The following is a 144,179-nucleotide window of genomic DNA, read 5'->3' as shown; positions in this document are numbered from 1 at the left end:
TTAAAAGAAAAGTGTACCATTTTGAGCAAAACCAAATTAAAAGAGAGCATTTTCGTCGGCCCACAAAATCGCTAAGTTATGGCTGACTCTTTGTTTGAGGAAAAACTTTCCGTTACAGAAAAAATGGCATGGCACGCTTTCAAAGATGTTTAATCAAATTTCATTGGAAATTCTAGGGCAGACAACTACATCGAACTTGTGGAAACCATGTTAAGTGCATATGAGAAAATGGGGTGTAATATGTCTCTGAAAATAAAATACGCTTTTTACATTCTCATTTGGATTTCTTTCCTCCTAATGTTGGAGCGGTAAGCGACGAACATGGGGAAAGATTTCATCAAGAAATATCTGATATGAAAAGGCGATATAAAGGAAGATCTTCATCCAACATGCTTGCAGACTATAGTTTGTTCCTTGTAAAAGACAGTCCTGGGTCTAGTTATAAACGAAAGTCATCCAGAAAATCTTTTTAAATGGTAAGTTCAAATTCCGAGATTTTTCTCATTATACACATGAAATATTTTTATTTTTGTTATTATTTTTATGTTTTAAACTATGTAACATCATTTTTATCCAGTACACATTTTTCAAGTATTATGAGGCATTTTGAATGCCTAGTCTGTTGTAATTTTATCACTAGCAGTGAAAAATAAAGAAAATAAGTTTTTTCATTAAAAAAGTCAATTCACTTTCCCCGGAAAACGATACGTAATGGGACAATTTGGATTTTAAATGCAGATTTAGGGCACACATATTAGTAATATTCACCTATTTTTATTTCGGAGCAAGGCAAAGAGTGAAAATTTGTTGTTCAGTGATAATCTATATGATACACACAAATATAAGATTCAGTTTTCTGATATATGAACTTAGTAAAATATTAGAACTCTCGATCGACTAAAAATTTTAATGCATTCCTTTACTTTAGTTACTTCATAGACTCTTTTTATTTTAAATTTTTTTCGTCTTCAGACCCCTTTCAATTTTGTTAATTTTACTTTAGTTAGTTAATACACTTTTGTGCGAGCTCGTGCGTATTTGCTTGGTTTCCGCACAAAACCAATCCGCGGAAAGTGTGAAATTCCACATTCAGTATTCTCAACCTAAATATTTGCAAAAATTAAGTAAACTCTACAACTCCACTAAAGTTACTGCATTCGTGATGCAAATAACATTAAGGAAGCCGTGAAAAAATCAACAATATTCCAGATGCCGATGTTATTACTGCAATAGGTTATATAAATAATATTGTTAAAATATTAAAATGAAAAATAAATTATTACATAACCTTACCGTTTGTTTTAAGTTCGCATTTATAGACTGGGGAAAAAAAAAGACAGACGTATATCACGGCCTGCTGGAGTATAGTAAACACAGAAAACATTTTAAAGCAAAATGTTGAAGATAGATATTTTTGTTTTGCAAATTTGCCGTCATTGAACAGAAACCAAGATGGAGATTTCATTGCAACTAATTATAAATTCCTCTTTCAGGTATGTAATAAACGATCTTCGCACAAAATAATGTACGATACACGAGCGGTATGTTTTCTTTCAATTCTCGGAAATTAAAAAAGCTCAACTACGTTTCGCTTTTTCAAACTTTTCCTTGAACATGAAAACTTCAACATACCGCTCTTGTAACGCATATTACTATTTATTTTAATTTGATTGTAGTTTGTTTTGAATTTTAGACTACATTGATTTTTTTTCTTTTCTTTTCTTTTTTTAGATTCTGCTTATTTTAGTTTGATTTCATTTTTTTCATACTTTTCAGCCCAAGGGTAGGCCCTTCACTGCAAACGTAGCTTTCTCCAATCGTTCCTCTCTATCACCTCTTCGTATCCACATACGAGCCATACAGGATGTTAAAAAAAGTGTTCCATATTTTGAGAGGAGATAGTAAGCATCGAAAGAAACAAAAAGTGTAAAAAAACATGGGTCCTAAAACTCAAACCATCATAGCTATGAGCACTAATTGTTCACCGTCGCTATAGGAGGTGCTCAATGTGATGTCCATTCATAGTAATGCATCTTTCTACTCTACGTCTTCTGGACTCACGCATTCTTTGAAACACTCCTGATTTGTTTCAGATGTGCTGGCAGATATTGATAACGCGCTCCTGTAGTGCTTGCACATCATTGATGGGAGTTGCATACACTAAAGCTTTCAAGTGTCCCCACAACCAAAAATCCAAGGCATTAAGGTCAGAGGAACGAGAAGACCAACGTACCGGACCTCATCGAACAATCCATCGCCTATAGAATGTCTGTGTTAGGTGTTCTCGGACATTTCGGTGAAAATGGATCATTAATGCTCCATCATGCATGAACTATATCTCTAGCCTTTGAAGATATAGCACTTCCTTCAGCAAGACAGGCAATTCGTTTGCATTGAAATGATGATACATTGCACCATTCGATCTGTCTGGTAGTATGTAAGGTCCTATGGAAAGTTGAAGGCTTTGGTGTATGATGTACAAGAACTACAGAAGAGCGTCAACAATGCCTGCCAGCACATCCGAGATCAACCAGGAGTGTTTCAAAGAGTGAGTGATTCCCTAAGATGTAGGGCAGAAGGATGCATTATTATTAATGGACATAAAATTGAGCACTTCCTTTGGCGATGGTGAACAAGTGCTCATAGCTCTTAAGGTATGAGTTTTGGACTCATATTTGTTAGACTTTTTTTCTTGTTTTGATGCGTACTACCTCCTATCAAAATATGAAATACTTTTTTAACACTCTGTATATCTTAATGTTGTCTGTCATCTGATACCTTCTTCTGCCCCGAACATTTTTCCGTTCGTCATTCCTTCCAGTGCATCCTTCAGTAGGCAGTTTCTTCCAACGAGGAAACCTGTAGACTTTATTAAATTTTCATACCAAGGAAGATGCTGTAATGAAAAAGCGAATAGCAAAAAATTAGCTTATTATGTGAAGTACACGGTCCTCAAAAGAAGGTGTGAAAATATTGAAAATCGCTTCAGTAGCCCAATGGCTGTGCTCGTACGGTTAGCTTTCCGACACCTAAAGCTCTCTCTCTCTCTTTCTGTGTGGATCCTATAGCGGCTAGCATATCGTATCACATACCTTGCAAGCAAAAACATGCATGCAAGTATTTATTTCAGCCAGTATGAGATTCGACATTGTCGCATACTGATACAGACCTAGGCATGTTTTATTGTGTCTTTAATATCATTGAATCCATTAAATGTTCTTCGACTTGCTATGAAATATTTTCGTGAGAGAAATGTTAAAAAGAGGACTTTTTTATTGGCCGTCTATACAGTTAACAACTTTTTCTCTTTATAAACAGCCGCGTTTCGGAATAATATATCCCATCTTCAGTGTCACTATTGATATTAATTACATTGTGTCAAGTCCATGATTTTCAAAGGACTCGCGTTACGGAATGCGCGCTGGTTCGAGTCCTCATGGGGGAAGAGATTTTCTCATGAAATTTCGGCCAGTGTATGGGACCGGTGCCCAGCCAGCATCGTGATGCACTTGGGGAGCTACGATAGGTAGCGAAATCCGGTTGCGAATGCCAGCTATAACGGCTGGGGGGATCATCGTGCTAACCACACGATACCTCCATTCTGGTTGGATGATCGTCCACCTCTGCTTCGACATGTGGGCGTGAGGCCAGCAGCCGGCTGGTCGGTCTAGGTCCTTCACGGGCTGCAGCGCTACGGATTATTATTATTATTATTATTATTATTATTATTATTATTATTATTATTATTATTATTATTATTATTATTATTATTATACCTTATTATGTTCATGTTAGGTTTACGCTAATGAATTCAGCTTTTACATTCACTTGCTAAATAAATATTGTACAAACTAATTATTATTATATACAGGTTGATTCATAAACCACATATTATTTACTTATTCTAGTATATACCTGTTGTATATACACTTGTATTCTTTTATGGAAAATCCTAATATTTACATTCATATTTACATCAGTTAAAATTATTACATATAATATAATTGTCACTCCCATATGATTGTTTTTAAATTATCATGTACAAAGATAGCTTATTGTCAGTGTATTTATTTGATCACGTTATGAATTCTTGCATATTTTGAATGTGGTTTACTTTATGAGTGAATGTCATTCTGTTTTAAAAAATTGTTTCATTTGGTTATTAAAATTTAGAATACTGTAGGTTTTTCTTTTTGCGCCCAGATTTCTTTCCTTTCATTTGTTTCCTTCATTGCGATGTTGAGAGAAGAGCAGCAGACGACATCATACTGTAGCCCATATTCAAACTTGTCTTCAAAAGTGTACAAGTATTATTCATACTTTTCTCTTCTTTTTATATGTTCTATTGTTTCTTTATACAGGCCTACTTTGTTTGCAATGACAGCCCCATATTGGGGGAAATAATATAAAAAATAATAAATCAATAATAGTTAATCTGTCTATGCCTATCTATTGTTTTTTTTCTTAATTTGTAGAGTTATTGTAAACGTAGGTCTATTGTAAGTTCCGGACCTCCATTGTCAGCTGTTATAGCAGCACCACATCTTCAATTGAAGATTGTACATAGTACAGTAAGGTCCAAAAGTCTTGTCACCCCTCCCCCTTGTTTGTGTGTTGAAATTTAAATGTAAATTATGGTTTATTTAACGACGCTCGCAACTACAGAGGTTATATCAGCGTCGCCGGTGTCCGGAAATTTGGTCCCGCAGGAGTTATTTTACATGCCAGTAAATCTACTGACATGAGCCTGTCGCATTTGAACATACTTAAATGCCATCGACCACGGCCGGGATCGAACCCGCAACCTCGAGCGCTATACCAAGTGTGCTACCGAGGGCGACTTGTGTGTGTTGATGTGCATCCATTTTGAACATGTCATAGCGGATGTGTGACAATGGTTGATACTTTACGTTCGAGCCTGTTTAGTGATCCAGAACATCAGTATGGCACCATCATTGTCGTGGCACAAAATGATGCGGCGCCATGTCCTGTGTGAAATTTCCGCAGCAAATGCGGTGTGATTTCCTTGAATGCCTCCCTAACAGCTTGCTTCAAATTTTCAATTGTCTGGTATCGATGCTGCTTAATTATTCCCCACAGGGAAATCACACCACTTTTGCTGCGGAAAATTTCACACAGGACATGGTGCAGCATCATTTTGTGCCCCGACAAAGATGGTGCCACACTGCCCATACTGATGTTCTGGATCACTAAGCAAGCTGGAACGTGAAGTATCAACCATTGACACACATCTGCTATGACATGTTCAAAATGGATGTACATCAACATACAAACAAGAGTGGATTATAAGACTTTCGGACCTTACTGTACAATATGTGAATACATAAAGATAACTGTGCATACAATTCAAGCACTTTACTATTACCGTAAATAAATAAAGCATTGTTTCAATAACATTAGGTTTATTTCATTCCCTTAATTATCTTGTGTATTTAAGGTCATTCTTATCACTGTGTAAATACAGTCATCTAATGTTTGTCCATTATGTGTGTACTAGATCAAAATATTATTTCGTTTTATTTTAATAATATTGTTCTATAAATTTAAAATGACGAGTGTGACAACATTTTGTAAATACATATGATACGGGAATGACTTTCAGTAGGCCTATACAGTTCAGCGATACTGCTCCATCAGTAACTTCCTTCTCATCACTGCCGTACAACGTAAACATCATGTGCTGGCGAAGTGCGTGCGTGTCTACCTAGTTTGAGGCAACTCAGCGTACTTCAACCGATGTTTTTTTTATTATTATTTTCCACATACAAACCCTATTTTACATGAGTATATTAGGGTTAAAGTTTTCAACCAAGTAGAGATAATATAATATAAATACATTTTTGTTTTATTTTTACATTTTTCTTCTGTCGATGTTGTGAATAAGATAAATATAAACTTAATTTTACGACAGTTACAACAAGCTACAAACACATTAGAGTAGTACATCAATCATAAAATAAAGCGAGAAATTACACAGAATTCTGCGGTGCCTGGGAAAAGTGACATAAGTCAGTTTCCACAAACCTTTTTTGATAATTTATTGACAACTTACGGAATATCTGCTCGCTTGGAAAAAGAGACATAAGTATTCCTCCCATTACAATAATTCATACAGAAAAAAGTCAAATCGACATAAATCAGTGTAAGTTGTCAATAAATTATCAAAAAAGGTTTGTGGAAACTGACTTATGTCACTTTTCCCAGGCACTGCAGAATACAATAATGTAACTTAGAATAACAATAACATAGAATTTGACTAACCGATAATATTACCTCCAAAAGAAGGGCATGGCGGTGTAGGTAATAATAATAATAATAATAATAATAATAATAATAATAATAATAATAATAATAATGGCTTTATTTAACCTGGCAGAGTTAAGGCCGTAAGGCCTTCTCTTACACTCAACCAGGATTCAAACTTGCTTACACAGTTGAACATAAAACTGGATCATAATTAAGTAATTACATACTGATACAATTGAGGTACATAATGAGATCAAAAGAGGTAGTTACATAAAAATTTACCTCATAAAATTAAAATAAACATAGTGAAATACATATTAATGTTTTTAGAATCAAATACGAATCACATATTACCAGAAGCCGATAATAATTCAATAAAAAAATGTACACAGTAAAAATAAAAATGAACACATTAGTATACATATTAGTATTAGATTACAATTAAGTAAGATTTACATAATTAAACCAGAAACCGACAATTGAATAAAATGTACACAAAAAATAGATTAATAATAAAAAAACAACAACACAGTGGGATACATATTGGCGTTAAGTGATAAATAAACACGATTTAGATAATAAAAATAAGAAACAAAAAAATAAATAAATACAGTGGAACACATTCCATTAAATATTTACAACGCGTTAGGTCTGGCAACTCATCATAAGATATTTTTCTAATTTACATTTAAAGGAAATTAAAGTTCGGCAGCCCTTGACTTCAGGCGGCAGAGAATTCCAGTGACGAGAAGTAGCAACAGTGAAAGATGAAGAATAAAGAGATGATGTGTGCAGTGGTAATGGGATAATTTTTTGTCATATGCCCTTTCTTTATAGGACCTTTCAGTGTGCAAAGTCTGGAAAAGAATCTGAACATGACACAGTTGAAGGTTTCCTTGTTAATCAGTTACTCAGCCAAGTTCTTTTTCTCTTCCTGATCAGTTTCAACACAAACCCTAGCCCGAACAACACTGTCGCAATATTTAATCACATTAATAATTTATGTTTTCTTTGTCTAATAAAGTGAACAATAAAATTTAAGACCTCAATTGACAAACATTTCAAGTTCAAAATTTACCGAATTTGACTTTTTACTTAACATATGTTGTGTTTTGCATAGGCTGTCATCCTGTAATAGTAATATACGTTACAACAGCGGTATGTTGACGTTTTCGTGTTCGAGGAAAATATTGAAAAAGCGAAACGTAGTTGAGCTTTTTTAATTTCCGAGAACATGAAAACAAACATACCGCTCGTGTATCGTACATTATTTTGTGCGAAGATCGTTTATTACATACCTGAAAGACGAATTTCTAATTAGTTGCAATGAAATCTCCATCTTGGTTTCTGTTTAATGACGGCAACTTCGGAAAACCAAAATATCTTTCTTCAACATTGTTGCTATAAAATGTTTTCTGTGTTTACTATACTCCAGCAGGCCGTGATATACGTCTGTCTTTTTTTTCCACCAGTCTATAAATGCGAACTTAAAACAAACGGTAAGGTTATGTAATGATTTATTTTTCATTTTAATATTTCAACAATATTATTTATATAACATATTGCAGTAATAACATCCGCATCTGGAATCTTGTTGACTTTTTCACGGCTTCCTTAATGTTACTTGTATCAGGAATGCAATAAGTTTCGTGGAGTAGTAGACTTTACTTAATTTTTGCAAATATTTAAAAACAATAATTAACATTGCAATTTAGGTGAAATTGCAGTGGTAAGTTTCCAATTTATAATTATTACTATGTTAAACGTCTCTAAAAATAATATGTTAAAAGCCTAAAGCAGTAAAATGAATGTCGCGCTTAAGCGGTAAGAAGAGGGAAATTGTTATGTGTGTTACGTTGGGAATACTGAATGTGGTATTTCACACTTACCGCGTATTGGTTCTGTGCGGAAAACAAGCAAATACGCACGATCTCGCATAAAAGTAATATCCACAGTCCGACTCTAAGCCTGTGTTTTTGAATCACAGAAATACTGAATTTATTTCAATACTCTTATATTGCAAGCCTCTGTACTTTTCTTGCTCTCCTGAACAATTTACTTCCAAGGATTTTTAGTAGGTTATTTTACGACCTTGTATCAACATCTTAGGTTATTTAGCGTCTGAATGAGATGAAGGTGATAATGCCGGTGAAATGAGTGAGGGGTCCAGCACCGATAGCTTTCCAGCATTTTCTCGTATTCGATTGAGGAAAAACCCAGGAAAAAACCTCAACTAGGTAACTTGCCCCGACCGGGATTTGAACCCGCGCTACCTGATTTCGCGGCCAGACGCGCTAACCGTCACTCCACAGGTGTGGCCACTTCGATAGAAATTTAAATTATGGTTTATATAACGACGCTCGCAACTGCCGAGGTTATATCAGCGTCGCCGGTGTGCCGGAATTTTGTCCCGCAGGAGTTCTTTTACATGCTAGAGTCGACGGCAATTCGGAAGGCGGTAGTCTGCTAGCGTTTGCGTCGAGGGAGACAGAGAGAGCAAGGCAGCGTACAATATTGCCACATCGTACTTCACGCGCACGTGCAATACAAACAGCGCAAGAGAGAATTTAAATTATCAAAAGACAATAATGACCTTAGCCGTTGATTACTGCAAGCATGACACCAAACAAACCCTCTTTCCTTCACTAACAGTATTCTTTGCACGGTTCTCAATCCCACACCACATGCTTCTGCAGTCGTTTCTTGCACGTTGGCAACGTTGCAGCCAGCATCAAGATGGCCGGCAGCGTTCTGCTCGTCAACGTTTTTTAAATAATTATACGCCTTAAACACTATTTTCCGCACCTGCCTGTGCAATACTTACCTTTTTACAGTCTCTTCTTCCACTTATTTACCTTACATACACACAGTAAATGTTAGTTTTATTTATTCAATGTATTCAAACACTCACACGTGAACAAACGAACTCGGGAAGTACTTCTTATAGACTGATTCCCATTGGTTCTACTGTACAAGCTTGTGACGTCACATACCAGAAATTCTACGGCGCATATAGCAGCTGACCTCCTTCCGAAATGCCGTCTAGTCTAGTAAATCTACTGACATGAGCCTGTCGCATTTAAGCACACTTAAATGCCATCGAACTCGCAACCTCGAACACAGAAGGCCAGCGCCATACCAACTGCGCTACCAAGGCCGACACTTCGATAGATTTGGGATGTTTGTCAATTGAGGTTTTCAATTATATTTTTATCAAGGTGAAAATAACTGCCTAAATTATGGATAACTGTATGTCCGAAACTTCATTTTCGTCCACTAGGCTGTGCGCAAAAATTATTATAGAGTTCTGAAAAGAAGATTATTCTGATCGCGAATAGAGATTGTAATATGTCACTATAGTAGAAGACTAATGCCACTTTGTGGACATAAAAAATCGACAGGTGCATAGCTTTACTATGCTGCATATCTTTACGTAGAACTACGAAAGGGTGCGATTACACAAAGAGAATACTAGGAGAAAATGGGGAATATAAGGAGAACAAGAGGAGGAATGCAAGCGTAAGGTAAGCAGAACAAGGAAAATACAATAAGAACAATGGGAAGACAAAGAGAACAAGGGGAATAAAAGAATAATAAGGGAATACAATAAGAAAAAGGGGAAAACAGGGGAGCAAAGAAAAGGAATACAATGAGAATAAGGAGAACAACGGTAATACAACAAAAACAAGCGAAGTAAGAGGACAAGGAGAGATACAAAGAGAACAATAGAAATACAAGGGAAAAAGGAAGACAAGATTAAGAAAAAATAAGGATAACAAGGGAAATACAATATGAACAAAGATAAAATAAGGAAAACAGGGGAAATGCAATGAAACTAATGGAAAGATAAGGAGAAAAAGGGAATTAATATTGGACTCACGTTTTCACCAAATGTATTAATTTCTGGGGATGCCAAATTCTTTCATAACATTCCAAAGGTAATCTCTACAAAGCTGTCGTGTACGTCTTGATCAAACTTACGTGTCTTTTCCAGCGGCGTTCGTACAGCAAATATGATATCAATTGTAGATCTATTTCTTCCGAATCCAGTTTGAGCGTTATCATATATTTGATGTGCAATAGTTGAATTCTAGACAATACAGGATGATTCAGACCACCCGTAACAGTCATTTATTTCGGAAAGTAGTGCATTAAAATTTTCGAGACAAAAATATTTGTAACTAAAGCACATGTGAACTTTCACTTGAGCTTGATTTCATTAATCAGCCTTAACAGGAAGTAGGGTCAGTGGCATATTACTTTAAAATTTCAAATGGGAGTCTGGGTCAAATATGGTACCTTTTGATACAGCGCTTCAAAACAAACAACCTTCATAGGAAATGTCTTTATTAATTCCTACTCTTTCAATGAGAAAACGTACGAAAAGACAATGCCATCAATATTGAAAAAGTTACAATACGAAAATGTAAACAAGACAATTAATATTGACAGTGTTACTGAAGGACTGGACAATTCCATTAATTTTTATAAATGTTCAAACTGTCTGCCGTTCTGAGCAGCATACACCCGTACTCTTCTTCTAACACTGTCAGCAACTCATAACACTTCGGCGTGGTCAAGTGACTGGAAGGTCTCTCGGGTTCACTGTTTCATGTCATCTCTTGTTGTGGAATGATCTTGATAGACGATGTTTTTTAACTGTCCCAAAGATAGAAATCCAAATATTCAAGTCAGGAGATAGTGCTGGCCATGCCATAGGACCGGATCTGTTTGTAGAACGTAGGAGGTATTTGTAATCACTTTTAACTTTTAGGTAATTATTTTATTAGTCACAAAAGTAATTGCAAACTAGAAAAATGTACATACGTAGGTACAGAGAAAACAAAACACTTCCTTCTTATTGTACATTGTTGCGCAAGGCCACCTGACCTTATTACCTGGCTAAGTGCAGTGTACATGTAGAACTGGCCATAGATACTGTATTGCGGTGACTAAAGGTAACACTGCTGAGCGAGCAAAGGGGAAGGAGTAGTTTAATTGTATTCACGGTGCTGCCGGCCACCAGGTCTACACTCAGCCAGGTAATTGTGCGTGTGTACTAGCCTATGTCAACATTAAATGTACTTATCTAGTTTACATTTTCTTTTGTAGCATTTCTCAGTATTAATCACATTATCTTTTCGTACGTTTTCTCATTGAAAGATTAGGAATTAATAAAAACGTTTCCTATGAAAGTTGTTTATTTTGAAGAGCTCTATCAAATGGTACCATATTTGACCACGACTCCCATTTGAAATTTTAAAGTAATACGCCACTGACCCTACTTCCTGCTAAGGTTGATTGATGAAATCAAGCTCAAGTGAAAGGTCGCATGTGCTTTAGTGAAAAATATCTTTGTCTCGAAAATTTTAATGCACGAGTTTCCGAAGTAAATGACTGTTACGGGTGGTCTGAATCACCCTGTATATTTGTTAAAATGTTATAAGCAGAATTAAGGACAGAATGCCAGTATAATTTTAAGAATTTGTTGGTTCCCCTTTCTTATACACAGAGTGTCCCATTTATCTTGTACACCTATTATAATTTTTTTGTTTGGATAGGTATTGGAATTTTTGTTTTTGAGAGTTATGTTAGAACGAGGGGCTAACATGAATGTAGAGATTTGGTGCATGTAACTACATTATGGTACAAGATACACGTGACGTCATCAATTTTTCAAATATCACTACATACTTTAATCATGTTACATTGATTACACACATTAAGACGAGTTCAAAAATGTATCACAATGTCACCTTCCCAATGAATAACAACAACAAAATGCAAAATGAATGCCATCAGAATGTCCCGTTTGTTGTGGTGCCCCATTCATCTTGTGCATTAACTTACACAAAACGAAAGATGTCTCACGTCCGTACACGTCGTGTGCTGCTGTCTTAACATGTAAACAAACCACAACAACTGTCGACGCCACAATCCACGTAGTGGCCTGCATGTTCTTCCGGTCTGTCGCCACTCGATTTCTTCGTGTGAGGAACTGTAAAGGACAGTATGTACCAAAACATTCTGGAACACCAGACGACATGCAGCAACGCATTCGACAGACTTGTGTGTCCATTCAGTCAGCAACATGTCGGGCAGTCATACGGTCTTTCGGGGAACGCCTTCGAATGTGCATTAATGTGAATGGTCACCATTTGGAACATCTTCTGTGACTCTCAAAGCATAGCATTATCACATTGGAAGTACGTTTTTGTTTCGTTTTGTTGTTATTCATTAGGAAGGTGACATTGCGATGCATTTTTGAATTCGTCTTAATGTGTGTAATCAATGTAACATGATTAAAGTGTGTAACATGATAAAGTCTATCTATCTATCTATCTATCTATCTATCTATCTATCTATCTATCTATCTATCTATCTATCTATCTATCTATCTATCTATCTATCTATCTATCTATCTATCTATCTATCTATCTATCTATCTATCTATCTATCTATCTATCTATCTATCTATCTATCTATCATTTATTTATTTATTTATTTATTTATTTATTTATTTATTTATTTATTTATTTATTTATTTATTTATTTATACTATTTGAAAAATTGATGACGTCACGTGTTTCTTGTACCATAATGTAGTTACATGCACCAAATCTCCACACTCATGTTAGCCCTCGTTCTAACATAATTCTCAAAAACAAAAATTCCAATATCTATCCAAACAAAAAGAGTTATAATATGTGCACCTATATAGAGTAGATTAAAACGTCTTTTCGGTCTTCTGTTATTCTTTCTTCATGCCAAATTTTACAAATTAATGCATGCAGTTGTCATAATAACGGAAATCATCGTCTTTAATGATCAATTAAATTTATGTCGTCGTTTGTAACGACCCTAACGAGTAGGATACTCTTCTTGCCCCTCCCTTTTTTGTACCTGAAAACGAAGTTAGAATCAACATTCGAAATGTCTTGAAAGCCTACCATCAACAGCAGTGGTATCATCTCTTCTGTATACTTGTTTTTTTTTTTTTTTAAGATGGGACATGACAGTTAAGCGGCCGAGCTTGGAACTAGACTACAGTGCTATGTTGCCAATATAGACTACCACGCTGCCACCTGATGGAAGCTAGCAATTGACATTAAGATGGCTGACGTTAAAATATTCATTGACAATTGACATGAAGATAAGAAAACAATACAAAAATCGACAGAGAATTAAAGACGAAACGTACCAACGCTAACATTGTGTGCACAATAAATGTCGCCAAGAGAGCTATTAAGCACTCGCCACGTGGGAACGGTAAGTTTGGCAACTCAACTGTTGTTACAATAGCAACAGGCCTACCACGCTATGTGACATTCAGTTGTTTTTTTCCGATCGCAACGCTCCTGTCATGTCCCATCCTTAAAAAAAAAAAGGTATAGTAACTATTTTATCTGAAGTTGCGATTACGTGGTAGATTGTAGTTTAAATAAAAACACGTCATTTCATTATATTCTACTCATTGTTTCGTGTAGAAAAATAATCATAAGCACATGCCAGACAGTTCAACTGATGTGTGAAAATGTTTCCTCTCTGTCAGCCCGGACGTTGCGTCTATTTATCGAACAGAGAGCGCGTGTGATGAGTTGCATGGACACAGCGTCTTATCTTCGTTCATGTCATGCGCTGACTGCCGTTATGCATCGCTTACAAAACAGATAAAATAACCCCGCCTAATTAAAACTGAAATTCTATCGTTTGCGCTTTTAAGATACTGATCCTTAAAATAAATTCAACTGAACATAACATTAACAGAAAGGTTTCTCACGAAAAACAATGTAATTCGGTCTGTCACTATTACATCGCACTATTTGCATTATGCCACGACTACGACTGAACTTCCCTCTCCATTTCTCATGCCTTCCCTTTCATCTCCTTTCTCTTCCTCCTCATTCCTACGCACATCTATCATCACCTTATCGTCCATTCACTCTTCTTCCTTCTACTGCTATCTATCTATCTATCTATCTATCTATCTATCTATCTATCTATCTATCTATCTATCTATCTATCTATCTATCTATCTATCTATCTATCTATCTATCTATCTATAATTCATTTATTTATTTACTTATATTGGCGGAGTTAAGGCCATTGGGTCTTTTCTTACACTCCACCAGGTCACAAAATACACAAGTAGGCTATCAATCTGTTTGTCTCTCCGTCCGTCAGTCCGCTTATATATCTGTCTGTCTACCTATCTACCTACCTAATTCATCCATCCATCAATTCATCCACCCACCCACACCTACCGTCTGTCTGTCTGTCCCTACCTACTTACCTACCTACCTTTCCATCCATCCACTCTTCCATCTATCTACTTCCCTACCTATACAGTACCTCATGAAACTGTACTGTGAACAGCATTTAAGGCCATTGTCATGTAAATTTTACAGCAAATTGTATATACGTACTCTAAATTCATTACGCTAATTCTTGTATAGACGTTACATATATTCATAGGGATCCTCAAATCTCCCGACACTTTTGTTGTGCCAACAACTTTACATAGTTTATGACACGACACGACACGACACGACACGACACGACATGATATGATATGATATGATATGATATGATATGATATGATATGATATGATATGATATGATATGATATACAGAGACATCATTTTATTTTTACTAACATTTCTAATATTAACCTGGCTATACTTTTGTTGAGAACCGAAAACACAGTTTGCTACCTCTTCCACGACTGGAGTTCGATGATACTGGCGTAATATACAAACAAATCACTTCACTAGGTATAGGAGGGAAGAAAAATAGTTCATCCATTTACGTAAACTAGGAAATATCACTTTTGAGTTTGATAATATTTCCATTAGGTTTTTGTTTAATCAAAATACAGTACAATATTAACAATGAGTGTTTTTAGGCTATTCACGAACTGAGCTGTCCATGTGGATGTATTTATTATGCGTGTATAGTAATTTTCTATCATACTGGATGAGTGGAAGAGACGGCCGATTGCCCTTAACTCTGCCACTTAAAATAAACCATTATTATTATTATTATTATTATTATTATTATTATTATTATTATTATTATTATTATTATTATACAATCTACAGCACATTATCGTACACTATTGAGAATGAAGTTAAATTGAAAAATAAATCATAATATGGATATTTAAACACATTTTTTAAAATGGTGGCCGTTCATTTCAATACAGGCTTCAGGTCTAATGTGCATATTATCGCACTATAGACGATTGTGCCTAATTCCAATTACCAGTTTCGTCCTTCGTATCAGTAACTCATGTTGAAATAATTCTGTACCTACTCTATAAAAGAGTATCTTACGTATTGTAAATTCAATCTTCACTTCTGTCCGATCCAAAAAGATAAAATTACTCAGACATGCTATCTACTGTCCGTCCAAGTGGTTATGTCGCAGGGTCGTAGAAAGGGGGGGGGGGAATCACGTGACAGTTAATTACTTAACTAGGCCCTTTTATTTAAGTTATTTTAAGCAGTTGTGTGGGTATTAATATTACGTAGACGTCCACATCCTAACAAAAATTAATGTTCTTAGAAAAGAGCTAAGACAGTCCAGCCACTAGCCTTTACAGAGAGGCGAATAGAAGCAGGTGAGGGAAACCGGATGCAACGTAGGCAAATGGACGACAGTACCTATGCGAAAATGATTCAATATTGAAAGCCCTTTCGTCACTGGAAAACGTGAACATATTTTTGGAACGTACTGTTTATTATGACAGTATGGCTACTATGACTGCTTATGCGGTCTGGTTCTGTGTGGAAGACGGTTGAACTTCATTAGTAGAAGGGGTGGGAGTGAAGTACATTCAAAAACTCAGGTACAATAAAAATTGAAGTAAAAATAAAATGATGTCCCTGTATTATATGATATGATATGAGTCCACACCTATGGAGTAACGGTCAGCGCGTCTGGCCGCGAAAGTAGGTGGCCCGGGTTCGAATCCCGGTCGGAGCAAGTTACCTGGTTGAGGTTTTTTCCGGGGTTTTCCCTCAACCCAATACGAGCAAATGCTGGGTAACTTTCGGTGCTGGACCTCGGACTCATTTCACCGGCATTATCACCTTCATTTCATTCAGGCGCTAAATAACCTAGATGTTGATACAGCGTCGTAAAATAACCCAATAAAAAAAAGATATGATATGATATGATATGATATGATATGATATGATATGATATGATATGATATGATATGATATGATATGATATGATATATGGCATTTCTACAACTCTTATTTAGTAATGGGTCGCCACCACATCTCTGTATTCGTGCTTTCCATCACCTTCTAATTGCAATAACACATATAAACTTCCATCGACGTGTGCAGTCATCTTATTTTGCCTTTGCTACCCCTATTACTATAATACATATCCTCAATTTGCTCTCTAACCTTAAACTTTTCCCTTCTATCTAATGAACACCTCACCACTTTTATCGTTTACTTATATTGAAGTACTTCCTATCGTCTAAAATGTTCTTAATTTTAAACTAACTTTTACTAACACTACTTAAACATAATAATTCACTTTCATCTCTAATTTACAATCACTTCTACCTCTCCTCACTTCTGTCATCACTCTTATCCCCTATTTATCCATTAGTCACTGAATCACATGTTTATTTGTTCATTTTCATTCCGATAAATTTTCTGTTAGGCACTATTTTTGTGAGTCAACTCAACCTTCATTTGTAAACTTACATTGAAATACTTCCTCTCTTCCTATCATTTCAATTTCTCTGATTGTATGCTAACTTAGTCGATACTTTCAATATTATTTCTATTAACAAACACTTCCAATATCCTCTATTCAGCTCCTTTATCATCTATTGTTTCTCTGGACACTAATTCACTTATTCGTTCATACATTTTCCCTCCGATTATTTTGATAGTTACTCTTACTTTTTGAACACTCACTCAATTGTTTCTGTGTCTTTTGCCACTCTTTTATCACCCCCCCCCTTAAGCACCAACTTCGTAGACTGTAGTTCTGCGGTTCCTTATTTCCTTCTTTCTTCCCTTCACAAGTAGATGGGCTACCCAAATCTTCTTTACTTCCCCTCCTTGTCGACTCCGGACGTCTTGCTTGTTTCTCCTTAACCACCTTCTTGATTTATTTTCTATGATTTACTTAGTTTTTATTTCTGTTGCATTTATTATTTTCATTATAAAGTAGCCTATATTACAATCGTTCCCATATCTTAATCATGCATAAACTCGTTAATTCATAGAAATTAACGTTTGTATCTGTACCCGAAACTGATTAAATAGTTAAAAGTGAGTTACAGATCCTAGAGATCTCAGAATATTTTATTTAAGATGAATATATAGATTAACTGTTCTCTAATTGTTTTATGATTCGTTAGCATAATACGCCCGACAGACCTGCTGATGGCAAACCACTTTCCGCTTTACAAGGTCCCTCCCAGCTGTGACAAACAAGATAATAAATGTCCGATATAAACTTTGGCAATGAACTGGAGAGCGGGTCCGGTGTGTAAGGACGTTCTGGAAGAAACTAGTTCGACGAGTTCACAACGTTCACGAATCGGATCAACTAGAAAGCGAGTCACATAGAGTTTAACTTTATACCAACAAGACTCAGTTTTTCACGGGTATTGTTAAGATGGTAAGTATTACTACGTGATGGGTTTTAAAATACTCGATTCCGTCTCTTTTGTACATCTATCGCATTTGTCTACACCAGCGCACGGCGAAAGCACACAAATAATATTATACCGGTACTGTACGCAATACATAGAAGAGAAAATAAGTAGGCTATAGTGGTGGCACCAGCATGTACTTCATTTGGGCTAGTTTCCATTCAAAGCTGACCCATGCCCATCTTTCTATCGCTTCACTACAAATAAATTTATACAGTAAAATTTATTTTATACATTTACAATTATCTGAAACCTCAGCAAAATTCCTATACTTTACATGTTAATTTATTTATGTTAGGTTAGGTTTGCGATCGTATATGTACGATCGTATTTTAAATCCCAGGAGATACGAAACGTCATTCATATGTTCTAAATCAATTTCGGTCAAAATTAGGTTTGCCATGAAAATACAGTACGTGTTGATGGTTAAAATGCGGCCTGCTTTCAATTTCGTGAAAATTTGAAGCTGCCAGTTCACCGCCGCTGTGGAATAACGATTAGCATGCCTGACCGTGAGAGAGCGGGCGCGGGTTCGAATATAGGTTGGGACAAGTTACATAGTTCAGGTTTTTTCCGGGGTTTTCCCTCAACCCATTAAGAGCAAATGCTGACTAACTTTCGGCGCTGGATCCTGGACTTATTTCGCTGACATCACCTTCATCTCACTCAGACGCTAGATAACTATAGCTTGATAAAACGTCGTAAAATAAACCAATTTTAAAAGTTAGAAGCTGTTCATACTTTTCTCCACCAATCTTGTGCCCTTTAATGTCTTGTTTCGGGCTCGCTGCAGACTGCATCTCGACTGCAACCAGGATTAGCCAGGACAGGAACATTATATAGCAGCTTCAGGACTTCTCTCCATTCTGAGCTTGACTATCCATTCAAAATCTCTAGTCTAAAGTTACCAGAATTTTTACCTGAATTCCGGGGACACCATGTCAGCGCCATGGTACGATTCCTACCTTAGTGTTAAAGTTGTTGTTTTTGGTGTTATTGTTGTTCTAGCTATTGTTATTATTACCATTATTATTTTTCAACCCTACTTATTACAGTCCATGACGACTAGTTCAAAATGAATTTAGACAGTTATTGAACTTTAACAAAAGATTGTGTGTTTTTTTTTTTTTTTTTTTTTTTTTCGAGTTTATGCAAATACAAGGATGACAAATCTATGTGGGAAGTGTAGAAAAGAAACTGTTATATTGCGTAAAAACACTTTAAAGGAGGTTTTTGTAGTTTCTGTTCTAAGTGTAGGAAAAAAAAAAAGAATTTAACAAATGAACTCCCAGCTTCCTATTCCTACATGCTTTGGAACTAATGAGGAACGAGTGAAATTGGTTCTCGATTAAGAGCAGGAACTAAGAATTATGTACTGCGCACGCATGTGCAGATGGTTTCATCTGAGGATAGGATTAAAACGATTCGAGATTATACCTGTTTTTTGAAAGACGGGACATGACAGTTAAGCGGCCGAGCTTGGAACTACAGCGTTATGTTGCCAATATGGACTACCATGCTGCCAGCTGATGGAAGCTAGCAATTGACGTTAAGATGGCTGATGTTAAAACATTCATTGACAATTGACGCGGAGGTGAAAAACAATACAAAAATCGACAGGGAATCAAAGACGAAACGTACCAACGCTAACACTGTGTGCACAATAAATGTCGCCAAGAGAGCTATTAAGCACTCGCCACGTGGGAACGGTAAGTTTGGCAACTCAACCGTTGTTACCATAGCAACAGGCCTACCACGCTATGTGACATTCAGTTGTTTTTTCAGATCGCAACGCTCCTGTCATGTCCCATCTTTAAGAAAAAAAGGGGTTTTTATAGTATGCGTCATGAGACAGTTCAATACCTTCAATACCATTCGAAATTCATTTGTTTCGATCACTCCAGCAATGTTGAAAAGCATTTCATATCGCTCTTGGAGGCGATTATTTCTCTTCTATAAAAGTAACTTTGGAATAAGTTGTCAGTAGGCCATGGCTACATCTGATCAAATGTATTCCCTGTTATATTATATTCATCCATTAATATTATGTAGAGGGGCAGAGAAGGCCTGACGGCCTTATCTCTACCAGGTTAAATAAATAAATCTAATCTAATCTAATTATACAATATACATGAATATGAGAATAATAAATAGGGGGTAATGGGACTTTTGGCTCGCACTGTATTTTTATTAAGCATAGCGATACCAGACTCTTTAATTGTGCGTTCAGTACTGCCACAACCCTCTACGTATGTACTGCTCACCCCCAGAAGCTGTAGTATGAGATAAACTTCTATGAATATTATAGCTCTCTTAACCAGATGGCATTTTAACCACAGCGTATCCATTCATGACCAGCTATGAATACTGATTTACCATCCTGGATCTATAAATGCACTCACTATATATCGATAACTGGCCATTTGTTCGTGGATTATGTTGAAATGTAAACGGTGCGTGGTGTTCTGTGGTTCGCGAAAAAAAACTTATAATATATGATAATTTCCAAAGGAATAGTGGCTTGATAAGTGATATGTTCTTTTCGTTTAAATGTGTATTATTAACATATAAACTTGTGTTCAACATACTCTGAACAATTACCGGTAATTGCATAAGATGGGACAAAGAGGGAACAGTGGAACCCTGCTGTACGTGTACACCATATTATAAGGCATTCCAACGTTATGTAAGTGGAAAATGTTATATTTAGATAGTTTGTGCTGTAAAGATGACTGTATAAAAGAGGTTTGTGATGTATGTTGTTTATCCTAATTATTCATTATGAATTCATTACGCTTAAACAGTACTTCGCTATACTTAAGAATACAGCGTAAGGTCGACCTGGTTGGCGAGTTGGTATAGCGCTGGCCTTCTATGCCCAAGGTTGCGGGTTCGATCCCGGGCCAGATCGATGATATTTAAGTGTGCTTAAATGCGACAGGCTCATGTCAGTAGATTTACTGGCATGTAAAAGAACTCCTGCGGGACAAAATTCCGGCACATCCGGCGACGCTGATATAACCTCTGCAGTTGCGAGCGTCGTTAAATAAACCATAATTTTAATTTTTACAGCGTAAGTACTTCCGTACAAAGACAGTACAAATTAAATATAATTAAAACACGTGTTTTATATTGATTGCATAAGGATAGATTTAATAAGTACATAGAAGAGATATGTCCCCTGGACCAAAAATGAATAATTCTGTAAACCAATAACGACATATGTAGGCTACTTACGCGGTACCGGTATTTTGAAGTCGTTCCCAGTACTTGTTTATGGCTTTTAGAAAACCCAAGGATCATTGCCGCCCTCACATAAGCCCGCCATCGGTCCTTAACTTGAAGATTAATCCAGTCTCTACCATCATATCCCACCTCCCTCAAATCCATTTTAATATTATCCTCCCATCTACGTCTCGGCTCCCCAAATGTCTTTTTCTCCGTCCTCCCAACTAACACTCTATGCATTTCTGGATTCACCCATACGTGCTACATGCCCTGTCCATTTCAAACGTCTGGATTTAATGTTCCTAATAATGTCAGGTGAAGTATAAAATGCGTGCAGTTCTGCGTTGTATAACTTTCTCCATTCTCCTGAACTTCATCCTTCTTAGCCCCAAATATTTTTCTAAGCACCTTATTCTCAAACACACTTAACCTCTGTTCGTCTCTCAAAGTGAAAGTCCAAGTTTCACAACCATGTAACCGGTAATGTAACTGTTTTATGAATTCTACTTTCAGCTTTTCTGAGAGCAGACTGGATGACAAAAGCATTTCAACGGAATAGTAACAGGCATTACCCATATTTATTTTGCCCTTAATTTCCTCCCGAGTGTTACTGTTGCTCGAAGATATTTGAATTTTTCCACTTCTTCAAAGGATAAATTTCCAATTTTTATATTTCTATACAATGTTCTGATCACGAGACATTATCATTTAATAGGCCTACTCTGTATTTTTGGGATTTACTTCCAAACCTATCTCTTTACTTGCTTCAAGTAAAATTCCCGTGTTTCCCTAACAGTTTGTAGATTTTCTCCTAACATGTTCACATCAGTATTTAAACAGTAGCCTATATATTTTAATTTTTGCCATTAAATTTTGATAGATTTTTATTGCAACATGTCTGATATGGAAAATTGTCTTTGAAGAAAAAGATAATATGAATTCCGTTAATACCTTGAAGTATATTTTTGACACATAGGCTATTCTACGGAGGTCTATTACACAGAACACTGAAATGCACACGACTAGTGATGGAAATAATGTAGGCTATTTTTGGTACTTTCCTAGTACCCGGTACTCGTTACATAGGTCGTTTTTGTGTTTACATAGTGGCTTCTTTCTGAAAAGAATTTTAATAGTTTGTTACTAGATGTGATTCTAGTCAGTTTGTAATATATTTTTGGTCCAGGGAAAAATATACATTTTTTATTATTATACAACAATGACTGACTTAACAGCTTATGTAACGAGTACCGGGTACTAGGAAACTTGCCTATTTTTGACTCTTCATATATAATTTGTATACTGTCGTAAAAAATGTTGGTAATTACTAATTATGTACTAAGCCTCGACCAGACCATATTCTCACAATAGAGGTCCAGGGCACATACGTTACCAAATATATACATATTTTACTGCTAGATGGCTTTTTCTACTTTCTCTGTAAGGGCGTAGGCATATACTAAATCACATATGCCCATTGTTTTCCTCATAAAAGAGAATTCATTCCAGGAGATCACAATGAGTGACCAGCGTTCTGGTAATTTTAAAGATACTATGAATGTGTCGTGACGTCATTGATGGCGTCACGAGCTTATTTGCAACCAATACGGCAGCCATATTGGATTAAATGTAGTCGCCATTTTCGTAATGAAGACAAAAAATTCTGTGGTTTTCATAACATTTCTTACGAAAATGGAAACTACATCAAATTAATCCAATATGATAAATGACAATTTATTACAAGTGCCGTCTATGCTTATCCTTATTTAACAAATATATTGGTTATACAATATTTTGTTACATAGTATATATTTATTTGAACGTTTTCGGCTCTATGGAGCCATCATCAGAATCAAGTAAGCCCATATGTATGGTGTGAGTATACTATATGTTGCCGTACAAGTAAACTCAATTAATGTTAAAATTAAAAGGCATGTTTCTATTTAAAATCAATAATTGTAAGGCAGAAATTGCAATATAAATACAAGGCGGCTCTATGGGCCGTGATAAAATGTTACAATTGCTGATGATAAAATTAACTAAAATGCTTTAAAATTATTAAGATCAGAATTAATAGTCGTCCAGTTTGATGGTTATGTAGCTTTCCATATTTGGTGGGAGCTGGGGCGACAGCTGTGGGGAAGAAAGTATCAAATGTAATATCTATACTCAAAATTATTCAATGATGCTCGTTTTCATTGAATAATTTTGAGTATAGATATTACATTTGATACTTTCTTCCCCACAGCTGTCGCCCCAGCTCCCACCAAATATGGAAAGCTACATAACCATCAAACTGGACGACTATTAATTCTGATCTTAACAATTTTAAAGCATTTTAGTTAATTTTATCATCAGCAATTGTAACATTTTATCACGGCCCATAGAGCCGCCTTGTATTTATATTGCAATTTCTGCCTTACAATTATTGATTTTAAATAGAAACATGCCTTTTAATTTTAACATTAATTGAGTTTACTTGTACGGCAACATATAGTATACTCACACCATACATATGGGCTTACTTGATTCTGATGATGGCTCCATAGAGCCGAAAACGTTCAAATAAATATATACTATGTAACAAAATATTGTATAACCAATATATTTGTTAAATAAGGATAAGCATAGACGGCACTTGTAATAAATTGTCATTTATAGTAATTAGCTTATCGGCCTCATCATGCCTCTTAAATTTAATCCAATATGGCTACCATATAGCGCATGCAAAAAGTTCGCGATGTCAACAATAAAGTCACGGCCATCCATTTTACTCAACACAAAATACACAAATTAAGAGAAACTACTCAGCCACAAAATTCAAAATCTACTAATATTTAAATCAATTTCCTAACGAAATTTCCAGTCAGGGTCACCAGATGTGAAAATGTCTTTGGAGGACATAATTATGAAAAAAGGAGGAAATTTTATTCCAAAGGATGACAATAATAATTCCACAGTATTCTCATGTAACGACACTGTTTTGTGAACTTATAGTGTTACTTCTCTGTCTATTATTGCTTTCATAGAACTACTGTTCATCTGATCAGACAGTATAATATATATTATTTCTCAATGTAAACGAAAACAATAATACTAAATATTGTCCTGGTTATGAGCATTTGGGCTATACAGGGCCTGATTTAGGCAGGAGCCTATGGTGCCACTGCTGAGGGCCTCAAAATCCAGGAACAAGTTTTTTTTTTAAAGAATTATGCAAATAAAAATACACAACAAATCTGCCAACTGAAAATCAGAATTGAGATAAGTAATTACCAAATGAATTCTTATGTTAGAAAACGGATCAAAAATCACTTTGTTTGAAGTGTAGAGTCATAAGTTGATTGCAGAATTTAATGTCTTCAACTTGTGCCACACACACTTACTTACCATGTACGGTTTATTGAAATTGTAACAATAGGCCCATTTAAATAATTAATAATGAATTCAGCAGCGAAAGTCAACAACATTGTGAGTTTTCATTGTATTGAATGTTAAGTCAAGTGCTTAGTGCTTGTGTTCCTTACAGCTTATCCAATTTCTGCTTGTATAGGGCCATTATCGGTGTATAGTGGTAGTGTTAAAGTGTTTTTGTAGGAATGTCCATAATTAAAAATGAAATTTCCAAGCAAATTGAGTTAGAAGCCAATGATAGAAAACGGAAAGCTGTTGAAATTCAACAACAGGAAAAACAATGCTGATCATTGAGCAGGTATGTATGTTCATATGTTACTAGCAGTAACTCCTTCACCCACAGAGACCTTCAGTTTCAAAAAGTTAAGAATGTTTTAACAGAGACTAATGAAGATTTTGGCATACAGAAACAACAATCTGACACAACTACTAAATTGTGGAGAGCCAAGGTATTTTTTTGTATAAGCCTAAGTCAGAATTTAGGAAAAATGAACATTTCTTTCAAGCTCCTGAATTACTGCACTAGAGGAAACAAAGAATAGTACCGGTACTACAACCAATGCAATCAGCTCTGACCTGTCTTGTAGCTACACATAATCACTGATACCTTATGGCAGCGTTTCTCAAGTTTTTTTGAAGTGGAGACCACTTTTTTAAGTCAGAACAGTTCTACGGACCACCTTACACTTGTTCCTTTCGAAATTTATAATTTTTGTAACATATTTTAATACCAGTGTTCTTATATTTTAAAATAGAATTAATTAAAATTAATTTAATTGTATATTAGTATTAACTAATTAAGTTACTGTTAATAGAAGAAAATTCATTTTCGTTTTTTTTAATAATTCAAGGTATTATAGTTTGGATAATCTTTAATTAATTAACTAAAAAAAATAAATGTTGGTACTCACATTAATGAGATGGATAAGTCTGCCGATTCTTGCACAGTTGTTCTATACTTGGATGTATGCTGGTAAGCCTAAGTCGAAGATCATCACATACATCGAGTCCATTTCGGTACTTTGTTTTTATTAGAGTTAGTGATGAAAACCCTTTCTCACACAGATATGTAGAAGCAAACTGAATTATAATCGCTAAAGCATCATTGTACAGTTCACTATATTCTCTTTTCACTTGTCATGTGGTCCAGAAATTAACCATACCATCCGCTTGGAATTTCATTTTAAGTCCGGTGTCATTCGAGAGTTCAATTAACTGTTGTTTCACTCAACGAAAGTTTGTTATTTTCAATATCGCAACGAAAGGGATCACGAACTCATGAAAATTCGTCATATTAATTTGGAAAATAAGTTTCAAATTGTGACCTCAGAGTTGTATTGTTGGTGTAATGTACAGTACGTGACCATTTCAATGCGTAGGCTGAGTGTCGGCAAAACTATTAAGAAAGTCATAAATATATGAAAAAGTTCGGTACTTTGGTCCTCTGTTATGAATTCAGGTGGTCCCAGGCTGGATTACAGGGGCAGCGCCAGATGTGCAGTGGAAAAGATGGCGAGAAACACCACGTTCATAGTGCTTTAAATCCCTCTTTTGTTGCTGAGAGTGGAGTGGGAAGTCGGTAGATAGGTAGGGTAATAAATTTCATTAAATGTCAGTACTGGGAGAAAAAATGAAAGGCAATTGCCATGTGTCATTTCCAAACTCTGAGATTTTCAGCTATAGTGTGATATGCAATTTGTTTGAATTTTATTTTTTTCTGTCTTTTTTGAAGGACCGCAAGGGCAAACCTCAGGGACCACAGGTGATCCGCGGACCATAGTTTGAGAAACACTGCCTTATGGGACCACTTTATGTTTAATTCTTCTCTGCAAAATAGAGAATTAATAAAAACCTCTGTGAAATAAATACATGGTGAAAGGAGATAGGTGACAGAATTTAAATAAAATAAGATAGACTTAGTTATCATAAATATGAAAAGAGGGGGCCTCATAAAGAAAATTAAACTCCGAGCCTCTGAAATTATAAATCAGGCTCTGGGCCTAAATGGATGAATGTAGTTCAGGGACAAAATTATCAACGGAAATAAAATATATATATATTTTTTTTTTTTTTGAGTTGCTACCTCAATCCAAATAGATGAAAAAAGAAAAAAACTTTTTCCCTAAAGGACAAGAAATGACACTGTGTTATGAAGAGTTAAATTTTCGATAGTCACAGATTTTTAAAATCCCGGTCATTTTGTTATAATTTTAAATGCCTCTAGGACAGGAGAACAAAGCTTAAAGAGAACATGTCCTCTGAAAGCCAGTCACTCTGTTTCCAATGAACACTGAATCATACATCTATGCATAAATTCAATGCAATATTCTGTTTGAACTGAAAACATCAACTAAACCATGTATTTTTCGCAATAGCTGTCCTCTTTTCACATAGTCCGTAGGGTTAATACGTTTCTCAGATCATTTGCAAATCTTTATCTTACACTTGCCTTCACGAACTACAAGAGTCTTAAAATTAAAAAGCAAGACACTCTCCACACTTCTTAAATTACGAGCAAAACTGAACCAAGTAATCGGTCGATCACACGTCATGACCAACTTTGAACCAACGAACTTTCAAATGCAGAAAGACAAATTTCAAAACTACAATATAGCTCATGACTCCACCTATCAATTTATCGTTCACAATATCGGAATCTTATAGATAACCTAATAACTTGTCACCAATGACATCATAATTTCCACCGCATCTTTAAAATTACCTGCCTAGACAGCTTATAATAGGCCTAACATTTGTTGTAAAAAAATTCGTGATCATGTAAAGCAGGCATTCTCAACCTGGTGCTCACGAGCATCACGGTGTCCTTTTAATGGCATTTGGTGCTCTCGTCATGAGAGTAAAGTGCTCACGAGCACAAACACTTCTGAGTTCCTTTTTTCAATTCACACTTTGTTGTATGAGGCGGAACAAATAGAGTTCCTATCCATCCATTATAATATCTTAGAGACCTAATAGGCCTTCTCGTATTTCACCCCTTTCAATTCAATGTGGACTTAATCAGAAAAATCAAGATTATTCAAGAAATAATATAGTTGCTCGTGCGGAACTTTAATTGATAGATACCCAGTTCTTCTAGCACTAAAATATTTGTTTTAAAAGGAAAAAGTATAGACTTTGTGGAACAGAAAATACAAACACGTTCCAAAAACCGCAGAATATTTCTCTCAAATGTCTGGCTATGTTTGGGACAACCTACCTATGCAAAAAAAAAAAAAAAAAAAAAAAAACTTTCTAAGCTTATGAAATACTTCAATCACGATCACGATATATCTGTGCAAGACTATTTACGTCTAGCTACAAGGGACTTCTCCTTGGATATCACTAAAATTCTGAGTGGCATTCGAGTTCAAGGATGTCATTACCCTATATGAATGTTTTAAAATTGTATTTGTTTATTTATTTAGTTTATGTATTCACACAGACCTAATCAAAACCTATTGGATTTCATGGTGCTCGCTCACTTAGTATTACATGTGGGTGGTGCTCACAGTCTTCAAAAGGGTTGAGAACCGCTGATGTACAGCATCGGCCAGACAATGTTCCCTCAACAGAGATCCATGGCACTTACTGTAGGCTACATTACCATTACATTTTCGACGTTTTCTTACTCTCTTTACGTTATTAACCGAAAAGCATGTGCTCTATTATGCAGCCTGGCTTATGATTACTACATATGGAACACATATTATCCACATTTCTACAAACTTAACAACTGGTTGTTTTTTTTTTTCTTTCTCTGTAAGGGCGTCGACATATATTATTAAATCACATAGGCACATTGCTCACCCCATAAACTAGAAACCATTATAGGAGGCCGTAGTGGGTGACCAGCTTCACATTGCTATTGGGTTTTATTTCATGAATTTCCTCAGGAGACGTTTTTTTTTTCCGGATGAAGTGACGAGGCATACACCTGGACAATCCAGCAGAATGTGACGTGATGACTCAACACATATCCCACATTTCCTACAGGTTGGGTCAACTGTGAGGCTAATATACCGTATATAGATGCTTGGCAGAGTGTTATTGCTCTTGAATGAATAAAGATAGAATAATTTAAAAATTTTCCTTTTACTCAGAATAATATCAGCTTAATTTTTCTTTAAAGAAAAGCTGTGAATGTCTAGCAGTAATTAGTGTGTTAATGAGAAGGGCTATTATGGTATGTTTATAATGAAAGAAATCGACCAAATTGATCAATTGTCTAACTTAGAGTAATTTATTACTTCTAGAGAAGTATTTCATAATTTCTAAGCTCTTGAGGGATGTTTGAATTGACATGTTGGCATGGCACTTACAATACAGTATTAGTTAAAAAAAAATTACACACATAAACTTATTTTTAGTTATTTACCTAACAATTTTAGCTTAATAGTCGTTCTTACTGCTAAAATTAAACACGACTTTGGAAAATCCTTTATCATCATTTAAAAAACGTATTTTAATTTATTTTAGCAGTATATATTGTATCATAATTTTCTCAATCTACTTCCTTACACACAAAAAATTATTTGAACATACAGTAATTTTCCAGCATTGGCAGTAAAGTGTTAAAAGTTTCAGTGAATTGTATTAATTTTTAGGGGAAAAGAGATCATTACAAAAGTTGCTAAATCTTAGTCAATTTTAATGTGATTTCAACCAAACTTTCACAGTCGATACTTTTAGCATGTGTGTGTACCACAATAGCTTTACTTCAATGCTCTGTATAATATGGGCCGATTTATAGCACTGTATCAGAATAGACCTCTAGGTGTATCACAATAATTCACACAGATCTATTATGATACACTGGTTTTGTTTTAATTTTATCCATTATTATAATTAAAAAATAATTAAATTTAACTCCAAATCTTTCATATATGTCTAAAGTAGCACGACTTAATTTTTTCAAATTTGTATATGCTTTGATAGAAAAATTACAGCAAAAGATTGATTTTTGTATCATAATAGTCCTTCTTGATCCTACATAATTGAATGGTCAAAGAAGATTGAAAGAAAGTAGAGGTTAGATCAGTGGTATTCAACCGTTTTTTGACCTGTATTTGTAGAGACACTTTTTCACTCTAGCTTGTACCCCCCATAGTTGTTAATTCAATTTATACATAACTATATCTAAACTTAATTTCAATGATTTATCAATTATTAAATCGCCCAGTTCTAAACTATATAAACAAAAAGATAATCATGCTATTAAATCAATAAAAAACAACAATACAGATATTATAGAAAAGAAAGGTTATTGTAGTCCTAATATTAATTTAAGTGGTTGTGTCCTGATGTTTTCTGCACACCAGCTCCTCGATTCTTGATCGAATCTTCGTGAATGCGATTATCAGAGATGATTCTGGAGTCAAGCGATTTCTGTGTTTGATGTCAATACAGAGAAACCCTGCTTACACAAATAAGTACCGGTAAAGGGTAATGGTAGTGTCACTAAGTTCCGTATACTCTTTGCCAGCATTAAGATCAAAAGTCACAAATTGGCAAGTTTTCGAATTTTGTTTTCTATCAACGGACATTTCTAGCCAACTTTCAATTTTAAGGGAAGTCCAGAAGAGCTGACTGCTGTGGTGGAAAATGGAATTTGTAATCCAATCATTAGCTCTGATTATTCACAAAAAATACATGCTTATTTTAAAATTTGCATACCCCTTAAATGTCTTTGCATACTCTCAGTTCAATACCACTGGGTTATATTACAATCGTACTTAAATAACAGAGCATTGTCATAGTAGAACCTTCATCAAAACTATTTCAAAATATTATGGTTCTTTTTCTGTTATTGGAGCCTTAACTTTTACTCCATTATTCTTATTCCTATATTACGAATTTCTTTCTAACAATGGACATATCATAAAATTCACATAATGTTAAAGCATTCTTCCAAATGTTGGCGAACATGTCGGTTCAATGAATAGTTGTCAATTTGTATGATCATACTTTTGATGAGCACTGCAATTTGCATGAAGTTCAAACTTTTTCAATGCTAAATACAAAAGTTCGTGATTTACAAGGAAATGTTGCTTTCACCTCCTCCTCTAACCTATACTAGGCTAGGTTAGGGGAAGAATGGTGAATAACCAATTGTGTAGCAGTTTTATATGCCACTAAGTACAACTTTACTGGGCAAATGGGAGAGAAATTATCTCAGAAGTAGACTTTTGAGTATTCCACTGTGTCCTAGGACTTAACATTTCCAAAGTTTCAGAACTAACTACCAGATCCTAGGACTTAACATTTCCCAAGTTTCGGAACTATTAGATTCTAGAACTTAAAATTTCCCAAGTTTGAAAACTATCAGAGCCTAGGACTTAACATTTCCCAAGTTTCAGAACTATCAGATCCTAAGACTCAACATGTCCCAAGTTTTTGAACTATTAGATTCTAGGACTTGACAGTTCCCAAGTTTCAGAACTAACTATCAGATCCTAGGACTTAATATTTCCTAAGTTTCGGAAGTATCAGAAGGATTAACTACTGATGATAGAACTTGTATGTAGTTCGAAAATGTTGGAGATCTCAAGTTTCAAGACACAGTGTAATACCCAAAAGTCTACTTTTGAACACAATCACTGTGGAAGCCTAAAACTAGTACAAATTATTTCATTTTAGCAATAATTCACCTAAGTACATTGCTTTCAGTTGCTATGGAACTTGCTGTCACCAAATTTCCACATCAAATTGCATAAAGTATATTTGTTGCCAAAACAGGCTGAACCCACAAAGCTATTCTACACGATGTAGATACATATGCTGATAGCTAAGAAAGAGAAGGCAATGGCTGTGACAAGGTTAGAGTTAGATGAAGGATAGTTAAGTGACATATAGGTTATATTGCATAATCACTTTCTCTTATTTTTCGACCTATTTTAGTAAGTAAAGCAAAAATAGCTTTATTTTTTTTTATCAATATTCATATTTTAAACATTATGCTACTAAAAATCATGCTTTTACGCAATTCCGTCATCCAAAAACACAATGTGCCCATCTTGTACAGAATTCCCGCCCACACCATTAGCAGTGCTCCACATAGTAATTGTCAAGACACATTTTCTGGCTAGTTTAGGTATATAATTCGGAGGAGGGGTGAAGTGGAAAGAAGTGTGAAGAAAAGAAATAGAAGGCATTTTCTCCGCCCACCCAGTTCTCCATTTATTATATAATTGTTCGACAAAATACATATACACCATGTATTACATACTGGTCCATGTAATAAAAATATAAAGAACAAAATGAAAAAGAAATGCATCTTCTACTTAATATGATGCAAAACTCTACTTTTAAATGAATAGTTGCGTATACAATGAAGATAGTGTTGATAAATGATGAAATTTAAAATCTGTATTCCATTCGAAGATAAATACTTCAAAAATGAAAAATACTTTCACAATCAGAATAATTTGCATCATACGTTTTCGTCTCAAAATTTTGTGATAGCAATTGAAGTGCTTTTCATAATCGTGTGATTTAGGCAGTGAAGGAGCTGTAGCCAATTAAAATGTGGAATATCCAAAAGAACGCACAAGACACAGGTTCTCTGTAACACTACACCTTGACACGACAGCATCTGCACTCAGAGACGAGTACTTCATTTATGTGTCAAGGAATGCACTACTACAGAGCAAAGTACTCATATCTTGTGGAACTCGTGCAACAGACGTGACACTGTGGAGAACATCATGACGACTGTTATGAGTGAATAACGAAGATGCAACAATACAGCTAAAAATAATGAATAGACAAGGTATAATTTCCTTGTCCAAACAAATTTATACAACATACAAACAGAGAAGACACGGGGCATACACTAAGTTCTAAGTTAACTCTTAAGTACTTTCACTAACAATTAAATTACTAATGACCAATTGAAGATGATGGTAATTTTCTTAAACTGCTAAAAGTTCTAGCTGAATGTATCAATGAAGAGCTTCTCCCAACTAGTCTATTGGATTGCTATACACAACAGGAGTTTCCGTTCCTTATGATGACTGGCATATCACTTGATCAGCCCTTTGGCTTTGAACAGATCTCTCATAAGTCCTTTCAGGTACTTTATCTCTCGAGAGAGGTCACTAACTTTAAGCTGTAGCTCTGAATTTTTCTCTTCGAGATCCTTCTCCTCACTCAGAATTTCCTCAATTTCTGCTTTCTTCTTTTGGCGATAGCGTGTTGCAGCATTTTTGTTCTGTTCTTTCTTGCGAATGCGTTTTTCTTCTACACCAGGACGAGAGTATGGTTTGCTTATTCCCGCACGTTTACGCCCATTTTTCATACAGCCCGATGTTGGAAGTTGTATCGATGTTGGGATCCACTCAGGATCGTCACACATTTCCTCCCCACTTCCATAGCTGCTGCCACTGGAGCTGGTACACGGACTTGGAGGAGACACAGCAGATGTTTCCCCTTCTGACTCTGCTCCCGAGCTTGCCCCGGAGACATTTCCACTACTGCAGGATTCCCACGGATCTGGTATGCCGTCACTACCACCAATGTCTACAAGGCCTTCAACACGAGTACGAACAAGTTCATCAACTACTGCTAGTTCACGAACTAGTTCAGGAGAGGGTGTCTGCGGAACCATCTGTTCCACAAGGGGCAACAGGTTCTCTTTACGTTCACTGGCATATATTATGGGCACCAGTGAAGAAATGGGCATTTTCATGTTCAGTGGTGGTTGAGCTGGTTGAAGTGATTGAAATGACTGGATGGGAACCATCTGCTGCAGCGTTATCAATTCTGCAGTTTTTGGTGTCTCAGGGATGATATTGGTATAAGTGGGTATTGGGGGACTCTGAGGTGGTGTTAGTGTTCCATGGTTCATTTCTACTTCTCCGAACACAGTCTCGAACTCTCGGAGCAGCGTCTGAGTGTCCTGGGGAACCATCATTTGTGGAACAGGCAATGATTTCAGCTCCGATGGAGTAGAGATGATGGGCGAAACAGTCATGACAGGGACTAGTGTTGGACCATGAGACATTGGTTTGCAATTTTCAATGCCATCTTGGAAATTCTGATTGTAGATGCGGGACTCCAGTCCTTGTACTTCAGCGAATATTGGGAGGTCGATCTTCTCCTCCAACCAGTCGGAGAAAGGTTCTGTAAGCAAAAGAAAAACACGAATTTTGTGAGAAATTTATCATTACTGGTACAATTAAATATTTGAATTTGAACAGTCGCTTTCTGCAAAGTTCTCTTCTATAAAGCATGAAAACTGACACCGCATTTGGAAGTCCTTAAAGAAAAAGAGATAAAAGCAATGGAGTTATTAAAGGATATAAATATAGTAGCGCCTCGATTATCCATCACTCGATTAACCGTTGTGCGGATTATCCATAATAAAAAAGAGCGCGTTTTTAAAGTGGTTAACAGTAATTGCTTACACTGCTCTTTTCTATTTTCTGAATCATGTCTACCATGAATAACATAGCTTCGCTGAAGGCATCACTTTCGTTCATTTCTGTGTCAAGTTTAAATAAATACTTTCACTCCTTTTGGAGTAATTCACTTTGCATCCCCTAGCTCAAATATTTATTAGTAATTACCAAACTTAAAATAGTAATAAAAAGGAAATTAGTTGCTGGAAATCTAGAAAAAGAAATTGACTTTTTAAATATCTTAAATTGTGCAAGACAAATTTAATTCCATTAAAATTGATAATGCAGATTATCTAGTCACTATGTCCTGTCCAATTAAAATGGATAATCGAGGTTGTTCTGTATCTGGAAAAGAATGGAATTTGAAACTGAAGAAAAATCTGCAATCATCAACAAAATCGTAATATTATAGTGATGTCCTGATCATGCACACATTTAAGGATTTATTTCTTGCAGCACTATCAGTAATCCTTCACCCAATGGTGAACTTGAGGGCTCTAATTGTGATAAGATTAACTTTAGATGGGCAATATTTTCCTTCAAGCTACCATAAAAAACAACTTATCAACGAAATGTTCTTTTAATCTCAATAACAAAATCTTTGCTGTAAGTTTTAATGCAGTGAATAGCAGCTATAAAAAAAATAATATATTAATAGAACGAAACATATACTATCTCCACACAGCACACAGGTACTATGTATATACTACACCAGCAGTGCACATGCAATTTCAAGTTTAAAAAGAAGTACAAATTTAATGATGTGGATATATTGGTATTTTAAAATTGCATCGTTGTCTTTAAAGTTTCTAAGAACAGACTGTCTTGCTGCCAATAAACCAAAATGTTATTGAAATTTAACAGGTCTAGAAATAGTTTAAGATGTTCCTCAAGGAGTAACATTATCAGGGCAATGACGATGTTTTTTGAGACTTGGGACTGTAATGAGGTACCGTACTTTGTAAAGGTTAGTTTCGAGTACGAAAGGTTACCTTGCCATTTCATTTAACCACTGCTTTAGTATCTCACCATGGGTGAATAGCCTCTTCAGTTTAAATATATTACAAGTTAATAAGAGTATCAGTTAACTAAAAATGTACTGCAGGTGTGTAAGTTTTCCAGAAGTCAAAATGAGCAGTAACAACTCCTGAAGATTATAATCATCATCATCATCATAATCATAATCATCATCATCATCATCATCATCACTACAGCTTGAAAAAGCAGATGAGTGAAAAAAAAAAATCTAATTTTTTAAATTGCATTTCTGTAGTTCGGCCATGCTGACTAGTGAAATTTTTACTCAACTGGTGAGCCAGCATAAAATTTTTAAAGTCCTGCTTATTTAGTAACAAAGTTACATACATTATAGAGAATTCCAGGTTAAGAAAAAAGTATTGGTTTTCTGGGCCTTGCCTAGTACACTGTAGAAAGTCTGTGGTAGGTTGCCATTTCTATGGCAACTGGTAATTTGATGGCATAGCCCTATATGCCCAATGCTTTTTTCTGAACCTGGAATTCTCTATAGTCCTATTAGCTAATCAGGGAGGGTTGAGGCATAGAAGAATGAGAATAACTATATCATTTTTGTTTCTATAGTCTGTAGTTATCTGTAAGGAGAACTTGAGATGACAGAGATGGGTAAATTTTGATTATGCAAATAATTTCTCTGTTTGGTCACCTTGGGTGGTGCAGTCAGTATAGTGCTGGCCTTCTGTGCCCGAGTTTGTGGGTTCGATCCCTGCCCAGGTCGATGGTTATTAAGTGCGCTTAAATGCGACAGGCTCATGTCAATACATTTACTGACATGTAAAAGAACTCCTGCTGACAAAATTCTGCAACGACCTTGGCAGTTGTGTGCGTAATGAAATGAAACATGATTTTAAAATGTAATTTAATTTTTCTCCATTTGGTACAACATACTTCATTACCGGTACTAATTGTTTTGAAATTACTTTTGTACTTAAAAAGGTGGTGAGGTCGCAAATGAGAAATGTGGTAATTAAATTCATAATGTTCAACAATATAGTTACAGGTTATTGACGTACATGGTCCATTACTAAAAACAAAATAATTAAAATTATGTCGACATTAGGTTTCTTGATTAAACATCAGTTACGACTTGTACTCCATCTGCAGGCTAGCAAATGGCTATTTCAAACATTAGTATGCATGAGGTCCTAGAATCAGATTCTTTTACACACTTGTATTTTGATTTTAGTTAGTACTTTTGGTATCTTATAATAATTTTACACATCAAACTAGTCATAAACTGCAATGCGCGAGAAATGTATTAAAACAGTATAGCAAATTAAAAACCAAACGTTGGGGTGATTGAAGCAAGACTTTATTAATACTGATGTGTTATGACAGTGACAGGTCCACACCTGTTTAGTAACTGTTAGCATGTCTGGCAGCGAAACCAGATGGCACGGGTTCGATTCCCGATCGGGGCACGTTACGTGGTTGAGGTTTTTTTCCAGGGTTTTCCCTCAACCCAATATGAGCAAATGCTGGGTAACTTTCGGTGCTGGACCCCAGACTCATTTCACCGGCATTATCAACTTCAGCTCATTCAGATGCTAAATAACCTAAGATGTTTATAAAGCGTCGTAAAATAACCTACTAAAATAAAATAACAAATAGTGACAGCCCAATGATGAGTACGAACTATTAAGTTGATGCCTAGTTAAAACGCTAATGACTGCATCATCCCCCCGCCCCCAAGAAAGAAGGGGATGGTGGAATGGCTATACTTATATAAATTTGAAATTTACTCTTCAGATCCAATAATTTGGCATATCTTTTATTATAACGTCGTATTTCCGTTTGTAACCACATCTTGTTCCTGATTCCATTATCTCAAGGGTACCTTACATAACAAGTTTCTCCAATGCACATAATTGAACTTTATCACAAAATTACTGTGTATATGCTTTTCACCCGAGAGATATAATAAATACATAAAGACGTTTAAACGCTGGTTTGAATTAGTCAAATTGCATAAAATATATTGTTTGAACAATTTTAACATTTTAACAATGATTAAAACATAAATATGCAATAAATATTTTGTGACTACAAGATTGGTTGAAAAATATGAAGGCAATAAACTTAGCATTATGAATAACAAGAGATGAAACAAAACAGAACAGATTTTGTAACAGGGATATAATTTTTACCTTGCAATTAATTCTCTTCTGAAATTCTTACACTATACTTGTCCTAATAACACAATAAACTTTCTCTCTCGCTAGTAGCAAAGCATGAAGTAAACCTGCTCGACATGCGTTTTTATCTTCTTAATAGATTAGTCAATGAATAACAGTTATCTCGCCTGCTCTACAGAGAAAGGAAAGTGTATCATTAAATGGGGACATTTTTTATAACAACCATTATAACAATTCAGTGACTAGTACTGCATTTTCCCTTACCATATTTGATTTGTACTCGTACGTGATATCCAGTTGTCTGATCCAGTTCCTTTATTATTATTATTATTATTATTATTATTATTATTATTATTATTATTGTTTACTTTTCCTGCACTCAGCATACTAAAGTAACCTGCTTAATAAGAGGTTTATCAGTTTAATATGAAAATCTGAGATTTAATTCTCTGGGTTGAAAAAATTATTTTCAGTATATTTTCCTAATCAAATGATAAAATAATTTATCACTGGTGGTCGAGCAGCATGAAACAAATACAGTAGTACGCCTACGTCTTTCATTGTTTATTAGTTGTATTATTACACGGTCTATTTTGGAACTACCGTATGTATTTTAAGGACTCGATCATGTGGTAAAATTTCTGAACTCTCAAAACTGATTAAATAACTCTCTACAGAAGAGGGGGGAGGAGAAGAAACTAATTCGATTTAATAGAATAAAAATATCGAAATAATGAAAGCCATGGTGCATAATGAAATTAGAAATTTGGGTGCACTGTTACTAGACATACATACGTAAAGTTAAACAATTCATTTAGTCAAGTAAATATTTGTCCTAAACGAGTCAAAATTTTTCCAGGCAAAGTACAATTATGACACGTCAAGTAATCTAAACTTAGTAGAAACAATTTGACATTTTCCCTTAATTAAAATATCAGCGCCACTGTAAAAGTAAAATATCTAGAAAAAATATTAGCATAATTCTTAGACACTAGACTTGACTTAAGTTGAAAAGAAATGTAAGATTCAAACTCCTGCCCCCTCCTTTCCATCAATAATGGCTATTCGTTTCTAATAGTTGTTCCAGAAAATGTCAAAATCTACATAATAACATAGCTATTGTAATAAATTCATGCATTATTTGGACATATGTTCTGCACATCATATCCTTATCCTTTCCTGAAGGGATGTTGCATGACAAAATGAAACATTTACGTTAATATATAAATGTAACATTAAATGCATGGAACTATACAAGCAGTATATAATGTCAATGCCCCTATCTTGAAATAGAGACTGATAAAAATATTTATAAAACTGCTTACAAGAAATAAGCGTGACATTTAAATTGTATTAATTATTCTATTTGTGATTTCTTTTAATCTGCAGGATTTTACTGTTTTTCTGTATGGGTGTGCAAAAGAGAATATCCTTATCCTTTCCTGAAGGGATGTTGCATGACAAAATGAAACATTTACGTTAATATACATGTAACATTAAATGCATGGAACTATACAAGCAGTATATAATGTCAATGCCCCTATCTTGAAATAGAGACTGATAAAAATATTTATAAAACTGCTTACAAGAAATAAGCGTGACATTTAAATTGTATTAATTATTTTATTTGTGACTTCTTTTAATCTGCAGGATTTTACTGTTTTTCTGTATGGGTGTGCAAGAGAGAATATCACTTGCTTTTCATTTTTGTCTCGAATATATTACTCCCATGGTAGATAGTAGATGGTAGAGACTGGATTAATCTTGCTCAGGATAGGGACCAATGGCGAGCTTATGTGAGGACAGCAATGAACCTCCGGGTTCCTTAAAAGCCAGTAAGTATATATTACTCCCATACTGAAATAAATGTGTCGATAAAATACGTTAAATGTGACAAATTGTATCTAGTCATGTTAAAAAAATAAATAAGTACTGTTGCATAAGCAACTTCATTAGACTTTGATGATCTGGAATTAGTTCAAGTAAGCAATAACGAAGGAGAAATTAAGATTTTTTTTATATCTTCTAGAAACCCAAGTCAACTTGATAACTGATGAACTTTGCCATATGTTTAAAGAATTCTAAGTTATTTATATGCCTAGAAATGTCCAAGAGAAATACATTACTCTTACGCAAGTGTGGTTGAAAAAAGGATATTTAAAAACCGTTTAAGAGCTCCTTTAATATAACAAAACTTAACAAGATGCGGATATGGAAAAATTTCATGTAGGCTACATAACTGTAGTTTTAAGACTAATCAAAATACAAAGAGTGGAAGGGAAGAGTATTGTAACAAATCGTATTATTTTATTCAAAATGAGATTTTTAAGAATAATGGTTTGTGTAATATGAATTCGTCATTAGGTGGGCATAATGTTTTGTACATTATATCATCTATAGTGCACTGTAAAAATATGTCATAAATTGCAAGTTTTCAGGAGAGCGAAAGCAAAGTTTGAAACAAGACATTATCATGGGCTGGAAATTTGACGCCCTACATCATTATGCAAGAGATTAGACATATGTCCTTATATGATCTGAAGTACTTTTTTTTTTATACACATAGAGGTCACAACTCAAAATCGCCCATTTCTGACTTACGCCCCTCTTACTGTGCACCATAGATATACAATATTTGCATCATTTGCAAATAACACTCGAAAAGCATGTGATTGATGGAGAGCTGTTACTATATCGCGTAATGATATAACAGAAAATTGTTACTAAACCAAATATACGAACTAAACTATCTGGACATAGTAACAAATCTCCTTCATTCACAGTTACTTTCGTTTGATTGAAACCTACCATAACAAGCAACAGCCATCATTTATCACTGGGATGTTTTGAGAATTGAGCAAAGATATTTGAGTTTTAACACAGCTACTTTTGAGATCTGTTGTGGCAAATTATTTGTAAATTTCTTAAAACAAGTCTTTTTTCTCTCTCTCTTGTTTGTTTCTCGATTTGAATAAACAAATTCCTATAGCACTGGAGAAGCTCTTTTGTAACGCTTTTCACCTTCTGTTAACCAATTTTTGTGAATTCACTATAATTTCCTTATCCCAGGTATAGTGATAGGTGTACTTCATGCTATAGTAATCGAAATACCACATCTGCACACCACTTCTTCATCTAGTTCAGAAAACCGCGCCGACTTTGGGCACGACAACTACATGAATGAAATATCAAGACACTGTCGCACACGAACAATTAACACTGTCCGGTCTTGTATATATGAACAATTTCCTCGTGTCCACTATGCGTACTACGTTGTTGCCAGACACACTGCTCGAAGACGACTGAAGGAAGCCCGCACACCAGCACCACACAACTTAGTGAACCGTAGCCTTGGCTGAACTGATACTGCTCAAGCCAGGGCCCGAGTGATCAGATAATATAAGTGAGCAGGATGGCCTTGCTCACCCCAACAAGGACAAACCATTACACTACTAACATTGCTTACAACATCAGCTCTGCTCTATTCATTTTGCCCAAGTTGGTAATGATAAGCCGACTCCTAATTACACCTCCTCCTCCCCCCTTCCACTGACTATCAAGTGTCCACTTCTCATAAGATAAGGCGCGTGCTGGGAGAATTCTTCCCTTCTCTTCCTGCGACAGGGTGACACAGGACGACGAAACAATATTTGCAAAGTTCACCATAACGAAAAGCATTAGGTTGCCTAGCAACAAGGCTCAGTAACTGTGTATAACGATAAAGGTGAATGTCACTTTCTTCCAAATTTTACAGAACACATATTACCTTAAATATGTTTTCAGTCTTTATCACACAAAAAATGTCACGAAAGTGACACATACTTTCTCATACACTTTAAGCATTACGCAACAAATCTATTCTTTTATTAAGTTGTTAATTTTACAGTTTATAGTTTATTTTATTCATTATTCAAAATACACATCTAATAAAAGCAATGAAATGGACCCAGATTAGATTACGAACTTTCGTTTTATGGATTATATACAAAATACATTATTTATAATTCCAAAGACATCAGATTAAATTTATAAATTATGTGGTTTTAAGGAAAAAAAATTGAAATATCTTGGATCAACAGTACCAAACATAAATGACACTCGGGAAGAAATTAAACGCAGAATAAATATGGGAAAAGCGTGTTATTATTCGGTTGAGAAGCTTTCGTCAGCTAGCCTGCTGTCAAAAAATCTGAAAGTTAGAATTTATAAACAGTTATATTACCGGTTGTTCTGCATGGTTGTGAAACTTGGACTCTCACTTTGAGAGAGGAACAGAGATTAAGGGTGTTTGAGAGTAAGGTTCTTGGGGAAAATATTTGGGGCTAAGAGGGATGAAGTTACAGGAGAATGGAGAAAGTTACACAACGCAGAACTGCACGCATTGTATTCTTCACCTGACATAATTACAGTAGGAACATTATATCCCGATGTTTGAGATGGGCAGGGCATGTAGCACGTATGGGCGAATCCAGATATGCATATAGCGTTAGTTGGGAGGCCGGAGGGAAAAAGACCTTGGAGGCCAAGACGTAGATGGGAGGATAATATTAAAATGGATTTGAGGGAGGTGGGATATGATAATAGAGACTACAGGATAGGGACCAATGGCGGGCTTATGTGAGGGTGGCAATGAACCTCCGGGTTCCTTAAAGGCCATTTGTAAGTAAGTATGGTTTTAAGGAAGTTAACTTTTCACAAATTTATACAAGATAGCTAAATGTATATTGTAAACCAGAAACAAGACTCCTTTTCTGTAAGCGTTATTTGTATTTGATTGAAGTTTTGTGACGAACTCATATCAATGTACAAGCCATTACATATATCTAAATAAATAAATAAACATTGTAAACATTCAAAATATTTTTATATTTATGGAAGTCGGCATTTACAGGGTGACGCATTAAGCCCATCTCTCTTCAATCTTGTACCACTAATGAACCAAATAACTGAACTGTCACAAATACTTAAGATACAAAATGGAGAACACCAAATGTCATATAATATGTTAAGCAAATGATGTCATCCTCTCAAACAGAGGATAGCTTACAAATGTTGCTGCATCACCAACACATAATATGTTAAAATATATCATATGGAAATGAATACGAACAAAACTAAATGTATACCATTTTCGAAAGAAGCAATAAAGTGAAAATTATAAGTGGAAAGAAAAATTATCGAACAGATAACAGAATTTAATTATTTGGGAGTTCACATAAAAATGCAAGGATTTACATCAAAGTAGTGACAAGGCAACACAAATATTAGGATGCACTAAAACTAAATTTGGCGCAAAAAAATTTAAAAGTCGAAAGCAAAGTAAGAATTTACAAAACAGCAGCTGGAACAATTTTGGTATATGCAACAGAAACCAGAGCTCAGCTGATACAGTGAAAACTGAACAAAAAAAAAAAAATGAACGCTAATTCAAGGAAAAACACTGTCTGCACCATCTGTTTAATTATTCTACAACAACAGACAAAAAGAAGAATATAAGTTCGCGTCTAGTGAAGTTGATCTTCCAATCACAATCTCGATGTAGGTAAAATTGTAAGACATGTTGTCACCTAACATTCCAGGAATACTGAACTGTTACATCTCGAAAGTCTAGTCCGTTATCTTTCATCCTCTTCTGCTATATATATATAAAATGCTATCTTCTGTGAGAATCTTAGTCTCGAACACACTTTCACTTTGTTAACTGTTCAATGTTTTGACATTTATAAACAAGGCTTATGGATTTTGCTGTGGTCGAAGGGTCGCCAAGAATTCAATCTAATAATACTGTCACTCGGAAACTTGTAATATTTAGCTATTTGAATTTAAACAGAAAATCTCCATGCTATATGTAGTCAAGTATATCTTGAATAATTCACAGAATAAATTGACAGACGAAGGCAGGTCATGGAATTTTTCTTACAAATAGTTTATTAAAATCTTTAGAAAAGGTGTATGTATGTATGTATGTATGTATGTATGTATGTATGTATGTATGTGGTTGTGTTCCAAGATGTTAATCCATGCCAAACTTATAATCGATAATGGTATTAATAGATAGCACTAATAAAAGAATTGTATGATTATAACACACACAGAGTGAATGTCATTAATTTCAGAGAGTTATTCTTTGAGATATTTAAAAAAAGATTTAATAAACTTTTGCTTCTTTTTATTTCCTTTCCGAGATAAAAATTGTTTTATATGAAACATTTCATAGCGTGTTTTGGGAAAGCCATTGATATAATTCCCCATATGCTCACTCAGTTTAAGAGAGCACTATATTTTGATGATAAATGATTGAAAGGATTTTAATCTTGTCCTTTAAATATGCAGAAATTTGATCCAAACAAATGTAACATTTTCATAACGAAAAGTTACATTTGTTCGGATCAAATTTCTGCATATTTTAAAGATCAAATTAAAAATCTTTCAATAATTTATTATCATAATACACTGCTCTTAAACTGACTGAGCATATTGGAAATTAAATAAATGGCTTTCTCAAAACATGGTATGAAATGTTTCATATAAAACAGTTTTTATCTCGAAAAGGAAGCAAAAGCAAGCAAAATTGTATTGAACTATTTGTTTGAAAGATCTCAAAGAAAGTAATGACATAACTTATGGTTCACCTTGTATATCAAAATTAGAAATACGAGTAGATTGTGACATAAAATTAGCATCACCAAAGATTTGAGACAAATTTATTATCTCCCACACTTTTTGATCTGTATGTATTTAGGAAAAGCACTGAAATTCAAAACAACAGTGTATGGCATAGAGGCATGGGTATTTTAATTGGTGAGTTCTATTTGAAGAGTCCACTGCAAGAATGATAGATGTCATTTGGAATACATTTTGCAAGAGAAGCAATTGAAAGTTTGAAATGCTTAGCGCTCCTAGCTTAACTGTGATTTTCCGATCATTACTGGACAATGACTATCAGTGTTAATGCCATATAACTCTCTATGTACATTCTATATGTCTTAAGCTATGCATTGACAGTCTTGGTTCATTTTCGACAAGAAAGCGACATCCATCATTCTTGCAGTGGACTCTTCATTTAATATCTTTAAATTACGTAGATGACTAAATTATGGTAGTGGAGGATTAATTTGATCTGGATTACATGTTAAGAAAAATAAATGGCGTATATAATATCTGAGGGTTAACTATTAAGTTTAACAAACTGAATATTTACCTGTTAATTGTGATATCAATGGAATGGTGGATTAGAGCAATTTGGATATAGTGGTGTAATTTGGGGTATGTTATGATTAACTGAATAAACCTTGAATAAAACTGTGGTTTAACAGCATGCCTGATCATAAAACGAGCGGGCCCAAGTTCAAATCCTGATTGGGGCAAGTTACCGGTACCTGATTGAGGTTTTTCTGGGGGTTTCCCTCAACCCATTAAGAGCAAATGCTGAGTAAATTCCGGCACTGGACTCATTTTGCCAGCATTATCACCTTCGCCTCGCTCAGACGCTAGATAACCATGGCAGTTGATAGAGCATCGTATAATAAGCAATTAAAAATAAATAAATACATAAAACTTTACCTAAGCTTCATACACATGGCAATTTAATATATATTTCTTATTTCAGAGGTAATTATACAAATTTCACATACAAAAGAAAAAATATCTAACAACTATGTTAATAGTCTAAATGCCAATGAAAAAGTTACTACTAGATTACAAAAAGTAAGGAAAGTCAAAGGCTGTTCAAACTCACTGAGTTTATCATATGTGTAGATGAATAAAGAACAATAACATTAAATATCGTAGCAAAATTTGAACTAACAGAAAACATTAATAAAATTACTGGAAATGAATTTTCTTAAAAGAGCAGCCAAGACCTCAAAAAAAAAAAAAAAAAAAGGAGAAGGCTTTAATGAAACGATTAATAACTAATGCATGCAGAAGAAATGATAACAGATAGAATAGAAGATAAATTTAAGATGATAAGGACATGTAAGAATGGGAGGAGAGACAGATGTCCAAAGAAACTGTTTGAATGAAGGCAACCAGGAAAGAGAGCAAGTCCATCGACTGCCTGGGCCAATTAAAAGAATGACCTATTGGTGTTCAGAAATCTGAGGATTGAAGATTCAATGAAAAAGCATATCGATACTGGTACATGGAGACAGGAAGTGGGAAGACAGCCATGGCTGTAGAATCCTAAAGAAAAAGAATTAAAATTTCAAGATTTCCTCCTTTTACTTCATGTATTACGCTCAATAATTAATAATTTCAACAAAAATGTCTCATTTTGCATTAAGAGAATTCTAATATGACTGACCAAACAATGACCTTACAACTTACCAAGTTAAGATTATTGCTTGGATTTACAGAAGTTTCTCCAGTGAATAAACAGAAATGATACTGTCTCTTCTGCTGTGTAACTGTTGCTCAAACTATTTCCACTTGTTTATCCTTTCACTTTTATGTTCAATCTTTATATAAATAAAATGATTATTAAACCATTAGACTTGAAAATTGCTAACAGTAATTCAGGAATGCATTTTCCTCGAACTGCCAGGGTCAAAGAGACCTTCAATTTCAATGGAATAGTAATTACATCTTGCAGTTTCTAACAGAACTCTCTAAAACGCCATTACTAGAAGTTTTAAAACTCTTACACTTATTAATACGGCACCTTTAAGCCAAATGGCCTTATAATAATTTAAGGAAGTGTATGACATAAGTCAGCAATATTTCTGCAATACATATTAACATGTCAGTTTTCAAGAATGTAACTGCCAACATAAATCGGGAAAGTTCAAAGCCTGCCAAATGACTAAACAAGTGACACTTGTTAGCAAAGAACATTACAGCATCTGAAAATCAACAAGTTTCATTGTGTTGGCAACTATTCAAAAAAAGAAAGAAAATGAAATAGGCTACTGTAGGCAAAATAATTTCTAGAGTAAGATACCAAATTCCGTTTGTTAAATTGCTTGAAAGCATAATGAAAAAATATTATTCTTATGGTTACAGAGAACAATGAATTTCCATTCATACTTTCTAAAATATTTTAAGACGAAATTGTAAAGTACATTACCGCAGTACACAGTTCTCCAAATTCTATTGATAAGCTTTGTAATAATGAGAAAAAGACATCATCTTCCTCAGTGGCCTAAGAGGCAATAATTTAGTTCTATTTTGGAATCCAGTCCTCTTGCATTCTCTCTATGTGGTTTATTTGTACATCCAATTCACTCTGTATCAGGTTAGTGTATGTGTATTACCCTCTACATTGAGATAATTCTTATTTCAGGATTTGTAATTTGATCTAGTAATTTACAGTCTTTTACAGCTCTTTGGAAGTAAAATTTGCCTGCTGCTATTCTCTGCAGATATCTTTACGACTCATGATTCACTTCCATAAAGGAGTGTTGGTACAGCAATCACATTGAGAAATTTAAGTAGCATTTCCTTCCTAGTTTGACCTCTTAAAATTTCTTGTTAATGTTCCACATAATTATTGGTATTTGTTTATTTTACTTCTATATATTTTTCTCTATCATACAATGCTTTTTTAAGTTCCCAAATAGCTGAAAGTTTAAACTTGTTCTAAAATTTCATTGTTGATTTACATTTTATTTCTAATGGGATATTTTCTACTGCATGCCATTCTTTCGATGGGGTGGAGGGGGGAGTTTAACTTACAGACGTTCACATCATCAAAAATTATAATTATGTAAGTTGAGATAAAATAATTTAATATCCTTTCCAACTTGATCATTCCATTTCCTTATCATATATTCTATATAAATATTTAATAACGTAGGGGATTAGACACACCCCTGTTTAACACTTCTATTTTTAAAAAATCATCAATTGGAAAGAGTGTTGTACAATATTCAGCTATTACCAGCTAAATACAACATTTAAAAAATCGCAGTTTCCGGTCTCTTCTTCAGAGCGAGAGGCACCATTCCGAAAACCTTTGTAAAGTGGAGGGAAAAATACAAGCTGAAGAGAGATCTTAAAGATGCCATAGTCACCACCATAATCATAAAATTTTCTGTACTGATATTTCACCAGCATCTTTATGGTGTACACTCAGTTTAAATTGTACTAAGTTCTATTTTTTTTCTTATGTCTTAATCTCTTTTGTTTGAAACCTATTTATATAATTTTTCATTTTAAATTTTATTGTGAGCTATTCTGTGTTGCAAGGCAAACCCAAAATATTGGGTCAGATTAATAAATTAATATAGGGAAGATTGGCGAAAGCTGGGTTTGCAGTGAAAGACCTGCCCTTGAGCAGAACACTAAATGAAATGAAATGACCATTAAGCTTAAATGAAGTTCGTTTTGACAATTACAACAAAAAATTTACCCAAACTATAGCAGCATATGCTTCTTAATTTCCTAGGTTTGCATTTTCACAAGGCTTGTAAAGAAGAGGAAGACCGAAATAAACTTGAAAAGACGTCACAGAAGAGGCAGTGATATGTGGCAAAACATGGAGGAAGTTAAGTGTGGCAGACAATAGAGTCGGATGAAAGTGTTTCACAGATACACTATGCTCCTGACAGAACAAAGTAAAAATCTTTTTATATTAATGTGACCCACGTCATTTTTACTACTTGTACTGTATCAAGTAGAATGGATGAACACAAATTAGCTATACAGAACATTTAATCACTCCACCTCCAAGCTATTACATATATAATATATAATAATGTATAATGTAATGTATTATCAATGTACACATAAACATGTTTATTTGATAGAAGGCAATCCCAACAGTCCTGTTCAAGAAGAAACCATATTGCATCACCAAAATTCATTCCAAATTTTTAATACTTCAATCATTATTGGTACTGCATGGGTACTTAAACTAGCTGCGAACATTACTGTTATCAAATGTCCCCATGACTTCTCATTCCATTATCGGCCCACATCCTTGATCTCTGCCACAAATTGTTGCATCCTTGAACCATTCTATTGTAGCCGAAGTTCACCTCCTCTACTGCCTAAGTGCAACTGAGCCCGTATTTTTCATGTACTGACTTTCTTTTGTCAATTTATTTATCTATAATTTTACATGAGCTTGTAAATTTAACTTAAAAGGTCAAAATTAAATTGTTCCTCTTGTAATTCAGTAACCTACTTATTAAATATATACCAAACTGTTTTATATAGGTATTTATTTACTTAAAACAAACTTCCACGAAAATAGGGGTTGCTCTAAAGGACAAAGTATACCAAATATACAAGTATTAGTAGTCTAAATGCATACAAATTTATGAAAATTTTTCCGTGAGAAATATAATTATAATTACTTTATATATGTGATTTCTAATCTGTGTATTATGCAACAAAACTATGTGATCACAAAATAGCATTTCTGCTTCCCAGTAAAACTTTAAAATATTTAAACACATAAATAACAAGTACCAGCAATTGAACATTCAAATGAAAAGTACAAAACCAAGCTCATACAGGAGCTAGATGGCTGTTGAAATAATGCAATATTATTCAAGCTTCGCAAATGTAATTGTGCTAATAAGATGTGCTGTACCTAATATATTAAGCATGGGACTCACCAATACCGGTTTTTTAAGATTGTAGTATGATATGAAATGTTCTGAATGAGCAATAAAAGGAAGTGTTTCACAAACAGAACTGCCTTTCATTAATCACAACACAGAGAATATAACTAAGCAAAACAAAGGAAATCCACTTAATGTGTGTAAATAAGAAATAAGCCAAGTATAAACAAGGATAAAATTCAAATGACACACCCTTTCCTCACACAGTGGAGGACATCAATTGTAAACAAATTACACGAACTGGTCTGCCTGGAAGACATTCCATGAAAGTTGATGGGTGTGGTCAAAGAATTCGTATTACAGTATGTTAAATACATTGTAATGAGGAAGCTAGCAAACATTTTACATTTAAACATAAATATTTTTATACCTACTAGAGAAAACGAGATACTTTGTTAGAAACGTCAGTATGAAATTCTGCTGAAAACAAATGAGAGTCCAACTATTCTCTTCCACCAACATAAACTACACGAGATTTTTTTACTACTACAGCATAACAACAAAGATAATTATCAATATTCACATGCTTAGTTATCCCATTTCGTGACTGTCAAATTTGCGAAGTGTTATTTTCATTTTTCTTCAATAGCAGGTAAAATTACATTTCATCGTCATTTATTAATACTCGTATTAATGGCTAACAGTTACATCCTAAGCAAATTCTTATTCTGAAATAGCAAACTTTGGTTATAATGATCAAAATCTGAAAGTCTTCTTCTTTATGCCCATTGTGCCTCCAAACCGATTATGCTATTTTTTAATGAGAAAGTTCAAAATTTCTACTTTCTCTTGGTTTGTAAAACATTTTCTTTGGTAATGTTATCTTCCATAAGATAAACGTAGTTCAGCCATCTTTATTTACATTCTTCTATCCCACTGGTTTCCAACTTTCGATTGACACAGACCTCTATATAATTTTGGCAGTCCCCTAATTTTTTTTTTTTTACATAATTTAGGCTGATAAACAGGTTTACTCGTTAAATATTTGAATAATGTGATGAATTAAATATCTTTATTAATTTGGTGATGATGGTGGTAGTGGTGGTGATGGTGGTCCATGAAGGGTCAAGGCCTACCAGCTGGCTGCTGGCCTCACATCCACATCCTTCAGTAGAGGTGAATGGCCATCCAGCCAGAATGAAGGTATTGTGTGGTTAGCAAGATGATCCCCCAAACTGTTACAGCAGTTTTCATAACCAGATTTTGCTACCTATTATAGCTCTCCAAATTCATCACAATACTGGGTGGGCACCAGTCCTATACACTGGCCGATATTCCTTCCCCATGAGTACTTCAATCAGGATGCATTCTGTAACGCGAGTCCTAGGCATGATGCCTTAGACCACGACGCTATGGCATGGGACTTGTTAAATAATGATAATGATGTTAAATTTTAGTTTCCGTTTTTTAACATAGAACCTAATCTAAAAACACATAAATACAAAGCTATTTTATGTTATACCATGTCCTTGATGTGAAAAATAAAGCCAATTTTCATTGCTTGGCAGTTACTACTTTGAATGCAAAGTATGGTTGAATAATTGTAGTGTAAATATTCTAAATCGCAAGTGTGAATGAAAATTAAGTTTTCTATACATTTTGTTCAAGAAGACTATAGCCATTCACACTAATATGATGATACATATGGCATTTATTGTTGTATTGCCGTTAGGGAGACATTGAGATAAATGATCGTGCATGCAACAAAAATTTATAACAGTCATTGTAGGATTTTTAAATTCAAATCACAAGGTAATTCTAACAGCTGCTTTCCTTCTTTGACAGGCAAACTATTTTTTTGTCAGCAAGGACTTTTTTTTATCTAATTCCAGAAAGGAAAATATTTTGTTAATTGTAATGACAATGAATCAAATCTTATTTTATATTGCCCACGATATCAAACACGAGTTCATAGTAAACTGTTGCTGGAAAAGTCACTGAGAGCAGGAAATAAATTGAATTCTTGATCGGCAACTTGACGAGACCACATGTTTAACTTCTTCACCATTCCAACATTACTCTCAATGGCAAGCAATGTCAAAGTTGGGCCCTGAAGACTGGAATTTGGAATAAAAGCTAAAAGTGGCAGACACATAGACAAGACATGCATGGCAAGACAAGAGAAGTCCCTCATGCGATTTCATTCCTTTTAAATTATGAGTCTTAATAGTTTGAAATATAAACAACAAAATTTTCGAAGAAACAGAGAAAAATCAGAGTACATGTAAAATTAAGCTTAATTAACACATAATTTGAAAATAGATTTTGGTTCTGCACACCCCTTTCGAAACACACACGAATCACAGTTTGGGGACTCCGGTTCTATCCCATCAACTGTAATAACTTGTAGAGTTTGTCTTATTATTTCATTTCTTATTTCCTCTTTCCTCGTGATTTTTCTACATACAGTATCTTAAAAATCCCATCTCTGCCACCTGAAGTGTACTTTAATTCCAATTTTTTTTATTATCAAAGTCTCACTACCAAATAAAAGTGCAAGCATAGCCATAGTTTTATAAAGTTTTATCATTGACTCCTATAGAAACAAAATGCATGTGTAATATATGACAAAATGGTTTCAATCAGGAAACTGATAAGTGGAATGCACACACAGAAAGACTGAATGAAGCCAGAATAGTAGAAATAACATTACACATGTCACTAATGAAAACAGAATTTTCGGCCGTCTGATAGCGATGTTGAACAATAGTCCAATAGGCTCCTACTGAAATTTAAAAAATTCTGACTAGGTTAGGGTGACCAGAGATCCCATTTTTAACGGGATTGTCCTTTTTCAGTCTCTTGTCCCGTCACGAGAAAAGTATGCTTGGGATGCCAAATGTCCCGTTTTTTTTTTAAATGGCATCCCGTTTTCCTAAATTATTGTTGAAATATTTATTTTTTAAAGGCCATGTTAATCACAAAATCCATAGTTTGCTGAAGAAAAGGTCAACATTTCTGGAGAAAATTCACTCATCAAAGAAATATGATGCTGATTGTACAGTTCATCTTCATGGAGAATGTTAAAATAGTTAAAAAGTAATATCAGGCAAAAAATTTAGTTATGAAACATTCAGAATACAGTGACATGGGTATAATGTAAGGTCCAGTTAACCTGAAGTATTATTAAACAGGTAAGTCAACCTAATTAATCCAGACTAGTTGCAATATTAAAAAAATGGTTAACAATGACTTAAGTCAAGTATCCATGCTACTCTATTATGTATAATTATTAGGCCTATAGCCTAGTTATTGTAAGCAGTGTAGTATTTATTACTTTAAAATAAATAAAACTGGACCTTATTGCTCACTGATATTATAAAAACACAAGTAATAACGAACGTTTAGATAAAATGTTGATTCATGTCAACTTTAATAAGTGTCCCGTTTTGTTATTTTGGGAATCTGGTCACCCTACTGTAGGTGTACAGGTTATAAATACTCGGGGAAATCGAATAGCTAAAGACAAGACTCGAGAAATTCATGAGAAAGGAATAGGCTTTTATATGTTTGTCTTAAATTTCACCAAATGTAGGTCAAATCCTCAAACTCATCTCACCAAAATTCCCATCTTGCTATCACCAATACCATTGACCCTAGATAACCAAGAAGTTGATACAGGATCGTTAAATAACTGTTAAACCAAATTAATGACATGAAAATTTCTGCTGAATCATTGACAAGAAATCATGATCACCAAGCCTGTTAATATGTTGGTGAATACAGTGTGCAACAGAAATTAAATTTTGAGACTAAATTCATAAAATATTTTAATTTAAAATTTCAATACACCATGACATGCATGGAAGGAGAAAGAGAGAATGTAATAACTTGTATAAATTCTTACTTTAACAGTAAACTTGAAGCTATCAAGCAAAGATGGCTCAGTGGTAAAACTGTGGACTCGCATTCAGGTAGTTCTGTGTTCAAATTCCAGGATTGGAAAATCTGATAAGGTTTTTAGTGTTTTCAATGATCCTAAAATAACTAAAAGATAAATGCCAAATTGTTTCAAAAGACCTGAATCCATACTAAGTATTGTACATGGTAAACTTGTCTGCAGATGTGAACAATAGATTGCAATATCTATGGGGGTTCACAGACTAGCCAGTAGATAGCAGCAATAAAATGTATAGCCAGTAGATAGCAGAAATGAAATGTACCATTCCAAAAATACAGTTGACTGTTGCGACATGACCTTACAGTTAAAGTGACTATAAAAAAATAAATACGCGGTATGACTGCCATTAGAGCCAGGGCTGAGCAGCTGACAGCTGGCCTTATGTCCACATGCCTCAGAAGAGGTGAACGACCATCCAACCAGAACAGAGGTATCGTGTAGTTAGCCTTTGTAGCTGGCTGTTAGAGGGACTGTAATGACCTAAAACAAATTTTTACAATTTTCAAACTTTCGTAGGTTTCTACAATGCATCATTTAAGACTTTCATAATTTATTGTTACTGCTCATGATTTCCAATGATGGGTGTTTTTTTTACTTGGTTACTTAACAACACTGCATCAACTACTGTTATTTAGCATCAATGGGATTGGTGATAGTGAGATGGTATTTCGCGAGATGAGGCAGAGGATTCGCCATAGATTACCTGACAGTCGCCTTACAGTTGGGGAAAATCTCGGAAAAAAACCCAACCAGGTAATCAGCCCAAGAGGAAATCGAACCCACATCCGAGCGCAACTTCAGATCGGCAGGCAAGCGCCTCAATCGACCAAGCTACACCGGTAATCAATTATTTTTGTTCGGTAGACCTACCTATAATGTTACAGAAGGTTTATATTTTTGTTGCTAATATTCCCAGTTCTGTTAAGGTGGTTTAGTTTATGTTCTGGAAGGTTCTTGTATAGCATTATTGTTTATTTTTTCATATCTTTTCCTCATTAATATTCGCAGGTTTTACTTAAGATCTTTTGTTCCTTAAAATCTCTTCATATTTTTTCTATTATGTTTGAACTACACAGTAGTCACTGTAGTATCTTCTAGGCAAGAAAGTTATTTTTCTTTGTGATAGTTAATTGCTGGTACATTATAAAATTCAAATAATACAGGGAATATTTTTAACTGTCCTGAAGAGTTGCTGCTTTCCACTCCCAGGCGACTTCATGACTAACACGCTGATGACGCAGTTCCCGGTTGGCAGTCTCAATGCTAGACTGGTTGCCATATGGAGAATATTTAATAATACAGGGAATATTTTTAACTGTCCTGAAGAGTTGCTGCTTTCCACTCCCAGGCGACTTCACGACTAACACGCTGATGACACAGTTCCCGGTTGGCAGTCTCAATGCTAGACTGGTTGCCATACGGGGTGGATGCATACTCCAATGCTTTTTAGTTTCTGAGCTATGCTTAATTATTTGTGTGAAGTTAATGATTACGTCCAATGCCATTTTCATTACATGAGCTGAGCGTGTATATATTTATAATACTTACATAAAATACAGAAAATAGCGTGAAAATGCGACGTAAGTTCCGACAGAAATTTCAAAACAGACCCATACCTTGTGTAAAAACAATAAAAAAAACCTAGCTAAAAAATTCGAAGAAACAGGTTCAATAAATGATCGTAAAAGACTACATAAGAGCTGAAATGGAGTCAATCAGTGCTACTGAACTTGTGAAAGTTAATAATAATTTTATAAGAAGGTGTCAGCAATGTGTAGCAGTCAACAGGGGATATTTTGAGCATAAAATATGAGCTGGGTAAGCACAAATAGTTGTACATTGCTTGCCTGCCAGGCAAACAGCAGGTGCATGCATAGCGGGAGACAGTCACTCTGTGGCCACGACTGGGAAATTCCAACTCTCCAGGACAGTTGAAAGATGTTCCCTGTAGAATTCCTTATTTGAATAAATTCTGAATCAGAAAAAAGTAAATACATTTGGAGATTTCTAAGTTCACATTCTTGAGCACTGAGAGCAGATATTTAAAACAGAAAGGAAAATCCCACCTATTTAGCAAAATCGAAGTCATGCACTAATATCATACAGGATGATAAACCTCAGAGCCTTGCACTTTGGCATCTCATTGCTTTAATGTTATACACTGACTGATAACCTATACGGTTATGTATTTTATTGACTGTTTTGATATGTGACAAGGCCATCAAGTAAGGGAAGAAAAATACTATATCATACTTATGAAAACACCGCTCAACTTACATTCATCTATTTCCTCAAAGAAAGGACAGGTCTGCTAACTAGGACTGCGAAGTCTGTAAATATTTTTATTAGTAGGCTACTTGATTCCACCCAAAATTGCGTCTGACTTCATAGCTCTCTTTTTATTTATACTAACATTTTGTGTTTATGTGATGTGCAATATTCCCATCTGATAGTCAACAAAGATGGACTGTGCCTGGAAAAACCCCAGTATGCAGATCCTTTCTACCTTACATTTCAAAGCAGTAGTAGAATCATCATATACTACAGAAATTAGACCACAGAACTGATCTGTTTCTATATCAGATTAAATTTGTTTAAAACTGGTCAATTCTTCCTTGTTTAGGGCATCCAACGTCTTCTCTTCCTTTTGGTTTATATCCATGCATTATATTATGTGCTAGGGCCTATTCGACCATTGTCAATCCTGTGCACAATGATCATAGCATCTGTTCATATAGTCATGTAATGCCTTAGTTATATTCGACACACTGAGTTTCTTCCAAGTCTTCATTTCTTTTGTCATCCCTCAAAGTATATCCTGTTATAAATAAGGCAGAGACGAACAGTAAATAAAGGTCAGAACCTGCGACAGCTGAGGATAGCAGAAGTATTTGATATGTTTAAAAAAATGTGGGGATGTCATCAAAAAGTGCAAGTAAAGTGAAATTGTAAATGATTGAGAAGTATAGGAGAGAGGGAAATTGTATAAGGTGATGTGTAGAGATAAATATAAGTATTTATAGGTACCGGTAGTGAGAATAATGAGAAAGGATTAGGTGTAAGTGGAATAGTGAGATAGTGACAGTGAGCGCAAATAGGAAAGAGTGAAAATAGTGAAAAAGGGTTAAGAGAAGTGAACAAGTGACAGCATAAAATTAGTAATAACTTTTGAACGTTGGAACAGTAAATGAATATAAGAGAAAGATAGGAGAAAAGGGCAAAGAACAAATAGGACAAATAATTCAATATGATAATTTATAGAGAAAAAGTGAAATTGAGATTTTAGTGAATAGTAGTTAGAGGAAAAAGGGGGTTTGAAAGACTTATATAATATTGGATATATTAGGATTAATGAACAAAAATAGAATAGCAAATGAAATGTAGGAGAAATACTGAAGGAGACTGAACAAGTATTAAAAAAGGTACATAGTGTAATTGGGAGTATTTGTGTACTGCAAATAATGTGTTACTGTAATATGTTAATGGTGGCACCAGATACAGAAATGTGAGGTACACCATTACATGTAAAGAAGTGCTGTGACGAAATCATATACCATATATATTATTATATCCTGTTACAGTTCTCAAAAATGTAATCTTTGTTACTCGTACTTCAATACTTTTGCTTTGTTTTATCATAAGATCTGTAGTTCAGTGTTAGGATGGCAATCACTTTATAAAACATTAAAATTAATATCAAATCATACTTTTTTATACAGTGTTCTTATTCTTCCTTCTAGTTGTTGTAATGTGGTGAGTCTTATATCTACGTCAATAACACTTTCATAAAAGATAGCACATTCAAGAATGTTGAACTGTTTCACTTATTCAATTAGTTTATCATCTTCGTTTTCATGACAAGTTACATTAAAAGAAGTAGAATACAATTCATTTCTATCTCTTAAATGTAGTGATTTTGTACTGTTGTAAATGTAGTGATTTTGTACTGTTGTCTATGGAGAGATTTAGATAGTTACAGAATATAACAGCATAATATAGGCTACATGTAAGATTGTTTCGCAAAGATAAATTTTACTGATAAAAGTATGTAGTAGAGTTGTTCAAAATGTCCCATGCTTGTATGCCCCATAAGAATTCTACTTAAAGAGGATTTGTGGACTGGCAATTCACGAGGGGGAGAGGAAGGGTGAGGGGGTTCACGGACAAAAAGAGAATTACTGTAGATACGCATTATTTCGTTGTCTTATTTTAACTTAATGTCAGTCAGTCTCTATGTGTTTTATTCCATAAGGAGTAGGAGTAGGGTTACCATAATATATTAGTTTGGCAAAATCGAGATAAATTCGAAATAAGTCACAATTTTTACTGTTTTTGTATTTCGTAACATTTCTTTTTATACAATTTTTACTGTTTTTGTATTTGGTAACGTTTCTTTTTATACAAACATGTGTAGATAATTATTTTAATGTGAAAAAATCAGATTTAGTGTTATTAATGTTCTTGTGAAGTACTAAAGAACTTTATGTATGTTTGTATTTTAAAATATAATCATAAAATTCAATGTAGGATTTTTTTTTTCGTGTTACCCGTAATTAAATCAAGTAAATGTTCTGCTCTGAAAATAATATAATAAAAGAAATATTAAGAAAGGCGCATTCTATTTTCTGGTAATTGCTACTGAGAAAATAAATTTTAATCAATATACTGGCAATTTTGTTTCTTTCAGTTTCAGTGAAGCTTAGGTATAAAATAGACCTTGTATTCGAACTACTGTTATTTCACTGACACGAATTCTAGAATAGAATAATCAAGAATGTGAAATATTTTCTCAGTCCTTTTCTTGCAGACTCAAAAGAAATGATATTACTTGATTTTTATAGGCGTCCAAGAACTAGATATTACAAATTTTAATTATTTAAAATTGGTCACTTAGAAGTTCTTTATCTCACAATATTGGCTCAAAGTGTCACTGAATCTCTCTCCATAACCATGGGCACATGACGGTTCACGTCATGGTAGCTAAAGTGTTAAAAACGATATTTTTGTATAAGTTTTTGTACTCATATTGATGTCAATATGTAAGTTATAACCTTTGAAACATTTTTTTTTGTCCAATGACAGAACCCTTTAACTTGCTTTATGTGTCCCGACTCTACGAGCATGCTCATTGATGTCAATAGTACCATGGAGCATAAACCGCTTAGTTCATCACAGCAGAGACTCCGAAGTGCACCACAGGTCGTGATCAACATTGCACTTGTAGAGGATGGATGATGATGGAGAAGAATTGTAAGATGTTGCATGAAAACTGGAGAACCTGGACAGAACCCCTGTGTTGTTTGCACCACAGGCTTGCCCAACAGAAGTTATAAATTCATGGTGTATCGGGATTTGAATCTGGACCCCTGACTTATAAGTCCAATGTCCTAACCCTGAGCCATCATGGTGGTTAACTTTTAAACTAAAAATCATTGTGCTACAGCTATACTAGGGACCAGAGCTGAGCACTGCCATCTAGCAGTCAACTGCGTAATTACCAGAGGGGATGGAGATGCTTGCATGGTCAAACCTGCAAGTGTCCAACATATTAAGAGTTTTCTTTAATCGGAGTTTGCCACTCATCATCATGGTTTTTCAATTTTTCCTACCATGAGGTTACTGAATAGACCATGTTCAAAAACCTGTAGCCTTGAAAAATTTCTTAGGTATAGCCAGGAATCGAACTTGGTATCTTCCAGTTCACAGTTAGGCAAGCTAACCAACCACTGTACTTAACTCCCGATTATTATTATTATTATTATTATTATTTATTATTATTATTTTTTAAATGTTATATTTTATTTAACGACACTCGTAACTGAAGAGGTTATATCAGCATAACCAGTGTGCCAGAATTTTGTCCTGCAGGAGTTCTTTTACATGCCAGTAAATCTACTGACATGAGCCTGTCGCATTTAAGCACACTTAAATATCATCGATCTGGCCCGGGATCGAACTCGCAACCTCAGGCATATAAGGCCAGTACTATACCAACTGTGCCAACCAGACCAACTGACTATTATTGTGTCCTGTTCAGTGTCCATAGTTTCCTCACACTGTGGTGTGTTTTTACATTACCGTACTGTATATAGTTATTTTATTGCAAGCAATATCACAAAGACCATCTTATCTCAAACATTTCTCTATTGCTATGCAATTGAATAAAGGCAAGTTACAAAAATCTTAAAGAGTGCACTGTCTCAAGGAAAAGCCAAAGGGTGAAGAGAGAAAGATATGGGGAGAAGGAAGAGTGTAAAGGTCACAGTTGAAGAAAATATAGTTGTGGTTAATTTCACTTCTTTAAATATTGTTAACAGTTCGAACAGTTCGATGGACTTGAGCATCATCATCACATGGAGTTAGAAAGAACCGTTAACCTCGAATAGACAGCTACAAATAAATCGTAGTCATGTGCATCTTTATCAGCATGAGATTCAGTACACATGAACAAAACAGTCTACCACGTGTTAGAGAAATCTGGTAAGACTGGAGAAATGCTAGTCACCCACGACATATCTCAAATCTAAAGCACAACTTTCAAGAGATTAGAAACTTTATTCATTACATGATCATTCGATCAGTAAAATGCCACTGCTATGCCATTTATGCATTACACACCCTGCATAGAGGTTACATAGAAGTGGAAGTCACTTGTTCCACTGCAGGAAAAGATATGGTCACTGCACCTTCAAAATCCACTATGTGCATATAAACAGATCTTTCAGGAGAAACAAAAAAGTATTATCACTTTTAATTCCCTTGATTTTCAAAGCTACTTTCGGTATAATTTCGTCATTACCTTCATTTTCAAAGATACTTTCCATATAATTTCAATCATTACGTAAAAAATGATGAAAGTATACCGAAAGTAGCTTTGAAAATTAAGGTAATTAAAAGTGATTTCTTTTTCTTTCTCCTGAAAAATATGTTTAAATGCACATAGCGGATTTTGGAGGCATAGCAACAATATGTAACATACAGTACCTTCTGATAATGAAAGATATGAACCTATCAGATGCGCCTAACTTTATTATAGTTAGACTAAGGCTCGGTTTTATAAATATGGTTAATCTGAAGATTATTTAAACCTAACTGTGAGTTTAACTCAACGTGCCGTATTAGAGAGCCTTGGTTAAGTTAACAGTAGTGGAATACGATTGGTATTATTGCTAGAAAAGAAAAGACGATCGCAATTGTTTAATTATATTATTGATTTAAAATAGCTGACGCTCGTGGAGAATCTTTATTAAGAAACATCTTTGTTCTTCGATATCAGAGAGAGTATCATAATAAAACCTAAAGAGGACCAATACTGCGTACTTCAATATGCTTGTCAGACTTAACCTCAAATAGTTTCTTATGCTGGCTACCAACGTTATACTCCCAGACACAATGCAACTAAACTAAACCTTGCATGACCATCTGCGAAGTAACTCCATACAGAATCAACTGAGCAATGAAGTAGTAATATTAGTGTGCGTATTTTTTGTGTTGTCTAGAATATTTATGAAACAGAATTCAGTCAAACAGTAAAATTATTTTTATGAATCTAGTAAAGTTAGGTAATATTATTTGTGTTTATAAATCAGGCCCATAGTAAATCTCACCAGGAGACTGTCTGCCACACACACAGTACAATGCACAATAGGTTTATGGTAGATTTATGGACACCTTAGAAATCTTCTATCGGTATAGTTTTCAGTATGCCTACTATTAGAGGAAAAATAGCGCAGGAGAACTAGTAACTGATGCAGAGATTTAAGAGAATGTTTTCAAAGATAAAAAAGGAATAATTTATCTTTCCAAATAATCCTTAAATTCAAACTCTAAAACATATTTTTGCACTTTCTCATTTTTCTGTTGCATGTGGTATCCGAGTTTCAATTTTTCGAAACAAGGTTAGGACTATAAGGCCTAATTCTGAAGGTTAGGACTGTCTGTTTCGAAAGCCTCAATCTGTTTCAAAACTTATATTAATTTATGTATATTTCAAAGTGGTGCACTCTATTTCGAAAAATTCTTGGCCGCCTTGGTCGTTCAGTAATATTGAGCACTCACTTATCGTCATTCATAAGTTGCTGGAAAATTTCTGCAATATCCATGTGTATTGCGGGAACCGCCATCTTGCACTGTTGAGCCTTGAACTGCAGTTTAAACGATAGAGAACTGCCAATCAAGTTAAGTTAACTCAAGATTAATTGGTAGTTAAGGTTTATAATACGAACCAGAATGAAAAACTTCAGTTTAAACTGAACATAAGGTTTAAATGGCGTTTATAATACCGCCCTAAAGATATTTCACATTTTCAATGATAAGATAGTAGTCATCAATCTTTGAATTTTGGGAAGATTTTAACATCCTTACTTTTATGGTGCTACGACTACACAAGAGGCCATGCATGGCTAGCCAGAGTTGCCATCTTATCAACTGCATAACTACCAGATGTGATAGGGTTGTTGTATTGTCAGTGCTACAAGTCTTCTCAAGCATTATTGACATTTAACTGGAACTCACCATCTGTTTTGGATACCCAATCTTTTCGGTCACAAGACTGAATGGTCCCCATTTCACAAAGTCACAAAGCAATGTATGAATGGCATATGGCTAATATAATTGGAAGAAGCAAGCAGCACATGAAATAAAATTTATGCCTGACACGCTAATAAAATTCACAACGAAAATCTGACAGCTTAATTTTATTGTAATAGTTACGTGCAGATGATACAGGAATACAAGTCGATTAACAAGACATTTTTTAAATTTTGAAAGAAATATAAGATAAGGAAACTGGGATTCTGATGATGATAGGATTTGCTGACAGAAGACGTACACAAGAGGTATGCACACTTTTTAACGAAACTCATTCAAATCAGCCACCTACTTCTACATCAACATGAAACATGAACATGTCAGAGACATAAAAGATCCCCCCTCGCCAATATTTTAATGAATATTGAAATTCTATAATTTAAATATAGTATTAAGACAACAAATTAAAGAAGTTCTATTACATTGTCTAGCAACCATATTGGTTATGTACTGAAATTGAAATATTACTTGGACAAGAGGAATAAAAAAAAAACCTCCAATCTATACACAGTCATCTGGTGAGTAAAAAATAATATCCAGTTTTAAAAATAAAGACAGAAGTGAAAAAACAGTATTAAAAATATATTTAAGAAAAATTAATATGCAGATATACTAGATTCTCACTAATCTGGCCCCCTACTAGTGCATTTCCTATCACTTCTACTGTAATATTTTGGTGGTGTAATTGTTAGTTTAGTTTGTATACGTCAAACTGATTTGAAGTCTTTAATTGCTTATTCTTCTGCAGCTCATATAGGAATTGTTCTGGTAAATTTGCACTCGTGCCATGTGTTATACTTATTACTTATGGTTATGCACGTATATACTTATATAGTCATACATACAGTAAAACCCCAATAAGATGCTGTTCAAGGGACCGCGTGTAAACCGTGTATCAGGCGGGTATACTAATTTTGACTTATATACAGCATCTATTAGCATTTTATTTTATTTAAATACATGATTCATGGAAGATATTACAGTATTACTCCATTATGTAATTACAGTACTGTACGTCAAAGACATTTACAATATGTACTGTACTTAATTCTTTCGAAATATGTCATTTATAGTTGTTTGCCGTGTGCGTGTACTCAAAGCCCTCATGTTTACCACACTTCACTTTCCTGCGCTTACATTCTCCTGACATTGCAGCTGCAGTGATTGAGTCGCGATTTTTTATTATCGTCCTTAATGTCGATGATGGAAATCCTAATGAATCAGAGAGCTGTTTCTGGTTAAAAGTATTGTTTTCATCATACTTTCGTAAGATTTCCAATTTTTCCGACACAGAAAGTGCCTTTCGTTTAACACTCATTGTAATCATACTCACAGACACTTCAATACACTAAAGAACAAAAAAATGACCAGCAAAATTTCCATAATTTTATTACGGCCGAGTGAGGAATGTTGTTTGAGAAGGAGAGTTAGCAAGAGGGTGGAATATTGTAACTGTATGTAGGCTTTAAGCGTGCAGGTAAAGAATCGAATAAGAGAGCGTAACAAGAGTGTGAGGTATTGTACAGTATGAAGGTTTAAGTGCGCAGATAAAGAGTCGAATGCCAGTACTTTTAGGTTAACGGCATCAGTGAGTTCAATGGCCAAAATGTTTCATTGCTGTTACATTGCTGAAAATTACATCTAAAATATTCCACAAAAATAGCGTATTATGCAGAATTAGAGTGCAACAAATGGGTATTTTATAAAGGCGTTATATATGAAATGTACAGGGACAGGACAAATAAAAAGTGTATTACACGAGATAGCGTAAGAAGTGGGCATGTCTTATTGAGGTTTCACTGTATACACATGTCAGCTATGTGTGGAACGTTCTAGTTTTGATTTAGAAGTGCAAGTGGAGTGACTGACACGGATTATAAAATCAAATTTAATGACATTTTTAAGCACTCCCAGTAATCTGGCACCCCTCTGTGCAAGGAATCGCCGGATTAGGAAGGGTTTACTGTATAACTAGGTCAATGTAGTGTAGCCTAGCCTAATTAACTGTTTACAGAAGTATCTGAACTGAAACATCACATTTATAGAAGCTCTTGAGAAGTAGGTTACTTCAGTTATTGCCTATCTAAGCTGTAACATTTAAGATTTCAAAGCAGATGGCAACTTGAATCAGCTCACATAAACATACACAAATTTTTCTATTACCTCACTGAAACTGATCTTTGAAGTCAGTTCACACTCAATTATTATATTGTTGAGTTTTTCTTGACCTAAATGTAGTCACAAATGATTCTTGATCAACTTCACTTTACTGAACTCATGTTCGCCAGATGCTACACAAACAGGAATGTGATGGAAAGTACTAAAACTTGTTGAAAACAATTACTATTTCAATAATATGTGATTTAACAAAATTCGTCTTTTATGTAGTAAAAAGTTTGTTTTTTCCTTTCCCTAAAAAAATATGAAAATCAGGTGCCCATTTAACGAACTCCGAACAATTGAGTACACTGAACAGAAGTCGCTGTCTACCTTTTATCACTGGTTTAATAATGTAAGTGTCAAGCCGACCGAACCCACAATGAATCCGGACAATATGAAACAACTCATCAGAGAAACTGTAGACCATAAAGCACTGAAAGTCGAAGTAAATAAAATGAAGAAACTAAGCAACAATACCTTATTCGTAGAATGCAATAATAGCACCGACTGCGACACTTTGGAAAAGAAACTAACCAAAATAAATGCACTCTCCATAGAACGCCCCAAGAAAAAACTCCCCGCTATTCTACTAAAATTCGTCCCACGGCATATAGACGACGCCGAAGTCAAAGACTTAATACTGCAGCAAAATAACCTGACACACTTAGAGAATCCAGTAATAGACATAAAGTTCACCAAGGCTAAGTTTGAGGACTCTAGACATCTAGTAATGCAAGTCAGCCCTAATATACGGAGAGAGCTGCTGGCCCTACAGAGAATAAAATTAAAGTGGAGCATGTGCAGAGTAGAGGACTTCACTATCATCACCAGATGTTTAAAATGTCTCCGATACGGTCACACAAGTAAATATTGTAACAATAAACAAACATGTTCATACTGCGCAGAAGAACACAGCTGGAAAGATCAAATCCTACAAAACTGTGTCCAACGTTGCAATGCAAGCAATAGCAGGGATTATGCCGATAGAGCAAGCCCTGCATCTGAATAAAGATATGAAGGCGGTTAGAAGAGGCTTACGCACCAATGCAGTTCTGCCCAAACTCAAGAAGACTGAACTACCAACAAGATATGGAGGAATCCATCCGAAAGACAACAGCGTAACATCAGGCAACAGTGGTACAGTCATCCCAACCAATATACAGATCTTCATGGACGGGTCAAAAACTGAAAAACATGTCGGAGCAGTCATGGTCGCAGAAGAAAATTCAATGGAGATCTACACCGAGGCATGTAGACTGGACAACGAATGCTCGGTATTCCAAGCAGAACTTCTAGGAATCCAAATGGCAGTAGACTGGATTCAACAGCAAAGTAAAGATAAAATCTCATATGCAATACATGTAGACTCGCAAGCAGCACTCTTTGCCATCGCAAACAAAAGAACTACACAACCAATAGCAGTCTACATTAGAAAGAAAATTATCACTCTCAAGAAGTCAATTCATATCTCATTAAACTGGGTCAGAGGACATACAGGAATCAGAGGTAATGAACGAGCCGACTACCTAGCAAAGATTGCTGCCAGTTATAAAAGTACTATAGCCTACAACTTCATCCCTATGTCTCGAGCTAAGCAACTTCTGGAAAATTACTACATAAACATTTGGAATGCAACTTACATCAACTCCGAGGTAGCACATCACACCAAACAGTTCATCCCCTCTATCCACCACAGGCTCTCTATATCCCTATGGCCTAATTACATTATCACCCAATTCCTGACCAACCACGGTTGTTTCCGTACATATCTTCACAGGATCAACAAGGCACCACCTCCCCTATGTAACTGCCCAGAAAAGTCACCTCAGACAGCAAGACACCTTCTGACAGAATGCTCCTTGTACTCAAGAGACCGGCCTCGTGTTCTAACAACCCAAACGCTGCCCCAGATACTGAAGTTCCACATCAACACTGTCGCTGTCACAAACTTCATCAGCAACATCTTCCGCACACTTCAAGAATAGACTCTAAACAATCAAATTGTAGTCACCACTAATGTAAATATCTTGTGATATGCCTATGGCAAAACACAGGTTGTAAAATAGCACGTAAATAATAAAAAAAAAATAATGTGAGTGTGTGAGACAGAATATATTTAATGAAAGAAAAAGTACAAATAAATTGTAGAATGGTACTATGCCAGAAACAGTGCACGTGAAGTATGAAAGATGTTTGAGAGTTTTTGTAATTTATCATGGAACATGTAAACATTGATATGTTCATTTAGTTTTGTAAAAAATAAAATTTATGTTACTATTATATTCGTTTCCTTTCACTTTATATACCTTTATATTAAACTTCAACCCACGGCCTATTGTGTTCAACATCTTCCATAAAATATGGTCTCATAATACTTCCCATTTTTTTTAAATTTCCAACACATACAATATCTCACTCACATTACTACATAAATGACAAGCGACAACAACTTTTGTTGAGTGATTTTTTCATGAACCATACCCTACTGTGATAAATATGCACCACAAAGGAGTGCAGTTTCAGTTGCTACAGTCATTATCACTATTACGTAGAACAAACATTACTTTTAACAGAATGGATGAATATAGAATTTTACAAAAAAACCTGAAAAATTGAAGCAATTAGGGGAGTTAGTATTTCAACATACAGTATAGGCCTATACAGTAAAACCCTGATTATCCGTCACCCTACTAACCGATTGGCAGATTATCCAACTGTCTTTCTCTCTCTGTCTGCTTTTTTTTTCACTATAGAAACATAAGAAGTAGATAATATTGTATGTTATATTAGTATATGTATTTTTTCTAGAGAGTCTTATTACAAGCATTTACATTTACACAGTTTTGGCCTACTATTCGAGTTGCCGTACTCTATAACTTATGTATAAAATGTATTCCATGAGTGTCAAAAGAAAACGTGTTGTGCTAAGTATTGAATAAAATGCAAAATAATTAAATGGTATGGGAAAAGAGAAATTATGGATCATCTCGCATCTCAATACGAGACTGGTGTTACAACTGTGCACAATTTAATAAAAAAGCAAGGATAAAGTGTATACAGTATGTAAATCTACAATCTACAACATGAGACCTTAATTATTCCTATCTTTCCGCTGACAGCCATTAAAAGGAGTTTTCTTACCTTAAAAACACGTTGTTGAAAACCAAAACTAAATTAAACTTCTAATTCATTACCAAGTGTATTAAACCAACACCACAGAGAAAATGATGAAAGTTCAGTGTTATTCACTTAATTTACGAAAATATTTTATGGTATGGATTATCCGATTTTTTAGATTAACTGTTCAGTCAACTCCCTTCATTACCACGGATAATAGGGGTTCTACTGTATTTATAATATTTAAATGCGTATGGTGTTTGTCCAAATTCACTGCCCAGTACATAATAGGGACCTGTTGTTAATGTCCATTTTCAAAATGTATTGAAGGAATTAATATGTATATTGTCAGTAGGCTAACAGAAATGTAAATGCATACCCGTCATACACATTACAAAGATTAATTTTTTTTAATAATAATGGTTCATTCAGTTTTAAAATTTGGTTATTTACATACCAAACCTAATAATGAATAATTATCCTAACTTGCATTAAAGTGTTCCAAGTCCCCTCCTCCCTCTTGAATGACTGAATACTCGTCTCGAATAATTTTCTCAGAGTTTCATGTATGTTTCAAGGCATATATTTCACGTAATATATGTGCACCTCCAATATGAATGCTATGTTATGAGTATGGTTTGGATAAAGTAGGTGTATCAGGATAGGCATTCTCAGTCAGTGCGTTTTGCTTACAAACATTAAGGAGGGATCTATTATCCATTCAATGATGTTTTAGTTAGGGGGTGGGGAGCGCTCTTCCAAGCAATTAATGTTTGTAAACAAAATACAGGGGCCAAAGATGCCTATCCTGATGCAGCTACTTCATCGGAACCGTAGTTTTGAGAGAAAAACTACTATAAATTTAGAGTATCATCATCATCATCATCATCATCATCATCCAAATAAGTACCTTTTTTGTTTTGGACTGTCCAAACATAATTTTCGGAAGTCTATTATGATTCATTCGTTGGACATGGTTTTTCCACTGCAGCTAGTACTTGTTTATAAACTGCGAGACTAATTAGAGTTATTGCATGATTTCCTCATTTCCTTTGTGGTCAAAACGAGTATATCCTAGTGTTGCTCTATTCTGCTAATATCAGTACTTCTCATTGTCTGTGCTTCACTTCCGTAACATAGTACTGGTCTGGCTAAGGTTTTATGCAAACGCATTCTGGAGTGTCGCTATATTAGGGAAGGCTTCATAATTTTGTTGATTCTCATTATTTTATTGTACAGTAAAACCTCGTTAATCCGGACTAACTGGGAGGGGGGATAAGTTGACCAGTTTAACGAAAGTTTGGATTAACTGAAATAACCTAAAAGAAGAGTAGAAAATGCATTAAAACTCCATTTATAGCAACAAAACACATTTATTTTGGTGTATTTGAAGGGTATAGGCCTAAATACTCTCTATAATACTGTTTGCTTTTATAGTTTAATAATTACTTTAAAGCAAATGTGATGGATTTTCTTTATTTTTAATGCTATAGGTGTAACATTGTAATTCCATAGTTCTAATGTATAAAAGTAAGTCTTAAAACAAGGTTTTTTTAATATTTCCAAACTCATCTTTTTCTTTCTTTTTTTGTCTGGATTAAACAAAGTCTGGCTTACTGGGGTCCGGATTAACGAGATTTTACTGTATTTGCAAATTTTAGAAGCTATATCTGTTTCACAAAAAATGTTAAATTATAGCCAAGATACATACTCATTTACTCTTTCTATTAATTTGTTGTTTAAGAAAAATTTGCTTGTAATGAGGTATTTCCTACGAAATGCCATGATTTTTGTTTTTTCAATATTGATTTCAATGTCGAATTTGGCGTTGATCATATTTAATTACCGTAGATTATGTACCAGTACTGAATATTGAAGGTCGTCTTTATTATATGCAATTAGGACTAAATCATCAGCAAAGAGTAGACTATCAATCTGTAAATTTTGACTGACGGAAATTGAACCATGACACGTCTTGTTTTCATCTTTAATGATTCTGTTCATATAATATAATGAAAAGTAATGAGAATAGGCCACAGACTTGTCTTACTCCGCTATGAATTTGTTGCCAATCTGAAAGTCTATTCAGTGTAAAAACTACTAAAATATAATTAATGCTAGATTTAATGCATTCAGTTTCAGAGTTCAATGAATCTAAATCTTAGTGTAATAAACAATTTGAACCGACATTAACATGTTCACATGTTATCAAAAAAGTACCTGAACATTATTATGAAATATTAAATATTTGTTATACAAATTTTATCACTACATTTTTCAGTACTGCTTTCCTTTTTTCTTATTCTTGCTCTACTTTAGATTAATGTTTCTCTTTGCATCTGAGGATCGTCTACAGTAGAAGTAAAAAGTGTATTTTCAATGTTTAAAATGTAGGAACTTCATTTTTTCGACAAAACTCTTTAAACAGGTGTAACAATGTCTCACTTTCTGTTCCACTGATCTGTAACACTAATAATAATTATCCAAAGCATTTGACTGTATAAATCATAAAATGCTGCTAGACAAATTAGATTATTATGGAACTAAAGTCGTTGCACACCAATGGTTTCACTCATATCTCTTAGACTGATTGATTGATAGTCAAATTTGAAGGGCGCGTCAGCATCAATGGCTATTTGCACCCATGCCTATTGTTTTTCTTTTTGTGTGGTGAAATTACATTATTGTATAACTAAAATTCACACTGACTAAAAACTTTGACACATTAAAACACACTAATATTGGACGGACAAGGTGACTCCTGATATAAAATAACATTAAAACGAACACGTAGTAGTCCCAAGATAATGTGAGACAATCATAAAATATAAAACAAACACTGCTACAAGAAATATGTGGCAATGTTTTATAACAACAATCATTAAAAATCGGATGTATAAGGTCCGAGTAATAAGGTGTATTAAAAGAAATGTAACTAAAATAATCTCCAGATGTAAAGGGTCTGGAGAAGAAATAACAATGGGCTAAAAGGACATTAACATATCTCTTAGACAAGAAACAGAAAGTCGAAATCAATACAACTATGAAATCTACTTCGACATGGGGAACTATTAATAATGGAATTCCTCCAGATTCAATATTAGGTCCCTTACTTTTTCTAGTGTTCATAAATGATCTTGCCCCCCTAATAAAAGATGTAGGTCATCCCATATTATTTGCAGATGACACAAGTATAGTAATTACAGCCATAACTCCAACACATTCCAATCTTCAACAGAAGAAATTCTCTTCAAAATATGTGACTGGTTCTCAGTCAATAAATTAGTATTAGATTGTAACAAAACTAACATAATTCAATTCAAATCCTGTCCAAATTCAACCTCGTAAATTTCAAGAGCAATAATTAACAAGAGATCCCTATTAGAAACAAAACCAAATTTCTTGGCTTAAAAATCGATGTGTTAAATTGGAAAAATCATATTAAATAAATTACCCCCAAACTAAACTCAGCATGTTTTGGTATTAGATCTATGCAAAAGATAGTAAATATCAATACCTTAAAAACAATATACTTTGCATACTTCCACTCGGTAAAGAGTTTTGGAATAATATTCTGAAGAAATTCCACAGATAGTAACAGTATATTCCTATTACAAAAAAGAGTAATTAGAATAGAATAATAGTAGGTGCCAATGTTAGGGAATCATGTAGGACTATTTTAAAAAAACTACAAATAATGCCCATGGCTTGTTAGTGTATTTTTTCATTAATAATCTTCTTCGTATGTAATCATGAAAACTTTGTAACTAATTCAACAGTTCACAGCATAAATACACGTCAAAAAAATTACTTTCATGCTCCATCGGCAAGTCTATCGTGCTATCAAAAAGGAGTGTGTTATATGGCAGTAAATTTTTTAAATATCGATAAAGAAAATGAAACTCAAAACAAGATTATTTAGGGCCAAATTAAAAAAGTACCTAATTTCTCACATCTTCTATTCTGTAGGTGAATTCATGACATTCAATAACGCTTCATGAAATTGATATTCAAACTTTGTGTTGTACTATTAGATTATACTGTAAACCTCGTCTGTATATATTTCATCTAGACTGTGACTATAAATTAAGACTTTATAATAGTATTAAGTTTTTTGACTTGTTCCATATTCTAGCTGTGAAGCAATGTATAATACCATGGAATCATCAGTCTTAAGCAAGTTGCAGAGGAAGTCTGTTCGCTTTGTGCAAGTCAGGAGATAGTAACGTGTAGTAGAGGCGTTGACCTATGTTAAACTGGTGAATAAGTGTGCGCAATAGTGAAATGGAGGACAGTACAGTGAAACAAGACCTAATGGAAATGAAGGAGAGCATGGCAGAGCTAAGGAAGAAGATGGAAGAAATTCAACTGGAAAACGAAATTTTGAAAAGCAAATGGGATCAATTTGAAGAGGAAAAGGGGAGAAAAAACTTGTTATTTTTCGGTATAGAAGAAAAAGATAGAGAACAGAGTATCGATACATATGAGAAGATATTAGGAGTGTGTTGGGAGTGTTTTGGTATAGACGTGAGCGATGGACAAGTACAGGAAGCATTTAGAATAGGAAAAAAGCAAATACAAAATTCAGAACAAGCTAGGCCAATATTAGTAAAATTTAAGAGTGTGGTTACGAAGGAGAGGATTATGAAGAATAGAAGAATGCTAGGGAACACAACGATCAGAATAGATGACGACTGGAGCTACGAAGTGAGAAGTAGAAGAAGAGTTCTAATCCCTTTTCTTAAAGCAGCACATAATAATGGTCAATTCGCGAAACTCATCAAGGACAAAATTAAGATAATTTGGTTTTTAGTGTAGAGGAGTGCTTAGTAACATTAAAGGAACCAATCGTAGGCTCAGAAGAAAAGGAATGGAACAGAAAAATGTTGAAAGAAAAAATCAAGAATATCGTAGCTAAAGGAGAGGTTAGTGACACAAGTATGGTGAGTGTACGCGAGAAAAATGCAAGCATGTCAAACTCAGTGACGATTTCCAGAAAGCAGGCAGTGACATCAACTGATGAAGAAACAGGAGTGACGCGAACTGGCATTCAACAAGCTCAGCAGAACAAGATCTCAATGCAAGTGAATGGAAATAGTGTACATCAGATGGGAGCAATTCCGAAGCGGGTGAAGGAACTAAGATCTAAATCGAGGCTGACGAGAAGCAGAATAATGCAAGTAGGAGATAGTTCAGGGAGCAGTGATGAAGGAAGAGGGGAAAACAAGGTGAAAAAACAGTATGACTTAAGGAAATGGTGTGGAGGGGAAATAAATCGTAAGAAAAGAAAACTAAGATCTAAAAAGTAGCAATGTGGAAAAGTGAGTAGTGAAAAGTGCAAATAATTAGACATGTAGAGTGAGGGGAAATGTGTCATACAGGAGGGGGTTATAGTATTTTTGGTATAATGATGAGTTAGGAGTAAAGTAGTGGAAGAATTGATGACAGACAAAAAAAGACTAGTGGAAGAATTGCAATAAGAAATTTAAACAAAGTAATGTCCTAATTGACTTGTATGAGAGGTGTGTAAAATGGGGAGATGGCACTGTATGCTAATAATGTGAAGTGCCGCCTCACCAAAAGGTATATTGCTTAAAGACAAATGTATACATTCAATACCAAGGAATGTTAATAAATTCAATACAATACGATAAGCTGACAATTAGAAATAAAGAAATTTAGCTAAGCTAAAGAATTTTTTTTCTGGATGAGGCAGAAGAGGGGAATCAATGCAATAAAATTTACTTGCTGTGTTGTACAAGCATAAACATTAAATGTTTAGCACCTTGAAGGCATTCCTTTAGAAGTTGTGACATTCTTAGCTTTTTCCTTCTTGCCTCACCAAGCACAATGCTTCCTTCTGCTATTCAATATGAAATTAGTAATATAATGAACTAAGGATTTGTTGCGGACAAAATTTTAACATGTCAAGAGCTGTGTTATAATTCACTGCATAGTAACTCCATGATGAAGTTTAATATATTTTTGAAATGTAATGTACCAAAAACCAGTCAGGAATGTGTAAGGAATTAATGGTGAACCAACTGTGAATAGTAACGTTCAGAACTTTATAGATTTTGCAAGCTATAAAATAAATAGTTGAAAATTACAAATAGCTTTTTTCGATACAAAAAGAAACAAGATTAATTATCGATTTTATTTTAGTTGACAACAGAACTGCCCCACTCGACATGTGCAGACATTAGATCTGATCACTGTCTTTTAATAAGTAATGATTAATATACTGATAAAATGAAATCCACTATGTAAATCAAAGAAACGGCCTTCAAAGAAAATATTCAAAGGTCACCTCTTAAAAGAACAAGGTATAAAAAAACCTGTATCAACAGAGTATAAGATTACACAGAAACAACAGACGTAAGCAAAAATATGAACAAAGAATGGGATAATATTTTAAATATTTTGACTGGTGCTGCAAATGAAGCTTTAGGAAAACATAAAAAGAATTGTAACATGAAAAAATTAAGAATATGGAATAAATTTATACCTGATTACATTAATGATAAAGAAAGGAGCTTACCCAAAGTTTTTAAATAGCAAGAAAGAGCAAGATAAAATTCAATCCAAGAAGAAATGTGCAATAGTACAAACAGAATTTAGCAAATTAAAAGACAAATCTGGGATAAATATGTAAATGAAAAAGGAAACAGATATACACGGACATCAGAATATAGCTTTTAAAATGATGAGTATGCTTAATAAAAATGAAAAGGATAAACTAAATTTAAATATAATACCAATATAAGAATGGAAAAGATACTACAAAGATCTACTGATAGAAGATGAACAAAATAATATATTTACAGTAGAGCATGATCCAAATGTAGATTTGATATCAAAAGAAGAGCTATTACAAACCCTGAAAGAAATTAAAAATAATAAATCCCCAGGTGGTATGAATAATATCAAGATGGAATTAATAAAACATTCACCAAATATATTACTGTCCCGATAGCTAGATTTTATTAATATCTGTTGGTTAAGCAATTGAATCGCCAGGTTTGAAAACTAATTAAGTCCAATGAAACCGCAAAAGCATTTTTACACTATTGTAGAGTTTTCTTGGTGATGTGCATCGAAGTAAGAATAGAAACAAAGGTAACCCCTCTCCAATCCATGCTTGTAAGCACATAATGGTTCCAGGAATGAAAAGCGCACTTGTCCTGGACTGACTGGATTTTCAAACCTGGTATTAAATATTAGGAATGAAAAGCAGGTTCTCCAGGATTGCTGCCTACCAATAGCTTGCAGCCTGCAACAATCAGTCTTTTGCATCACAAATGATACTTAAAAACAGTCGAGTCAAATGATATAAGTGGCAATGAACAGTGCTTGAAAATATGCAAACGTCGCTCTGGGACATTATCAGTGCCTGCTTGAATTTTCAAATAACACTCAGGATAGTGTATTTCTAGAAAAAAATTCATACGTTTTCATTACACTTAAGGAGTAAAATGCCCGTTAAAATATGATTATTAACGGAAACAATTAAGAATTTTGGGTACTCTTTTGGGTATCCAAAAGTTGATGCATGTAACACTTGTAAATTGCTAGAAATGCAAATTAACAAGTCATCAAAAGAATGCCAAAACAATGTATAGCAATCTACGAGCATGCTACAGAAGGACACAGGAAGATGACACTGTTGAATGACTAATTTTCAATATCCAGCAGAACATGCCAGTGACTAATCTTCGTGTCATTGAGATATTCTGTCTCCAACAGATTTGGGTTTACTTTAATGTCTGCATTTTCAGTGAGCCGAATATAGCACTAAACGATGTTTCAATGAAGTAGTGGCATGCTAGCAGCACTACATAGAAAACTGTGTACGTGACAGAGAAAAATTTGTACTTGTTCAGTGATGCCTGTCCAGGGCAAAATTTAAACAATACAATGTTGCAGTTTTTCTGTATTTTTTTCAATGACGTACTAAATCGAAGCCATAGTTTCCTACTAAGTGACTGTTGTTGCTCTGTCATTGAAAAGACGAAGAAAAGGTTGAGAGAATAGAGATACCAAAGGATGGTTTGACATGGCCAGTCGAAAATATGTTATTGTGATCGTGAAGGGAGAAAATTTCAGGGAATGAGTTCCTAAAGAGTCATTTCAAAAAGGATGTAAACAGTAAGGTCTGGAGTTCACTGTGTCTTAAGTACAATGTACTGAAGTATTTTAGTGCACACAAGTTTCAGATCAAAACATCAAAGTTAATGAACGGTGAGCCATGGGAGTGCTTCCAAATTTGAAAATCTAAAACAGGTGTGACCACACAACCAAATTGTTTAAACATTTAAGCAAAGATGAACACAACTTGTACAATTCACTGCCGTCACACAAAGATGAGACTGAGTGCAGCGACACTGCTGTAGTGAGCTAATCTGTTTTCGAACATTCAATTTTCAATAATAAAATACTTCTTTAGTCATCAGGTGCATATATCAAATTTTCCTGACCCCATAGTTCCTACTAAACACGTTCAAGAATGGAAAAGATGCAAGTCCAGGTATATAAATTCTTTATATGAAATGAGTCAAAGTCAGGATAAGAGAAGAAATGTCTAAAGGAAGTGAAATAGGGAGAGGAGTACAAGAATGTCCTTTATCTACCCTGTTCAACATCCACTTAGAGTATCTGGTGAAGAACTGTTTCCAGAACATGGGAGGGGTGATAGTAATAGAAAGAAGAATAAAGTGCATAAGATTTGCTGATGATATAGCTTTGTTAGCAGAAGAGGAGATGATACTAAGGGATATGCTAGTAGAGCTAAATGACACCTGTGAGCAGTATGGGATGAAGATAAATGCGAACAAGATGAAGACCATGGATGTCAGAAGAAAAATAAACAAGATAAACTTGTGAATACTAAATGAAGCAGTTAACTCAATTTCAACTTTTGTCACGTTGTGATCTGTGTCATGACATCATGAAATTTTGATTTCCTATTGGGCCGTAATTTATGTAGCGTTGCATCGCTCTGTCATGTTGCATCATTGCAAAGAGAGATCACTAACACAGTAGCATGATCGCACCTAACATGATTTAATGTGCTTGGAGGGATACTGGGTATTGTCTTCAGAGCTACAAATGGACTTACTGGTACTAAAGAAGAAAGCAAAGCCAGTTCCTAAATAAAAGAATATGTAATTTATTTTGCTCACAATTTTGGTTAGTATGAAATGTCAAACATATTTCATGAAACCATTGTTTCTGAGCTGTTTATGTGAATACTGTATCTTTTAATAAAATATGTTAATCTGGTGGTCAACATAGGTCACAGATCCTCCTTTTTCTATGGAAAGTTAAAGATATTTAAAAAATTCCACTACTCACAATAACAAGTAATAGCAGATGAGAGAGTCACTTTCTGAGAGTACTGCTTATAGTTGAATGGAAACAAAACTTGTACATGGCTGTAAACTATTAAAACAGAAAAACATTACCGGTACAAGAGTACTGAAAAATAATAGCAGTATTGTAATTATATTTCCTACACAAATTTATTTAGTGCTAGTTATATAATGAAAATTGGACAAACTATGTGATAAATGCAGATAACTTTGACAGAAGTTTTCTTTAACTCTGTAATATTTGTTTTAAAGCACTGGCATTAATGTAAGAATAAAATGTCAATGAATATATAGCCTTTGTTTTTAATTACAACTTTAATCGTATTTTGTATCACTTACAAGGAAATTTTCTGATGGAGGCAGATAAAAAAAGTTAAATTTTTTCTTCCACCATGTTAATAATGTCAAAAGAAGTGCTTATACAAATTTTGGCCACTCGACCACAATTACAAGGCCGTCCAGAAAGTAATTTTCCCTGGGGCCATTTACAAAAAAAAAAAAAAAAAAAAAAAAAGCACAATTGCATGGAAAGATTTATTGAAACAGATACAGCAATTGTTGCGCTATTTGTCAAGATATCCCTCACTGGAATTGAGATGGGATCAATTTTTGTATCCTGTGCAGTAGAGGTCAGCCGCCTGAAATCAGAACAAGTGTCTGACAGCTATCTGCACCTTTCTGTCGATCCCATTATATGACAAATGTCTCAATTCCGGCGGGGAATACATTGAAAAATAGCTCAACAATTGCTGTATCTATTCCAATAAATTTTTCCAATGAAATTGTTTTTTCTTTTTTCTTAACGGCCCTAGCGAACTTATTCCTTTACAGACCTCGTAATTGTGGTCAGGTGGCTGAAAATTTATATGAGCACTTCTTTTGACATTATTAACACGGTGGGAAAAAAAAATTTAACTTTTTTATCTGCCCCCATTAGAATGTTTGGTTGTTAGTTAACGATCATTTTGTTATTTTTAGGAACATACCGGTAATTCAATAGTTTTGAACCCTAATATAGGCCATAAAATTAAATAGTTCTCCCTAAAATTTCTATATCTAATTAAGAATTTCGAAACAATTTTTAAGTTATCGTTCACTACGATAAATTATAAAAAATCATTTTCATGGAAGAGTCAAATAAAGGCTGGCCATAAAGCTTTGCCTACCATAAATAACCTTGAAATAAAGCACTTACCAATAGATGATTGTGAAATAGTAGAAGGTAATTCCATTCCACAGAATCTAGCACCGAGTAACTTAATATTTTCTATTTTTTACTAAATCCTCCATAGTTCACTTGTACACATACACTTCATGAAAGCAAAGCAAACAGAACAGTAATGTATCAATTCAACAGCACGAGAATAGCAGTGAGTTGGAAACAAAACTGACGATCGGTGTTTTAATTCTGTACTGGCTTTTGTAACACTCTGGAATAGTATATCATGTGACCAAGATGAACACATTATGAAAGATAAATTATTACCACACACATTTGGATTCTGTCTTGAAAGTAATTCAGAAAAAAATATATACTTCACCACATGGTTATCTTATTGAGCAAGTCTTTAATAGTGCCACAAGTTCACCAAATATCTTGATACAGTAAGAGTGTCTCACCAGTCGAGGCACCAACTGGCATTACAGTTTGGCGTTCTAGTCTAAATTGCTTACCCTCGACCCATATCCATTAACACGTGTTAAATGAATTTCTTTCTTTCTTAATTAGTTTATTTAATGCCCTTGTATTAAGAATAATTCGGCATTGAATGATATGCTAATGTTCGTACATTGGTCAGTAGTTAATAAAATGGTACCATAAACATTTTGAGAAATGAGGAAACCATGAAAGTATAAGGATGTTTCTATTTGACTATGTTTACTCAAACACACATCAAACAGTGATAATGATTTGATACTTCATCATCAGCCACTGTGACTCATAGGTCAGTGTTTCGGACATTGATTTTGTTAAATTTTCTTGAGGTCAATGTACATACACTAAAAAACAATATCCTTCTGAAAATCCTGTCGAATGAGTCTTAATTTTCGATATATCGGCGTTCGAATTTCTTTATAGTCCTTACAAGACTGTAGTAACAAGATGCTGTTAAGAATTGTTTTGTAGCATGGTGATTAAGGTACTGAACTAATATTCATGGAGTTTATAGTAAGTTTGAGACTCTCACCATGTTTTTTATTTTACTTTCAACTATTTTTTATTATCATTTTCGCGGTATTTTTTATTGTTTATATATTTTTGTCAGTTCTTTTATTCATATATTTATTTTACCATTTCAATACCAAGGAAAGTTCATACCTTACAAGTGCACACACTTCGACAGTATCATTAAAATACAAGTTTATCCTAATTGAAATTCTGGCCTGGTAACTCAATTGGTAGAGCAACTGGTACGGACTGAAAAGTTCTAGGTTCAATCCCGGCTGAGTAGTGACGAAATTTTCTAGTTTTTAAAACTTTCAGAGTGGTCCCAAGGTTCACTCAGCCTCTTCTGGAAAAGAGTAACAAGTCTTTCCCAGGGATAAAAGAAAGCCAGAACATGGTATCTACAACATCACCTCATTCCACTACCAAGGTCATAAAAACATGGAGTTCTACCTCTAGGCCCCCCAAGCACTTTCATGACATATATAGGGGTTACATTTACCTTTAACTTAGAATATAAGAAGAAGAAAAGTGTACTAAATTGTGCAGAAAGCTTTTTTTAATACAGGCCTGAATGAAAATAATGCAAGTTTTCTTATTATAGAGAATAAAGGAATAACATTGGAGTATATTTTCATGCTGTCCGTAATATCTTCTTTATCATCTTTTTCATCACTACCGGGTACTGGTTTCTAAATGCGTATCACTCGTCGAAGCTTTATCTACAGTGTGTCCTTCACTTACAGCCATTACTCTTCTTAAGTGTTCCTATGTTTATCACGAAACTACAGTAGCAGTCCTTAGCATTTCTCCATTATTTATTGTACAGAACATGTTGGAATAAGTTGTTAAAAAAATAGTTCTGGAATTGGACTTGTAATTCAAAGAAAAGGTCTGAATACAAAATAATAAGGCCCATAACAGGCTAAAACATGTAACCAGGTACGGTAGAATTTAACACGAGAAAGACATATAATACATATTCCGGAGTGATATAGTGTTAAAAGTTATGTAATCAAGATGTATATGTAAAATAATAAAATAAAAAAATAAATAAAAACATACTGGTAACAGGTACTCCATCAACTTCACAATAAATTTACTAGTCCGGCATCTTATCCACTAGATATGTTACTGAACCAATGTAACTTTATAGCTTACAGGTATGAGGGAGCTCGAAAACTAATACTGTATCTTGAAAATTAAAGCCCTTTCGACAAGATTTTCGGATCATTGGTTTTTTCCGTTGTGTAAATTAACCTCATTAAAATTCAACAAAATCAATATCTGACTGTGGACTCTCTTTCCTTTTCAAGCCTTCAGAACCATTCTGACTTAAGGAATATGGACGCAATTTCAGCCCTCTCGGATTTTAATAATTAATATCTATTTCTTTTGTGAAAAGTTTTTCTTCCCATCGTAGAATGTATCAGAATCAATCTCGTTTCCATTGTTTTCTTTATTTATTCACGTTGCTTATGAATGACGATCAGGTGTGTCATCAATCTATCTATATACATACGCAATGTAACCCTCAAACTGTCATTTCGCTGATATCTATTTCCCATTTATCACAGACATGATGTCCAATGTTTGCATTCACAGGATCAATCTTTAAACTAACTGTTCTGTCACAAAACATATCACAATAACTTTGCAGAAAGACAATTAAAGATGGATACAACACATATTTATAAAACTCGTCATGTCTGATTCATGTTTTATTGAAATCATGAAATATTGATTTAATTGGATAAAATATCCGAAGTTTGTACTATGTTCTTCAGAGTTTTCATCAATGAAATCTGAGGTCTGTTGCATAGAAGATACTAGTTGCAATTGACAATTTATCATTTATGGATGACAAACGACAAGTCTTAGTAATTTGTGTTGCATAACACAATTCTACTAATTTGTCATGACTAGCATATTTTATAAGTGAAATTCAGCCATACTGACAAATTCTATTTTAAAATATTGTGGAAAAAAAGTAGTGTCATAATACTAAAATCAGTTACAGTATAAGTATTATTTAATTTTTCATTTATTTAATTAAGAAAGAAGAAAGACAATCGTAGTCTATGATGCACACAAAATATTCAACATTTTTGTTTCATTGTTGTAAAAATGTTGCAAAACGATCTTAGTGTCATGCTTCTCGAGAAAGTAAGAGAAGAAAACGACATATTATTTAGTCAATTTTCTTTCAATTTGACTAAGTGAATTCAAAATAAATGGAAACAACTCCACTTAATTATATGCTCAGTCAATTGGTCTGATACTACTGGTATGTCCACACCTGTGGAGTAACAGCGCGTCTGGCCGCGAAACCAGGTGACCCAGGTTCGAATCCTGGTCAGGGCAAGTTACCTGGTTGAGGTTTTTTCCGGAGTTTTCCCTCAACCCAATTTGAGGAAATGCTAGGGAACTTTCGGTGCTGGACCTCGGACTCATTTCACCGGCATTATCACCTTCATCTCATTCAGACGCTAAATAACCTAAGATGTTGATACAGAGTCGTAAAATAACCTATTAAAAAAAATAAAAAACTACGGGTATCAATTGGAAATAAACACGAGCGACAATTTTGCCGAACATTAGGAAGAGAGCTATGGTAGGCCTATATATTTATATATTATCTTTCACATGAATATTATTACCAATTTTTTTTGTTTTTTAAAATACAGTGTTTCATATCTATTAAAATAGCCTTCTCTTGGTTAGGGACCTATAGGTAAAATCGTGTTGCAGGACGTAAATAAGGTTTTGGAGTACCAAGGAATGTCTCAAATTTAATTCTTGGCATGCGAAATTATTCTTGGCCTAAATGTTCTTCTCCGCTTACATACGAAATTCTTCTTCACTATTATTGCTTGAAGATGGTAACATTTTTAAGAAAATTTACCAAGAACAAAAGGCTTGGTACAAAATGTGGTCGCAATTCTATTTTACAAATGGCACATTTTTATGCAAAAAATTTGTTGGTAAAACAAATAAAACTGTTAGTAATTAATAATTACTAGTGCTTGTGACTTGTCATGACAAATTTACCAATACAGATTTATGCAATGGAAATGACTAGCTTTTATTTATTTACTAATTTGTTGCTAGTAAAATAGTAATTTTAACTTTATGCAACAGACCACTGGTGGCTGTAACTAGTGGGAACAATATGTACACAGGAACACATACCTGTTATTGCTTACTCTGTCCCCACTGCCGCTCAAATAATATAATGCATTCAGTATGTTCACAGCCTTTGCCTTTGGACAGTGCGACTTTGAACCAACCTGTCCAATCTTATCTAACAGAGGTCCGCATTCATTATTACCATGGTACAATTTGTTACCATAAGATAAGACTAGAACCATTACATGCCTGGACATAAGGACTTGTTTTCTTTCACTTACTTTTATTCATAACAATGATACCTTTTATGTGATAAAAATGTGACTGTAAGTGAAAGGCAAATTTGGAAAACTGGAGTCAAACCATGAAATTAATTTCTCTCTTTGTGTTCAACATCCCAAAACATACTCGTATCATTTATTTGCACTCACGCAAAAGATATGACCAAAAATTTAAGTGTAATTGAACTTGACCACTCTACCTACCAAAGTATGTGGGTGGTTTAACTTTGATCTGGACTTATTTTTTCATTAAATTAAAATAACATTTAGTTATAACATTTCTAAATAGGCTTAGTAGGAGATATTATACAGAACTGTTATTATCATATGTCCCAGAAAAGAGCAGCCGGCCAGCAACACCCTGTGTGGTTGCTGCCACGTGCTAACCGTTTCTAACATGCAATCGAGCTCCAGTAGCCATATGACATTCAGTGTGCTTAGAAGTTGTGTAACGAAACTCTCGATTCTTCAAGTGTACAAAGTTAATGTGTAAATTTTAGTGATTATTGTGTATTTAGGTAATGCGTAACAATAAATTCTCACTGTGTGAACGTGTGTATATGTACAATACGTACATAAAAGGCAGAAGGTCGTGTGCGAATTTCGAATAAAGTTTCCAAACAGACCTGTGCCTTCTGCCAAAACAATTAGACGACTCACTAAGATTTAAAGAAACAGGCTTAGTGAAGAATCTAAAATCAAGCAGAATCTTATGCGGAACAATTGTCAGTTTATTTCCAACCAGATTCCGCCGCTCATACAGCTGCAGTGTCAATGAGGGAATTGAAGGGTATTTTCAGTACAAGACTAATCAGTAACAATTTGTGGCCTCCATGAAGCCCATATATAACAGCCTGTGACTTTTATTTATGGGGAACTCTATAAGGCAGGATTTATATGAAAAATCCTCATTCTATAGATCAGTGGTTGCCAGCACTCGCTGAAATGTACAAAGGGTAAGCGGAGCCGTCCCATGTGCCCGGTGCACTGTGTTCTCTGTGGATAAGAGACACTAGCCCCAGGATGCTTTGCGCTAATGACCGCTGCTATAGATGAACTAAAAGATTATATATGAGAAGAAATTCAAGCTATCAAAGATGTGGAACTTCAGAGTGTTGTTCATTCATTTATCAGATGATGTCAGTTGTGTGTAGCGACAAACGAGGGCCATTTTCAGCAATGACTGTGTTAATAGTAAGTCCAAATTATTGAACATTTATTGTTAGTACTGTTATATATTGGAGAAGTGCCGGAAAAATGATTATGCGCTATGCAGAAACCACGCAGGGGGTGGCTGGCCAGTCTTTTCTGGGATGTATGATAATAGCTCTGTAGAAGCTTTTATTTTTTCATTATGTGTCTTTTGGTTTAGTGAACAATTAGGAGGAGAAAACGAACATGGAAAATATTCATGTATTGAATCGCTGTTACACAACAAATTATCAAGTTTCTCAGTGTGGAAGGAACAAGTAGCATAGCTCCAGGTAAATAGTTTGTCTTGTTTGGTAGTCTTTGAATGGTGCAAATCACTTAAAAATGGGCGCACTTCTAACATACCCCACGCTGCATGTCCTATAACTTCTTTCAAGGAACTAAGGGCTCATCACTTTCAAGAATTTACTCAGGAAAACAAACAGATGATGTAACTGTCTGGGAAAGGACCAAGAAAGTAAATATCAGCACTGTTATTGCTGAGGAAATTACAATAGGCTTATGCACCAATAAGTTAATCTTTGTTCCAAACACCTCCAGCACTACAACCAACAGTTCCTGTATAGAATTACGACAACTGCTGAGAATTGGTCCACCATTATTTGAGTGCGCATGGCAAATATGTACACTAGTGATGCAAAAAAATGCATTAGTTAGAATCAGCTTCTAAGGTAATTCTGCTTGTGAGTCACATGTAGAGATATTTTTATTATGTAGCCAATCCTTCCCCATGTTTCTGCCCCCTCATGATCCTAGAAGTGAACATCACACCAGCACCACTGAGGTCACAGCCACTCAGCTAGACTTAAACCTGAGTTTTTAATTGGCAATTTTGTTACTGTCACATTTTGTGTGCGCTGGACAAAGTTTGTTTGTGTTAAGTTTTTCAATAATAATTATTAAAATGCTAACACTGGCTATCACTTTAAGCTCTATGCCATCAGCAAAGTTAATTTCTCAACAGTTTGTCTTTCTTTATGATACTTTTCCCCCAACAGCGAGACTGAAGAGAACAATTTAATTTAATAGAGAAATAAATAGAACAAATTTTCATGTGAAGGCACAACCCAACAAAGGTTCAAGAACATAAGAAATTCTTACCTTGAGGTACTGAGACATCTAAAAGAAAGAAAGAAAAAAATTTCTGAGTAACAACATGCCTGAATCTTATATGCACGTGAATATTAAAACTTATATCACTATTAATAATTCTGATGAGTGCGATAAGAGTGAACTACGATTTTTCTTCAAGTTTACTTGGTGCATCACAGACTATTAATCAGTGTGTTGTAAAAAAAAATATATACTGAAGACGAGAGTATTTAAAACACATATTGTGAGTAGGCCCTAGCGGTAACCAGTAACCCATTCGTGCTAGATCAGTGGTGATCAACTCAGCTGCTCTTACAAAGTACTAGTAGCGCTCACATGCACTCACGAGCAAAAAAGAGCAACATTAACATTGCAAGCATTGGGACGATCTGCTCTCGCATACTATTTGTGTGTAGCAAAGAGTACTCTTGCACGAGTTGATCACCACTGTGTTAGGTTTAGGTTTGCTTGACGGACAACAGTGAATTCCATTATGACCAAGCCAAGAATTTAGTTTACACTCTCCCAATGCATAACAATCACAATTATTGTGATCTGCAGACTTAATGTCTTATCTATCGACTCATATACAGTTTTTATTTTGAGGAAATGTTGATTCAATGTTGTATTATTTCCAGCAATGCAAGGTGATTCAAAGTCACAATAAAATATTTTATTAGAATAAAGATGACATCTGTGTAAAGACTTAGACGGGAATGAGTTGTCAACTAGACTTCAGTTTCTAATAAAAGGATATTAAAGTTGATCCTCCAGAAGATATGCACACTTACACTATAACCTTCATTTCTCAGCTTTCTTTATGCTGTTAACAAAGCAGTGTTGCCTACTGTCGTGACTTAATGTAAGAAAAGTGTATCCAGAGACAGTAGATGTTTTGAAAGGCAAGATTAACTATGCAGTATGGAATTATTTGCCAGTTATTTAATTACTGTGTATTAGGTTATTTAGTGTCAAATGAATTGGTAATAGCAAGATATTTGGAGAATGAGGTCGAGGATTCACCATGTGATTACCTGACATATACCTTACAATTGAAGGGCTCTCTGCAAAAAGGAGGTAGCTCCACTTTTACAAAGTTGTGAATCTACGAAATATCTGATATTAAACAATTTTTATCTCGAAAAAGAAATAAAAATTAGCAAAATTGTGTTAAACTTTTTTGTTTGAAATATCTCAAAGAATAACCCCCGAAATTAATAACACTACTTACGGTTCATCTTGTATATAGCTCCAGAAGCTGCCTCCTTTTTGCAACGAAATGATTGGGAGTCAGTTCCAATTCCACTGTAACTTACTACCAAATGTTCGAATCACACCATTCTTACACTAAAAGACTGGGCATATTTTTTAACAAACAAAACATTAATTTGACGAAAAACTGGAGCAACCCCCCCCCTTTTTGCAGGGAGGCCTTCAATTGAAAAAACCTCGGGGGGGGGGGGGGTAGAAGAACCCAACCAAGAAATCAGCCCAAGTGAGTACTGAATCCACATCACATCACAGCACAGCTACAGATCAGCAAACATGTGTGTTTACTACCTGAGCTATGCCAGTGGCCTACAGTCTTTTTTTCTAACTTGCTCAATATTGCTTATTTCACAAGTGCTGAATTAGTAAACATGACCACCGAGTCAACTGAGCTCACCACACAGTGGGGATATGTTATTATTGAAGGCTTTGTTAGTGAAACACCAATGAACTAGGGCGATGCCTAATAGTATAGAAATCCTTTCTATGTTAATATCAACGTAAAAAATTAATTTATTATATTGCATTTTTTTACGTTTTTAACTAATAGGTCATTTTTATATATTTTTTTCGGCACTGTTTGGTCATTTTCAACATTTTGAAAAACTTTTTAAATCACTTGAAATGCATTTTACTTTCTTCTTTACAGATAGGCCTGTTAAATATTTTTCTAAGCAAATAGATCAGTAGTAATTACCTACTGAATAAGTGAATAACAGTGAAGTTTGAGTTTTATAGTTTAGAACAAACTCTAAAGTCCTTCCCTCATTCCATTGAAGGCTTCACCTCACACAACGGCACTAAAATAAAATGCTAGAAAACAGCTTACTTTAAGTGAGGGTTTTGACCACTACTGTTCTTTTGTTGGTAAGAGGGTGTCTTTAGAATTTGTTTGGAAGGGGAGAAACTTTCACCCTTTTCTGGACAATAGGACGTTATGTCCCAAATATGGTTCGGAAGGGATGTACTGTAGTAGACAGTATTTTTAACACAAAGATTACAAGAATGCACGCTGCGCCCACAATTTGTTTTGTCATTCACACTCCCTCATCTGGAAGGTCTGGTAACGAAAGTGAAGAGCAAAAACAGGTGGGGACGGAAAATGAAGGCACTGATATGAACCATCCCTGATTGAAACACATTGTAAACCCTTATTAATATCTAGTTTTCCCTTAAAACCATCATTTTGTTGCTTGCCCTTTTCTTTTATCTTAGTCAAATTCCAGGAAGTTACCTCCTCTCTTCGAGATTTGCAGGCAGTCACTAAAACTAGGTGACTAATTTTTAAGAAGTTGTGGTGCGAGTACTTTGAATAATATTTAGATGTCATTTTCTTTTAATTACATGTCATTTTTTTATTACTTTAAGGACATTTTATTGATATTTTAAGGAGATTTTTTGGTCATCAACATCCGTCCCCTAATAATCACTATAGATCGTGTATCAGAAAGATGTTACACTGACCAGAAGTAGGTTCATTGTATCAAAGCGATGATGTTTGCTTAATATATGGGTGCCATATGAGCACATGAGATATTCACAAATGCACTTCTAAATAGAGATTGGGCTTGTTTCTAATTGCTGCATACTTATGAGTAGAGCCCAGATGTTTGGCAAAATGCCTTTTTTACTGGGTTGAAGTAAATCATTATTTGCATAGATATAAATGTGATTTGGAGTAAATCAAAGTGATAGGTCCAATTTTTATTTTGCCTTTTTAAGGTTTTTCTGACTAATAAATGCTTTTTTTGTCATTTTAAAGCAATATTTCTTATTTATTTGCAAGTTTCCAATTAATTGTAATGTAATATGTATGAAACTTAAATATTTGAAACAATGACTAACTTTATTAACAATAGCAAATGAAAGTAATTTATTTAAGTGCTTAATCTGCTAATAATCGTGCTTTAATATTATTGGTGTAATATGAATAATGATCGACAATCCACAGTTACAAATATAATATTGTCATGTTTTCACGATACCAACAATCTTTATACTTTTCAATATTAAGCTCGTTCTCATAGAAATTGTCACGTAGCATTTCCAATTGTTTGCTTTCATATTTCAAATCTTACTGTTACAATTTTGTACTACACGTGTTTATCATTGTAGGAGAAAAAAATTTGAGTGAGAAACAGTCTGTTATTGTCAGGTGACAGAAGGTATAAGATCGGTTAGCTAGAATGCCTAAATTCACTAAAACATTGAAAAGTAAACTTCATCCTTAAGTTAGTGAATTTGGTGCCCTTGTGTTTTCAACGATGGAACAGTTTTGTTATGTAAGGTTTGTGAAAGACAGTTAATCACGAAAAAAAAGTATTTTAATAAGTCAACATGTGTCACCTACGAAGTAAATATGTGAGTTAAGTTGATGTAGCCTAATTTAAATTTATTGCTAAAATATATTATGCCTTTTTCAAAAATTGTTGTGCCTTCTTTTTACGTTTTTATTGCCTTTTTTGCCTGCCCATTTGAACTATTATAAATGCCTAAACATCCGGGCTCTACTTATGAGTAATGTGAAAGGTAAAGGCAACTCAATACAATTAATTTCGTAACTATTAACGACAATAAAACTCTCATACTTCAAAAGAAGTATGTACTGTGAGCAGCACCGTGCACAAAGCCCAAGTTGAATACGTACTTTGCTTTGGCAATGCTTGGCAAACTTTACATACGTATGTTGGCAAGCAGAGTTGTCAGAGGTGTCAAAGGAACAACAACACTAAACAAAACTTTGCTGGCCTCTACCACTCATATGACACATTTCTGGTCATAAATATGTTAGCAAATATCATTACTTAGGACCACTGAGCCCTCTCCCAGTCTCTGTAGCATCATGTCTGATACACGAGGTATAGCACTACTTCGTAAGAGCAGAAAGTCATTGAACTGACAAAATTAGTGCAAGTGTTGCATAACTTCCATGGGAAATCTAAGCTTCTGTGAGTAACTGGGACTTCAACAACCACTTATTCCCATCTCGAAATGTCTGTGTCAACTAGCACTACCTACTGTATATTCTAATGAAATAATGCTATTCTGAATCACCATTCATATAGGCCTATCACATTTCTGATATTCAGTCTCCTCTGGTTCCTATATCTGCAAATGTATCAGGTCTTTTTTGTATCTACTTTTTCGATCATGATCATCTTAAAAGCCGTTAAAGATCATATTTTAAATCAAACATCAAATTAATAGAAAGTTTTCTCGCTCTTTTTTCATACGGTATAAATATTCATTTCTTTCTGTAAAATCTTGTACAGTAGTGGCAGAAAAACTGGACCGACAGAATAATCAAAGTCCCCAAAATGAGCCACTGCACATGCCACACCCGCATTCACAAGATAGCAAGTAATTTATTGAAATTGTTATAGTTTCGACTGCTGACGTAGCCCATTTCGAAAGCCATTAGGAAATAAGCTGGTAAAATCCATGTTCTGAGAATAATAAGTTAATTAAGTAGTAAAATGTCGCTGCAATCGAAAAGTATTGGGAATAAATTTGAATAAGGAACAAAAAGAAGTTTTCTTCCCAGGCAGGATTAGAACCACGAAAGTTTTAGTTACCAGTCTATCGTGCTCTGGAGTGAACAAGGCTCTGAAATCAGCTACAAGGGTCAGTCCGGTTTTTTTGCCACAATTGTACATAACAGAATTAAATTAATTACCAGCTTACCTTCTTTAATCCATTCATCTAGATCTTGGAGCAATTTTGAAGCTACTTCAGCTCGAGATGGTTCAGCTGGTTTCTCCTGTTTGTGCGTTGTTTTTTGTGTCTTTTCATGTTGTTGCACCTTCTCATCTTCAAACAGCCTCCATGTGTCTGCCACTTCATAATCAAGGTCGGGGAAGCCCACTGGAGAGACGGGCTCCTCCTTCCACGGCCAACTGCTCAGTATATCGGCCATTGCTGTTATTCAGGTTACTATCTTGCCCAAATGAAAATGTAAATGCTGTGACTTCTGCCTCAAAGGTGGTGTCACGTATGTTGTTCGACTCAAATGATTGGTCTTCTGTCGACAATGCGACGAAAGGTATAGGTATAAACGCCATATTGGCCCTGCAACAAAGTCGTAACAACAATTAACCAAAACACAATTTATAAAGAACAAGTACCCGAAATTACTAAGCAGACGTTTTCACAAATGAATAAATTTGGTCTATAACAAAAATAAAAATAAATTCATAAGTCTAAAACAACTTTCCTTCTTCCTTGTAAGGAGATATACATAAATTTAAACCTTCAAAGTTAGTGACAAAATCTGTAACGTGTTTGCTGATGCTGGATTTGTACCAATTGTAGTTTTCACTATGTATTAGTTTAGAAAATATTCACAGTATCACAGAATAAGTAGTAGGTAATTCAGATGTCAATTTGCAAATATAACAAAATGGAAATATTTTATGAATTTTATAGAATGGTAATTTTTGCACTGAATCATTGGATTAACTTCTCAGCTCTAGCTGCCACAGCAATCTAGTAGCTAGAGCACTGGACTTATTATCCTGTGGGCCAACACCGTGTATTGACTGTTGTTCTTCAAAATATTCAGGCTTAGTTGTTTCATACATATTCAGAAAAATTCTTATTAATACTGTGCTGTTATTGTCCAAAAATGCTCATGCTGTAAATGAACTGACTGCAATCGCTTCAACAGATTGTAGATGAGTATTGACGAAAGTCTAGTATGCAGGATAAACACTCAAGTAAAGACTTCATTAATAAAAAGAAGAAGGGTACGCAGTAACTGATACAGGGTCTCCCACACCATCAAGATGCAAACACATGGTGTCGTTTTTTCACCAAGACGAATATAACCAAATCTAAAATAATATTGACAATATGCAAGTAGGCAATTTGAAACTGTACTGCTGTATGAGCAAAACTGAAATAAACAATTAAATGGATTTATTATTTTCTCGTCAGTGATTTATCATGTCATATACAAGGTAACTTACAATTCCTTTATTTTACATAATTAACTGTTCGTATTAACCTTTTCATCGCTCTTGATTGTGACATCATCAGATACATTTGTTGTTTTACAACTGAATCAGTCGGAGCTAAAAGGAACTAAGTCACTTTTCACAACTTTTCAGGAGAAGCAAAAAACATTCCATTATATTAATATTTTTATGTTACAGAAGACCAAAGAACTTTTAAAAGTCTGACTTAGTTCCTTCTTCCACCGTTCGATGTGCATGACATCCATTGTTCAAATTGTTGCCATAACCCAAAAACTGCATATTTTGACTTAGTTCCTTTTAGCTCTGACCGATTCAATTACAATATGTTAACCTCTGCATACCATTTGGAATATCGATGTCAATAGAGTTAAAAAGTTAAAAGAACAAAATTTAATATATATTACAAGCCTTCACTTATTTATTACCCTATTAAAAATATTTTATGATTAAAATACAAATATTGATGTATTAAAATACATGAAGACTTGTTTACAATTCATATACATACTATGGCTTGTTTGCTATCATATAAAAATCTGCTGTGTATTATGTTGTTGCATGTGATCATAGTGTTATAGTATTATTAAATGTATGTTATGTATGTTAACTCTCATGTGTTAGTATATAATGTGAATGTTAATAGTTGTGAGTCGACATTGATGTGCTTGCTGAATATGAGAATTATTATGTATTTAGTAATGTAAATAACTCCTCGTATGAATATATATTGTTTTATTTTTTCTTCTTTATTTATATTACTAAATACATAATAATTCTCATATTCAGCAAGCACATCAACGTCGACTCACAACTATTAACATTCACATTATATGCTAACATATGAGAGCTAATAATACTATAACACTATGATCACATGCAACAACATAATATACAGCAGATTTTTATATGATATCAAACAAGCCATAGTATGTATATGAATTGTAAACAAGTCTTCATGTATTTTAATAGGGTCTATATCAATATTTTCATTTTAATCATAAACTATTTTTAATAGGATAATAAATAAGTGAAGCCTTGTATATATATTACATCTTGTACTTTTAACTATTAAGTTTTTAACTCTATTGACATTGATATTCAAATGGTATGCAGAAAAAGAGGTTAACATATTGTAATTGTAAAACAACAAAATGTATCTGATGATTTAGCAAATAAGAGCAATGAAAACGTTAATACGAACAGTTAATTATGTAATATGAAGGAATTGTACTTTGTATATGGCATGTTAAGTCACTGACGGAAAAATAATAAATCCATTTAATTGAATTTCAGAGACTTTATCTGAAAATTTCTCCAAAATGAATTTAAATAAACAAGTTTTCATTATTTTCCCACAAAACGCAAACTTATCTTTCGAGTCTGTCTAAATTTTAAGATCACACATTCAACAAAATCACAACTAACAATATTAAATAAACTGCATACAGATTTGTACTGCAATGAGTAAAGAAAGTATTGAAGTTATAATAAGGAATAATAAGCAAAGGGAGAAAAATTCCAGGTGTGTTGCTATGACACCTAAAAATTTTTTGTGACATCTGAATTTTTTTATCGAGTTCAAAATTTTTTAAGTGTTAGATTTCTTTTATGTTGCTATGACTAATACATAATGTTAACAAAAGCGGTCATAGGAAATTTGAGTGTGGGATGTTGTTTTATTAATTAGATATAATATTGTTTAATATATTTCAGTTTTTAGCTGAAATGGTTCCCATTGCATGTGTGGGTGAAACATGATGGATTCTGAAAAAAAAAAAAAAAAAGGGGGGGGGCTAACAGTGAAAATTTTGGAGAATTGTCTGTTCCTGATAATAAGTCAAACTAATTTAGATACAATCTAAAAACATGGACAGGAAATTATCAGTGTTAATCATAAAAGTTTGGCAAAAAAATATGTTCATACACATGTCATCACAATGAAAGATAGCGTTTGATTGTGATAAGTAGATTTTTCATTATCATATTTTGTCAAATCAAACAATTATTGAGCATCCAATAGTTCCTTATTAATTTTTTTGCACAATAAACTTTATCTTGGTCACAAATTATATATTATCTGTTTCTTGATATGACTTGATAACAACCAAAATAAAAGTGATAGTATGTGATACACCATTTCTCTTACCAACACACAGATGGATAAATAATAATAATAATAATAATAATAATAATAATAATAATAATAATAATATTACTGCTCATACCCCTACTTCTGTCATTGAAATCTTCTTTAGATTGCTGATTTTTTATTTTCTAACTCTAGAGTTTGATAATTTTACACTGATAATCAGAGTATTGAGTAATTATAAATTTCGTAATTCCGCACTGGAAAAATATTGATTATTTTTCACTCCACGTTTAATATGTGGGATGTTAATATCACCTAGTTTTTCCTCATAACTATCACCAGGTTTCTCACATATACAGTATATCAGATCATATTAACTTGTCATAGTCCTGTGTGAATCTGAAACTAACTTTGGTTAGCAGAATGTCTAGACTGTATCTTCCTTTTTTGTGTACGATAAGAGGTTAACTATTGTTTCTCTCAGGATCATAGTTTTATTACATGTTTTATGTAGTAACTCTGTAAAACCCGAGTCACACGGGGATAGTTTACAGGAGTCAAATGCTTGAAGCCTCTAAACTTGATTCTGTATTTGTGATCACACGGAGACACTAAACTTGAAACCATGCTTGAAAAAAAAAGCGCGCTGAATGTTGTATTCGTAGTGGTGTTTGAATTCTTTTATTCTGCTATAGTTAATAAAAATCAATAGTGAACTGGCATTTTTAGTTTGGTGAAACTGAAGGTGCCACCAGCACATATTCAAGCATGTGTGCCGCTAATTGGCGCCTTGTTATTGTATGAATTACAAAATATTCTTGAAAAAAAAGGAAAAGAGAACATGGGTTAAGAAATTGATTCGTACAAGAATTACGCACGGTGCAACTAATACCTTGTTGAAAGAATTAGCTGAAGAAGATCCTGCAGAATACAGGAAACATCTCAGAATGAGTCCTGTTTTAAGGGTTTTTAACTTTTTTTGAACCACTTCTACGTCTATGTTTTCGAAACCTTGTTCCATGAGTTCACTGGCTAGTTTCTGGAATAATAATTCCCGCTTGTTTTTATTGAGGTATTCTTTGTCATGTATATTCCATACAAGTTCATACTTCTCATACACTTCCAAAAACTTTATGATATCGTTGGAATTCCAGTTAGGGGCGCTCATTATTAATAATTATTAATTTACTTCGACAATAAGCCTAAAACTACAAACTTTCTACTTGCCAAGTTGCTACAAGTTCGCATTCATACGCGGAAAGTGGTGGAGTCAAGTTGGTCACGTGACGGGAAAGTGGACACAAAAGTTGACGAGTCGTCAACTCAAATTCTGCTTGACCGCCAAGTCACAACTTGACTGTCTCGACCATATTACACGGGGAAAGTTAAAGGAAAGTCGACTTACTCCAAGCACTTGACTCCTGTAAACTATCCCCGTGTGAATTAGCCTTAACATGCAATACTTAGCTTGGATTTATTTCTGACCCAAAAGAAACAACAAAGTTTTTAATTTTCTAGAATAAAAATGTGACTAGAAATAATTATCACACAAACCATATTATTACAATAAAAGTATCTAACAAGGAAATTGTCAATGAAGTCAAGTCGAAATTCCTCTCAAACTCCGCACACTGATCTCCACGTCAGATAGACAAGTACAAAAAAATTAAATGCTCACAATAATTGCAAGGTTGCGAAATTAAAGCCTGAATAAAATAATATCAAAAAAATTGAGTAGCCGAAAGCACGCACACACAGGGTAGAAGTGATATAACTGTGCAGATTAAAGCGAGCATTAGAATATATTGAAAAAAAAAAACTTATGCACGTCGTAATTAAGCGTATGGTTAATTAGTAATTAGGCTTCAAGTCTGCGTAGTTTGGCAACAGCGCATCGCCAGCTCACCTACGAAAACACGTGCACTCGGTCTGAACAGCTGCGTTTCGTACCTTCACAGCTGTAGGGTTGTCAGATGTCTTAATGACGGGAAATAACGATATGCGTTAGTCTTTTTATTTAATTTGCAAGAAAACCGTCCATTTAATTTAAAAACTGCAAAGAAATAAATCATTTCTTATCAGTTTAATTTGTGGTTGTTGTTGTTCAGTCAACTGTCCGAAGACAGGTCTGAACCTCACAAGTGATACCAAGAAGGCACCACTTATGAGGCAACTAGGCCAGGAGATAATGGGGTAGGATGGCCAGTTCCTTCCTCCCTCCATTGGTATACATCGCCAACTATATATTACACTAGTCAGACTTCAGATGCATACAAACAATTGTTCTTCCTCTGACATATATATCGGCAAGCGAGATGTACTGCCTGATAATAGAGTAGCCTACATATCAGCTAGAACCTCAATCAGAGGATATTTCTCAAATGATAAGAGTAAAATCGGAATCGTACGGATAGTTATCGAGTTAAGCAGTGTTAACATTTAGGGGAAGATTTTTTTTTCTGAGAAAAGTATTCAGTTGGGAATAATAAGGTATTAGAATTTGTTGTTTTATTCTATTAAAGGAATAAGATGTTAAAATCTGCAGTTATATTGCTTCCACCATCAGGGTGCGAATTAAGATTTCTGATGGGGAGAGGGGATAGAATCCTAGATAGAGAATACCATACATAAAATAATTATTATTATCCTCATTCGATACGACTCAACACTTGAATTGCTTGTCTTGCATCTTGATCATAATAATAATTATATCCATGAGCAGGCTTTAAGATAAGATGTGTAATTCCCAAGTTATTGACTGTTGTCAGCTTGCCAGTGAAGATATTACTTCAATATTATCTTCTTTGCATACTTTATACTTTAAGTTATCCCTGGCAGGGATATGAATTTGAGAGGGGGGATAACTTTCCAATAGGGGGGAAAACCCCCATCCCTGCCGTTAATTCGCACCCTGTCCGCCATACTTATAAAACCGCGCACGCAGTTACCTCTCTACTCCCACCTCCCCGCTCGCTCATCAGCTGACGAAGCACATTGAATGCACGGGCCATATGCCACGGACCACGTGAGTGTTCTACGCAACTTCTGTATCCAAGTACGCACCTTAGTTTCTTCATGCAAAATTCCAAGGAAGTTTTCACACCTTCATTAACAGTTTCTTTATGAAAACAGCTTTGGATATGTTATAATTACATGTTAGTTTTCGTGGAGAGAAACATAAATCGTATTATATGGATGTTGCTCGTTTAAATTTGATGTTATTTAAAATGGTGCGTTCTTAAACGCCTCAAAACTGAAAGACATACATAGGCCTAGTCACTGTTGCTGAGGCGTCGTATACACGCACCAATGTTAATCAAGGCACATTTTTATTCTTTTTATCCTAAGTACACGAAAAATAGGTCCGAGGTTAGTGTATAACCCGGTCACTTTACTCTCCAAAAATAATCGTTCCTACTTCACATAGTTTTCTACTTTATGCATACCTATTGGACCTACTTATATCGGTATAGCAAGATAAAAAAAACCGTTATAGATTTCCATACTGTTAAACTTACTCCGATTCTATAGTTAACAGTGCAGGCAAAGAAACAGGTAAAGTAATGTCAACCCCACGACAGGCCAGACAAACAGGTGGCGAAAGGTTAAACCGTTAAAGGCTCCCTACCTTTACAGCAGGAGGAGTAGTATTCTACTCCTCTTGCTTTACAGTCAGCATAATGGCAGTAGGGATGTCAGTTCTTACGTGCCCGCCACCTTTACCTGCAAGTAATTGCCTCTGGTCTACTCATTTCTGTTAGAGACTGAATAAACTCCAGACTTCATCGGGAATCGAACTCGCGACGTGGCAGCGTTAGGCCTTAGCTTCGACGGTACCGCGTCCCCCATAAAAGAAACAGGTAGACTTAATGCTTATATGCAGTAGAATTTTGTTTTGTTGCCCAGAGGGACCTGAAAAATTGCGTTGTTGTAAATGTGTTCATTGTAATCCAGATGTACCGTTTAGGCCTACACTAGGCATTATGCTATCAATAAATGGAGGTGAGGAATGATACAATTTTGAGCGACATTGTTCAGGCTTTCGTAATTATTGCTATAGTATCGATCCAGAAAGTTTAAATGCACTATCAATTTTGGTTCTATTTTACCAAATCACTTGCTTTTTCTTCCAATTTCTATTCCTCTTATCACGTTAATTTCTCCCCCGCCTTCCCCCTCGGATACAAGTCTTTGTACGGTACTGCTGTAGCTTAACGGTGCAAATTATAGTATGTCAGTGCGGACTATTACGTATGAAAGTTGGAGGTGTGAACAGGGAACTTAGGCTACCTGGATGCGCGTAGATATCACTTCTCAAGGTCAAGTGTGTGTTGAAATCTTACAACAGTTTGGTTCTTGGAAAATTACATACGAAATAGATGCTGTACGTCGTATTAAGCATCGCAGAAAAGCATGTATTGTACGTTCATAGGAATTAGTTGGTTCCACAGAAATTAAGCGTTGCGGATATTAGGGCGTATTCGCAATCAAGATTCTTTTTCCAGTTCGCACCTAATATCCGCAACTATTAGGGACGAACTCACTATCGAGATCCTTTGTCGATTTCGCCCCTAATATCAGCAGAGCCTCATATGACACTATAGACTAGGTGCCGTATAAATCGATAAAATTTAACTACACACACATACAATCTTACACCCATACACTCTCTCACACACACGGCTTTCTTTTATGGACATGTTTACTGAAAAAAAATTAGGCTGGGGAATAGGAATGCATACAGATCTGAGATTATTGTATGTAGGTCTATGCATATGCTGTTAACAAGGAAATATTTGTTCCTCCAACTTCATTTTTATAATGATGAATGTGATGGTTGTCTTTTTTTTTAAGGTAAGAACTATATCAGAATTTACACAGAAGCATAATTCATAATTAGTAACCAAGTCATTTGATCTTAGTGACTATCCTTTTATAATCTAATGCTGAAAACATGTAAAATATATTACAATATGTGAAAAATGATGGAATGACTAGTATAACAGTATTAATTGGTATTTGTCATAACATAAGACTGAAATTTAACCAATTCCATAGTTTAGGCCTACATATTGTCAAAATCAGTATTTCATCAATTTAGCTATTAGGCACTCTTCTAATACGTGATATTCCTTCGACAACATTGTCCAGAATAGGCCTATATTAGTCCCATGCATTTATAGGTGCATATTAATTCTCTTTCGTTAATGTTTTTTTTTTCACCCTCCGACAACAATGAATGCAATAGGCTATGTGGTGGTGGTGGTGGTGGTGGTAATAATAATAATAATAATAATAATAATAATAATAATAACTTTTATTAAATATTTTCCAGTATTCCCTTTAAATATATACAGTAGGTCTAGATCTATAACTTAGTTCCTCTGTTTTTGTTTAGTTCTGTATTAATTTATCTAATATTTAAATATTAAAATTAAGTTTAGAAATATAACTTTGTAGAAATGACTGCGATGTCTTATCTATGCACTCAAATTCCTACAGCACTCTTAGTTATGAGGACAGAACATTTCCACACTGTTTTCATTCCACTCAACGTTAAGGGTGAAAGGGGAGTTAAATTTTTAATTAAAGATAAATTTATAATGGAGCAAAGCTACTTAAAATCACGATCATTTTAAAGTTTACCATCATTTTCGTCATTACTCAAATTTTTTAACCACTTTCATATTCCAAAAAAATTAAGGTTGTTATTCTGTCTCATTATTGCACCTCCTGGTAGAACAATTTGCTATTAAATGTTGAATTCAGATATTTTCCTCCAGGATGCAAACAAATTGTAGGGGCCAAGCAGATGAGGGAAAGTGATTATGGATAATACCTCATGTAAAATAGGCCTACCCATAGTCTATCATATCTATCAACTAGGAATGTAGCGCTATACTAAAAAATAACAGCACTTTCATTAATTTTTTTGTCTGCATACAAGGTACAAAAAATCTAATGCAAATGGGCTCTACGATCTATCGAGTCTCGATATCATTTAGTTGGTAAGTCTCTTTGCAGGCCATTTTTTGCTAGTAGGATATCAAAATATTGGTATGATATATTCGGTTAAAATGTAAGCACATAACTACGTAAAATTGCAATTGGAAATGGTAAAAGAAATAATAAAAATTAAAATAGTGCGAGTAAAGAAAGGGAATCACTATTTTCATTTATCTTTGACGTGCCACATTCAAGAATTGGTTTTACGTACAAATATGCTTGTAAGTATATGACACACTATAAAGCTGAATTTAAATATTTTATGCACACTAGTAAGCACCGCTTGAAAGATACATTTTTCATGGAAATGGGGAAAATTGAAAATTCCCTTTCGGATAATTCCTTGAATTCAATCCTTACACCCCATAAGTAGCCCAATTGTAAAATACCGTATTATAAAAATTGCAGAAAAATGCAAAATGTGTTAATGACTTTGGAGCTGATAAGAGTTCAAGTACGTGATAGTTTGAACTCAGTTATGGGTTTATTAGTATACACTTAATACACAAGCAGAAAATGTGACTCTTATCTAATCATTTATTAAATATGACGGCAATGATCTGTACCTTAGACAGCCAGTAGGTCTACAGAATGGGAGCATCAGTAAACTATGTCCTGCCAAAGAAAGTATAAAACGTTCTACTAATTTACTAAATAGACCCTATATTTTCCAAAATCAATAGCCTATCTGATTAATCCCTTTTTACTGGGTTCGAATTTGTTCTTTCTAATCAGTTCTAGTACATCCAAAAATGGATGTAGGCCTACAGTTCTCGACGTAAATAAAAGAAGCACACACGTTAACAAGCATGCAAAAACTTAGCAGCCCTCTAATATCGTTCTAATACACGATTTTAAGATTTAATTTCAAAAGTGACTTGACTTAAAAATATGAGTCCTGTACTTCCAAAGCCCAAGATCACATTTCTATTTGGGTCACTTTGGAATTGAGTTTTTCAACTAGGCCTACTATAAAATACAATTTAATCACCTACAGTAGGCCTATATGAAATGTAAGGCTAGTCCTCAACTCCCCGTAAAGAATTAAAAGTATTTATGCTGAACTGCTGTTCTATACAATGAAAACAAGTGATTCACAAATAGGTAAATAGGTCTAATTACTACCCAACTTCATCAGACCATGGTAGGCCTAATGTTACAAAAACTGTGGGGAAAAATGCGTTATTAATTTGCAAAACATATAAGTGTGCTGAGCACCGAGAAAAGTGTCACTAACTTGTAAAATTAGATACCCTAGTGTTATCACGCTAGCCTATATTACTTAGGCCTAATTATTTGCACTAAAATGTGATTTTGCCGTAGGTCTAAAATGGAAAAGAAGGAATGTATTAAAACTAAGCCACTGCTTGCTACATAATTTTAGGCTACTATAGCCCTGCGTAGTTAAATTTATTAATATAAAATTAAATTATTTTATTTCTGAATTAAAATTAAGGTGCAAAATGAATCCTGGTTGCACGCATTATGACTTAATCTATAGCATGCAGCAAAAATTGAAATATGATGAGGGCGGAGGAGGGTCAGTCCCACATCAAAGTAACACCAACACGAATTTGGAATCTAGTTTAAACACAGTTTTGCTTAACACTTATCAAATATGAAACATAAGCAAGTATGCATATTACAGTTCATGCAAGTTAAATCCTTCCAGTTGACGATAAGAATTAAATAGCACAATATGGCGGTTATCGCGCTGGCAGTCCATAAAATTAAATTTCTGGAACATCATACATACTATAAACATATATAAAATGTTTATACATTTAAATAAAATATCAGCCTTGCTATGCATGACAGTTACCCTTAAAATATTATTTCTAGACGGTGATTAATTGCAAAGTATGAACAAGAACGAACACAACTAATGAAACCATTAATATAAGTAGGCTATACGCCTAGCGAATAATGAAATAATATGGTATTTGTACTTACTCCATGATATATATCGTTGTGATGGCACACTTGCGTGTGCAGCTGGTTCAAGCTACTAGAACCCCATTTTCAGCCCGATTTTAGCCGAAGAGAAATAGTATCGCACGTCTTCTTTCTTTGTGTCATGGAGATAGAATGAAGCATTGATACATCACACCAGGCTACGAGAATTGCGTCACGCTTCCTCGAATCATTCCTCCGCGAACTGAATTCATTAACAAAAATTTTTTACTAAATGATCATTAATGTCATCTAGGAACTACAGAATCTTTGTATGAATTCTGTACACCATATTTATTGAGGTTGATAATTTTTACCTACCCAGTTTTATTTATAATACATTATTTTCGAAGGAACTATTTTACTTCTCAAAATGGCGGCTGTCCGTAGTTTCGATTGCATCAGATTTAGCAACTGACGTCACGAGCTTACGACGAAAGATAATTGCTTGAACTAAATGTTATTAATATGTTATTAATAACTGAATTAATTTACGATTCCGTATTAAGAGCTCAACATGTTTCCTAATTTTCATATAGGTCTTTGAATTGCTGGATAATATTGTGCAGTATAAATTCTCAGAAATTACATAACGCGCGTGCGCCAATTGTCAAACATTATTGGTTATTGACCTAACAATGGCGAAGAAAATAATGAACTTAAAATATTAAAATATTATTATCTATGTTTTAAAGGCGAAACAACATGTGAAACACGATTCCCTACTGCCCTACTCTCTCATTGCAGGAAATGACCTTGACCACATTGTGGTGGAAGGAAAGATGCTTTCTGCCCCTCGTTATGAAGGTGTTAAACTAGAAGAAACTTTTCTCCCAATCACACAATAACAACAACGGGTATATTTCTTTCTTTCTTTCATAAAAGGAAAGCTACATTGTTGTAGCGCAGTAGCGGGTAGTCCCAGTAAAGAGCAATTTCTCTTTCATCTTTCCTAAAACTGATATTAGTCTGTATGATACAACTTCCCTGTAGTTGTTAACGAGTTAGATAACCCTTAAATATGGGGCCCTTACATTAATTTTCAATACGCAACTGGCAAGAAAGCAAGAATTTATGTTAGGAACTTAACTTTATGACTGCTGATGTTAGAGAATTTTCATTAAAAGAGATCTGTTTAAATGTAGTTTCACCTTTGAAAGCATAAAATATTTAATATCAGGATATACATATCCTTTAGAAGACTGCTAGATGGGGCCGAAACCGGTCTACACAGGCCTAATTCGTGACGGATGATGATGATGATATACATACATAGTGATCTGCCAAATGACAGGTCTTTCACTGCAATCCCAGCATTCTTCAATCTTTCCTATTTTCTGCCTTCCTCTCAGACTCCGCATACGATCCGTATATCGTAATATCATCTATTATCTGATATTATCTTCTTCTACCCCGAATTCTTCTCCCGTTCACCATTCCTTCCAGCGCATTCTTCAGTAGGCAGTTTTTCTCAGCCAGTGAGTGACCCAGCCAATTCCTTTTTCTCTTTCTGATCACTTGATCAGTTTCAGAATCATTCTTTCTTTACCCACTCTTTCCAACACAACTTCATTCTTTATTCTGTCTGTCCATTGCACACGCTCCATTCTTCTCCATACCCACATTTCAAATGCTTCTAGTCGCTTATCTTCACTTCGTGGCAATATTTCTGCTCCACAGGCCTACAATACCACACTCCACACAAAGCACTTTACTAGTATCTTAGTTATTTTTCCAGAGGACCACAGAATATGCTTCTTTTTTAATTGAAAACTTCCTTTGCCATTGCTATCCTCCTTTTGACTTCCTGACAGCAGCTCATGTTACTGCTTAGTATTCGCGCGTTTAACTTCTTTATTTTTCTTTCGACAACCATGGTCTTCGTTTTGTTTGCATTTATCTTCATACCATACTGCTTACAGCTGTCAGTAGCTCCATTAGCTTATCCCTTAGTCTTCTGCTAACAACGCCATATCAGCAAATTTTATGCACTTTATTCTTCTTCCTCCTATGTTTTAAAACAGTTCTTCAGTAAATCCTTTAAGTAGGTGTTGAATAGGATAGGTGATAAAGGGCATCTTTGTCGTACTCCTCTCCCTATTTCATTTACTTCAGAAATTTCTTGTGCTATCCTGACTCTAACTCGTTTCATATAAATGGGATATAATTAACGAACTAACAGTAGATAAAATTTTATTAGGCTAATTTGGTTGGTGAAAGAGGAGGAAGAAAAATACAAAGATAAATAAATGAGACAGATGGAAAAAAATAAGAAAAAAATGAATGGAAAAGAGTGTGATTGGGAGGAAAATTAAATGAAGGTAAAATACAGGAAGGGAAAATGTAAGTTAAAAAAAAAAAGCAGGAAAGCGGAATAGAATACTCTGCTGTGCACTTTGTATCGCTAAAAATTACCGAATATTTAATTGTGTATCTTAGTTCTAAAGAACGTGCATTTTTCTGTATTTTTTTATTAGGCCTATGCCAGGGATTAGGCGGTATCGGCGTGGCCTCCCATAATCAAGCTTAAAACATGTAGGCCTACATAATTCCCATTTTGTTTCCTCTCATGGCATTACGGCCAATAGCTTTCCATTGTTCTCATTTTGCTTTAAATTCATTATTGAACTGCTAGGTCTACATGCCATTCTGAGACACACTGAATTTTTTACGTGTCCTACTTCATCAACTAACCATATCCTTAAACTCGCGCATAGTTATGAAAAAAGTTATATGGAAAAAAAAAAAAACTTGCGCAAAAGTAGATGGGCTGTAGCTGTACTGTGTCGGTACTGTAATTTTAGGCGGGTGCTAAAAACACACATTGTACAAAAGCGTTGGTTTTAAGGATGAGCAATTCTGACAGTGGAATCTCGTTTGCATGGTGCGTTTCATATAATTTGTACGTCTTAGATCATAATGAAACTTAAATGTTGTTCAGCCAACTGTCCGAAGACAGGTTTGAACCTCTTAAGTAACACCAAAAGACATTACTTATGAGGAAACTAAGCCAGGAGATAATAGGTTAGCATGTCCAGTTCCTTTCCCCCTCTAATGCATATATCGTCGATTAGTTACATGTTACACTAATCAGATTTCAGATGCATACAAACAATTATTGTTCTTCCTCTGCACATATCGTCAAGTGTGATGAACTGCTTGATAATAGAGGTACATATCAGGTAGAACTTCAATCAGAGGTAGAAACTTAAATATGAAGTTTAATAATATCCAATGAATATGTAACTGAGAAGTAAAAGATTTTTATAAATTAATTTGTCTTCAAAAAATATGCCAGATCGTTCTTTCGTTTTCAGGATCGACCTACATTTCTTTTACATACAGAATTATTGTATATTATTTTGAGGAAGTGTACGATATGAATCCATTCGTGCCATTATTTTCTATATAAATGTAACAAGTCTAGTAAACTCTGTAAGTTATTTTTTAATCTTTTATTATTTATTTATATTTATTTTATTTTTTATGATTCTGATCGAATATCTATCATCTAGGTGGCCCCGGATTCGATCCTCGGCAAGGTCGTGATAGTATTTGTGATGAACAAAGTGGATGTTGAATAGAGTTCTCCTCAGGGTACTCCCGTTTCTCTCTCTATCATTCCACCAAAACTCTCCACCTTTCCCTCAATTGAGGACCGTTTTTGCAAAACTTGCTAACTGAAAAAACTAAATTTTACAGGAGAGACAAAACGCTGAAAAAACTAAATTTTACAGGAGAGACAAAACACAAAAGTAAGAAAGTTTTGCTGTATCTCTCACTTATAGCAGAAAGCAAGTTTTGAAAAAACGATCACACTTTGACACATTACAATGAAGAGAAATAACCCAATTTTACTAAGACGCTTTGAACATCATGTAGAGGCCTGCCTTATGTTAACGAATCCATCAGAATCTCAGTTTTGCAAATTTTGCAGTTAGCAAGTTTTGCAAAAATGGTCCTCAATTCATCTACAATTTGCAACAGTTAAAGATAGACTGAAGTGAAGTCTTAGGGTTTCCGATGCTGATATAGGAAGGACTTGGCGTTTTCAGCCCTAGGGCTTATCAGATTTTCATCCGAGGATGCAATGTGGTACCAGAGTATGGGGAATTATAGGTCTGGACACTGTGCGTAGGTACCTTTGACGTAACAGTAACTTATTTCAATGATCTTCAAGCCAGCTTCTCCGGCATCAGCGTGAGGTTCTGCCTCTTTTCCCTGGAGTTGGCGCTACATCGCACTAGCAATCGACAAAGAAATATTTTTAGCAGACTTGCCAGCGAATAGGGATTGCTGTTCACCATTCGAGAGTTTTCGATTACACTGACCTCTAGCGCCTGAAAGTGGAACCAAACGCTAACCTAGCGCATTCGCACAAAAAAAAAACAGAGCCGGGAATTTCGCTATGTCCATTATTATTAATCCCTATTCGCTGGTGGTACTGTCAGGGCTGAGGCACAATGGACCACTTGTCAGTATCGTATTCACGATTGCCATCCAGGTCAGCTGTCGAACTTGGACAATCATGGCATGTGTAGGGTGCACAGTGGGTCAAAGCAAGTTTAAGTGCAAGGACCCGTCCCTACCCAAAGCCCCAAAAAGCCAAGCTAAATTGTAAGAATCTAGAATTTTATTTCTTGACCTTTGTTCGATCATATTTGAAGAGTCCACTGCAAGAATGATGGATGTCATTTGGAATACATTTTGCAGGAGAAGCAATTGAAAGTTTGAAATGCTTAGCGCTCCTAGCTCAACTGTGATTTTCCGATCATTACTGGACAATGACTATCAGTGTTAATGCCATATAACTCTCTATATACATTCTATATGTCTTAAGCTATGCATTGACAGTCTTGGTTCATTTTCGCCAAGAAAGTGACATCCTTCATTCTTGCATTGGACTCTTCATTTAGTTTGGCATTCTGCATACAGTAGTTTAGACTAGCTATCTGCTCTGCAATTATGTTATCAATAATACATGTTTGTTCTTAGAGGTTGCATTCCCTTAAATCGAAGAATTTACATATACCTAAAAATTCGCCAGAAATAATCAATTAAAAGAGAAATCCATTCAACTTTTCATCTTACTTACTAAGTAAGTATGCAGCCAGTAACACTGTAACCTTTACAATCCCGATCGTCTTACCTAGAAGGGAAGGTTCTCAGGTAATACTTGTTAGGGGACCTAGTCTATTATCCCAGAACTTCCGTATAGGGGAGCGAAGTAGACGATCCTTCAGCTGAAAATTGAGATTCACAGATAGCCTACCTGCCAGAATGGAATGCCTTTACCCTCGAGGCAGGTGGAAATAAAGCACACCTCTCTCCACCCCCGTAACAAAACCTTTCAGTTTAACCCTTGAATCATACTGTGAAGTCGCGGGAGGCTCTTCCATTTTAAGATCTTGTTTGTTAAAGTATTAGAATCCTGTTCTTTCATCTACCTGCAATGCTTGAATGACAATTTATTGAGGTAGCAACGCCACATAGTGTGTGATTTTCCAAATTTAGCTGATCAAAATTAATTACTCATCTCCTTTTTATTAGTTTTGCATGAAAATTTATATTGGGGTTGATAATCGTCTTAGGAATATATATTTTGAATTTTATGAAAATCTGATAAATAAATTCACCCCTTCACACAAGGGTAGAAATACAATTTTCGATCTTAATGTACAATGTACAGTAGTGGCAAAAAAACCGGACCGACCCTTGTAGCTGATTTCAGAGCATTGTTCACTCCAGAGTACGATAGACTGGCAACTAAGACTTTCGTGGTTCGAATTCTGCCTGGGAAGGAAACATTTTTTTTGTTCCTTATTCAAATTTATTCCCAATACTTTTCGATTGCTGGTAAAATTCATGTTCTGGGAATAATAAGTTAATTAAGTAGTAAAATACCGCTGCAATCGAAAAGTATTGGGAATAAATTTGAATAAGGAATAAAAAAAAGTTTTCTTCCCAGGCAGGATTCGAACCACGAAAGTCTTAGTTACCAGTCTATCGTACTCTGGAGTGAACAAGACTCTGAAATCAGCTACAAAGGTCGGTCCGGTTTTTTTTGCCACTACTGTACATATTAAAGCGAAAATAACTTACTAGGTTCAAAATAATTATATTGTGGAGGCTTTTCTATTTTCTCAGTTTCTTAACATAAAGGTGTAATAACTGTTTACTTTACACATAGCGGCAAAAATAATATGTCGGTTCACAACTACAAAACAACATGTTTGTACTTTTATGAAAAATTCCTGGTTTTAACATATTTACATAGGGGAGAAAATTAAACGTTTTATTGTACTTGACATTATGAGCCTAAATATAAGAATTAAATTCACCACCGGACCAATTGAAGAGTAGCTGTACCAAAGACACTTAAGTGTCAAAGTTTTATATTCAAGGAGAGTAAATATTAGGGGCCGTATTCATAGACATTCTTAGCGCTGGCTTTCGGTGGATGATCAGCGAACTAACGTTTTTCGTACTCATAAACGAGTGTCAGGGATATGACATGATATGAATCCTGTTTAGCACGCTCGTAGCGCGAGCTAGCGAAATGTCTATGAATAGCACCCTAGTAGTTTATAGTTTAAAGAGAGTAAAATTAGATTTTAAGCTCGAGTAGAAAGTTTAGCGCCCAAGGGTGATAATTTCCACGAGCTCATAAAATCTGTTTGCTCTCGTGTGCTTTATCCATTACTGGCATCTAAATTTAATTTTAAATTGTACGCCTTTGCTTTGTAAGGTGTTATTTGTGAAGAAGTTATAAATGAATGAATGAATGAATGGTTACTAATGTGTTGGTTGTTATGGAAAAAGTTTTTAGTTCACAGCAGTGAATTGAAAACTTTTAATTCAATGGTGTGATTAAAGACATTGTTTAGGTTGCTAAGGACGATGAAATAAAGATCAGTTTAGATACTAGTTACGGATAAAACATTTTACAATGCATAATTTTTTATTATGAACTAAAACAAAATATTACGACTATTTCGTTTATATGACGTCATTCCATTTCCGACCAATGAAATGTAATGAAATTTTGAATTCCAAGTAATCACAGCCATACATCGCGATCATTTTTGCAATATGATTTATCACTGTCAATTATAATTTATCGCAAAAAAAGATCATCTTCTAGAAAAGATGAGTAAAGAAGATATGGAGAATGTTAAAAAATTGAAAAGTATTTCAGAGAAAAAAGATACACTGGAAGGACAAGTTTCCTTCTATTGTTTAGTCAGTGTCGCCAACTGTTTCCCCGTAAATCGATTGCATGAATCCATTGTACTAAATAAAGTGCGAAATCTTACTTCCACATATACATACATCTTCATCTTCTAATTCCATGTCCATTGTATCTAAAGAAAATGACACTTCCTCATAACAATTGTTCATTTAATTAATGTATTATACAGGTTATTTGTAATTATATTACAAAATGTTTAAATTAAACTGTGATTTCAGCAGTGGCGGCTGATTGACTGAGGCATGTGAGGCCGGGCCTCAGTCACTTGGCTTAACTGAAATCAAATTTTGTGTTTTTATATAATGTATTAGTTATTTGAATGAAGCATATATCGCTGTAGAAGCATTTGAAAACTTTGATGTATATAGACCTGTTTTGCAGTAAAATTTGTTCCTGAGGCCGGGATCGCTCGTGCCGGGTCTGGCTTGTGATGTATATAGACCTGTTTTGCAGTAAAATTTGTTCCTGAGGCAAGGATTTCTCGTGCCGGGTCTGGCTTGTGATGTATATAGACCTGTTTTGCAGTAAAATTTGTTCCTGAGGCCAGAATCGTTCGTGCCGGGTCTGGCTTAATGCATTTCATGTCCTTTCGCGGGCTTTGAGTTTACGCTTAAAACGTTGTAGCTGAGGCACAATTCGGCTGGCCTGGTCAGGTTGCACTCCTCCCATCCATGGGCCGGCCTCAAGGGTAGAGTGTGGTGGGAATAGCAGTGGTGACTTGTCTTCCTAACTAGGCCGTAAATAACAAAATTCCAGCTCTTTGGCAGGCAGAGACCCACTCGAGATTCTCTCCCCTCATGTCTCAGTTTATGACATAAGCGAGGGTGTTCTACTATTGTACTTCTGGTAGTGAATCTGGACCAATGTTGTTATGTATTTTGGGAAAATATGAACAGAAACAAATGAGAGAAATAATGCTTGTGCAGTTAATTCATTGTTAGAGTGTCCTTTTTCGAGAAGAAATAACACTGAAAGAAAGGAAGTTTTAAATAGAGAGAGAGACTACCGAGATACCTACGACATCGCTGATAATTTTTCTGACACATAATCTTAAAACGCGAGTTTCCATTGCATCCTGGTATGGGCAACATAAATGGTTTTGTGGTAATGTGATTCAAAATAAACTTCTCTTGGCCTTGTTTGTTGCTGTCAAAGGAAAAAAATAAAAAGAAAAGAAAAGAAAGAAAGGGGAATTCCAACACATAATATGGGATGCTTCATCACACAAACAATCACTGAAACTCAGAGCATGACAGCTTATTTGGTGAGTGAAATTATTATTATTTTTCATTGATAGTAATAAGAATAGACTAATAATAATAATAATAATAATAATAATAATAATAATAATAATAATACAGTAATAATGATATTAATAATATAATAATAATAATTAATATCATGAATAAACATTTCCTATCGGAGGCACTTAAACTAGTTGCATCTGGCCTCACCGAGGATTTCGATCACCGGCCGCTACTGGATTTCAGCAGATAATGAAAATATATTTCTCTTATAACAAGAGAAAAGCGCAACACATGTAAATAACATTGTTAAACCTGTATTTCGCTTTCGTCAATTGGCATTATTGAATAACAACCAGTTTCTTTATTGCACTAATCGATATTCATCTATTTCAACTTCGAAATGTCTGAATAAGTTAAGTATTCATAAATATACAATTATTAACATTTTGTGAGCAAATTTTAGGGGTTTATTATTTACATTTTTATTTTATTCACGAAATAATCCTAATAAATGTCACTCGAGGTCTGAGATTTCCTTAGACCTCTTGTGACATTACTATAGACAAATTCTTATTAGGCTACTGGGAATACTATCCAGTACATTTAGATCAATAAAACTGTAACTTATAACAGCATTTTTAATAGTATGTTTAACTGAAACCCTAGATTATATATGTAACAGATAACTCCTCGCTACGTTAAAATCGGCAGCACTTTGAAGAGAACAACCGCCAGGATCGCCACCCGTCCGCCGTAAACGAACACGAGATGGCAGCACAGTCGCTAATGCAATTCAAATGGGAATTATGACGTGACTCCTTATGTAATAACTAGATGGCAGCGTAGTAAACCTGAGAAAAGTTGTTAACCTCAAAGCCTATAAGCCCGACATATCTGTTACATATATGATCTAGGCTGAAACTGAGAAGACATAAGTACCAAATCATGTGTCATTGAAAGAATATAGGCCATCGGCGTAGCTCAGTCGGCTAAGGCGCTTGCCTGCCGATCCGGAGTTGCACTCGGGCGCGGGTTCGATTCCCACCTGGGCTGATTACTTGGTTGGCTTTTTTTTTCGAGATTTCCCCCAACGTAAGGTGAATGTCAGATAATCTATGGCGAATCCTTGGCCTCATCTCGCCAAATACCATCTCGTTATCACTAATCCCATCGAAGCTAAATAACATAATAACCAGCTACAAAACAAAGAACTTAGAAGTGATAACACCTATTTAGGTTTAAGTGTCACACAATTGACAGGTTATATAAGTGCCAATTGTGGTTGGGATGAGCTGCTTATTGAGACTAGAAGTTATCTGTAGAAAGCCTTAATAGCAACAGCTTTTATAGGTTATGTTCTTCCGTGAGGTCAAATTCATTTTGAGGAGCAACAGTAATTACAGGATTATCCAAATAAGGAATCTGGATGATAAAGAATTCTTTTTATTTATTGACATCTTGTTTTCAGGGGCCAACAGTTTTATTGTTGCATTTGTTAGATCCTTAATGGTTTCCCTTTTTTTCAAGATGTTTACTTTTTTCCATGTCTTCATATCAGAAAAAGTTTCGTTTTACAGGAGAACAGTTGGATTTGCACATTCAACCTTTATTCTTACAGCCTTGTTAATATTTAAACATTTGGTGCAGGAAAATGTATCGGCAGCTTCTTTTATATTCCAAAATCTATAAACTGCCATGTCAACAACCTCGAAAGGAGGACCATATTGAGATGTTCAGAGCTAAAGTGGATCAAGTCACAAATTTTCATAAATTGAATTTAATTCATTTTCTGATTATATGAAGATGGATCTTTTCCGAGCAGTAATGGATCGAGTCTTAATTCCAAACATTCGCCGGTAGGTGACACCAGTCACTTTTGGCTCAGATTATTTGTTCACGATGTTCTGAGCCATAGTGGATCAAGTCACCAAAGCGTTGCATCAATTAACATCACAATTGTTTATATTTTATTAATCTAAAATTTGAGAATGGAGCAATAAAATTATTGCTAGTGAAATTAGATAATCCACTAGAGCAAGTTAACTTTGAATCCTATTATCTCAAAACTACGTTTCATGGACTTGATCCACTTTAGCTCTGAACGCCTCATATTTTGCGGAAAATATCACATTGTGCAAGTCATTGGAACCAGGCGTTTTCTTTTTTTTCGACGAGGGCAGAGTTCTCTATCGCAAGTCATTTAGCTGTGACACTGATAAGAAAATTATAAGTAATCCATTGTGTCGAAAACCCCATGAAGAACAAGGAACATCAAAACAAATATTACCATCCTATTCTTGTTCTGTCCCGGAGTTATCGTTCCATAGTACCAAATGCCTTTTGTGTGTAACATCGGCATTTAAAACTTTAGATGCCATCTCGTTACCTCCACGCCCGCCGGCTCCTTCGTGCCACATACACAAAAAACACGGTTGCTATTAGATACATGTATCCCTAACCTAGATTATAGCATTATAATTGCAACAAATAGCACATGTCGTTATGTTGTACTTGTAAATCAAAGTACAGCAGCCTTTGTCACTACCAAGAAGTTGGGAATTAGTGATTTCTTTTATCTTATGTGCTATAGCATCCTGCACTTTTTTTTTTTTTTTTTTTTTTTGCTTGACTTCATGTTTTCAAGGTAATAAATAACGAACAATAACACACCGTGATGACATTCAACAACTGCCATTTATAACCTTTTAAAGTAAAACCTACTGGAACTTAGCACGCGGCGCTATTTGTTGTCGTCACTACACAACCTTACAATTTAGATAGGCCTAGAATTTACAACATTTGTAGAGGTATTGGTGATGGTATATAGCCTACTGTAGAACCATTTCAAGCTAACATCTGAAAAAACAATATTTTTGGCACTTAATGTCTTTGGTACAGGAAGGGCCGACTTTAAGCCGATTGGACCGATTTATCCCAATCTGTTACATAGAGATAATATCATTTAGACTAGTGGCTCCCAAACTGAGGAAGGGGAGGTCGCAAAATGATTCACAAAAAAAAAGCCTTAATAACATACACTATGTATTCAGAAACATAAAAAAACATTCAACATAACAAAAATCTTTCAGCATTTATACACTAAAGTAAAAATAATTTTATTAATGCTAAAAATTTGTCTGTTTTTTTAGAAAGTAGCCCTCAAATTTGGACTCTGTCTTTGATACTTTTAAGTTTAATGAGATAGCTCTTTTTTGTTTTGATGACAGTTACAGACGTTAAGCTTGTTTTGCATAAGTATGAGGTTGCAAATGGTATCAAAAATGTCTTTTGTAAGCTCGAGGTATTCATGTATTCTTTTGTTCCACAACTGGCCCGCCAGTAGGTATGTAGACCTACAATCTTATAAAAAAATTTATCGCACAGATACTTCATTACAAATCCCAGAAAGGAGGCAGTGCGCATGATCAGAGGATCAGCGACCTGATTCACAAGAGGACTAGTTGAGGTAATAAAATTAGTTTTGTTTCGTTGTATTTCAGATCATGCGTACTGCCTCCTTTCTGGGACTTACAAAGTATCTGTGCGATAAAACGTTTTTCTAAGACGGTACATAGTTAAATGAATTTTTCCTTTTTTATTTCTTTAATTTCAGTTAGTTGAACGCAACTATCTAAAATGGATTTAGTATCATCTGTGACTGTCGTATTGTTTTATCGTATTGTTTTCAGAGTCTGTTGTTTAGAATTGTGCAAACTCAGTATTTGCCGTATCACATGTAGCTAAATTTCCACGAGTTCTTATCAGAAACCAAGGGTGCTGTGCATAGACATTTCGCTAGCCCGCGCTACTAGCGTGCTAAACTAGCCCCGGCTATCGAGTGATTACTTGTACAGGATTCATATCATATATCATATATCATATATCGTATCGTATCGTATCGTATCGTATCGTATCGTATCGTATCGTATCGTATCGTATCATATATCATATATCATATATCATATCTCATATCTCATATCTCATATCTCATATATCATATATCATATATCATATCATATATCATATCATATCATATCATATATCATATATCATATATCATATATCATATATCATATATCATATCATATCGCTAACACTGGTTTATGAATACGATAAACGTTAGTTCGCTGATCATCCACCGGAAGCCCGCGCTAAGAATGTCTATGAATATGGCCCCAAGTTTCTTTATAAATCCTTTAATTTTATCTCTGGCTGTTATTATGTTAACATTTGGCCTTGCAAACTCATACTATTCGAAGTGTTTGAAAAATCAGCCAAGTAGGCTACTACCCGTAGAAATGATCGTCATGTCGTTATTACACTATATTTTTCTGTTTTGGTCGTTTTTCGGGTGGTTTCCACTAATTTTGAGTAAAATTATTGTTGTTTTAAATTATACAGTGATTTGTAATTTTCAAATGGGGTTAAGTACCCTACCAGTTCGATAAGGGGAATAGCATACAAAAGTATCGTCCTTAAGTGAGTCGCGCCTTCAAAACGTTTGGAAATCACTGATTTAGACTAAACTGTATGAATTAAAACAAGGACTGCGTTAGTCACTTGGGGATGATATTTTGAACTGAGGGGAGAAACTCCTCTCCCCGAGCTATTTTTTAATTTCGCACTGCTTCGAATGTACAGTAGGTACTCCTGCGTGATAATTTTTCTCTCGCGTGGAGTTGGTAAGGAAGACGTTTCATCGATTTTGTGGACTTCTCCCCAACACCTGTTCAGCACGCTGTTGTGACAGACCTCCTCCTATTTTACCTTCTTGTTGTCCAGCACGCTATATCTTCAGTAAACTGTTTAGTACAGGCTTGCGTAGTGTTGACCTCTTATCTAGAATTTCATTGGAAATTTATAGCAATGTAGTTCCTAACGCAGTATTGTTTACGTTATTTTCTTCTATTCTACTGTATATTCATTATAGGAAAGGAACTCTTCTAAATTGAGTGCATTTGAGAGAGGAACATGAGTTTTGTTAAAGTGAGAGACCATTTCAATTAATGTTTAGGATGGTAGTTTTGATCACAAGAAAATCCACCCTTACTGCTAAACGTAGAAAAACTTACTACAGTAGGGCCTACATATCAGTGTTTAAGTTATAAAATAAATAATTAACGGAAAAATACACAAATGAAAAATGGATATTGGTGCAAATTGTGAAAAGTTTTAGTAACATTATAAATAATTGTAAAAAAGGCAACATTAACAAAGACTAAGGGTATTTGAGAATAAGGTTCTTAGGAAAATATTTGTGGCTAAGAGGGATGAAGTTACAGGAGAATGGAGAAAGTTACACAACGCAGGACTGCACACATTGTATTCTTCACCTAGTATAACCCGGATGTTAGGCAAAATGCCTTTTTTAAACTGAGTGTGTGTATAAAAGACCTATTAGAGTTAAGCACGTTTCCCACATTTGGGGATGATAGGTCTAATTTTTATTTTGCCTTTTTTGCCTATTTTAGCTCCCGTTGCCTATTTTAAGGTTAAATGCCTTCTTTAGCCTTTTTACATCATTATTGTACACCTTATATGCATTTAAAATAAACCGCACATAAATTATATATATACACGTATATATATATAAAACAAAAAAGAATAGTTGTACAAATTAAAAATATATATTCACCTCACACAAATATTTGCTGAGAATCTTATTCAGTACTCAGGTCACTTCGGGGTTTACCAGCGAAAGAAAGGGTATGAGGGAGGTATTAAAAGCACGACTCCACGTCCCGTTACTGTTGTCGCTTGCACGCACCAGTTACGTGTACTTTGAATCTCTAATCCCTTTTCACACCCCTCTTTTTGAGACAATACAAGTCGGTTTTTCCCGATCTCTGAAAGAAAATAGAGACAGTCCTTCTGATATAAGTTGTTTTAAGTTTGCTCCAATCACTTCAGTAAAAGCAGAAAGATCTTTTTCCACCATGAAAAACGTTCTCCCTGACACACGGCTCACTATGATAGTTGGCAACTTAAAAAAGCATCTTGCTGTGACATGTAACCAAGGAAAGGGAGTGCCGTATGGGATAGTTTATTAAGTATTTGTCTATTTTTTGTCTGTTTCCATAAATAATAAATGCCTATTTCACTACCTATTTTTACTATCTATATGCCTGCCTAGTTTAACCAAAATAAATGCCTAAACATCCGGGCTCTAATAATAATTAGGAATATTAAATCCAGATGTTTAAAATGGGCAGGGCATGTAGCACGTATGGGCGAATCCAGAAATGCATATAGAGTGTTAGTTGGGAGACCGTAAGGAAAAAAGATCTTTGGGGAGGCCGAGACGTAGATGGAAGGATAATATAAAAATGGATTTGAGGGTGGTGGGATATGATGGTAGAGACTGGATTAATCTTGCTCAGGATAGGGACCGATAGCGGGCTTATGTGAGAGTGGCAATGAACCTCCGAATTCTCAGTCAGTCAGTCTTGCAGAAAAAAGTGTAACTTGTTTCTTGGAATGTAATTGATAGGTATTAGTATTTAAGTAAATCATTAGACCTATGTTTAGAATCAATTACTGCTGAATTTACATCACATATTTACTACGTCTATTTTTATGAGCACTCCAAACATTGAAAGCACTAGGGAAATCAAATTCCTTGTGAGTTAGCCCTTCAAGATTTGTTAGCAGAGTGCTAGCTCTTTTTACTGAAAGGTGGGAAGGGAGAAAAGGGAAATACAAGGAGAACGAAGGGAATACAAGGAGAACAAGGGTAACACAAGAAGAATAACGAAAATACAAGAATAGCAAGGGGAATACAAGAGGAACAAGAGGAATATAAGCAGAACAAGGGAATGCAAGAAGATCAAGGAAGGGATTTGCATTTTTATGTGACGGCCAATTCCCAAGTTACCCCCACTGATGGTTGCCATATTTTGAGAATGCAAATAAAGGACAGTTGCAACATTTAACTGGAGGAAAAATAACGAGGAATTCTAAGAGAGAGAGAGAGAGAGAGGGGGGGACAGAAATCTTTGAAAGTCATCTTAGTAAATTATTCTCAGAACATACGCATGGATAAATATATATTTAACCATGACATAGGTTTATTAGCACGTTGAACAGCATATTAAAAAAATACTGTGCCTTAAATTTACACCACTGAAACTGTTGTGTTACTAAACATTAGTTTATTTGTGTTAATAAAATTCAGAAGCAACGTTAATGATACAGATTGACAAAAGGTAATTGCAGAGGTTTCGTTCATACAAACTAGTAAATAACGCTTTATTAATAATTGATTAAATGGCGATCTTACTCGTGTTAATTATGTAAGCATGTGCGGCTTACAGCTGTTTCGGTGCTACTTGATACCATCATCAGAGCCTTGTCAAAGACAAGTAGCACCGAAACAGCTGTAAGCCGCACATGCTTATATAATTAACACGAGTAAGATCGCTATTTATTCAGTTATTTATATTCAAGTGTTAAAAGTAGTGTATGAAAGATTCAACATGAACGTTTTATTCTTCTAAATGCAACTCGTCGTCTTTGTTTCATGCGGACGAGAAACACTAATTTTGGTTTGCAGAAGCAGTTAGATGTTTGAATTTATTTGCTTTGTTGTTGCTTTTCTAAAGACATTTAAGATAATAAAAGTGGCTCTTTTTATCATAATTCTACGATACAACACGATATCCATAAAAAAGAGTAAAATACAAATAAAAACCGTTAGCTGTGTATGACATAATGTTCGTAAATACAGGATTTCTGGTGTCCAGCATTAATTTGAAACAGGACAAGTTTCTCAGTTCTCAAATATACAACATTTATTTATAGTACGGAACACCTTACAACCCCATATCTAGTGAGGGGAAAGATGTAATGTCGTAGTTCTATATATATATAAAACGAAGGACATGCTCTACATCAGTGGTTCCCAAAGTGGAGGTCGTGTAAAGAGCTGAGCGGGATCGTGAGATGATTTACAAAATAGGACATAATAAAAGAAGTTTCAGTAGTTACACACTGAAGTATTGCGACAACTGTGCCTGTTTTTCAGAAAGTATCTCTCAAATCTGGACTCTGTATTCTATACACACAAACAGGGTTGTTTCCGATCTCTGATAACGAATTTTAATGATGTCATGTGCGTCAGGAGTCACACGACAGCTGAACTGTGGCGCGAGGTGACAGACCAGTAGTGAGTGATCTCACAGTCAGAGTGCACGGCGACTCACGGTAAAGCTCGAATGGAATTAATTTTTATCATCTCGTGGGGTGCGGCGAATTGTGACGGGGCGTGGATTTGCTTTCTTTTTCACTCTGGAATTAATCCCATACGAGCTTTGCCAGTTTTATTAGTTACACACAAGATGCCTTTCTTGGAAATAACGAAACCACGTGTTTTGCAGGCTCCTATGATTTTCACGTAACTGTACTTTGCATCGGAAAGAGTTATGTACCCCTCTCAAAAAAGCTCGAATTTCTTGGGCATTGCTACTGTGATACACCGTGCACTCTGATTATGAAATCACTCACTACTGGTCTGTCTCCTCTCGCCGTAATTCAGCTGTATGTCGGTGTGATTCCTGACGCACATGACGTCATTCAAATTCGTTATCAGAGATGGGAAACAACCCTGTAGTGATATCACTTTCAAGTGCAGTGAGATTTCTCGTCTTTGTTTTGATGACAATCATAGATGAAATGCTTATTTTGCATAAATATGAGGCTACAAATATATATATATAAAAAAATTAAGTGCTTCTTTTACAAGCTCGAGGTTTTCATGCATTCTTTTAACCACAAGTGGTCTACAATCTGCGAAAAAGTCTAGTTTCAACATTCTATCATTAGCTACATACATATTTAAATTAATTTTTCGTTTTCTTTTTCACAAGTTCTTTAACATTTCTTTTTGATAAAGTGATGGGACCAGAAATCAAGTTTCTTTACAAATCCTTTGATTTTATCCCTGGCTGTTAGTATGTTAACATCTTGGCCTTGCAAACTACTATTCAATTCGTTTAAGTGTTCGAATATATTAGCAAAGTAGTCTACTAAAAATGATCTTCATCGCATACAGAAGTCTCGTCCAAAAGTGGGTCGCGCCTACAAAAAGTTTGGGAACCACTGCTCTACATAGATTAAGTAAAACATTCTGGGTAAGAACGCGACTTGAACATAACTTTTCCGTTAAATTTTGTGGAATGCCTCTCGATTACAAATACAAGGTCACGACCTTCACAACCTTACATTCCAAAAGATGCACAACAATTCAGAGCTTGGTTTTCCTTGGAGGACGGAAGGTCGCTTTGCTTATCAAGCTTAAGCACGTCTGAGTCAGTCGTCTGCTCCTTGACGTCAGCAAGCCCGGAGTCCACTATGACTACAACGCGTGTAGGTGGATTTGCGTACTTAAGGTGTATTTTAGAGTTAATGAGATAAGTAAGTAGTTATTCAACAAGATTGAAAACCACTCGCTCACGGTGAGAGTACGGAACTCCATCATCTGTATATGAATTCTAAGCAGCAATTTACAGAATTCAAAATCCCTTCGGACATTTCAAATACAGTACATCTAAACTACGAGTATATAGGTACAAGCACAGCAGTCACGAAGCTTGAGTTGTGAAGGTGTTAGGAACGATAGACTGTGCCGGTACTATTTCGCATTGTCTGTAATGAGTCGACATTAGCGATCCTAGTGGTTAGCAACTATCTATGGATGCATATTTACTACGTATTGATCTTCATGACTGTATATACTAGACTGTGTTACAAGCTTATACATTTCGCTAGATAATGCGCTTCCACCCTCTTTATTCTGCTGAAATTTGATCGATACCTGGAGACTTGTACTTTTCAGATTTTCTGTCGCAATTTCGACTTCAGAAAGTGCGGGTTCGGGCATAAATAACTCTGCAGTTTGTATTTCAATTTCGTCCCAATCATTTCTATTTGGCCTATGTACTTTTAGTAGTTGCCCAAAATAGTTTTTCCATCTGTTCAGGACTGAATGAGAATCTGCAAGCAAGTTAGTCTACCATTCTTATCCTTGACTACATTTACCCTTGCCTGATATCCATTCTTAAATTCCTTTATGCCCTTATATAAATCTCTAATGTTTTTATTCTTACTACTTGTTTCTACCTCATTGAGTTTTTTCTTCAAGGAATCTCTCTTTTTATTTCTAAGTGTACGACTTGCTTCCCGTCTTTCATTGAAATAAATATCTTTATTCGCCTCAACTTGATCCTGTAAGAATTTCAATTTTGCCTCTTTCCTTCTTTCTACTACCATAGCCACCGACGTGGCTCAGTCGCTTAAGACGCATGCATGCCGATCTGAAGTTGCGCTCGGGCGCGGGTTCGATCCCCGCTTGGGCTGATTACCTGGTTGGGTTTTTTCCGAGGTTTTCCCCAACAGTAAAGTGAGTGCCAGGTAATCTATGGCGAATCCTCGACCTCATTTCGCCAAATACAATCTCGCTATCACCAATCTCATCGACGCTAAATAACCTCGTAGTTGATACAGCGTCGTTAAATAACCAACTAAAAAAAACTCTACTACCGTGCAACAATCTTCATCAAACAACGGTTTCTTTTTCTTAGTTTCATAATAACTTATGCTCTGCTCGGCTGCAACTTCGATATTATCTCTGATATTTTTCCACACGTTATTAATTCTTCCTTAACTTCGTCGGAACTTCCTAAAGTGGCAAACCTATTCGAAATTTCGACCTGATAATGTTGCTTAGTTTCCTCGTCCTTTAATTTCGGAATATTGAATCTCCTAATATTAACTTGTTGCTCTACTCGCTTGGCCACTGATAGTTTTTCTCTTAATTCTCTTTATTATTATTATTATTATTATTATTATTATTATTATTATTATTATTATTATTATTGTTGTTGTTGTTGTTGTTGTTATTTTTGTTGTTGTTTAGAATGACGCAATTTTCAACAGAAATAAATAAGTATAGGCCTACAGAATGCAAACCGCATACACCTCTTTGATCTTATCACACTCCATGCCCGCGCAGTATGTTGAGTATGAACATCACACGCGCGTCATAACTTGATATCAGACCACAGAATTGTGATAAGAAAGTTCGCGGGGGTCCATTGCGGTTTTAAACACAAAGTCCGTGTCCTCTTTCCTTCGTGGAGAATAAGTTGTATTAAATTGAAATTATTAAATTATTCAAATGTGTTATTATTTAATAGACGATAATGCAGCTGTCGCATCCTTAACTTTGTAATTCAGACCTCATGACTGGAAATGCAGTCCACCGCTGTGCAGTAACGGTTAGTATGTTTGATCGTGGAACGAGCTGGCCCGGGTTCAATATTATTATTATTATTATTATTATTATTATTATTATTATTATTATTATTATTATTACTTCAGTACATAGCATTGTGATTTTACCCTTTTTGGTGATACCTTGTATTAGTTGGTAACACTGAAGCGACGGCCAAATGAGACTTTTAGGAACTACACTTACGTGTTCCTCAGTATTGTATGTTATGGGTTCTGTATATGAATGAATATCAAATAAAATACACTACAGTACAGTGTTAATAAAGAACACTCTCACTACTTCAATTTGAGTAGGCCTACAGACTTTTCACTCAACCACTGGGATTCTCTTAAATCTCCTGTCACCTATTATTCATTGTCCTTTATAACTTCGAAAAATGTATAGTGTATCCAGCACAGTAAAAGTCCGATATATGATGCATTCGGATATAGCACGGTGCCACCACGGGGTTGGGAGGAAGCACTGTTAGTGAAATTTGTGACGCAGATATTCAGTGCCTAAATAATTACTCTATATAAAACGATTCTGTATTACAATTTATCACTAACCCCTCTCAATTTGTAAAGGATTTCTTTGCCATTTTCAGTTCCTTATCCTACTATATTATTTTCGCCTATGACGTTCTCCCTGTAAACGGCACAAATGGTTGCAGCGGCCTCCGATACTTTTATTCCTCTGCTAAATTCAAACAAAGAGATACAGTAGGCCTATGTCGGAAATGTTAGCTTTTTATTCTTCCTTACACTCTGTTTTGTTTAGGCCAGGGCTGGGCACATTACGTGATTCTGAGAAATGAGCGCTGTGTGCTTTAAAGAGCGAGTCTTGCGAGCGCTCTGACGTATGCATACTGTACGTCATTCAGTGTCGGTGCAGTGGCGACTCTGCAGTATGATGACGTATTTTGAAGACGGAGCTTCCGCTCATACACTAAAGCGTCCCGCTACTCCCAATGCTTTTAATGTATCATGGGAGGAGGAGTCATTTTTGGTAGAGAGCAGTGGATTAGCAAAATGTTTAATTCGGCATAAAACACTCCAGCTTATTAAGAAGTTCAATATCCAACGACATTATTCTTTACAACATGCTACTGAATATGACAAATATGTTGGTAATGAACGCCATAAATTAATACAACTTAAAGAAAATGTTTCTCAGGTACATTATATTAGAGTATCTATTTGATATTTACATTGCATTATAAGTTATTATACATTTAGTAATATATAATTTTAAATTATACAAGTATTATGATATATCGTAATATAGTATATCATAATATTTGTAAAATTTAAAATTATATATTACTAAATGTACTATAATAACTTATAATGCAATATAAATATCGAATAGATACTCTAATATAATGTACCTGAGAAACATTTTCTTTAAGTTGTATTAATTTATGGTCATATCATATATTATATCATATATCATATCATATCATATCATATCATATCATATCATATCATATCATATCATATCATATCATATCATATCATATCACATCATATCATATCAATTATATGACATATTATATATATTATATTATATTATATTATACTATATATTATATATTAACAAGATGACAATAATGCACTTAGTGAATCGGCTATGAGAATTAGCTACAAAATTTGCCACGAAATTGCAAAGGAATTGAAAACATTTAACGAAGGTGAATTCATCAAGCGATGTTTAATTATATTGGCAGATGAACTCTGTCCATAGCAAGTAGGGGAAGTGAAAGCCATACGCCTGTCTCGTAGAACCATGGTGAGGAGATTGCAGTATGTGCGTATGGGTTATGTAAATAAGCGTAATGATTTGTGTGTGTGCATAGAGCGAAGTTTATTTCATTAAATTAATAAGTGTGTTATAAATTCTGTAATGTACAATGGATTGATGTAATATCCGTATAAACTATTATGTACTGACAGACTGAATGACTAGAACAACCGTGGTTCTTGTTATATTAATGCAGGGAAGGTAGCTGTAATGCGAGTCCGCCACTGCGTGAGCGTTCTGCTCTGACTTGGAATTGAAGTGCCTTGCGGAGCGAGAGCAGCTCTGGCCGACTAAATGGAGCCGCTCTCATGCCCGGCCCTGGTTTAGGCCATAACCCTAGATCATATATATCCAGATTGCTCGGCGTTACAGGCTTTGACGGTAACAACTTTTGTCAGGTTCACTCGGGTGGCGATCCTGGCGGTTCTCTTCAAAGTGCAACTGATTTTAACATAGGAATGAGCAATCTATATGTGATCTGGGCTATAACACAAACACAATACTATGACATTAAAATGACAAATCCCAAATAATTTCTTACAAAGGTCCCATTGCCGTGGAAAACAAAAATGCTGTGAACTTATGCATTAATCTGTTATGAACGCCGTAATTTGTCTAATGTAGGTTCAATTAAGATATAGGCCTGCAGTTGTACCAATTAAGACGATTACATTAACTATCGTGAGAAATAATTTTTAATCTAGTACTACGAGTATTTAATGACATTTTATCAACTGCGCTGTTATGTAGCGTCGATGGAATTGGTGATAGCGAAATTGTTGTTATTTTTATGACACTTGTCCGAGTATTCGCCATGAGACTACCTGCTATCTCCTTTACCGTTCACAATTTTGAAGAACCGAACCAGGTACTCAGCTCAAAAATAGGATTGAAACTCATGCCCGAGAGTAGCCTCGAAGTTTAAGTTCGGTGAACTGTATTCACTGTGTCTGCCTGCTGACTCTGACACTTAAATTGTTTTGCTGAATCGTCTTCGGACGATGTAGCAGCACTGCTTTCTGCATTATCATGAATGTGTTATTGATGTCTGGTCATTTAAGAGCTTCCCGAAGAGTATGGGGAACTACATCTTTTATTGATAGCACTATTGGCAAGATTTGCACATTATTTGCTAAATCGCTTGGATTTTTTTGTTGTATACAGATGGTAAATTTGACATTTGGGATTGTTATATCAGAATCACTTTTTAATTAATTTTTTCCATAATTATGTCAAGTATAAGTATGTCTAACTATTCGATTTATATTATTATTATTATTATTATTATTATTATTATTATTATTATTATTATTATTATTATTAAACGACTTATTCTTTTGTAATTGAACGTTTTTAATCTTTGTACAAGTACGCGTTTATGCATAGAGATGGTTATTACGTTAATGAGAGATTCTGGTTTCCGAATCACATTTTGTGAGATTTTGTATTTCGAACCATGTTATGAGACAATTTCTGAATTTCGAACCATGTTTTTTAGTTGTTCTGCATTTCGAACCGTGTTTTATGAGAGATGGTCTTCATTTTGAACTGTGTTTCCTGAGAGACGTTGTGCATTTCGAACTATGTCATATTTTATGAGATAGAATATGCATTTCGAACTGTGTTTTATGAAATATGTATGCCATTTCGAACTGTGTTTTATGAAGTAAGTCTTGCCGTTCGAGCGATATTTTATGACACAGTTTATACATTTCGAACCATATTTTATGAAGCATGTTCAGAATTTCAAACTACCGGTATGTTTTATGAGATAGTTTTACTTCTCGAACAGTATTCTATGAGACGGTTTTGCATTTCGAATTATATTTCATGAGGAAAGTTTTACATTTTGAACTATGTTTTATGAGAGAGGTTTTGCATTTTGAGCCATATTTTATAAGGTTTTGCATTTCGAACTGTTTTATGAGTGAAGTTTTGCATTTCGAACCGTATTTTTTAAGTCAGATTCTGCATTTTGAACTAGGTTTTATGACAGAGGTTTTGCATTTTTAACCTTATTTTATGAGCAAGGTTTTGTATTTCGAACCGTATTTTATTAGGCAGATTTTGCATTCGGAATCAATTTTCTTAGATGTTTTGTATTTTGAACCATATTTCATGAGAAGCGTCTGGATTGTGAACTGTATTTTGTGAGAGAGGTCTTACATTTCGAACTACATTTCGTGAGACGATTTCTGCATTTCGAGCCATATTTTATGAGAATTCTATATTTTGAACCATATTTAATGAAACAGTCTCTGTGTTTCGAACTATACAGAGTGAGTCATAACTCATAAGTAAGTTTGGAAAACGTGTGAGCGTGCTTCTGGATCAAAAATAAGAACAATTCCTTATGTGAAAATTTGACAGAAAATGCTTATTTATTGGAGAAATGGTCATACTTCGTTTTTGTTATTTTTTTTTGTTGTGTCACAAGTACATGTTTGGAAACTTGTCATTTAACGTTTACAAAAGGTGCTCAATGTGTCCCCCTTCATCGTTTACACATGCCTGACTACGACGTACGCACGACTGGCGAGTTCGCTCAAACACCATGCTGTTATCACGGATCAATTGGTATGCATTCAACACGTTGCAATAGCTCCTCTGCATCATTTACTGGTGTTGCATAGACGACAGCCTTCAAGTAACCCCAAAGGTAAAAATCTAATGGTGTGAGGTCGGATAATCAGGGTGGCCAAGGCATTGGACCACCGCGTCCAATCAAAACAAAAACAATGTACTACTGTCTTGTCATTGTGTTGTTTGTAAACAAATACTTGTACAAAATCAAAACAAAAACAACACGATAATGTGATCAGATACTTATGAAAACAAAAGTGATGCTTACTATATTTTTTTAAATAAATAAGCATTTTCCGTAAAATTTTCATATAAGGAATTGTTCTTATTTTTTTTATCCAGGAGCACGTTCACGCTTTTTCCAAACATACTTATGACTCGCCTGTATTTTATTAGAGAGGGTTTACGCATTGAGAACCATATTTTATGAGTGTTTGCATCTCGAACCACATTTTATGAGTGTCTGCGTCTCGAACCACATTTTATTAGAGATGTTCTGCATTTTAACCCTATTTTGTGAGGGAGGATTTCCGTCTTGAACCATATTTTATGAGAGATATTCTACATTTTAATCCTTTTTTGTGAGGGAGGATCTCCATCTTGAACCATATTTTATGAGAGATGTTGTACATTTTAACCCTATTTTGTGAGAGAAGATATGTATTTTGAACCCTTTTTTGTGAGATAGTTTTGCATTTTGAATCCTATTTTGTGAAACATTGTGCATTTTAAACCTTATTTTGTGAAAGAAAATCTGTATTCTGAATTCTATTTCTGCACTTTTGAAACCAACTTGTTAAATTAAAGTATAACGTTGCAGATTTTCTCCTATTGTTAACTTGTAGGCCTGTAACACTGTGATATATATATTTTTTTCATCATTTGTGTTTATAGGTTTTTGGGGTGGACAGAGAAAGGGAAAGGAACTGATGTGGAAAGGGAAGAGAAATGGGCAAGAAGAAGAAATAGCGAGCGAGCAACCACCCTACTGGGTAAGTAAATTGCACATTGGATATACTGTAATGTTAATTTCCTCGTCCAAATATATTAAATATCCTACTTAAATTTTGAAATCGTTAAAGTAAACGCTTTCTTTTGACAAAAAATGTTCTAAATTTTTGTCAGTGTTAGCATGAAATCGTGGAAGTTGTTTTGTTCAACTCTGCTACACGTACAGCAGTTACATAAATAGAAATATAATCTCGCTTAATTTCTGATACTTAAAAAGTTCTGACGCAACGTTATGATGGATATTAAGGCGATCGAACTAATCCGAGGATGCAGCGAAGCGTATATCACGTTCAGTATCGCCCAGGTTAGGGGTCATTTGGCGAGCATTTGTGTCCGCGTTGTTGGTTTTTTCAAGCTTCCCCCCCCCCCCCCACAACTAACACGGAACGAAGTCATGTAACGGAAGCTGTGATGCATTCTCTGAACCTACATTCATTCCAAAGTAAACAGAAACATGAGTTTGCATTGGGAAAGAGAGACATATATACCGTGTATTCGTAAAATCTTGGTGGGGTTTTAAATTGTTATACATTGTAACGAAATACGATAGTGATGGGAAGTAGCCACTAAATAAAAGAATAATACAGTCTCCTAAGATTTTGTCCTGTAATGGTTTCTGTGGTTACCTCCCGACTGATTGTTATTAATTCAGACATAGATCATATATACTCAGATTGCTCGGCCTTATAGGCTTTGACGGTAACAACTTTTGTCTGATTTACTATACTGCCATCTACTTGTTACATAAGGAGTCACGTCATATCTTCCATTTGAATTGCATCAGCGACTGTACTGCCATCTCGTGTTCGTTTACGGCGGACGGGTGGCGATCCTGGCGATTGTTCGCTTCAAAGTGCTACCGATTTTAACATAGGGATAAGCTATCTGTTATATATATGATCTAGGATTCGGGTAACAAGTTGGACAGTCTACCTCAGGGTTGCAAAACTGGGGAAGAAAGAGATGGAAGCATGGGGAAAGAGTTTGTCCCCCCCATCCACAAGGCCGGAGTCTTCAGTGACGTTTCTGTGAGTTTGGCAAACACACTGTTCTCTTTTCTCCTCTCCCCCTTCCGTACAATGACGCGAGGGTTGTAGGGAAGGGATGAGTTACGTGTTCTGGCTTATGTCGTGTGCTTCAATTGTAGCACAGTTTTGCATCCCTGGTCTACCTAAACCAGGCCTGCACAAGGTTTCCGCTCTCCGAGCCGGCTCACAGCTCATGAGCGGAATGCAGATATTAGCTGCGCTCAGTATAGGGTGGACTGGAAGAAGGGGTGATCTCGTACAAAATATACACAAAAGGGAAGTAGGCCTACTGGTACGAGTGTTTATGAAATGAATTCCCGTTCAGTGTTTGCAAAACTATCTTGGACTTATTAATTAATACAGAAACATTTATTTTACAGAAATAATAGAAATTTTATACCTACTTAAATGTACAATATCATTTTGTTATATTTTTATTTATCAGTACATGAAAACGAGGTTTTTATGCTGTTGGCAGCTGAAAGGAACAGTAGCCTACTGATCGTAATGATCGTTACATATGTTTGATGCCTGCCTTTATTAAAATTGATTATAGAAAACAGTTGCTCACAAATATAAATGTTGAGCCAAACATAGCAATCATTTTCACAGCCAGCCTGTGTAATCGAGGATATTATTGCTAATGTTTAGTCTTGTAAAATTCAACAAGGCTATTAGTATTATTCAAACGATCTTTAGCCCTTAGGCCACATTGAAGATCAATAAGTCCGAGCTGTAAATCGTTAAATGTTATGTTTTATTTAACAACGCTCGCAACTGCCGAGGTTATATGAGCACACTTAAATGCAATCGACCTGGCCCGGAATCCAACCCGCAACCTCGGGCATAGAAGGCCAGCGCTATACCAACTGCGCCAACCAGGCCCACCTGTAACTTATATGGCATTCTTTCAACTGGTGTTGAAGAATTTATTATGATAACTTTAAACTTCTTTCCAATTAAGACAAGATTTTTAGTAGGCTATTTTACGACGCTTTATCAACAGCTTATGTTATTTAGTGTCTGAATGAGAAGAAGGTGATAATGCCGGTGAAATGAGTCCGGGGTCCATCACCGAAAGTTACTCAGCGTTTGCTCATACTGAGTTGAGGGAAAACCCCGGAAAAACCTCAACCAGGTAACTTGACCCGGGAATCGAACCCGGGCCACCTGGTTTCGCGGCTAGACGCGCTAACCGTTACTCCACAGGTGTGGACCTTAAGACAAGATCTTGGAACCTAGAATTAAATTCATTTTGAATTTCAATTAATATTTGCACTTAATCGTTTAACATGGCTCCATCACGAGCAGTTTCTATCGTTCGAAAGTAAGCCATATTACCTTCCCGAAACTGACTTACGAAAAGTGTAAGTTTACGACTGAAATCCCGTAATTTATTCAACATATCAACACTGAGCTGGCCTTTTCCCTGAAGAGAGATATTAAAATTGTTGAAGATTAATATCTTTAGTATCTTCATGTCTGGACTCGTAATGACGCATTGTGTTATGTTTCTTTCTACCTTTCAAAATGTTGTGGCAGATAAAGCACTGAGTATTTACTCCAGCAGCTATGAAAAAATAAGCATTTTCCCATGCAACATTGAAAGAATTTGTCTGATCACTACTTTTCCGTCTTTTAGATTCCTCCATACCGTACTGTAGCAGTAGGTAAGCAACGTGAAACAGTTACTGAGAATACGCACTGCACTCCACTAGATAGCTGAGTGGTCGTTTCCCTTTCCTCTATCTATAGCAGGTCTATGTCATTCTGACGTATCTTCCTCTCCGATTCGGCGAGCGGTAAACACAGCTCTCCCGCTCGGAAGGAGCGCGCGCGCTTGTTGAGCGCTGTTTGTGCAGGTATGACCTAAACGGATTTAGTTCAGTAGGCTTCCCGTTTCTTTCAACTGGCGGATAGGTACCGGATTCATATGCACCAAAAAATGACAAAATATACATGCACCTGTGCACTTAACAACCAGATTATATGCACTTAAATTAATGAAAAATGCACTATTAAAATAAAAAAAAACTATTTTATTTTAAGGAATTTACTATTACTGATGTTATACATAAGAATGTTGAAACACTATGAGTTAAAGTTGTGTGTCCTTTAACTACTCTGCTTAGCAGTACACTTCTGGCACATTTTTCGTTAGGCATCTTGATAAAACTAATTCAAAATTAATAGTTTTTGTGCGGCTAACAAGCAAACAGTCTGATTGGGGCAGATAAAAAAGTTATTTTTTTTCTTTCGTTATGTTAATAATGTCAATAGAAATGCTTATACAAATTTTGGCTACTCAACCGCAATTACGAGGGCCGTAAAAATAAGTTCGCCAGGAGCCGTTAACAGAAAGAAAACACTATTTCATTGGAAAAATTTATTGGAAAAGACACAGCAATTGTTGAACTCTTTTTCAACATATTCTCCACCGGAAGTGAGACATTTGTCACATCATGGGATCAACAGAGAGATGCAGACGGCTGTCAAACGCTGGTTCCGATCCCAGGCGTCTGACTTCTACGACATAAGGATACAATAAATTGATCCCATGGTATGACAAATGTCCCAATTCCAGTGGGGGATATGTTGACAAATGGCGCAATAAATCTGTTTCAATAAATCTTTCCATGCAATTGTGTTTTTTTTCTGTAAGCGGTCCCAGGAAAAGCACTTTCTGGACGGCCTCATAATTGCCAATAGCCAAAATTATAAGCACTTCTTTTGACATGATTAACATGGTGGAAGAAAAAACTTAACTTTTTATTTGTCCCCATCAGAATGTTTGCTTGTAAGTTGTTCTAAAGTACAATGCACTCTTAACACACTGTCGAAGTTTCTTTGACGTATCATCATAATAAAATGAAATATTATAATTTTCTACGCAGAAAATTTCATTATCATGCCTATATTAGGCCTTTTCTTGACAGGCGGCGAAATTCGAGTTTAGCAAGCGTAAAAAAGTCTGTCGGCACTTCCTGTAACTTCCCCTCCGATCATATTGCAGCGTTCTTCTAACAACGGTCAAAATGTTATACACTTGCGAAATGTAAGGAAGCTTCTTGTTTTGATTATCTGGTCTTTTAATCTCAACTTCCATCCATCATAACTCCCCAATATTATATATTTGTACAGTCAGCAAGGCATTTACTTATGGAGTGCTTTGTTGATTGCCGTGGAATTGTCACAATGATTAGCTGACTGTCTGCATGTTGTCAGATTGACATAAAATATTCAATGTCTGCGTTTCTTCTCTATTCCATTTTTCCATTTTCCGTGTTCTTAATCTTGGTTTAAACACAATATTGCTAAAATAATGAAATATGCTTTTATATGCAATAGAAACTGAAATATGCATTAACTCCTTAAGTATGCATATATATGCACTATAAAATCTTGACATTTTGTTGCAAATAACTTGTAATACATTAGTAATTATAATGGTAGCATGTGATTTGCAACTAAGGAATAAAACAACAAATATGCTAATATTCGCCTCATACTCATTACACATGACGTAGGACAAGAGTGAAGGTCCGGTCACACTTGCAGGAATAGAATAGAATCAAATCGAAACGAAAAAAAAGTTTACCGCCGCTCATGTCTAGCGGAATCGAATCAAATCGAAATGTGTTCCAGTTTAAAATGACCCTTAATACCTTCAGCGCAATTATGTGAACAGGCGAAAAAAGAAGAAATAGGCCTAAGTATCTAAAACAAAAAAGGAAAATACTGGATTCATTTTATTGTTAAATTACAGATATACCTGCAAAATTTTCCACTTTATTTGAGAGATTAAACAAATTTAGTATTTAACATTTGTTTTCGTATGAGCAAAGTTCCAGTAATTATTCTATTTGGTTGACCAACATTAATTTATTTATTTCGCTTCAAACTTTATCACGGGAATAATTTTTACAGTAGTACTTTTGTGCTTTGTCAGAAAATAGCGGATATTTCTGAGCAAGATTATAAATTTTTCTTCGTTCATATTAAATTGTAATTTTCTGTATGCATACTATTTCAGCAATAGCTTTCAATAAACGAATTAAGCCGCCAAAAATGCATAGTCCTACGATTCAATTTGTTTCTTCACGAAAGCTTCACGAGAACATAGATCATATCCGAAATAACGCATTATGTTTTGGCAGTGGATATTCTAGCTCAGGTATATTTAGCGCGAGCAATTCTAGCCTTTAAATGAGGTGCAACAGTAACGTAAAATTTCAGAGTTGCATGCAGGCACACTATTAAAAGATATTCTACGTCACTGTTGCACCTCGTTTACAGGCTATAAATGCCCGCGCTCAACAAGCTTTTGTTCAAAATCGCATGCAGGCACACACTTAAAAGATATTCTACATCACTGTTGCACCTCGTTTACAAGCTATAAATGCCCGCGCTGAACTAGCTTGTGTTCAGGATCGCATTCAGGCACACAATTAAAAGATATTCTACATCACTGTTGCACCTCGTTTACAAGCTATAAATGCCCGCGCTGAACTAGCTTGTGTTCAGGATCGCATTCAGGCACACACTTAAAAGATATTCTACATCACTGTTGCACCTCGTTTACAAGCTATAAATGCCCGCGCTGAACTAGCTTGTGTTCAGGATCGCATTCAGGCACACAATTAAAAGATATTCTACATCACTGTTGCACTTCGTTTACAAGCTATAAATGCCCGCGCTGAACAAGCTTGTGTTCAGAATCGCATGCAGGCACATGATTAAAAGATATTCTACATCACTGTTGCACCTCGTTTACAAGCTATAAGTGCCCGCGCTGAACTAGCTTGTGTTCAGGATCGCATTCAGGCACACAATTAAAAGATATTCTACATCACTGTTGCACTTCGTTTACAAGCTATAAATGCCCGCGCTGAACAAGGTTGTGTTCAGAATCGCATGCAGGCACACGATTAAAAGATATTCTACGTCACTGTTGCACCTCATTTAAAGGCTGTAAATGTCGCATTGAACAAGGCTATGTTCAGAATCGCATGCAGGCACACAATTAAAGGATATTCTACGTCACTGTTGCACCTCATTTAAAGGCTGTAAATGCCGCATTGAACAAGGCTGTGTTCAGAATCGAATGCAGGCACACAATTAAAAGATATTCTACATCACTGTTGCACCTCGTTTACAAGCTATAAATGCCCGCGCTGAACAAGCTTGTGTTCAGAATCGCATGCAGGCACACGATTAAAAGATATTCTACGTCACTGTTGCACCTCATTTAAAGGCTGTAAATGTCGCATTGAACAAGGCTATGTTCAGAATCGCATGCAGGCACACAATTAAAGGATATTCTACGTCACTGTTGCACCTCATTTAAAGGCTGTAAATGCCGCATTGAACAAGGCTGTGTTCAGAATCGAATGCAGGCACACAATTAAAAGATATTCTACATCACTGTTGCACCTCGTTTACAAGCTATAAATGCCCGCGCTGAACAAGTTTGTTTTCAGAATCGCATGCAGGCACACGATTAAAAGATATTCTACGTCACTGTTGCACCTCATTTAAAGGCTGTAAATGCCGCATTGAACAAGGCTATGTTCAGAATCGCATGCAGACACACAATGAAAAGATATTCTACGTCATTGTTGCACCTCATTTAAAGGCTGTAAATGCCGCATCGAACAAGGCTGTGTTCAGAATCGCATGCAGACACACAATTAAAAGATATTCTACGTCACTGTTGCACCTCGTTTAAAGGCTATAAATGCCCGCATTGAACAAGGCTGTGTTCAGAATCGCATGCAGACACACGATTAGAAAATATTCTACGTCACTGTTGCGACGTAAGTTTGCAAGTTTTAAACCTTTTACAACTGTGCCGATAAATTTTACTTATAATACTTGTATACTGTCGACATAGACGATATTTCTCTATGCCAGTGGTCGCTGACATGGGTAAAGGGTAAGCAGAGAAAGTGTTGTGCCCGTCCCGTCGTGCAGTAGGAAGAGGTAGAGAGCATACCCGCCAGCAGCTACGAATGTACCATAGTGCAGTGTCTTCTCAGCGGGTAAGAGACGCTGCTGATGGCCGCTGCTCTATGCTATAGATTGTATTTATTAATGTTGGCAATTTTTAGGCTGATACTACCTGTTTTGTTTATCGATAAAGCTATAATATTCGAGATTTTTTTACCGTTTTTTGTTCAGTTGCCAAGTCCAGATAGGGTTTTAATCAATTTAATTAGAACTGTGTTTTACTCTTGATAACAATGCCAAAGAGGCAATGTAAATTTACAGAAGAGCTTGAAAAGAAATTTGCTTGTTTTAGACTTAAGAGGTACGGCAAATAACTATTCTGCTGAATATAACTGCAATTATTTTTATTCATTTTTTTTTTCAAAACCTGAGTTGCTGAATGCAATAGCAAATTCTGCTAAGTATGATTGGAGTAAAGAAAGTAAATAAACCTTTGTAGAAGCCTAATTTCTGACTTGAGCTAAATATTAATAAATTTTAAAGTGCATTAAATTTCCTTATAATACTGTTTTTAAAAAGTATAACTTGAAATTATTAACATTTGTTCCTTCTTTACACTTCATTTTGGTATGTGTATCTGTCTTATGATTAAATTTAAACCAAATAAATACTGGATTATAGAAAACACACGGTGTCTCACTTTTTCCCTAAAGAAAGTGATTAAAGTCCTACTTTTACTCAAAATAATTATGATCACCCTAAATGCACGACGCTATTAGATGCTGTACCAAATACTCTCTAATGTTAGAGAGTATTTGGCTGTACCAAGCGAAGAAACTGACACAGAAGCTGGTCTTTCTTTCGAGAGAACTCCGGTCAAGTAATCGGATTTTGTTTTATAATAGGTATGTTGGAATAACATTCCTTAAATACAGCATAGCTAAATTATGCTCTCATAGGAATGTGGCAAAGCTGATGTTTAAATCAAAACTAAATATAATGTGCCTTTCTTACAAAGGAGAGGTAGACCTGGACGTTACAATATGGCAATGACCTTAGCTTGTTTGCTATGAACAAAAGTATTACAAAACTAGTAATGTTTTGATTGTTTAGTGATTTCGTAAAATTTTATCTACACCAATGTTCCGCCTTGATACCTTGTAAAACAAACTTTATAACAAACATGTTCATTTCAACACATTCTTATCTTATATACAATAACAGACTTAGTTTATATTATTTACGAATGTATGATGAAGCAATCGCTGATCTTTCAGTCAGATGGTGTGGGGAAACAGATTGTCTAGAACTTCGTGTCATCGCCGTTCCTATATAACTTCGTGTCCACCCTGATGAGTAATATAATCTTCACAAACTTCCTTTACGTAATTAATGATACACGCAATTTCGCTTCTTTCATTCACGTATTTCTGATAACGCTAGGAAGTGGGTCGATTTACTGAAATATTTCAGTCAGTAAGAAGCCGTATTGGTTAAGTTGACTGAAATTTCCTTTCAATGGGGAAATATTGCCATCTCTTTGACTTTCTAGGTATACGAAGTATAAAGAAAAATAGTATGGTGAGGCCAGAACAAGTCGATTTCTTTATTTTCACGTAAGTACGTACTAAAAACATACACGTTTTCAGCTTCGGTTTATGTAGCGAAGTGTTCAATTTTATCGATTAAATTAACATAATTATAGACTACACATTGACTAAGCGCGAGATTTCTACGTAGAACTACGTATTTCTCCTCACTAGATGTAGGAGGTAATTAGGGGAATGACAGTCCCATAAAAATGCTACTCTCTTCCTTGCTCTCCTTTTATTCCCCTTGTTCTCCTTTTATTTCAATTGTTCTCTTCCTATTCTCTTCGTTCTCCTTTTATTTCCCTTGCTCTCCTTTTATTACCCTTGTTCTTTTTTTTTCCTTTGCTCTCCTTTTATTTCCCTTGTTCTCCTTTTATTCCCCTTGCTTTCCTTTTATTCTCCTTGTTCTCCTTTTATTCCTCTTGTTCTCCTTTTATTTCCATTGTTCTCCTTCTATTCTTCTTCTCCTTTTATTTTACTTGCTCTCCTTCTATTCTCCTTGTTATCCTTTTATTTCCCTTGTTCTCCTTATATTATCATTGTTCTCTTTCTATTCTCCTTGGTCTCTTTCTATTCTTCTTATTCTCTTGCTATTCTTCTTGTTCTCCTTGTGTTGTTCTTGTTCTTGTGTTCCCTTTGTTCACCTTGTGTTCACCTGCTTTTGCTTGTGTTCCTGTTGTTTTCCTTCATTTTCCAGATTCTCCTTTTGTTTACTTTGTCCATCTTGTCTATCCTTTCTCCTTGTTATATTCCCCTTGTTCTCATTGCATTTTCTGTGTTCTCTTTGGGTTGATCTTGTTGATATTATATTCTCCTTATTCTGCTTCGTTCCCATATTGTTATTTTGTTTCCCTTGTTCTCATTGTATTTCTTTTTGTTGACCCTGTTCACATTGTATTCCCCTTGTTATCTCTTATCTCTTTGTCTTCCTCTTCTCCTTGTCTTCCTCTTGTTCTCCTTACCATCCCTTTGTTCTCCTTGTCTCCCTTTGTTCTGTCTTTTCTTTCTTTTCCTTGTCTTTCACTCATTTTCCTTGTCTTCCCCTTGTTTTTCGTGTCTTACACTTGTTTTCCTTGTTTCCCCTTGTTCTATTTTTCTCCTTGTTCTCCGTGTATTCCCTTTGGTCATCTTGTATTCCCCTTGTCCACATTGTACTTCCCTTGCTCATCTTGTATTCCCCTGTATTCTCTCTGTTCTCGCATTTCCCTTGTTATCCTTGTGTTCCCCTTGTTCTCTGACAGTGACAGCGGGGCTACTAGTCACAAATCTATCTAATCAAACCCAACCTAATCCGAACACTGACAGTGAAGCTACTTGTCACTAATAGTGGAAGAAATCATGCTAACAATTTCAAAGCCCTTTAAATTCATAGTCCTCGTTCGGGCTTGAACTCGCGAACTCCGAGTGCAATAGAAATCATGGTAACCTCAAGATTAGCGAGGACAATCCGAAATTCTTGAAAATGTTACGAGTCTTACCCCAGTAGTGCAGGGTGAGGCGTCACCTTGGCAACAGTGAATTCTTGTGATGAATGTTAACTGTATATAGCTCTGACTCAATTCATTCTTGTTGACAATTCATTATCATTACTACAACAGTTATTCTGCCATTTGTAACTAATTAGAATTCCAAACACTAGATGCAAGAAGTGCATGTAAACGATGACGTAAGAAACTGAAAATAGTTCTCGTGATTTATAGCGCACAAACTTTACGTCGCGTCGTACATAATACGGTTCACATATTTAGGCTAGATTAACAAAATCTCGAACAGTGCCGATGAGTCACCGGAGTGGTCTTGAGGTTGGTGAGAGCAATTCGTGCTTGAGAGTGCTTGGATTGATTCCCTGGTTGTGATTTTTAAGAAGGTTTTCCTACATCACACCACCGCGAACTCTATGATTGACCTACCAAAACATCATTTCGCTATCACCAATTCCACCGACTCTGGAACCACTGAGTTGATACAGCGTCAATCACTCAATGATTAAAAAAATCTAAAACAAAAATAATGAACGTAACGTCCAATTGTGTCGTTCTTACCGGAAAAAATATTGGTCTCCTACTGCACTCTTTCTTCCTCATCACTGTTAGTGACAAATAGCCCAAGTATCAACCACAAGGCTGTGTGGTGTAGTGTCTTGCAATGTTCGAACATGGTAGAGGCAACCAAGACAATAAAAACTTCGTCTTATTTCATATGAAAAACTAATCACAATATCTGTGCTATATATAATTCTTAAGGGCTTAAAACATGAGTGAAGGACAGCGAAAATTTTTATAACAAGGTGGAACGAACACTACAAGCCTCGTTCTGCAGAGCGAACATCGACGAATATCGAACTTCGCCATACTCTACAAACTTGAACCGAACATAGCGTCTGTAATGCACAACGCTAGTGTGGTGTTCGATGAAGGGATAGGGGACTGAAGAAGCTGTGGGTCCCGTGTCGTAGATTTACGGCATATAAAAGAAACTGTTCTGATTGAGGGCTACAGGGAAAATTTGTGGGCTATTTATCGACCACATTGAATTTCGACGCCGAATTATCTATCCATTTAAAAGAAATCATTTCTATAACATGATAGATAGCCTACCTTCGGAGAAGGTGAATGGTACCTACATAATTTCTATTTGATCCTGGTAACCCCGTAATGCGCTTTACTGCTAGAGGTAGAGGTATATGGAGCATCGCAGCACTTCAGCTCAAGTAGGCTTTTTATGCACCCGTGATGAAATGAGTTGCGTGCCGGTTGTGCTATCCGGCTAAACCAGGTCCGCCATTCTCAACACTATGAATTCCTCTTCACACTTGAAATTCACTGAATGACCATTCGTCAGCATTTGCACCGCGTTCGTTGACTGTTTTCACTTCTGTGCATTGTTCTGAAGAGTGCCTAACCTTTAGGCGCTCTTGGCTTTTTTGACTCGTTAACTCACTTGATCGTGTACCTGTAGACAATGTTGCAGAAACGTCCAAACAGTTGCAAGTGTATTGTGAATTGTAAAATTTGTCCTGAGTTCATGACACGAGAGCAACGTGGTTTCAAACATTGGAACAACAGACCTAAAAGTAAGACTTGTTCGTGTTTATTTTTTCTGCAGAAGCCTTTTTTAAAAAAGAAGACCAAGTATCTGACAGGAATATAAATACGAGGAGCAAGAAATGCTCTTCAAGTAGTGGTGGGGTGTGATTTGAAGTCCTGTGATTTTGTCGCTATAACAGGTTTGTCACTGGTTCCGATTGTGACTGTAGTTTCAAAATCATAGCTCCGAGAAATCGCCATATCCGACCGAAATGTGATTCATTGCAATGGTAAGTCCGGGTGCACACAGAAGCAGACGCGGAGCGGCGCGACGCGACATTTTGTCTCATAGTACTTGTCTCCCATTGATTTCTTATGATGTGGTGCACACAGAATCAGACGCGGCGCGACGGTCGCGAGCAGACACGGGGAGACACGGAGAGACAACATCGAATGACTGCTTGAAGTTCGTCGCGAGGAGACTGTCTGATAGCTGCAGTGTACTGCGCATGCGTTAGTAGTGGCTATGATTGTACGCTTTACTATCTACAGATACTATATTGTTGTGTAATGCACATTATTCATAATGGAGCTCGATGCTGATAAATTGTTTGTTTTAGTACAGGAAAGATACGTTCTGTACAATCTTTGAAACAATATCACGACAATAATGTAGTTTCAAAAAATATGTGAGACATCGCAAATGAGATGAAAGCACCACGTGAATAATAATATTGATAATAATGATTTGTAGCAGGCCTACTTCTCTGCTCTATACCATCACTTATGATTTAATATGTTATTTTTCTTTATTGTGAGTCGTGAAGTAGTCATAAACATGGAAAATGACGTTTGTGCACTACATTAGTAGTATTTAATTTTAAGATTCTTTCAATCGTATAGATTTTAGGCGTATTAAGCTTCCTCAGGAAATAGTAACCAAAATACAATAGGAATTTTCATATAGACGGTCCTCTTTCATTGACGCTATTTTCTAGCATAGGCCCGTTTTCCAAACCCACACAGCCAGCAAATCAGTTGTCGCGAGCAGACAGTTTTAACACAGTCACGAAGCTTGTGAGGGTACTAGGAACAATAGACTGTGCCGGTACTCTTTCACATTGTCTGTGATGAGGCGATAGTAGCGATCCTAGTGGTTAGCAACTATGTATGGATGCATATCCCTACGTATTGAGCTTTGTGATTGTATATACTGGACTGTGGATTTCAGCTGCCGCGTGTCGCTGTAAAGCAAAAGTAGCGTAGCGTCGCGTCGCGTCGCGTCTGATTCTGTGTGCACCCGGCCTAACTGGTGTATATAAATAAATGTGACAGCTTCAGAGTCTAGAGACCTGCTAGTGAGAAGATTAATTTGAAGGACAATACAACTGGAATCTAATTAATTGTCATCCGAATTCTCGGGCGAATATACGAGTCCACACATCACGACAACTCAGAACGTGTTTCCGTTTCAGTATACTCGTCGCGCTAATCATTATTGTTGATATAAGACACGGCATTGCTATATCAATTCAATTCACAGAAGAACGATAAACATATGTCGGCTCGTGATGAGAAACATTCACAATATTGTCAATAATCATCCGAACACAAAATAACACTGTGACAAAATCGCTATAGTGTCACAGCGATTTTTCTGGAGCAGTCACAGTTCGGAGCTGTGACGGCAAAATGCTGTCACATCCTACCTCTATCTTCAAGTAACATAGTGAACGCTGGCACCAATGAAATGACGTTTTCGAATCATATGACTATTAATTGCTTGTATAGCTACATCTAAAGTCTGATTAGTGTAATATGTTACCAGTCAGCAATATATGCAATGGAGAAGGGGAAAGGAACTGCCAACCCTACCCCATTATTTTCTGGCTTAGTTGCCTCATGAATGATGTCTTACTGGTGTTACTTATGAGTAGAGCCCGGATGTTTAGGCATTTATAACAGTTAAAATAGGCAGGCAAAAAAGGCAATTTAAAAAGTAAAAAAAAAGGGCACAATAGATTTTGGAAAAAAAAGGCATAATAGGCCTATATTTTAGCCACAAATTTAAATTATATCAACATAACTCACATTTTTACTTCGTAGTTGACACATGCTGACTTATTTTTTTTTTTTTTCCTTGATTAACTCTCTTTTCACAAATCTTACATAACAAAACTGTTCCATCGGTTGAAAACACATGGGCACCAAATTCACTAACGTAAGCATGAAGTTTACTTTTCAATGGTTTACTGAATTTAGGAATTGTAGCTAACCGATCTTATAACTTCTGTCACCCAACAATAACTGACTGTTCCTCACTCAAATTTCTTTCTCTTACAATAATAAACACATGTAGCATAAAATTGTAACAGAAAGATTTGAAAATATGAAAGCAAACAATTGAAAATGCTACGTGACAACTTCTATGAGAACGGGCTTAACATTTAAAATTAAAGCTGATTGCTGGTATTGTGAAGACATGACATATTTTTGTCGATCATTTTTCATATTACACCAATTGTATTAAAGCACGATTATTAGCAGATTAAGCACCTAAATAAATTACTTTTATTTACTATTGTTACTGAAGTGTGTCATCCATTCATATATTTAAATTTCATACACATTACATTACAATTAATTAGAAAATTGAAAATATACAAAAAAAAATATTGCTTTAAAATGACAAAAAAGGCATTTATTATTGAATTAGTAAGAAACACATTAAAAGAGGCAAAATAGGCAAAATAAAAATTGCCTGTATCACTTTGATTTACCCCAAATCACGTTAGTATCTGTGACATTAATTATGTACTTCCACCCAGTAAAAAATGCATTTTTCCAAACATCCGGACGCTACTTATGAGTAGGGGGCGGATGTTGATGAAATTATTCACATTAGGACGAAGCCTATAAATATAGATATCCTTTCTATTTTAATATCAACGTAAAAATTAATTTCTTATATTGCATTTTTTGCATTTTTCGGCGTTTTCGAACTAATAAGTCATTTTTATATTTTTTTTCGGCATTTTTTGGTCATTTTTAATACTTTGAAGAACTTTTAGATCATTTGGAATGCATTTTACTTTCTTCTTTACCGATAGGTCTGTTAAATCTTTTTCTAAGCAATTAGATCAGTAGTAATTACCTACTGAATAAGTGAATAACAGTGAAGTTTGAGTTTTATAGTTTGGAACAAACTGTAAAGACCATCCCTCATTACACTTGAAGATTTTACCTCACACAACGGAAATAATATAAAATACTTGACAACAGCTTAGTCTAAGTGAGGGCTTTGACCGCTACTGTTCTTTTGTCGGTACGAGGTTGTCTTTAGAATTTATGTTTGGAAGGGAAGAAAATTTCACCGTGTCCTGGACAGGACGTTGTGTTCCCATGGAAGGAAAGGGACAGTATTTTTAACACAAAGATTGCAAGAATGCAAGCTGCACCCACAATTTGTTTTGTCATTCACACTTCCCTATCTGGCAGATCTGGTAACAAAAGTGAAGAACAGAAGTAGGAGGAGACGGAGAATGAAGGCATGACATGGATCTCCACCGATTGAAACACACTGTAAACCCTCATTAAAATCTATAGTTTTCCCTTAAAGCCTTCATTTTTTTGCATGTCCTTTTCCTTTATCTTAGCCAAATTCCAGGAAGTTGCCTCCTCTCTCCGAGATTTGCAGGGCAGTCATTGAAACAAGGTGACTAATTTTTAAGAAGTTGTAGTGCGAGTACGGTGAATAATATTTAAATGCCATTTTCTTTTAATTTAATGTCATTTTTCCATTAGTTTAAGGGCATTTTAATGATCATTTTAAGTAGATTTTTAGGCCATCAACATCCGCCTCCTACTTATGAGGCTTCAACTTGTCTTCGGAGAGTTGACCAAACAATAATTATACGAGTTTTTTTAACCGGGAAAAATGGAAGTTTCCTAAGTTCTTGGGTTTACGAGATTGCACCATATTTCGCATAAGAAGAATTCACTTTTGACAAAACATAAACTTTTTGTTCCACTTTCCCACGCATATTAATGTCCTACAAAGAATTCACACAAAAGAACTTAGATCATTGTATCTTCGTCATTTACTCCTCAGTTCTCCATCACTGCCCATAATACGTGAGAAACTGTAAACGCTAGTTCGCTCGTAGGTCTATGAATCTATATTAATTTCACACTGTATCAATGTAGATTTGCATGTTTCAACATACAGAGTGGTTTTGAAATACAATGAGAGACGTAGGTAGGGATAGGCACTGTATTCAAATACTAGCTCCGCGTGGAAAAGGAAAGGAACGTCTGGTCTTTGTGATGAGGAAACTAGGCTAAACGTGTATGAGTTGAGTTGTCTGGTAGCGCAATACCGGTTTGCTGTGCTTTCAAAACTGTACACCTGTTATGTGAACGATCAACATATGGCACTAAAGTCTACATATTCAAAGTACTCTTCGAATATTGCCACAGTCTAGTATATAGAGTCACGAAGCTCAATACGTAGTAAATATGCATCCATAGATAGTTGCTAATCACTAGGATCGCTAATATCGCCTCATTAGAGACAATGAGAAATACCTGCACAGTCTCTTGTTCCTAGCACCCTCACAACTCAAACTTCGTGACTATATACTAGACTGAGATATTGCCGTACGAAGTTGTCGATCTTCTTCTTCTTTGTCTTATGATTTAAATTCTTTATACCGACTTATAATCCAATGAGATGTGGAGAATATCTTCAAAGTTTTTACAAGCTTCCACAATGACCACAAATCAACGGGTCAGTTCAAAAGGGAAACAACTCAAAATTTAATTTGACTATTACATTTTACTACGTCATACCACTTTTGACCAATAAAACTGTAAAAAAGGACGTCTTTCAACCAATCATGTCTGCTTATCGCACAATTTTATCGCTTCCCTAGCATTTGTTTAATTTTATCGCTTTCCTAGCATTTCTTTGTTTTTATCACTACCCTAGCATTTGTTTCTTTGTTTGCCGATATTTAAAACTTCAAATTCTTTACGGTACTATAAAACATGCTTTGTAATCGTCATTTGTTTACAGCATAGACAGTCAACTGAAAATGGCGGCTCCGTTCAAAAGTTTTGGTGAAGCTAACATTAGTGAAATAGAATTTTAGTAACTCAATATTTTTTTGTATTAGAGTACTTTATTTCTTCTAATCTTTATATACTTTCTTCTAATCGTGTAATAGTCAATTAAATCCCACTCGAGTTTTGATTTTCTCTAAATAAATCAAAACCTATAGTGAGATTACAAGAATCATTGAAATTACTCCAAATTCTGTTAATAGTGTTATATACAGAGTGAAAGTGAAATAGCCTTGTAGATTTTAAGAACGAATAGCTCATGTTGTATGCAACAAAATAAAACTATATCATCTTATTGGTGGAAAGTCCACAGTTTTTTCCCCAAATTTTTAACAGCCTCTTATTCGGTAATTATTGCGAGTAGGATCGTGATTTTTGTCCCTATCGGTAGGAAATCTAATAGAAAATAATTGATCCCTCTGGCGTATTTCAATAATGTGCACGGTTTTCGTGTAAATTTAATTTTAAAAGCCTCTAATTTCAAGCCACTGCACGATGCCAGCAAGTGGCAACGTCTAGGCGAGAGCAGCTCACCTACCGAGTTCGTTGACCTCTTACATCTGTAACACGAGTAGAATATGTTAGCGGCGATGTTGCCGGACTGCTGAAGCTTCAAATTTAATTTTTTAATTAACCATGCATTTAATCACAGAACGTGATATAGGTTTTCTATTCATTTACTTGTACCCTATCAATCTGCAAGGTTATTTAATTTTCACCCTGTATAGCCTACCATAAGTTATGTTTCAAATTGAAGTGTGTTAATTGGATTTTCCATAGCAACATGAATCTTTAAAATGCAGTTTTCTCAAAACTTCAGATTTTGAACTGTTTCCCTTTTGAAGTGGCTCGTTGAAATTTCAAAGTTTATACCTTAATCCATTAAATTTAGAATTATGAATCTTCTCAGTGCGTAGGAACAATGTCTACACATATTATACTCACAGCAATACTGAATAATGCCAGTTCACATTTTGTAGAGAGAAAACCTTTATTTTCTAGTATAAATTCGCAATAATAATAATAATAATAATAATAATAATAATAATAATAATAATAATAATAATAATAATAATAATTCAAGAATAGCTTGAATTGCTGTTTATTTCATTTGTTTGATGTTGAAGTTATGAATATTCAGATTTTGCAAAAGTGGAATTTGACTCATATATAATTCCTCAAGATGAAATAAACTTTAATATATTCCGACTGTTAGACGTTGATAATCGAGCAGTTTTACCTATAAATATATTATAGATTTTTTGTTTCCCAATTTTGAAGGATTTAAACAGTTATTTTAGTTATTGTTCATGGCAAGAACGGTAAATCATTTGAAACAGAAGTTTATTTGAAAATAATAGTAATATGCGTTACAAGAGCGGTATGTTGAAGTTTTCGTGCTCGAGGAAAAGTTTGAAAAAGCGAAACGTAGTTGAGAAGGCCGTGATATACATCTGTCTTCTTTTCCCCCAGTCTATAATTGCGAACTTAAAACAAACGGTAAGGTTATGTAATGAGTCTAGAATCTTGTTGATTTTTTCACGGCTTCCTTAATGTTACTTGCATCACGAATGCAGTAACTTTAGTGGAGTTGTAGAGTTTACTTAATTTTTGCAAATATTTAAAAACAATAATTAACAGTGCAATTTAGGTGAAATTGCAGTGGTAAGTTTCCAATTTATAATTATTACTATATTGAACGTCTCTAAAAATAATATGTTAAAAGCCTAAAGCAGTAAAATCAATATGTCACTTAAGCGGTAAGAAGAGGGAAATTGTTATGTGTGTTAGGTTGTGAATACTGGATGTGGAATTTTAGACTTCCCGCGGATTGGTTTTGTGCGGAAACCAAGCAAATACGCACGATCTCGCACAAAATAATCTTTCCTAACTTTCGAATAACTATACCATGTGTTTTTCTGGGTTTTTGACTAAAGATTTAACATTTTCACAAACTCATAAGAAACTTGTGTATAAAAACAGTGAAGAAATAACTTATTCAGTGGGCCATGCTTAGAAATTAGCAGGCTTCGAAAATTTGTGAAACAAGAGAACATTATTTACTGTTGCCGAGTCAAAGTCTGTTTTTTTTTTTACATGGTTTCTTATGACAATGTTCAATCCCTATATCCAGAAAAAGACACGGTATTTGCGGATAGGCGTAGGTTGCTTCAGGAAGTGGCGAGATCATGTCTCGAAAAGTACATTTTGCGTATACAGTTAAATTTCGTACAGTTTTCAGTG

General features: G+C 35.0%; 2 protein-coding genes across 4 annotated transcripts; one reads left to right on the top strand and one right to left on the bottom strand.

Annotated features, from left to right (window-relative positions):
• Nucleotides 1-31,751: 31,751 nt before the first annotated feature.
• Nucleotides 31,752-100,450, bottom strand: crc (bZIP transcription factor crc). Of its 3 annotated transcripts, XM_069845428.1 has the most exons (4): nt 100,052-100,209; nt 88,712-89,095; nt 83,768-83,785; nt 31,752-33,721 (listed from the first exon to the last, which is right to left on the bottom strand). In XM_069845428.1, exons 2-4 carry the CDS (start codon nt 88,941-88,943, stop codon nt 32,622-32,624), a joined length of 1,350 nt encoding a protein of 449 aa, XP_069701529.1. In that variant the 5' UTR covers nt 88,944-89,095; nt 100,052-100,209; the 3' UTR covers nt 31,752-32,621. The 3 variants fall into 3 exon arrangements, with proteins under 3 accessions (XP_069701529.1, XP_069701530.1, XP_069701531.1); XM_069845429.1 differs by lacking the exon at nt 83,768-83,785 and having other exon boundaries at nt 100,052-100,450; XM_069845430.1 differs by lacking the exons at nt 83,768-83,785; nt 88,712-89,095; nt 100,052-100,209 and adding an exon at nt 39,978-40,675.
• On the top strand, nt 63,453-64,834 carry LOC138713370 (uncharacterized). The gene has a single exon (XM_069845427.1). The coding sequence runs from the start codon at nt 63,652-63,654 to the stop codon at nt 64,396-64,398; it is 747 nt and encodes a 248-aa protein (XP_069701528.1). The 5' UTR covers nt 63,453-63,651; the 3' UTR covers nt 64,399-64,834.
• Nucleotides 100,451-144,179: the final 43,729 nt, after the last annotated feature.

This window comes from Periplaneta americana, chromosome 14 (genome assembly GCF_040183065.1).
Source record: "Periplaneta americana isolate PAMFEO1 chromosome 14, P.americana_PAMFEO1_priV1, whole genome shotgun sequence".
Classification (NCBI taxonomy): Eukaryota; Metazoa; Arthropoda; class Insecta; order Blattodea; family Blattidae; genus Periplaneta; species Periplaneta americana.
The sequence above is the reverse complement of the archived record's forward strand: the minus strand, read 5'-3'. Positions and strand labels throughout refer to the sequence as shown.

Bases quoted from the DNA above. Each gene is read 5' to 3' on its own strand.
- crc (XM_069845428.1), bottom strand. From the start codon at position 88,943: ATGGCCGATATACTGAGCAGTTGGCCGTGGAAGGAGGAGCCCGTCTCT.
- LOC138713370 (XM_069845427.1), top strand. From the start codon at position 63,652: ATGAAAATCAGGTGCCCATTTAACGAACTCCGAACAATTGAGTACACT.